Source organism: Bubalus bubalis, chromosome 14, assembly GCF_019923935.1.
Source record: "Bubalus bubalis isolate 160015118507 breed Murrah chromosome 14, NDDB_SH_1, whole genome shotgun sequence".
NCBI classification, from domain to species: domain Eukaryota; kingdom Metazoa; phylum Chordata; class Mammalia; order Artiodactyla; family Bovidae; genus Bubalus; species Bubalus bubalis.
The window spans coordinates 1,662,182-1,806,360 of record NC_059170.1 but is presented as its reverse complement, the minus strand read 5'-3'; the positions used below and the strand labels follow the sequence as shown (position 1 = coordinate 1,806,360).

The 144,179-nt window shown below is 44.5% G+C and overlaps 1 long non-coding RNA gene across 3 annotated transcripts; it reads left to right on the top strand.

Moving 5' to 3' along the window:
• Positions 1-69,364: 69,364 nt before the first annotated feature.
• Positions 69,365-136,057, top strand: LOC123329108. 3 transcript variants are annotated; one of them, XR_006544257.2, is made up of 6 exons: positions 69,365-69,420; positions 86,268-86,367; positions 95,584-95,702; positions 104,010-104,118; positions 133,327-133,430; positions 135,074-136,057. It is a non-coding gene; the product is annotated as an uncharacterized LOC123329108 (long non-coding RNA). The 3 variants fall into 3 exon arrangements; XR_006544256.2 differs by having other exon boundaries at positions 133,317-133,430; XR_006639919.1 differs by lacking the exon at positions 135,074-136,057 and adding an exon at positions 133,954-134,530 and having other exon boundaries at positions 133,317-133,430.
• The last annotated feature ends 8,122 nt before the right edge of the window (positions 136,058-144,179 follow it).

The window sequence follows — 144,179 nt, the reverse complement described above, 5'->3', positions numbered from 1 at the left end:
TCAGCAATCAATGCAAAGAAATAGAGGAAAACAACAGAATGGGAAAGACTAGAGATCTCTTCAAGAACATTAGAGATACCAAGGGGACATTTCATGCAAAAATGGCCTTGATAAAGGACAGAAATGGTATGGACCTAACAGAAGCAGAAGATATTAAGAAGAGATGGCAAGAATACACAGAAGAACTATACAAAAAGATCTTCATGACCAAGATAATCACGATGGTATGATCACTCACCTAGAGCCAGACATCCTGGAATGTGGTCAAGTGGGCCTTAGAAAGCATCACTATGAACAAAGCTAGTGGAGGTGATAGAATTCCAGTTGAGCTATTTCAAATCCTGAAAGATGATGCTGTGAAAGTGCTGCACTCAATATGCCAGCAAATTTGGAAAACTCCGCAGTGGCCACAGGACTGGAAAAGGTCAGTTTTCATTCCAATCCCAAAGAAAGGCAATGCCAGAGAATGCTCAAACTACCACACAACTGCACTCATCTCACACGCTAGTAAAGTAATGCTCAAAATTCTCCAACCCAGGCTTCAGCAGTACGTGAACCGTGAACTTCCAGATGTTCAAGTTGGTTTTAGAAAAGGGAGAGGAACCAGAGATCAAATTGCCAACATCTGCTGGATCATGGAAAAAGCAAGAGAGTTCCAGAAAAACATCTATTTCTGCTTTATTGACTATGCCAAAGCCTTTGACTGTGTGGATCACAATAAACTGTGGACAATTCTGAAAGAGATGGGAATACCAGACCACCTGACCTGCCTCTTGAGAAACCTATATGCAGGTCAGGAAGCAACAGTTAGAACTGGACATGGAACAACAGACTGGTTCCAAATAGGAAAAAGAGTACGTCAAGGCTGTATATTGTCACCCTGCTTATTTAACTTGTATGCAGAGTACATCATGAGAAATGCTGGGCTGGAAGAAACACAAGCTGGAATCAAGATTGCCAGGAAAAATATCAATAACCTCAGATATGCAGATGACACCACCCTTATGGCAGAAAGTGAAGAGGAACTAAAAAGCCTCTTGATGAAAGTGAAAGAGGAGAGTGAAAAGGTTGGCTTAAAGCTCAACATTCAGAAAACGAAGATCATGGCATCCGGTCCCATCACTTCATGGGAAATAGATGGGGAAACAGTGGAAACAGTGTCAGACTTTATTTTTGGGGGCTCCAAAATCACTGCAGATGGTGACTGCAGCCATGAAATTAAAAGACGCTTACTCCTTGGAAGGAAAGTTATGACCAAGCTAGATAGCATATTCAAAAGCAGAGACATTACTTTGCCAACAAAGGTCCTTCTAGTCAAGGCTATGGTTTTTCCAGTGGTCATGTATGGATGTGAGAGTTGGACCGTGAAGAAATCTGAGCGCCAAAGAATTGATGCTTTTGAACTGTAGTGTTGGAGAAGACTCTTGAGAGTCCCTTGGACTGCAAGGAGATCCAACCAGTCCATTCTGAAGGAGATCAGCCCTGGGATTTCTTTGGAAGGAATGATGCTAAAGCTGAAACTCCAGTACTCTGGCCACCTCATGCGAAGAGTTGACTCATTGGAAAAGACTCTGATGCTGGGAGGGATTGGGGTCAGGAGGAGAAGGGGACGACAGAGGATGAGATGGCTGGATGGCATCACTGACTCGATGGACGTGAGTCTGAGTGAACTCCGGGAGTTGGTGATGGACAGGGAGGCCTGGCGTGCTGTGATTCATGGTGTCGCAGAGTCGGACACGACTGTCTGAACTGAGTCTACAAAATGAGGGAGGCTTATGAAGGCTAAAGCTGCAAGATTACAGCTTGTTTCATGAGCTGTTTATCAAGAATTATGACTGGCGCTGGTAAGAAGTAAGAGTACTGGTTAAGTAAGGATCGGTGGGAGTCTGGAGTGGCTGCGTGGTTATAAGTGGACACCTTCAGTCCTTAAGGCTGCAGGTGGCAGACCCCAGAAGACACTGTGTTGAGAATGGCTGACAGCGGCCAGGAGTCTGATACCTTTCAGAAAATTCCCGTTTTCAGTGATGCAGGAAGTGTCTGAAACCACATCTGCAGTGGTTGCCCAGCTCCATTCTGAAGGCCTGAAGCATAGTTACTCTATATTAATTTATCAACATGTTCTTTTCTCTAACAGTTAAAGCTGATGTACAATGCACGTTTGGGCTTCCAGGATACTCAGTGGTAAAAAAATTTGTCTACCAATGCAAGAAACACGGGTTGATCCCTGGGTTGGGAGGAGCCCCTGGAGAAGAAAATGGCAAGCTACCCCACTATTCTTGCCTGGGAAATCCTGTGGGCAGAGGAGCCTGGTGGGCTACAGTCTGTGGGGTCACAAAGAGTCAGACACAACTTAGCGACTAAACAACAGAAACCAACACATTGCATGTCTGACAGGCCATAAGGCAGACTGCTCCAGTCACCGCAAAGGTCATGTCAAATCACAGATAAGCCAGAATGACCTCCCCCGACCTCAATATGTCGAAAGGAACGTGAGGAAAAGGAATGAGAGGAAAGACATGAGGGGTTGAGTTCTAGAGACACTGGTGACGTGGAAATTGAAAGGCAGGATGAAACGGGTTGGGACAGGAGGTCTGGAAGTCAGACTGCAGACGGCAAACGTGACCCGGCATCTGAGGCTGACGTGGAAGCAGCCTCTGACACAGCAGCTGTAAGAGCAGGAGCAAAGCTGCCCATCTTACCGTGTAATGTGTCAGCCTTTTGCCCCTCCACGTCCCCCCAAGAAATATATGTCGTATTAACCTGCTACACTGATATCAGGTATACAGGATTGATTCCAGACACACATGGTCCTGTCTTCATGGAGGTTTCACATCGAGGAGTGGAGAATAGGGCAGATGTTCATGGGGCTTTCCCACACATCATCGAGAACTATGGAGGAGAGAGGGAGGGTTCAACAGAGCATGCAGCTGAAGGCCCTTCTCCAATCTACCGCAGTAAGAAAGCGGTCCTTGAGAATCGGCTTTTTGGCTGGGTTGCACTGCATGTGGGGTCTTAGTTACCCGACCAGGGATGGAACCCAGGCCCCCTGCAGTGGGAGCGCAGGATCTTAAACACTGAGCTCCTAACACTTAAACACGGACTTCCTCAACGAAGTGCAGGGAAGTCAAGAATTGGCTCTTTGAATTGAGATTTAGAGGAGGCTTGTCCGTCAGTTCAGGCTGCCATGATGAAATACCGGGTGGTGGGTATTTCAACAGAAACTGATTTTCTCCCAGCCCTGGGGGCTGGAGGTCTAAGGCCAGCGCTCCAGTGCGGTTGGCTCCCGAGAGAGCTCTCTTCCTGGCTTGCAGACGGCCCTTCTTGGCTGTGCCTTCACATGCTGGAGGGAAAGAGCAAGCTGTCTTGGGTCTGCCCTTGTTGCTCAGTCATGTCTGACTCTCCGTGACCCCATGGACTGCAGCACACCAGGCTCCTCTGTCCTCCACTGTCTCCTGGAGCTTGTTCAAGCTCATGTCCACTGAGTCAGTGATGCCATCCAACCATCTCATCCTCTGCTGCCCCCTCTCCTTTTGCTATCAATCCTTCCCAGCATCAGAGTCTTTTCTATTGAGTCAGCTCTTTGCACCATGTGGCCAAAGTATTGGAGCTTCAGGTTCAGCATCAGTCCTTCCAATGAACACCCAGGACTGATCTCCTTTAGGTTGGACTGGTTTGATCTCCTTGCAGTTCAAGGGACTCTCAAAAGTTTTCTCTAACACCACAGTTTGAAAGCATCAACTCTTTGGTGCTCAGCCTTCTTTATGGTCCAAGTATCCTATTGTATGTGTCTCCTCTTATAAAGGCACTAACCCCATCATGAGGGTCCCACCTTCATGACTTCCTCTGACCCCAGGTACCTCCCAAAGTCCCTACCTCCAAAGAAGCACGGTGGAGGTTAGGGCTTCAGTATATGAATTTTGGGAGGACACAAACATCCAGTTCCTAACAGGGCCTAAGGGAGAGTTTTCCAAGAAGGAAGCCTGTGCTCTTCTCTCTCCTCCTCACCACTGCCCGCTGACTGTTCCGAAGGTCAGCTTCTCATCTCAGACCCAGAAATGACGGCCTGCAAGGTGCCAGCCTCCACCACCATCCCCCCACAGTGGACGCGCCCACCTGTCCTCCCACTGGCGGCCCTGCCTCTGCCCCCTGCCTCAGACACGTGCAGAGTGTGCTTGAGTTCGTGGAGACCATTCGTACAGACTGCACAGCTTCACGTTGAGGCCGGACTTTTTTTTACCATCCACCTCATTCTTTGTCTGGTTCAATGAAACCAGAGCACGGCCGACAGCCAGTCTGAGTGGGCGAGTGTCTGAGCTTCTTGTCAAAACAGTGTCTTCTGTCCCAGCCCCTCTTCCTCCCTCTCAGCGTAAGTGGATGTCGTCACAGCTCCCTGGCTCCCTGGCGACTTTGGAAACCGCAAAGGGATCTTTTCTGGTACCTTTTTTTTCGGCCATGCTTCACAGCTTGATCTCAGTTCCCGACCAGTATCCAACCTGAGCTGCAGCAGTGAGAGCCACTAGGCCCCCGGGACTCCCCGGTACCTTTTTGAGAGATCAAGTCTTGGAAGAAAATGTCAGAATCAAAGTTGTTTTCCAGAAGAAGCTAACCCAGCTAAGATCTCCTGATTGTCGCGGTCTCTTGGTGAGACTGAGACACGACACAGTAACAGCAACGGCAGCAGCGAAGAGGCTGAACACCTGAGCGTCAGGCGCGGCGCCCAGAGCTGTGCGACGCTTTCTTCTTGCTGCCACGCTGTTCCGTAGTCTTATTTTGAGATCAGAGTAACTTTTAACCAGTTAATAATTTATGTATTCCCTCCTTTCCCTGGAATATTTATGAAGTATCTACTGGACTTAAGGTACAATGTATACAACTTGTTAAAGACTTTTGAAGCGCTTTTAGCCTTAACTAGGGAAAAATTAAAACAACTAACACTTGTCGAGTTCATTTAGTGAGTTCTTACCACATCTCAGACGCTGAGCTTTTCAGTCTTTAGTTATTTAATGCTCTTGACAATCCTCTGATACAGATTCTGCTTTCTGCCCCACGTTCTTCAGGCAGGGGAATGAGCGTATGTAGGTTAAACGAGATGCCTCTAAGTAGCAGAGTTCAGATTTAACCCCTGGAAGCCAGTCTTTAGATTTCTAAATTCTGCCTACCTAACCATGTGCCAGGCAGTCCTAGCTTATATAGTTATTATTATTTTTATGTCTTTTGAAAAGATACATTTATTTTGTGGCTGCGCTGCGTCTTCGTTGCAGCGCGTGGGCCTCTCGTTGCAGGGTCTTCTCTTGCTGCAGAGCAGGCTCTGGGGCTCTCGGGCTCTGGAGCACAGGCTCAATTGTTGTGGCCACGGGCTTAGTTGCCCCATGGCATGTGGCAACCTCCCGGACCTGTGTCCCCTGCATTGCAAGGAGGACTTTAAATCACAACCGCCAGGAAGCCTGGGCCTGGTCTATCTTAGCTGCGCACACGCACCACACGTACACTAATCTGCCACATGAACTAGCGCAGACGGCCCCTTTCCTTTCTCCTGCAATGAGACCGTCAGTCTGTGCCGTCAGGGAGGTGCCCTCGTCCATGCCTCAGTGCCCCTGGGCAAAGATTCAGGCACTGCTGCTGTTGATTTTGTTCCCAAGGAATGTTTGCAACATCTGGAAACGTTTTGGGATGTCACAACTGGGGAAACAGCATCTAGTGGGATCCAGTGGGATCCAGTGCGCTGAGGCCAGGCATGCTACTCAACAGCCTCTGGTGCACAGGGCAGACCCCACAGAGAACTCCTGGCCCCAGAGGTCGGTAGCTGCGAGGCTAGAAAACCTGCCCTAACCTGAAGCTTAACACAGAGTAGGTGCCCAGTACATATTTTGTTGTGTGGATTTCAAATCATACACAAGACCCTCCACCAAAGTTGCTGTTCAGTCGCTAAGTCACGTCTGACTCTTCACGACTCTGTAGACTGCGGCACCCCAGGCTCCCTTGTCCTTCACTATCTCTCAGAGTTTGTTCAAACTCATGTCCATTGAGATGCTTTTAATACCGAGCCATCTCATCCTCCGTCACCCTCTTCCCCCAATCTTTCTCAGCATCAGGGTCTTTTCCAATGAGTCAGCTCTTCACATTAGGTGGCCACAGAATCGGAGCTTTAGCTTCAGTCCTTCCAATGAATATTCAGGACTGATTTCCTTTAGGATGGACTGGTTGGATCTCCTTGCAGTCCAAGGGACTCTCAAGAGTCTTCTCCAACATCACAGTTCAAAAGCATCAATTCTTCAGAGCTCAGCCTTCTTTATGGTCCGTCTCTCACATCCATACATACTAGAAAAACCGTAGCTTTGACTGTATGGACCTTTGTGGGCAAAGTGATGTCTCTGGTTTCCAATATGCTGTCTAGGTTGGTCATAACTTTTCTTCTTTTGTCGTTTAATTTCATGGCTGCAGTCACTGTCTATATTGATTTTGGAGCCCAAGAAAATAAAATCTGTCACTGCTTCCATTGTTTCCCCTTCTATTTACCATGAAGTGATGGGACTGGATGCCATGATCTTAGTTTTTTAACATTGAGTTTTAAGCCAACTTTTTCACTCTCCTCTTTCACCTTGATCAAGAGGCTCTTTAGTAGTTCCTAAAAGGCAAACTTCTACTTTTCTTTCAGAACCCAGCTTAAGCATCATCTCTTCCCGGAAGCCCTTCTGACACCCTCAGACAGCTTTTCTTTCTTTCTTATTATATTTTAATTCTCGTAAAATATTGACTGATTTTATTCAGTTCAGTTCAGTTGCTCAGTCGTGTCCGACTTTTTGCAGCCCCATGAATCGCATCACACCAGGCCTCCCTATCCATCACCATCTCCTGGAGTTCACTCAAACTCACGTCCATCGAGTTGGTGATGCCATCCAGCCATCTCATCCTCTGTTGTCCCCTTTTCCTCCTGCCCCCAATCCCTCCCAGCATCAGAGTCTTTTCCAATGAGTCAACTCTTCGCATGAGGTGGCCAAAGTACTGGAGTTTCAGCCTTAGCATCATTGCTTCCAAAGAACACCCAGGGCTGATCTCCTTTAGAATGGACTGGTTGGATCTCCTTGCAGTCCAAGGGACTCTCAATAGTCTTCTCCAACACCACAGTTCAAAAGCATCAATTCTTCAGCACTCAGCTTTCTTCAGAGTCCAACTCTCTCATCCATACATGACCACCGGAAAAACCATAGCCCCGACTAGATGGACCTTTGTTGGCAAAGTAACATCTCTGCTTTTCAATATGCTATCTAGGTTGGTCATAACTTTTCTTCCAAGGAGTAAGCGTCTTTTAATTTCCTGGCTGCAATCACCATCTGCAGTGATTTTGGAGCCCAACTTTCTCATTCACTATGGTCAAGAATCTGCCTACAATGTGGGAGGCCTGGGTTCGATCCCTGGGTTGGGAAGATCCCCTGGAGGAGGGTGTGGCAACCCACTCCAGTATTCTTGCCTGGAGAATCCCATGGACAGAGGGGCCTCATGAGCTACAGTCTATGGGATCGCAAAGAGTCGGACATGACTGAGTGACTAAGCACAGCACTTGGCTATTCAGTGGATCTTGAAGCTGAAGCTCCAATACTTTGGCCACTTGATGTGAAGAACCAACTGAAAAGACCCTGATGCTAGGAATGTTGAAGGCAGGAGGAGAAGGGGGTGAGAGAGGATGAGATGGTTGGATGGCATCATTGACTGAATGGACACGAGTTTGAGCAAGCTCTGGGAGTTGGTGAAGGACAGGGAAGCCTGGTGTGCTGCAGTCCATGGGGTCACAAAGGGTCACACACAACTGAGCAACTGAACAGCAGCAACAAGCCTGAGGATGACACATCTGGGCCAAAATAGGCTTATAAAAAAGCTGTACAACACATTTGACAGTAAAATAAAACTATCTGTGGATTTTCCATGGCTCTGTAGGTAGCAGCATCAGGATGGGATTTAAAGTTTAAGTTTTCAACCATAAGCAGTTATGCAGCTTTTAATGAAATGCAAACCCTCTGTCCAGTTGCTAAATCTCAGGAGGTGATTTCTGGGTTCTTTAGTTCTCAGTAGGGCATTTAAAACTTTTTTTAAAGTGAGGTTTTTTTGGGGTAAAATTTATACACAGCAAAATTCACCCTTGTAAAATACACAGTTTTATTTATTTTGACAAATATATGCAGTGGTGCAAGTGTAGGGGAAAAAAACCCTAAACACACACAGTTAACGTTTTATTTTTAGTATGTATTTTAGTCTTTTGTAAGAAACATGTGTCAACTAGTATTTTCTGTCTGATCTATTGAGGTGTAATTTACAGGCAGTAAAACTGACCCTTTGCAATTATAAGAGTTTTGACAGGTAGATGGTATCGCGTGGGCTTCCCTGGTGGCTCAGACGATAAAAGAGTCCATGTGCACTGCAGGAGACCCGGGTTCCATCCCTGGGTCTGGAAGACCCCCTGGGGGAGGGCATGGTAACCCACTCCAGTATTCTTGCCTGGAGAATCCCATGCACAGAGGAGCCTGGCGGGCTGCGGTTCATGAGGTTGCAGTTAGGAACGACCAGTGGCGGACACTTTCCCGTGGGGGCCTGTGGTCACCACCACAGTCCTGATAAAGAACATTTCCGTCACCTCTAAAGCCCCGTGTGTGTCTGTCGTCAGCCCTCTCCCTCCCCACGCCACCAGCGCGGGCCTCTCCTGGTGTGATTTCGGTCCCTGTCCTTTCTCTTTGCCCGGACTGTCCTATGAGTGGAATCCTACGGTTGCCAGTGGCGTTTTGTGCCTGACTTCTGTATTTAACATCATACTTTTGAGATTTATCCATGTTTTCGAGCGTGTCAGCAGTTTGTTACTTCCATTGCCTTTTATTCTGCTCTATGGAAGGATTTGCACACAGGGTTTCATGTGGACATAAATGTTTTCCAGACTAAATTCTAGGAGTAGGATTGCTGGGCCCTGTGGTAAGTGTGTGTGTGACCTGGCGAGAAACTTCAAAACTGTTCTCCGAAGTGCCCGTGCTACCGTACTTTGTCTTCCCGCTAGCAATGCCTGGCGGGACCACTTGCCTTAAGGCTCCTTGGCACTTAAATTCTCAATTAAAGAAAAAATAATTGTTATGTATTTTCGGCTGTGCTGGGTCTTTGTTGCTGCTCCGGCGTTTCCCTACTTGGGGTGCACGGGCTTCCCCCTTGTGGAGGCTTCTGTAGAGCCCAGCGTCTAGGCACAGGGGCTTGGCGAGTCGCAGCAGGAGGATTTCGGAGTTGGGGCTCCCAGGCTCCAGAGCCCCTGGGCTCTAGAGTTGCGGTGCACGGGCTTAGTCGCTCGGTGGCCTGTGGGATCTTCCCGGATCAAGGGTTCAACCCGCTGTTCCTGCATTGGCAGGCAGATTCTTTACCACTGATTTCACGGAGGAAGCCCTAAACGGTCAATTTTCTAAAGCCATTTTACTCGGTGTCTTGTGGTATGGCAACATTCTTTTAATTTGCCTTTCTCTGATGACGGATGACGTTGAGTGTCTTTCTTGTGCTTATTTGCCATCCGTGTTCCGCTTGGTAGGAGAGGTCGTGAGGGGATGTGAGCCCGGTTGACGGCTGGGCTGGACCAGGGCGATGCGGGCTCCGCACCCCTGCCTGGGGCAACTGTGCCCCGTCCGCTCTTCCTGCGCGAGGGCGGGGCGGGGCCGCCTGGGGAGAGGGAGGGGCCGCCGCCCTGGACTCTGTACAGTCAGCGTGGAAGTCCCGGGCGGAGGGGTGGGCATCTGTTAATAACTCCTGCAGAGCCCCATTCAAGCTTCCGTGTGAGTCCTTTCCTTGTTTAAACCATCAGCTACGCCCGTGGATCGGCTGCCTCTCCCTTTGGCCTCTACTTGCCCTTCTGTGTTTTCTGGTTTCTCCTGTTCTTTCATTCTCTTAATGATCTTTCAAAGGCAGATATTTTTACTTCTGATGAAGTCTAATTTGTTTTTATTTTGTTATTTTTTATTTTTTATGATTTGTGTTTCTTGGGTCCTCTCTAAGAATGATTGCCAGCCACGAGGTCCTAAGGATTTTTCTAAGTTCTCCTCTGCTGCTGCTGAGTTGCTTCAGTTGTGTCCGACTCTGTGCGATCCCATAGACGGCCGCCCACCAGGCTCCCCTGTCCCTGGAATTCTCCAGGCAGGAACACCAAGGTTTGCCATTTCCTTCTCCAATGCATGGAAGTGAAAAGTCAAAGTGAAGTCGCTCAGTTATGTCCGACTCTTCGAGACCCCATGGACTGCAGCCCACCAGGCTCCTCCGTCCATGGGATTTTCCAGGCAAGAGTACTGGAGTGGGGTGCCATAGCCTTCTCCGTATCAATCACTAATTTCCTTTAATTATTCCATATCACCCAGAGCACTTCTTGTCACTGAATGTAACTTAGGACATGTACCTCACTGTTTGTTGAGTGAGAGGAAAAAGAAAAGAAAAAATAAATAGGTTCACATTCAACCAACTGAAAGGTTAAATAACACTTTGTGTATAAATTATTGTCAACTTTATCAGATCAGTCACTCAGTCGTGTCCGACTCTTTTCGACCCCATGAATCGCAGCACGCCAGGCCTCCCTGTCCATCACCACCTCCCGGAGTTCACTCAGACTCACATCCATCGAGTCAGTGATGCCATCCAGCCATCTCATCCTCTGTCGTCCCCTTCTCCTCCTGCCCCCAATCCCTCCCAGCATCAGAGTCTTTTCCAATGAGTCAACTCTTCCCATGAGGTGGCCAGAGTACTGGAGTTTCAGCTTTAGCATCATTCCTTCCAAAGAAATCCCAGGGCTGATCTCCTTCAGAATGGACTGGTTGGATCTCCTTGCAGTCCAAGGGACTCTCAAGAGTCTTCTCCAACACTACAGTTCAAAAGCATCAATTCTTTGGCGCTCAGATTTCTTCACAGTCCAACTCTCACATACATACACAACCACAGGAAAAACCGTAGCCTAGACTAGATGAACCTTTGTTGGCAAAGTAATGTCTCTGCTTTTGAATATGCTATCTAGGTTGGTCATAACTTTCCTTCCAAGGAGTAAGTGTCTTTTAATTTCATGGCTGCAGTCACCATCTGCAGTGATTTTGGAGCCCAGAAAAATAAAGTCTGACACTGTTTCCACTGTTTCCCCATCTATTTCCCATGAAGTGATGGGACCAGATGCCATGATCTTCGTTTTCTGAATGTTGAGCTTTAAGCCAACTTTTTCAATCTCCACTTTCACTTTCATCAAGAGGCTTTTTAGTTTCTCTTCACTTTCTGCCATAAGGGTGGTGTCATCTGCATATCTGAGGTTATTGATATTTCTCCCGGCAATCTTGATTCTAGCTTGTGCTTCATCCAGCCCAGCATTTCTCATGATGTACTCTGTATATAAGTTAAATAAGCAGGGTGACAATATACAGCCTTGACGTACTCCTTTTCCTATTTGGAACCAGTCTGTTGTTTCATGTCCAGTTCTAACTGTTGCTTCCTGACCTGCATACAAATTTCTCAAGAGGCAGATCGGGTGGTCTGGTATTCCCATTTCTTGAAGAATTTTCCACAGTTTATTGTGATCCACACAGTCAAACGCTTTGGCATAGTCAATAAAGCAGAAATAGATGTTTTTCTGGAACTCTCTTGCTTTTTCCATGATCCAGCGGATGTTGGCAATTTGATCTCTGGTTCCTCTGCCTTTTCTAAAACCAGCTTGAACATCAGGAAGTTCACGGTTCATGTACCTGAAATGAATTCCTGATCTATGATTGTTGATCATAGATTAATGAAAAGAAGAAAGTAGTAAAACTACCACTTACTGTTAATGCTAGTGAGCATGTAATTGGGAAATTTGTTGGAAAAACTTGTATAAGTTATGGTAAAAACAGACTTTGACCCAAGGATTACAATTCTGAAAATCTCTTTCAAGTAAATTGTGTTAATTAAAGAGCAGGTTTTATTTCAAAGTTCTCCTCTAGAAGTCTTATAATTTCAGACATTATACTAAGAACTGTGATGTACTTCAAGTTTTGTATATTGAGTGAAGTGTCTGGTGTATGTTTTCTGGTGTATAACAACCGTCTGTTGAAAAGACAATCTTTTCTGTGTTGAATTACCTTGTGCCGTTGTCAAAAATCAAATGACTCAAATGTGTGTGGTTTATTTCTGTATTCTCTGATCTGTTCTTAGCAGCCTTTTACTTTATTTTCTTGAGCAAACACTTACATGTGCAAATCCCTCTTCTAGTATTCATTAAAAGTTGAGTGGTAGGTGCTTTCAAGAGTTCTGTTTTATTGACAAGGAAATTGAGACGCAGAGAGCTTAAGTAGATTTCCCAAGGCCATGCAGCTGGTCCCTGAAGATGCCTGGCTTACCTTTTCTTTCGTCATTGTCAATCACACGAGTATGATCGTCACTTTGGTTGTCTGTGCACTCTTTGGGGAGTAGAGATGGGCTCTTTTATTTTTATTTATTTGCTTTCATGATAACATAGCAGAGCCTCACAACACTATCACACACCCTGTCTTTTTTTTTTAATATATAATTAGTTTATGCGTTCTGAGTGTGCTGGGTCTTTGCTGCTCTTCAGCTGTGATGCGCGGGGCACGGGGCCGCTCTCCGGCTGTGGTTCGGGGCATGTTACTGCAGCAGCTTCTCTGGGTGCCGGCCGCGGACTCTAGAGCGCCGGGGCCTCATAGTTACGGCTCCCAGGCTCGGCCTCAGTTGTGGGCTTGTTGCTCCTCAGCCTGTGGGATCCGCCTGGACCAGGGACGGAACCTGTGTCGCCTGCCTTGGCAGGCTGATTCTTTACCACTGAGCCACCAAGGAAGCCCAAGATAGTGTCTTTTAACTTTGTAGCCTGAGCCTCGACACATCTCATGAAGTTGTACAAATTCGGGAATGAGTGAATGAAGGGATGAAGGAGCACAGAGCGTAGACCACACCAGAGCTTTGACCTTTATGCTGTTTGGGGCCACTGCCTCTGGCGTCATCCCCAAGGAAAACTCTGCCAGACACCCAGTCAGAAAGCTAGTTCAGACTCAGTGAAAAACAGACACCACCGTGCCCGGGGAGATTCGTCACCCACATAGCTGGTTCAAATGGCCGTAGATCAGCTTTTCTGGGCTGGTCACAGGCTGCCATTAGCAGGTCCTAGTCTTGCCAGAGGTCTGAACCAGAGAGGTGACAAGTCTCGAGTGGGAATCAAGTCGTGGAGGAGTGAGGTGAGTTGCAAAGTGTTCAAAGATGTCCAAGCTGGAACAGTAGGAGGGGGCAGAATTGTGAGGATCACGTTGGCCTTGTCTTGGGGAAGAATGGAGGCTTAGGAGTGGGCAAGGAAGATTAAGCCACGGCTAACAAGGGTGTGTGGAGGGAGACTGAGACTGCAGCCAGCTGAAGGTGGCCTCTCCTGTGTCCTTTTGTGAGTAAGACACAGCTGTGCGTGCTTGTGGTTAAAACTGCGAACAGAAAAGGAGAGAGGGAATTACAAAGGAAAAGTTCTCCGAACTTCCCCGTCACCCTGAGGGGAATCACTAGGATCTTCCTTGTTTGATTCTGGAGGGTTTTCTGGGCACATGCAGTGGTCTGTCCTTTGCATCCGAAGATCAGGCATTTCTGTTGTTGTCCGTCCCCTCACCCCAGAGAGCCACCTCACTTTCAAGTCTTTCCAGAGTCTCTTTCAGAGAGCGTAGTTTCCCCGTTTTGTTTTGAATAACAAAGAGCTCTTTTTTGTTCACCTTGGCTGCAGATTACCATCACCTTCGAGCTTGGTTCTGCTTTTCCTAGACGGATGAGGACACTCAGGCCGCACCCCGGAGAATTCCATTCAGTCTGAGGCCTGGACGTTGGAGGGGCCTCCACGTGATGCTGTTGTGCAGTCAAAGTCAAGCAGAAGTGGTTTTCAGGCCTGGTTGTAACAGATCATTTTCTTTTCTTTGGCTGTAGCTGACCAGGCCCTAGTTTCACCTAAGTGATCCTTTGGGGTGGGGATGGGGAAGTGGTATTCTGTCAGTGGTCCCCAGGAGCAGCTGCAGTGCAGCTTCCGCTCTCAGAAATGTTTGCAGTCAGTGCCGTGCAGCGTGCCTGCAGAGGGGCCTTGCCGTCATCGGGGGGCGTGTGTGTGTGTGTGTGTGTGTGTGTGTAGGTGTGTATGTGTGTGTGTGTCTGTGTGTGTGTTTGTGTCTGTGTGTGTGTGTGTAGGTGTGTCTGTGTGTGTGTGTGTCTGTGTGTGTGTGAGAGAGTGTGTGTGGGGTGTGTGTGTGGGGGGTGTATGTGTGTGTGTGTAGGTGTGTGTGTGTGTGTCTGTGTGTGTGTGAGAGAGTGTGTGTGTGTGCGCGCACGCGTGCGCGTGTGTGTATGTGTGTGTGTGTGCGTGCGCGAGCCCTGTAGTGTCTCACTCTCTGAGGCCCCGTGGACTGTAGCCCGCCAGGCTCCTCTGTCCGTGGGGTTTTGCAGGCAAGCATACTGGAGTGAATCGGCATGTCCCCCTCCTGGGGGCCTTCCTGCCCCAGGGATGGAGCCTGCGTGCTGGTGTCCTGCGTCCGCAGGCGAGCTCTCTCATCAGTGCCTCCATAACAGGCATAAAAGGAGGCAAAGACATGGAACAAAGCTTCGCCACTTTTCTCAGTAGGAGCTCACAATTGTAATTAATGACTGCTGTAACAGGCCATTTAAAGATTGCTTTACTAGCCCAAACAACAAGTTGTGACTCCATGGTACTCAAGCAAGTTAAAAGAGAAAAGTAATCTCATTAATGGTGTATGATCGGTCACTTAGGCGCTGATGGCTCCAGATTCCATCTCAATGAATAGCATCCCTCATGTGGATAAAAGTGAGGGTCGTCTGCACTGGGTCACTACATTCAAGCAGTGTCTCAACTTGAATGTGCACAGAAAGCATAGGGATTTTATTATATTTATCTATTTGTCATCTTCATTTTTTAAATTATGAAAGTATGCTAACACTTTTACAAGAAGACTTGAATATACAGAACACAGTTACATACAGTTTCACTATATATTACAGTTATTTTTTAAGTAGATAAATTAAGATTTTTAGCTGGTGTTTCAATATCAAACTTTAAAAACTAATAGAATGAATAGACAGAAAAGTAGAAGGATATAGTAGACCTGAGAAGCATTATGAACCAATTGAACATGATTAAAATGTACACGATTTTCGCACAACAGCAGGATGCAAATTCTATTCAAGGATTATAAACCAGGAAGCACTGGACATATCCCGGGATGTAAAACAAGGTGCAAAAGTCTCATGGTCTGAAGGTATTGAAATCATACAGTCTGTTCTCTTATCACTGTGGAATTCTGTTAGAAATCAATATCAAAAGAATTTGAAAATAACCCACATATTTCCAAGTGTGATGTGACATTTGCCAAGAGAGATATTTCACTTAGCCACTGAAAGTCTCAATAAAGTTATAAGACTGAAAAAAAAAAAAACACAGAGAGTGATTGCAGAGAAGAAACCATTTAAATGAGAAATTAATATCCAAGATACTTTAAAAACCTGTCTGAGGATTTTATAAAAAATGATGTTTCTGATAAAGTGGGTCTGGGGTGGAGCCTGAGAATCTGCATTTCTAGGAAGCCCCCGGGGGATTCCAGAGTGAGTTCTGGGATGACACTTTGAGTAGCAAGGTGTCACTCACTCAAAATACGGTCCTGATGTGAGAAGAGTTTGAACAGAGTTGTGCAATCAGAAAGTGGAAAATATTTCAAGTTGACTTTATTATTTTATATAGATGAGTTCAAATGGGTACGTAGCTAACATAATAAATGAATAGATACTGGATCATTCAACTAAATACCAGGTTTATGTTCTGGCCCCAAAGTTCTTTTGTTTATTTTTAAACTCTTCACTAGGAATGGAGTTTTGCTTTACTTGGTGTGTGTGGGGTGGACTTGTCACATCATGGCACAGGGACCAACATCTGCAGACCCAGATGATTCTCTGTCCGTGCTGAGCAGCTGACATCAGGCCATAAGAAGTCAGCGACTGAGAAGCATCTGGGCTGGTTGGCAGCTGCCTTCATCTGCATAAATGGGGACAACAAGAATACTTACCTCACGGGATTGTTGTGCAGATAGAGTGAGGACGTGTGTGTGTGTGTGTGTGTGTGTGTGTGTGTGTGTGTGTGTGTGTAAAGCATATCGCATGATGCCTGCTTCCTTGAAGTCCCTGGAGGTTTGCTTCTTTCATTCTTTTGTTATCCAGAGAATTCAGGAGGGTGTGGGCTGTTTAGAAGCATGGTTGGTCACTTTTTGAACAAAATGGCTAAAAACTGTTTTTTTAATTAACTCATTTAATCACAACCAGTACTTTTTGAGGCAAATAATATTATTATCCGTATTTTACAGAAATGAAACTGATTCATAAAGAGATTAAGCCTCTTGCCCAAAGTCCTGTGGGAGTAAGTGGCGAGCTGGCTTTGAAGCCAGTCTAGCTGCAGAACTTGAAGTTAGTGGCACTTATATCTCACAGCCTACACTGCAACTTGCTTGATTTTACTTAATAATATATCTTGGATGTCCTTTCACATTAGCACTTAGAGATTATCTCATTCTATTTTCCAGCTATATTGTTTAATGTACCAGAATATACTTCTCTGGTCTCCTATGGATAGACATTTAAATTGCTTACAGTGGTCTGCCATTACAAACAATTTTACAATGGCGTCTTTGAATATATGCATGGTAGGTTATCTTTGAGAATTTATATAAGTGTATCTGAAGGATAAATTCTTAGCAGCAAATGTATTCATTCAACAGTGTGTGCCTTTACAGTTTTGCTAGATGTTCACCTCTACCCTCACCTATAGAAATGAAATCAACTTATAAATTTAAACATGCAGCAACAATGTAAGAGTGGCAGAGCAATTTTTAAAGGAAATATATATATATATATATTTAAAATGCTATTTGTTTTTTATTAGGCTGCCCCAGGTCTTAGCAGTGGTATGTGGGATCTAGTTCCCCAACCAGGGATTGAACCTCTGCATCAGGAGCCTGTAGTCTTAGCCACTGGACCACCACGCAAGTCCTTTAAAGGCTATTTTAAAGGATTCTCTGGCCATGACTCACATGATATTTCAAAATGACAGATCATTGTTTTTCCTCTCAACTTCTTCTCTTTCATATTTCAGTATGAAAGTCAAAAACCCAACAATCCTATTCCAATTAAAAATGCCAAATACATCAGTAGATTTTTTAGAGACATTGCCTTAATTATCTGAATGTAGTAATGATGTCAGCTGGGAACTGGATTCAGGCTGTTGGCTTCTCCATATGTGTTCAGTCATCATGGGGGAAATGAGAACATTTCCAATTTCCTTCTGGAGCACAGAGGTTTGAAGAGTCTTGGGAAAGTGACAGCTTTCTGTTTCTATAACATCTGAGATACAACCTCCCCAAGCTGAGCTCAGAGCCCTAGCCTCAGGGTTAGATGATGGGAATGGCGACACGTAAGTCAAGGCTCAAACTGACGCCCCCTCAACCCCAGCTGTCTTCTCTTCTCCTTGCCTTTCCCCCAGGACAATGTCTGTGCTCGGTAGACGAGGGATAAACAACGCTTGTCTCCCATTCACACTGTGGAAAGATTTTTCCTCTTTTCTTCTTTCCAAGGTGTCATATTACATTTTGTTGAAAACACTTATTTTCCCTGCCTTGACATAATTGAGCATTGGACAGTTCATGCAAATAATAAATCCCCCTAACTTCACACTTCTGACTTGAAATAACAAACCTGGCCAATAATAATAATGACGGTAGAACTGAATACATCACTCAGAGGGGCACTCAGTAGGGAAGTTTGGCACTTATGGTTAGCAAACGGCCCTTTGCCAACAGAATGTCTTTCTTAAAAGCACCACAAGAATAATTATGGGGAAAATAAAAAGGCATAATCTGTGAAATGCTAAATGTAAACTGTACCACATGACCTAATTAAGAGGACTGCTGTGGAGGCTGTTTCTGAAATATTCAGTAAAATGAGCCTCATCACGGCAGTTTAGGGGAAGGAGGCCTGTTTGTTTTTGGAGGTGCAAAGTCCAGGTCATCTAATATTAAAAAGGCTTCCCAGGCGGCATAGTGGTAAACAATCTGCCTGCCAATGCAGGAGACACAAAAGATGAGGGATCAGTCCGTGGGTCGTGAAGATCCCTTGGAGGAGGAAATGGCAACCCACTCCAGTATCCTTGCCTGGAAAAGCCCATGAATGGGCTACAGTCCATGGGCTCATGAAGAGTGGGACGTGACTGAGCAAGTAAACAACAACAACCAAAGGGTAAGAAGGAAGAAAGAGCCTGCTAAAGGGATAAAGCCTGATGGAGATTGTGTGTGTGTGCGCGTGTGATATTTCAACAGAAACCAGAATGAAATCAGGGAGAAAAGTTTGAGGTTTCCTGGGGGAAGACCTGTGGGACGGGGCGAAGGTCCTGAGGTAGAATGGGCTTGAGACGTTCAAGAGTAACAGAGAGGCCAGTTGGACTAAAGCAGAGTTTTCAAGAAGGAAAGCTGTCAGTCTAGAGCAGGGGGGTAGCTTGCAACAAGACTATGTCCTCTGGGCCTCAAAGGAAGTAGATTTTATTCCTAGAAGGATAAGAAGCCCGTAGAGGGTTCTGAGTGCTTAGTGGCTTTATCTGGTTTATGTTTTTATTTTGTAATTCATTTATTGGGCTGTGTAGGGCTTTGCTGCAGCGTGGGCTTTGTTGTGTCAGAAGGAGCTCCCCTGCAATGCTTCCACCGTCTAGTCGTGGCACGCTAGCTCAGTAGCTGTGCTGTATGGACTTATTTGCTCAGTGGCCTGTGGGATCTTAGTTCTCCCACCAGGGATTGAACCCATGACCCTGGCATTGCTAGGTGGGTTCTTAATCACTGGCCCAGCAGGGCAGTCCCTGATGGATGTTTTTAAATGCTCCATGCAGTACTTTTAGGTGTGACGGTAGTGTCCTGAACCATGATTGCTCTGCTAGTTACGGGACTGTATGTGTTTGTCAAACCTCATGGAAACGAACACCTGAAAATGGTCAATTTTACTGTGTGTAAACTGGAGTTCAGTGAGTCTGACTTTAAAAACACTCCGTGTAAGATGCAGACATAGACGAGAGAACGTGGACACAGATGGGGGAGGCAGAGGGTGAGCCGAATTGAGAGAGCAGCGTGGAAACATACACATTAGCAGATGTAAAATTAGAGCGCCAGTGGAAATCTGCTGTATGACGCAGGGAGCTCACACCCGGGCTCTGTGACAACCTGGAGGGGCGGGATGGGCGGGAGGTGGGGGTGTTTAAGAGGGAGGGGACATGTGTGTACTTGTGGGTGATTCATGCTGATGCATGGCGGAAACCAACACAGTATTATAAAGCAGTTATCCTCCAATTAAAATAAATAACAGAAATGCTCCCTCTCAATGCTGCCCGGGTTATAGAGGAAGGAGAGTGAAAGTAGAAAGACTAATCATTAGCAGCCTGCAGTAAAAATTCAGATGAAATACAGTGATGCTTTCAACTAGACTGGTATCCAGAGATATGGTGACAGACAAACGGGTTTGGGGTGAGTTTTAAGACAGAGAGCCATTGGGAGTTTGTATTGATTATGTGTGTGTTCTCCTGGCGCCCTTCGCTCCTGCAAATCTCAGCAGATGCGCCCACTGTAAACCAGTTACTCAAGCCCCAATCTCATAGCCCTCTTTGACACCACCCTCTTTCTTATTCCCCAGTTTCTGTGCCACCTCATTCTGCTAGCTCATCTTTTAAATCATGGCTTGAGATCTTCTGTTTTTATCCATCCTTACTGTCCAGTCCGAATCCCATCGTTTCTTGCCAGAACAATGGCTCTGCCCACTAGCAAGTCTCTGTATTTGTATTCCTCCTCCATTGAAATCCATTCTCTGTACAGAAGTCAAAATATCATTTTGAAACTTGTATTTAACACATGTTTATTCAATCCCTATTATTTTCCTGGCTGGTTTAGAACCAGGAGATCTATCAGGGAACAAAGCAGATCAAAGTCTTTATATGAGCTATTTAAGTGGATTTAGGTATCAAAACTCCTATTTTAACTTTAAATGGTGAACAAGTGGCTTAAAAATATCCGTGCCGAGAAAGGATGTGGAGAGGATATGGAGAAAAGGGTAACCTGCTGACCTGTCAGTGGGAATTTACGGGTTGCCGCAAAAGTTTGATTGGCTTTTCCGTAACATTTTACAGAAAAACCCAAATGAACTTTTGGGCCAACCCATAAACTGGGACAGCCCCGGTGGAAACAGTATGGAGGGTCCTTAAAAAACTTAAGTTCGATGCACAAAGCAGGGCATTCAAAGCCGGCGCTCTGACAACCCAGAGGGATGGGGTGGGGAGGGATGTGGGGGGGTTTAGGATGGGGGACACGTGTACACCCGTGGCTGATTCATGTCCATGTACTGCAGAAACCGCCACAATACTGTGAGGTAATTAGCTTCCATTAAATTAATTAATTAAAAAAAAACCTAAAAATAGATTTGCCATATGATCCAGCAATCCCACTCCTGGGTATATATCTGGACAAAACTGTAATTGAAAAACATACATGCACCCAAGCATTCACAGCAGCACTATTTACAATAGCCAAGACCTGGGAGGAACCTAAATGGATGAAGAAGATGTAGTATATGTAATACATCACGGAATGCTACTCAACCATAAAAAGATTAAGTCGTGCCATTTGTAGCAACATGGATGGACCTAGAGATGATCACACTAAGTGAAGTGAGTCAGAGAAAGACAAAGACCATATGACATCACTTACATGTGGAATCTAAAATATAAAAATGAACTTATTTACAAACCAGAAACAGACTCACAGACACAGAAGACAAACTTGTGGTTACCAAAGGCGATTGGGGGGCAGGGAGGGAAGGATAGAGCAGGAGCCTGGCATCGGATGATACGCACTGTTACATCTGAAACGGTAGCAGCGAGGCTCTACTGTGCAGCACAGGGGACGATAGCCAGCATCCTGTGTGCCTCGCAGTCACTCTCGTGACCCCGTGGACTGCAGCCCACCAGGCTCCTCCGTCCATGGGATTCTCTGTGACCCCGTGGACCGCAGCCCGCCAGGACCCTCTGTCCATGGGATTCTCCAGGCAAGAATACTGGAGTGGGTTGCCATCCCCCCCTCCTCCAGGGGATCTTCCCAAACCAGGGATTGAACCCAGGTCTCCCGCTTTGCAGTCAGAGTCTTTACTGAGCCACCTGGGAAATGATTCAGTTATATTTCTATTCTTTTTATAAATAGCAGGTATATTTATATAATATAAATAGCAGTTATATTTATATTCAGTTATATGTATTCTTCTTCATATTCTTTTCCATTATAGGCTATTATTACAGTATCTTATAGTAATATATATGAAAAAGAATATATATAATTTATATATAAAAGAATACATATGTAACATATATGTACATACATGTATATGTACATATATAAATATAACTGGAGAAGGCAATGGCACCCCACTCCAGTACTCTTGCCTGGAAAATCCCATGGACGGAGGAGCCTGGTGGGCAGCAGTCCATGGGGTCTCTAAGAGTCGGACACAACTAAGTGACTTCACTAATCCCTTTTCGCTTTCATGCATTGCAGAAGGAAATGGCAACCCACTCCAGTGTTCTTGCCTGGAGAATCCCAGGGACGGGGAAGCCTGGTGGGTTGCCATCTATGGGGTCACACCGAGTCGGACACGACTGAAATGACTTAGCATAGCATAGCATAGCATAAATATAACTGAATCACTTTGCTGTACAGCAGAAACTAAAGAAATATTGTGAATCAACTATACTTCAGTACATCAATGTATAAACCAAAGTCCAATGCCAGGGGTGAAACTTGTTTCTGTAACTTGGTCAAGGCTTGCAAAGAGAAACACCCTGTCTCTCCCTGTGTGAATTTCCCTTGATCTTCTGTAGAACTTACAGTGTATCACTTTTGGAAAAAAGGTGGAGTCTTGCGTGGGCGGACACTCACTCAGGGCTGGCTCCTGGTTTAGGGTCCCTGACCTTGAGGCTTTAGGATCCCTGACCTTGAGGCCCGTGAATCTGGGCAGCGGCCTCAGTGAGCATCCGGTGCGCTGATAAATACGCACGACTTGCAGCCCACGGGGTCTCCTTCCCTGAGTGGGAGACCACGCCCTGCGTCTCCCCCGTGTTTATCCACAACTGCAGGAGGTGTGTTAGCAGGCCATCAGTTCATTCACACCTCCCCTTCTTTCCAGCTTCCTCCCTCAAGCTTGCAATCTCAGCTACTGATGTCATCCAAGCTGATTTTCAGGGTAGGACCGGAGAACTGGTGTGTGATGGATGGGCATCTTGATCTTGGCCGGCATGTTTCTGAACAGGAAATAGTGCCCATCCATTTGAGGGTGTTGAGAGTTTCCTCTCCCAAGAGCTGCCCTTTTTGCCTTAGTGTATAGTCCTGTTGACAGCTGGAGACGGCTGAGTTAGATTTTCTGCTCTGCAGGTGTCAGAGAAAGAAATAGAAACACAATTATATTGGATCCTATAACTTTTGCCTGCCTTGAGGAGATTTAGCTGCTCATGCCCAAGATTGGACCTTTGATATAGTAACTTTTTCAGGTTAGCCAACAATGTGTTCCTTTTTATTTATCCTTTTATTTTCTGCAGAAGTCTCTCATTTCTTTCAAGAACTCTGCAAAGTTTGGGATTTTATTCTGCTTGCAAGCCAACCACTTAGTCTGCCCCAGCTTCTTAGATGCTGGCACAACATAGGAGACTGCTGGGTGAGAGGCCAAGAGCTTTCATTGCAGCACCGCAGAAGCAGGGGCGTCACGCTCCCATCAAGTCTGCTTCCCCAAGTTCTACAGGAGCGATGGGAAGCCCGCCAGGTAGATGCCCCCCTGTCTCAGGAGGGTTCCACTGTAGCTCAGGAACCCCAAGCTTAGGGAACCCCAATCTTGTGTAGGGGGCTGCTAGCAAAAGTGTCTGGGCTTCCCCAGTGGCTCAGTGGGTAAAGAATGCCTGCAAAGCTGGAGACACAGGAGACTTGGGTTCTACCCCTCCACCCCCTCCCACCCCCTCCCTCCTGAGCCTCCCTCCCCCTCCCTCCCCCTCCCTCCTGAGCCTCCCTCCCCCTCCCTCCCCCTCCCTCCCCCTCCCTCCCCCTCCCTCCCCCCCCCACCCTTCTAGCTTGTCACAGAGCCCCAGGTGTGAGCTCCCTGTGTCATACTGCAAATTTTGAATAAAAACAAATTTTAAAACATTCTCTTTGGTTCAAATGTTAAACAGCATGACATTTTGCCTGTAGAGTACAATCTGGGGTAACATCCTATCCTTTTATTTAATGTCCCTTCAATTAAAATGCCAATTAAAATATGATTTATTTCAAATAAATGTCCTATTTGTTTTTAATTACAGTTTGCTGTATCCGTCAGTGTATTCATGTTGAAAACAAAATTATTAAAAAGATTATTTGTCTTTGAAGTTGAAGCATTACTCAGTCGTGTCCAACTCTTTTCCATCCCATGGACTGTAACCTGCCAGGCTCCCCTGACCATGGGATTTCCCAGGCCAGAATCCTGGAGTGGGTAGCCGTTCCCTTCTCCAGGGGCTCTTCCCAACCCAGGGATCAAACCCAGGTCTCCCTCATTGCAGGAAGATTCTTTACTGTCTGAGCCACCAGGGAAGCCCCCCTTATTTGTCTTGCTGCTGCTAAGTCGCTTCAGTTGTGTCCAACTCTGTGCGACCCCATAGATGGCAGCCCATCAGGCTCCCCCGTCCCTAGGATTCTCCAGGCAAGAACACTGGAGTGGGGTGCCATTGCCTTCTCCGCCCTTATTTGTCTTATACATTGTTAAATAAGGCCAGGCCCCACAGTTTCTTCCAATTCGAGAGGAGCTGCAAGGAAAGAAAATAATGGGATATTTTATTTCTGAAAAGTGGAGCTTCATCTGGAATATGACTATTTGAATTGCTCTCTCACTTCTGTGAACTGCTGCTTTATTTTTATAAAAGAAAGAACAAGTTTCCTGAAGAGATGAACAGAAAGCCCACTCCCCTGTCTCTACACTTAAGACTTACCTCCACGCCTTTTTTTGTGTTAAATATTGTGATTATATGATTCTTTCAGGCTGATCACTGTAGCGTGTAAGAAGCGCCAGTTCTCTCAAATATCTTTTGAACTTTATTCATCTAACTATGGTTTTCTTTTTCTTTTAAAAGTTTCTTTCTTTTAATGGCTCTAAATTAATCTCAGTAGTCATTTTTATTTGACGATCTATCATGCATATTGACACAGTCATCTTTCCAAAAGTCAGATTTCCAGAATTCAGGAAACTTTAAAAAGCCTCAAGCTTATTCTACCAACATCTTGTATGTTTTTGAAGGATTAATTGATAACCTCATGTGATCATTTAAGAACTTTTTTTTTTTCTGTCCTAAAAACCATCCACAAATTCCAAGAACTTCCAGCAGTTTTTGTCTCCTTGATATTTTATTTCTCTCTATGGAAGTTTAGGGAAGAGAGAAGAAAAATCTTTGGAGGGATACATTGTAATTTTATTTTCAAGATGGTTGGTGCTGATGCAATACCTGGCCCCTGACAGTAATATCTGCTAGACTTACATCTGCTCTGAAGCTGGTGTGTGCCTACAGGACTCCAAGCAGTGCAAACCACAAACAAGATGTCAGGCAGACACTCGGGGCTCCTTGTCTGTTCAAAATGCATCACTTAAGTGGTTAAGAGCTTGGAGGGTGCCCTCCCCAAGCCTCAGTTTCGCTTCTGTGTCTTTTTGTTCATTGAACAATGTAACAGAGAACCCACAGTTATGATAAGCCTGAGAACCAACCATGTTGACTGGAGACCAAATGACTGTTAGAATGATTTTCATCCTCATTAGGTTCCTACTGTGCTGAAAAGTAACAGGCAGATATTCCTGTTTTGCTACAGTTCTAATGACTTTCTTGAGATGGTTCTCTCTCTTTTCCTCTGTCTTGCTCTCTCAAAAGAAAAGTTTGAAGATGTCAGATTCCCTTTCTTTAGGACTTTTAAAGAGCAGTCAGTATTTTGTAGATAGACTCATTTGTGCTATGTTAGATTCCACGTATAAGTGATATCATATGATGCTCGTCTTTTTGACCGACTCCACCGAGTAGGACAGTCTCTAGTTGCATGCGTGTGGTTGCAGATGGCATCATTTCCTTCTTTTCTGTGACTGGGTAACGTCCCACTGCAGATGTATCCTGCATCTTCATCCATCTGTGACTGGGTAACGTCCCACTGCAGGTGTATCCTGCATCTTCATCCATTTGTCTGTCGGTGGGCATTTAGGTTATTGTACAGCTGAGACTGGCACAATGTTGCTAATTATTGTTAATTTATTTTTAATAAATGAATGATATAATTAGTAAGAATTTATTAGTTATTGTTATTCAGTTGCGAAGTTGTGTCCGACTCTTTGTGACCCGATGGACTGCAGCATGCCGGGCTTCTGTGTCCTTCACTGTCTCCTGGAGTTTGTTCAAATTCATGTCCATTGAGTCGGGGATGCTTTCTAATCATCCATCCTCTGGCATCCCCTTCTTTTCCCATCTTCAGTCTTTCCCAGCATCAGGGTCTTTTCCAATGAGTCAACCCTTCCATCAGGTGGCCAAAATATTGGAGCCTCAGCTTCAGCTTCAGTCCTTTCAGTGAATATTTAGGGTTTATTTCCTTTAGGATGGACTGATTTGATCTCCTTGCAGTCCAAGGGACTCTCAAGAGTCTTCTCCAGCACCATAATTTGAAAACATCAGTTCTTTGGCACTTAGCCTTCTTTGTGGTCCAGTTCTCACATCTGTATATGACTACTGGAAAAATTAGCTATACTTTAATTTTAAAAAATAGAATGGAATAAAAGGGCCATTATTTTGATTTTTAAAAAGGTATTACTTCTTGCTTTGTTCCATTATTGAGCAGAGAACTGTAAAATGGCTCCTAACAAGGATATAGGGGACTAGATGAGCAGTCTCCCACAGCAATAGTCAAAAGCATCTTGCTTATACTAAAGCGATGATATCCTGTTTGCATGCTCACATCCTGTCTCCCTGGGCAAGTGACCAGTCTCCCAGGAAGGAATAGACCCCAAACAGCAACACCACTTCTCTGTGCTGTGTCTGGGAGTCTTGACAGTTTATGGTGGTTAATTGGACCAATCAATCTGAAAGGAAATCAACCCTGAATACTCCCTGCAAGGATTGATGCTGAAGCTCCAATACTTTGGCCACTTGATGTGAAGAGCCAACTCATTGGAAAAGACCCTGATGCTGGGAAAGACGGAAAGAAAAAGGAGATGGGGGCAGCAGAGAACGGGATGGTTAGACAGCATCCCCGACACAATGGCCATGCACTTGAGCAAACTCTGAGAGGTAGTGGAGGACAGAGGACCCTGGCAGGCTGCAGTCCATGGGGTCGTGGAGTCAGACACAGCGTAGAGAGTGAACAGCATCAAGAGCACCAGGGCCACGGCTTCATTTTGGCGCATAAGCTGGATGGAGAGACGACGCCACCAAAAAAGACAGTCCTGTGGCTCTGAGTCATTCTCCTGATTGATCTAATTTACCTTGAAGGTTAATGCATTCTAAACTAATTCCAAGATTAATAACCACTTAAAGACACATGAGAGACATTTCACTCTCTGCGAGCACTGAGTCATAACCTCGCTCATTGCCTCTCCAATGACTTTGGGAGTTATCTGATGAGACTTAAAGGGAGATTTGATTGCAGGATATGGGGACTGACAGGTGCAATGCATAAAGGGCTTTAGAACTTATTCCTGTTAATAATAAAAACAAGCTTGTAATTTGATTTTCAGTAATAGGATCCTTGGAAGCAAATATTTATTTTCGGGTGGAAATCATTTTTATTTATCAAATGAGATAATTGAATATGCTGTTATGCAAAAAGGGAAAGATTGCTCTTAGGATAAAAAGTGACATGCATGTTTTTATTTCATCTCATTTCATTTATTTAGTCCAAACCAGCAGCCCATTGCTGAGAGATCCCTGCATGTGGGCATCTTAAATACAGGTTCATTAAGAGTGTTTTCTCTCTTCGTTTTCCATCAGTTGGACATAGTATTTACCAGTCTCGTGTAGTTCACATCATTTGGGCATCGTTAAAGCTGAGGTATTTCTTGTTGTGAATTTACTGAGTCCTGTCTGACTCTTTGCAATCCCATGGACTGTATCCTGTCAGGCTCCTCTGTCCATGGGATTTCCCAGGCAAGGACACTGAAGTGACTTGCCATTTCCTCCTCCAGGGGATATTTCTGACCCAGGGATCAAACCCACGTCTCCTGCATTGGCAGGCAGAATTCTTTACCACCGAGCCACCAGGGAAGCCCCTCAACCCAATAAAGGGCAAGATCCTGTCAACAAAGCTTTCTCTTCTACCGAAGGCAGGCAGAAAAGGGGACGACAGAGGAGGTGGTTGGATGGCATCACCGACTCCATGGACGAGTCTGAGCAAGCTCTAGGGGATGGTGAAGGACAGGGAAGCCTCGTGTGCTGCAGTCCATGGGGTTGCAAGAGTCAGACAAGCCTGAGAGCCTGGACACAGCTCCTTCTGGTATTTCCCCTCCGCTTTTCTCGACCTTCTTTTTTCATCATTGATCTCCTTTTCCATTGATCTAACTCAACTTGCAATTCCCAAGTTTAAAGTGAACGCTGATATGTAGTCAGTGAGATTATATGGGAGGGGAAGAAGTGGCGGGGAAGCGCTGTTAGGATTTATAGTTATCGTAGCGAATGGAATGAAAACTAGTACTTCCCTCACCTCCGCTTCGAGCTGTGATCTGCAGCTACTTAAGAGAACAGAGTTGAATTTAGGCTTTTGGACAAATCCCCTTCTCTTCCTTCTCCTCATCATCCCTAGTTCAGCATACATGAGAGATTTCCTAGACTGTTTCTCTTTTGCTACTTAGAGCTCTTCCACGAGGGAGGAGACTTTATTGTCTCCCAGTTTACAAAGAAAGCCTTCATTTTCTGTTTCCCTGCAAACATGTCTAAGTGAGAATTAGAGTTGCCATATGCCCTCCTAGTCTTTCCTCAACCCAAACAAGTGAGTTCTTCAAGGAAATCATGATATGAAGGATAATCCTTTGTTTTATTTCCTGTTTGGAAGCTGTGCAGGCAGTAAACATTTAGTTTTGTGTCTCCACCCAAATAGGGTCATGAAGGATGTGGAGAAAACTCACAGAGTAAGCCGGGCATGGTCCTGCACTCTTGTGTGATGCTGTAAAGATGTGGGAGTTTCTCTTAAGCCCTTTGGGCAGGAAGGAAGCCCGGTTGGCTCTTTCTCACTGGTGTTTCTCCCCAACAGCCGCCAGCTGGACAAAGCAGCTGTGGGAAGTGATAGATAGAATGCATGTCATGGACAGACCCCACTGAACTCTGGGAAACTCCCTGTGACCCATGGGAAGTGGCATTTAGATGGCGCCATGCAGAAGGCATTGAAGGCCAGTAAGACATCAGAGAGGCAGCATCACCCCCGATAGAGGGGGGAGCCCAGCTCAGTAGTGAGATGCGTCCCAGCCCAAACCCAGAGAGTGACAGCTAGGGAGAGCAGACAGGGCCATGCACCCTTCTCCCCACTCCCGGTGGCTCCATCCACAAGTCCAGCACGTGCTAGGGGAGGTGAACTTGGAATTGGTATGAGATTGAGACTTTAAATGGTACAGGATGAAGTCTTAGCAGCCAAAGTGGCCAAGAGTTTTTGAATCTGCACAAAGCTGTTAAGAGATTTAGAAAGAGGGTTTCAACTACTTAGAGAAAAGGAGTGGTTGTGGGAAAATGGTTTCCTGTCTACACCCACCTTAAAGAGCTGACTCCACCATACGGTGTGAATTGCTGTATATATGTCAAGATCAGTTACCGCTCAACAACAGCGGTATCATTTATTGGCTGTTGGTTGTTGCTTTAATACAAATACACAAAATAACATATATGTAAAATATATTTGCGTTCTGAAGCATGATAATGAAATAGACAACCGGACCTTACCACCCACCTTAAGAAGTCAAGTATCACCTTTATCATCAGAGTTCTTGTATGTCCCTCTTTGGGCTTCCGTAGTGGCCCAGATGGTAAAGAATCTACCTGCAATGCAGCAAACCCGGGTTCGATCCCTGGTCGGGAAGATCTGCTAGAAGGAATGGCTGATCACTCCAATATTCTTGCCTGGAGAATCCCATCTGCAGAGGAGCCTGGTGGGCTACAGTCCATGGGGTCACAAAGAGTTGAATATGACTGAGAACTAACACTTCACTTTCATTTTTTTTTATGTCTCTCTTTGATCTCGTCTCCTCTGCTTAGTTTATTTACCCTTCTGAATTTTTTGCTTATTATTCTCTTGATTTAGAGAAAAAGTAGCTCTCCCATGTCAGGTTGCTGAGGGCAAGGGACGCAGTTGACATCTCTGTTTGTGGAAGTCAAAGCTGCCTTGCTGGAGTGTAAGCTGCATCCCACCTAGAACATGAGAAGTCATTCGCCTGATTCTCTCTCTAATCTCTAGCTTGTTGCCTGGCCCCGAGTATCCCACGCACCTGCACACGTGGGTGCAGGGATGTGTGACGAAGGCTCTGAGTGATCGCCTCTACGGATCATAAGCTCTGGGTCAGGCTCTGTTTGTCTTTTTCTCTTTTTCTACAATATCCTCTAAAGCAGTTTGTATTAATACTGCTTTACATATGAAGAAACCAAAGGAAGTATGGTCATTTAATAAAGCTGCACTCAGCCAGCTCATGGCTGGACCAGACTGGAAGCCAGCTCTTTCAGATGACCAAACTTGCCCTCTTTTCATGGTGCCAACTCGAGCTGACCCACTTCTCGGTGTTTCTTGTAGGATCAGGTGTGAGCGTGTGTGTGTGTGTGTGTGTGTGTGTGCTCAGTCATGTCTGACTCTGTGACCCCGTGGACTGCAGCCTGCCAGGCTCCTCTGCCATGGCATTTCCCGGGCAAGATACTGGAGTGGGCTGCCATTTCCTACTTCAAGTGGTCTTACCGACCTAGGAACTGAACCCATGTCTCTTGAGTCTCCTGCATGGGGAGTCCGATTCTTTACCACTGGTGCCACCTGGGAAGCCCAGGGTCAGGTCTAGGGCATGTTATATAATTGAGATCTAGAGAGTTCCAAGTGGTCTGATGACCAACACGAGCGTGGCGTGATTCCCAGCACTGCCGTCCTGGTGAGTTCAAGGCTTTCTGTTATCCCTGCACTTCCTTACATTATATCTTTGACTGGTAACTACTAAAGAAATGATTTACAGGAAAAGTTGCCTCAGGAACTACACCTGGCTATTTATCTGCAGCTGTCGTGGCATAAACATTGGATGTTCAGTGAGCTGTGCTAAGAAATGATTTATCTCCACGTGCTATTGATTCTCTCATGAGTCAGGAAAGGTGCAACTGAGCAGAGTGATGTGTGATTTATGAAGAGGTATCAAAGAATAGAAATTGGATGTCTCCATAGCTGGGTCCATTTGATTTCCCCTCTTGCTGCGTTGAACACAGATACATTTCACAACTGAATCAGGTACCTACTGCGGGTACCGGGTCCCAGCCAACTGTTCAGAAAGGCAGGTTTAATTGTCAACAAGAACAATTTATCATTGATAAGATCCTTTAAATTGTGCTTGTCAACCAGGAAGTGTTCTTTGCAAAGGCTGTGAGGTTCATCTCCTCGTTCACAGAACAAGCTCAGCGTCCTCTCAGCGTGAGCCTTTTCAGTCAGAAGTCCTTGCTGCAGGACTTGTCACATCCCCAGATATTTTGGTCTCTTGTTTCATCTCTTTGAATCTTTGCTGATTTGATGTATATGTGTAATTAATAATTATTAATATATAACACATAAAGTGTATCATGTTAGTGATATGATATGAGTTCCTGAGCCAAAACCATCCAACAAAGCTGTGTGTTTTCTTAACTCTCAGAGACTGTGCAGAGCAATATGTGCTTGCTGTTTCAAGTTGCTGAGCTTGGGGGTTACACGGTGATAGATACTTTACTAGCCATTGCAAACCCTGCTTTGGCCTTTGACATTCCTAGCCTCTCTGCTCTCTTTTGTTACCATCTCTTTCTCTCTCTCCCTTTCTTTCTTGTTCTATAGCCCTTGGCATTCATTTGTTCATTACTTGTGTTTATTCTCTATCTCTCTGCTTCTAAAAGGTAAGTTTCACAAGGATCGAGGTTTTGATTTGTGTTGTTAAGTATTATAGCTTCAGTGCCTGGTAAAGAAGGACTCAGTGAATGTCTATTGAAAGAGTAAATAAATACAAGAGGCATGCAATTGTCTTGCTTAATTATGGTTTAGAGAAGAGTTTCATATTCAGGTTTTTGGCTTTGTTTCATTTAGTTTTGGTCCCAAATCAGATTTACCCTAGACTTGGAACATTTTAGAAATTTAGGTTCAGAGAGCTAAGAGATAAGATTCCCGCTGTTTGAGGGAATTTTTTTTAAATGTCATTAAAAATCTGATTCTTTTTTCTAGGTGGTTATAAATTTTGGTAAATTTGCCTGCTGGGGAAAGAGGGATGAAACAAATGGCCTTCTGTTTAAATGACTTTCACTTGAGTTTAATTTCATTTGCGCATAGCTTCAGTATGAAGTTGGTTTAGGATTCTTTTGATAAGAAGCAAAGCTGAAGAAATGGTCGCAATCACAGTGGGCTATATGTGTGTATGGGGGGTGGGGGGCACCCAAGGCTTCGGTCTTTCTCTTTTTTCCTTATTGATTCCAGCTTTTCATCTTGTCTGCCTTTCCAAAGAGACGCTGAATTTTTCTTTCTCCCTCTTAGACACACTGAGTGTGCTCCAATTGTCCCGTCCACCCTGACATGTGTAGTTTGCAATTCCTAGGATTCAGTACAGTTCAGTTCAGTCACTCAGCCATGTCCTACTCTTTGCAACCCCACAGCCTGCAGCACACAAGGCCTCCCTGTCCATCACCAACTCCCAGAGTTTATTCAAACCCATGTCCATTGAGTCGGTGATGCCATCCAGCCATCTCATCCTCTGTCGTCTCCTTCTCCTCCTGCCATCAATCTTTCCCAGCATCAGGGTCTTTTCAAATGAGTCAGCTCTTTGCATGAGGTGGCCAAAGTATTGGAGTTTCAGCTTCAGCATCAGTCCTTCCAATGAATATTCAGGACTGATTTCCTTTAGGATGGACTGGTTGGATCTCCTAGCAGTCCAAGGGACTTTCAAGAAAGACTCTCCACCACGGTTCAAAAACATCAATTCTTTGGTGCTCAGCTTTCTTTATAGTCCAACTCTCACATCCATACATGACCACTGGAAAAACCATAGCCTTGACTAGATCGATCTTTGTTGGCAAAGTAATGTCTCTGCTTTTTAATATGCTGTCTAGGTTGGTCATAACTTTTCTTCCAAGGAGTAAGTGTCTTTTAATTTCATGGCTGGAGTCACCATCTGCAGTGATTTTGGAGCCCAAAAAAATAAAGTCTGACACTGTTTCCACTGTTTATCCATCTATTTCCCATGAAGTGATGGGACTGCATGCCATGATCTTTGTTTTCTGAATGTTGAGCTTTAAGCCAACTTTTTTACTCTCCTCTTTCACTTTCATCAAGAGGCTTTTTAGTTCCTCTTCACTTTCTGCCATAAGGGTGGTGTCATCTGCATATCTGAGGTTATTGATATTTCTCTCGGAAATCTTGATTCCAGCTTGTGCTTCTTGCAGCCCAGCATTTCTCATGATGTACTCTGCATATAAGTTAAATAAGCAGGGTGACAATATACAGCCTTGATGTATTCTTTTCCCTATTTGGAACCAGTCTGTTGTTCCATGTCCAGTTCTAACTGTTGCTTCCTGACCTGCATACAGGTTTCTCAAGAGTCAGGTCAGGTGGTCTGGTATTCCCATCTCTTCCAGAATTTTCCACAGTTTATTGTGATTCACACAGTCAAAGGCTTTGGCATAGTCAATAAAGCAGAAATAGATGTTTTTCTGGAATTCTCTTGCTTTTTCGATGATCCAGCAGATGTTGGCAATTTGATCTCTGGTTCCTCTGCCTTTTCTAAAACCAGCTTGAACATCTGGAAGTTCATGGTTCACGTATCGTTGAAGCCTGGCTTGGAGAATTTTGAGCATTACTTTACTAGTGTGTGAGATGAGTGCAATTGTGCGGTAGTTTGAGCATTCTTTGGCATTGCCTTTCTTTGGGATTGGAATGAAAACTGACCTTTTCCAGTCCTGTGGCCACTGCTGAGTTTTCCAAATTTGCTGGCAGATTGAGTGAAGCACTTTCACAGCATCATCTTTTAGGATTTGAAGTAGCTCAGCTGGAATTCCATCACCTCCACTAGCTTTGTTCGTAGTGATGCTTCCTAAGGCTCACTTGACTTTGCATTCCAGGATCTGGTTCTAGGTGAGTGATCATACCATCGTAATTATCTGGGTCATTAAGATATTTTTTGTATAGTTCTTCTGTGTATTCTTGCCACCTCTTCTTAATATCTTCTGCTTCTGTTAGGACTATACCATTTCTGTCCTTTGTTGAGCCCATCTTTGCATGAAATGTTCCCTTGGTATCTCTAATTTTCTTGAAGATATCTCTAGTCTTTCCCATTCTGTTGTTTTTCTATATTTCCTAGCATTGATTGCTGAGGAAGACTCAGCTATATATATATATATATATATATATATATATATATATATATATATCCTTGCTATTCTTTGGAACTCTGCATTCAAATGGGTATCTTTCCTTTTCTCCTTTGCTTTTTGCTTCTCTTCTTTTCACAGCTATTTGTAAGGCCTCCTCAGACAGCCATTTTGCTTTTTTTCATTTCTGTTCCATGGGGATGGTCTTGATCCCTGTCTCCTGTACAATGTCACGAACCTCTGTCCATAGCTCATCAGGCACTCTGTCTATCAGATCTAGTCCCTTAAATCTATTTCTCACTTTCACTGTATAGTCATTAGGGATTTGATTTAGGATTAGTTCCTAGGATTACACATGCAGTTAAGACTTTAGTAAAATACAGGAAGATTTGCAACTCGATGAAGCTGAGACGCTGGTGCCAGGCTTCACAGTCAGCGCTGCCCACTGGAGTCAGAAATGGGGTTTTCCTCTTCCACTGTTGAGCCTGGAGAACGCGGTTCCATGCTGCCAACCCGAATCAGGTGAAACCAGAGCTCAGTGTACTGACAGCACCTCCTTTCAGGCTGATAACGGACTTCCCGGGGCTAATTTTTAGAGCGGTCTGTAGGCTTTCAGGGTCCACAGGAAGCCGCACAAATGATATTATTTTAGCTTGTTTATCAGTGTATCATAGCATCTCTCCTTTCTTTTTTTTCACGTTTTATTTTGTATTGGGATACAGCCAGTTAACAATAAGATGACGTTTACAAACAGCGTTGCGACAGTTTCAGGTGGACGGTGAGGGGCCTCAGCCACAGGTGCACATGTATCCATTCCCCCCACACCCCCTCCCAGTCTCTCCTTGCCTAGGCCTGGCCCTGTAAATCTTCCATTCACAGGCGAAATCTCTGTGATCCACTGGGCTGCCTTGAGTTGCAGCAACATTATTGTGAAAAATACATTCATTTTTCCACATGGAGAGGACTTAAAGGTTGCTGCATTCATTTTTTACCACAGTCTGAGTACTTAATCATATGGACGTTGTTCAGCAAGAAAAGGATCTCTTCCTCTCTTCCCCGTTAGCAACATGCTTGCCGTCTAAAGAAATATAAATATTGAAGCCTATTAATGAAAATGACATCCAACACTGATATATTAGAGCTCAAAAAGTGTGATTAAGTATGCAGTTAATTAACTCTTTTTGCTAGAATCATCTTAAATGTGTTCTCATATTTTAGAGCTGTTTTAACTGCCGGGAAAAGGTTAGTAGACTGGCCTGAGATAGTTGGAAGTCAGACACCATTAGTTTAATTAAATTCCATTAACATAACAAAACAGAGTTTGCATCTTCTGTTTGAAAAAGGATCCTAACCGGGAGAATCACGGTGGTTGCAATAGCGGCTGGAAGCGCGGCAGCGCCTCCTTTTAATCCACAGCCTCCTCACTTCTCCGGTGCGTTTGCAGTCGCTGACATAGCTTGTTCCCCAGCAAATACTTATGAAGCAGGTGTTGGGTTTAGGCACTGTTCTTGGTGTTGGGGTAGAACAGCGAGTGAAGCGGTCAAGGCCCCTTCTCACGCGACACTTCCATCGCGGTGCGGGGGGCGGAATATAAAACGGATAAATGGGACTTCCCTGGTAAGACTCCGCCTCTCAATGCAGGGGATGTGGGTTCGATCCCTGGTTGGGGAACCAAGATCACACCCGCTGCAGAGCAACTGAGCCTGTGCCCCGCAACTCCTGAGCCCACTGGACACATCAAAACATCCTGCGTGACGCAGCACAGCCAAATAAACAAAAATTGATAAATACTAAAAATACAGTGAAATTGATAAACCAGATAATTGTGGGGGGTGATAAACGTTATGAAGGCGCCCGGGAGGATGTGAATAAGCAATCATTTTCTTAAACCGTCATGATTAAATCATCCTCTTTAGATTGGAAGGCTGCATACCCACTCTCTGAGGAGGGGGGTTGTACACCGAGCCCCCAGTGATGCAGGAATGCAGGGGGAAGCAGGCAGGCGTGGGGAGGAGGAGGACGGGAGCCTGCTGGCCCGCGGGCTCTGAGGGGAGGGGCCTGGATGATAAGGCGTCTGGGCGTGAAGCCCGGGCTGCAGGCTTGGATTTTGTTCCGAGGGCAGCGGAGGCCATCACAGCAGAGGGCTATGGTCTGCTTTAGATGGTTGCTATTGTCTTTGGCGCTACTGTTTGGGGGAGAGACATTGGGGTAAAGCGGTTGGACCATTTAGGAAGCTGATGAGTGCTGAGTCACTTTAGTCGTGTCTGACTCTTTGTGAACCATGGACTGTAGCCTGCCAGGCTCCTCTGTCCATGGGATTCTCCAGACAAGAACACTGGAGGGGCTGCTGTGCCCTCCTCCAGGGGATCTTCCCAACCCAGGGATTGAACCCATGTCTCTTACGTCTCCTGCGTGGGAAGGCAGATTCTTTACCACTTGCGCCCCCTGGGAAGCCCCTGGAAGCTAACACCTCATCACCGTGGTTGAGGATGGGGCCCTGAGTGTGGAGGCAGCTGCCTGGAAACTGGGCGTGATCTTCACCCTGGATAAACCGCATGATGGCCTGAGGCTCCCACACTGTATGACCCCTACCTTTTCCCCCAGCTTGATTTCCTGTGACTTCTCATCACTGCAGTGGATGAAGGTCATTCAGACTGCTTGGTGGCCTCATGCATTTGTATTTCTCACCTCTGCTCAGGGTATGGCTTCTGCCTGAAATGTTCCACATTCTCCATGATCTGCGTCCGTCCCCGCTTCAGGGTGGAGTTGGGCACTGCTACCTCCAGGCGGCGCTAGTGGTGAAGAATCCACAGGCGGTGCAGGATACATAAGAGACCAGGTTCCAAACCTGGGTTGGGAGGATCCCTTAGAGGAGGGCAAGGCAATCCACTCGTGTTCTTGCCTGGAGAATCCCGTGGACAGAGGAGCCTGGCGGGCTACAGTCCATGGGGTCGCGAAGCCTCGGACACGACTGAAGCGACTTAGCACACAGCACACCTCCAAAAAGAGTTTCCCACGTGGCTCAGTGCAGGAGACACGGGTTCAATTGCTGGGTCAGGAAGATCCCCTGGAGAAGGAAATGGCAACCCACTCCAGTATTTTTGCCTGGGAAATCCCATGGACAGAGGGGCTGAGTGGGCTTCAGTCCCTGGGGACACAAAGAGTTGGGCATGGCTTAGCTCCTGAACAACAGCAACAATCTCCAAAAAACCCAAGGGCCAAGCCAACCTGAAAACTCACATCTGAATCTGGATCAATCTGACTATAGACAGCCTTCAACAAGAGTCCCAGCATGCTCCTTAAAATCACACATTTCTGCGGCTCACGCAATATGGTGTGCAAAATCAGGTGTTTGGCTCAGAATTAGGAACTCCTAGGTCAGGTGTTGTAGGTGATTCAGATGTCCGCGTGGACTCTCGGGTGAATGGGCTTCTTGTCTGTTGTCTGGTAACGCTGGTTGTCTCTGTGGCTCCTGTGTTTGCACGGAGACGCCTGTGTTCTTTGGGGTCAGGATGATCTGGGTTGGTGTCTCTGCTCTGCAGTTGGCAGCTGTGTGTTGCCGGGCAGGTCAGTGTCTCTGAGAAGGGCCAGTGCCCCTCCCCTTCCCCGGATTGTTACGAGTAAATGCAATGGTGTACGTGAAGTCACTGGCACTGTCCCTGACTGAGCATTTGTCATAGTAACGACAGCTAAGATAATTAGTATGTGTGATGTAGGGACCAGCAATATTCCAGACAACTGTTAAAACACATTCATTTATTAATCTTTTTTGCCGCTCTGAGTCTTTGTTTGTTCGCATGGACTTTCTCTAGTTGTGGCAGTCGGGGGCTGCTCCCTAGTAGCGACTGGGGGCCGCTCCCTAGCTGCGGGGTGCCGGCGTCTCTGTGCGGTGGCGTCTCCTGTTGCGGAGCGCAGGCTCTCGGTGGGAGGGCTTCAGTAGTTGTGGTGCATGGGCTTAGTTGCCCTGTGGCACATGGGATCTTCCTGGACCAGGGATGGAACCCGTGTCCCTTGCATTGCAAGGTGGATTCTTAATCACTGGACCACCAGGGAAGCCGTAGGCAACGTTTTAATTGCTTTATGCGGAGGAACTCATTTAATTTTCACAATTACCCAAAAGGTCAACTTTATTGCTTTTTATTTCCATTTTGCTTCCCAGGTGGTGCTAGTGGTAGAGAATCTGCCTGAAGATACAGGAGACACAGGCTGGATCCCTGGGTCAGGAAGATCCCCTGGAGAAGGAAATGAATCACTCCAGTGTTCTTGCCTGGGAAATCCCTTGGACAGAGGAGCCTGATGGGCTGCAGTCCACAGGGTCACAGAAGAGTCAGACACGACTGAACACACACACACGTCTCCATTTTGCAGATGAAGAGCCTGAGGCACAGAAGAGCCAGTAACTGGTCCGACTGCAGAGAGCCAAGAAGGGGCCGTAACTGTAAACTGTAAGATATGGTAACTAACAGCCCATGTGATTAGCTTGTTATGCTACCCTGCCTTCTACCAAAGTGACGGAGAGACCCTGGTGGGGACTTCCTGTATGGGACTGTTTGTTTCTTTGCTACAGTTTTTCAATAAGGAGGGAGAGCTCCTTATTGCTCAGTATATGGCCAGTCTAGTTATCATTCTTCACAATCTTTTCCTTCTCTTCTTCCTCCTCCTCATGAAATCCTTGAGGTTCTACCTTCTAAAGCTCTTATTTTCCAAAGTGACTTCCATGGTCATCTTACACAAGCAAAGAGGTCAACATCATTTGTTGAAAAAGAGGATATGGATGTGCTTAAGATATAGCGCACAGACTTCCCTGGTGGCTCGGTCGTAAAGAATCCCCCTGGCAATGCAGGAGATTCCGGGTGGCTCGGTTGTAAAGAATCCCCCTGGCAATGCAGGAGATTCCGAGTGGATCCCCGGGTGGGGGAGATCCCCTGGAGAAGGAAAGGGCAAACCATTCCAATATTCTTTCCTGGGAAATCCCAGGAACAGAGGACTCTGGTGGGCGACAGTTCATGGGGTTACAAAAGAGTGGGACCCAACTTAGCTGCTAAAGAACAACAGCAACAAGATACAGTATGGTGCCTGTGACGGGAACGACGTGCAATGAGTGTGTGCTGAGTGAATGAGGGAAATTAGACTTTTCTACCTCTGTTTGCTCTTGATCTTCCTTAGGGTTGTTTTATGTTTGACCTTGGTACCATCATCTACATAATCAATGAGCCTTGCATTGAACTCACCACTCCCCCTCAACCTCTAATACACATGCACACATGCATGCACTCACACACACACATAGACATATTATGTGTCTTCCAATTTTTCATGTACTAAATCCAGCCATTCCAAACCCCAGTGTGTGACTTGGAAAGTAAAAGGCTTCTGTGGGTGTTGATTTTTGTGATGATACCAAGATACCTCTCATGCTAAATATATTTACCAAGAAGAATTAATTTGTATTGCTATGAAGTTCTGAAGTCCTGCCTAAAATATATCACCTCTAGCAGATGGTGCTGCTGTTTCTCTGTAAAGAGAAATGGAACGCCACTGATGTACAGATGTATTTAATGGGAAATAATGCGGCTGAGCTTTCCAACAGCCTGGGTGTCTCTTTGGGTTGTGAATGACAGAAAGCTACCACAACTGAGCTTGAGCAAAAAAGAGGACTGTGTTGTGAAGACTCTGCGGGCGTTTCTCCCACAGTCCCAGGACAGCATGTGGCTCTGTCTCAGGCGCTTCTGTAGTCAGAGACTCTTACCTAGTGGTTGGTTGGTCGCTAAGCCGTGTCTGACTCTGAGAACCCCATGGACTGTAGCCTGCCAGGCTTCTCTGTCCATGGGATTCTCCAGGCAAGAACACTGGAGTGGGTAGCCATGCCTCCTCCAGGGGGTCTTCCCGACCCAGAGATCGAACCTGCATCTCCTGCACTGGCAGGCAGATTCTTTACCACTGAGCCACCAGGGAAGCCGCCTACACCATGGACATGGTTTTTCCTTCTGTCCTGCTTTCCTTTGTACATCTGGTTTATCGGCTTTAGTCTCTTGGCCTCCCCTTTACTGGCAACCTTGGCCTTTTCCACCTGGTTGAAGGTGCTTCTCCGGGCTTTAGAGCTTCCAGTCTAGAACTTGTGTGTGACTTCTCTTTCTTATGGTTCTCGGTTTCCCCAGGCGGTCCCTCCTGGTGCAGTCTGGACCAGGAGCCCACCCCTGGACCAATGGACAGAAAATGGGTTAGTATAGACGGCTGTTCCTATTACAGCCATACAGAAGGTTTGAAGAAATCGCTTCAGAAAGAGCAAATGGGTGGCTTGCCGATGAAAGCCAGAGCTGAAGAATGACACCAGGTGGATTAAACAGTGAAGCGTTTACTAAAATCTACCAGGAAGACCTGATTGGTATTGCCAGCCACCTAATTGCCTCTGGCAAACAAGGACTGTTGTTTTTCTCTATAAAGACAGAGGAAATGGAGTTGTGCTATGGTACATTTCATGGGAAATGTCAAGGCTGAGATTTCAGATGGCTAGAATGTGAAAAACCACCCCTTAGCTTTCAGAGAGTCTTTGTTTCACAAATAGGGAGCCATCTGGGTCATAAACTTCCAGGACATAACACACCAAAAGTAAGCAGAGGGCTGATTACTATTTTTTAAAATTTAATTGGAGAGAATGGCGTTAGGGTGCTGTGTTGGTTTCTGCTGTTGGTTTCACAACAATCTGATCAGCTGTGGGATGTTGTTTAGTAGCTAAGTCACGTCCGACTCTTTCTGGACCCCGTGGATTGCATCCTGCCAGGCTCCTCTGTCCATGGGATTCTCCAGGCAAGGATGCTGGAGTGGGTTGCTGTTTCCTTCTCCAGGGGGTCTTCCTGACCCACGGATTGAACCTTCATCGCCTGCATTATAGGTGGCTTCTGTACCGCTGAACCGCCGGGGAATCAGCTGTGTGTGTACATGTATTGCCTCCCTCCTGAGCCTCTCTTTCACCCTTCCCATCCCACCCCCTAGGTCATCACAGAGCTCCGCTGGCGCCCTGTGCTCCGGGGCAGCCTCCCTCTCACCCTGGCCCCCTGTGCTCCGGGGCAGCTCCCCTCTCACCCTGGCCCCCTGTGCTCCGGGGCAGCTCCCCTCTCACCCTGGCCCCCTGTGCTCCGGGGCAGCTCCCCTCTCACCCTGGCCCCCTGTGCTCCGGGGCAGCTCCCCTCTCACCCTGGCGCCCTGTGCTCCGGGGCAGCTCCCCTCTCACCCTGGCGCCCTGTGCTCCGGGGCAGCTCCCCTCTCACCCTGGCCCCCTGTGCTCCGGGGCAGCTCCCCTCTCACCCTGGCGCCCTGTGCTCCGGGGCAGCTCACCTCTCACCCTGGCGCCCTGTGCTCTGGGGCAGCTCCCCTCTCACCCTGGCGCCCTGTGCTCCGGGGCAGCTCCCCTCTGCTGTGTGTTTTGCACAGGGTGGTGTATGTGCATCACTGCCCCTCTCCCAGCTCGTGCCACCCCCTCCTCCCCTGCTGTGTCCACGAGATCATTCTCTATGTCTCTCCATTCCTGCCCTGCACGTGGGTTCATCTTCAGCATTTTTCTAGATTCCATATATGTGCATTAATATGCAATATTTGTGTTTCTCTCTCTGACTTCACAAGCCCTGGGTCTACTTCACTGCAAACTCCTTGTTATTTAAACTGATGAGAGGAGGAATGGAAAGTTGGACATTTATCTGACACCCAAAGCTAAAATGGCTTCTTTCTTATCTAAGAAACCATTGGTTGGGTATTTGCTATTGGGCAGAAGCACCAAAACTAAAAAAAGTGGACTATTAAATAAGAAGATGCAGATATTTTTAAAGGTGAAAAATATTGAGAAAGTACAGCTAGTGAAGCAAAAAATACGTATGTGGAACACAAAATGCAAATGTTGTTAAGATTTATTATGCAGAATATGTCAGTTTTCTATGAGTAACTTCCGAGGAAAATCATCATCAATAGTTTGGGAGATGTGCCTTTTTTTCCTCTTATTATGACCAGCTTACCTGGTGGCTCGGATGGTAAAGAATCCGCCTGCAGTGTGGGAGACCCAGGTTTGATCCCTGGGTCAGGAAGATCCCCTGGAGAAGGGAATGGCACCCCAATCTAGTATTCTTGCCTGGAGAATCCCATGGACGGAGGAGACGGATGGGCTAGTCCTTGGGGTTGGGAAGAGTCAGATGTGATTGAGTGACTAACATTTCATCTTTAACTTTAAAATTTTTTTATAATAATTGTAACATACTGCTCATAATGCCATCTAGTTTCCTTTTTCACTTGATAGCATGCGTTTGTACAAACTGTGGGTCTCACTGGACCTGTTTAGTGGTTGTGTGATATTCTGCAGTGCAGAGTGCAGGTTAACACATCCTTCAGGGGATGGCAGTTGGCATTAGCTGTTAAAACTATTAGTAAGAATGTTCAGAATTTGTATTTCCTGGAATATCCTTTAAAATATCTCCCCCAAATACAAAAATGTATGTATCCTATAGCATTTATTATATAGCTTTGTGTTTATTATAATAACAACAAATAAGGAAACTGTGATTTTTTGGTTCTCGGTCACATCTCTTAGTCATGTGTTAGTGTTTTCCTGAGTGCTGCCCAGGGGCTCAGTGGCAAAGAATCCACGTGTTACTGCAGGACCCGCAGGAGGCACGAGTTCGAATCCATGGTCGGGAAGTGGCAACTCACTCCAGGATTTGTGCCTGGAAAGAAGAGCCTGGCGGGCTACAGTCCATGGGCTCAAAGAGTCAGACACAATTGAGCGACCGCACGGGAGTATATACGAGATTTTCCTGAGTACAATAGCATACTGGCAATCACTAACGTTAAGACAACTTTTTAAAAAATGGTAATAATTTAAAATTTTATTTTTTCCTAGAACAGCATTAAATAGCAAACAGAAAAAAACCTGTAACAAACTGTGAGAGAGATCACGGAAGGGAAAAGGTTTTGGTGCTTTTAATGGCACTGTTTCCCTGGCACTTTGGCCCAAAGGCCCCCATCCTCATTTCGCAGCGGGTCCCACGTGTTAGGTAGCGTTTGACTGCGTGGCTCCTCCGGAGGCGGGCCTCAACCCTTTGCTGATCGGAGCACCCTTCTGTCTATAGTCCTTTGGGGACTCCAGCTGATTGTCGCTAATTTGAAGGCTTAAACCTACTTTTTGACTTGCTTTTTTCTGCTCTTGCAGTTGCTATGTCTCGTGTCCCTTTCATGACTAAATGCTTTCTCCAGGAAGGTGATATGGAACGCTGATCCATCCATACATCACTGTTTCTATACATTCCATGATTATTAATGGGCTCATGAACTGTAGGGTTTTAATGAATAGGACATAAAGGCAGAGATAGAAAAAGGTATTAGCTTTGCTCCCCAGAGTGATATAGCTTAATTACACGTAGGATAACTTACCTGTGGAAGAACTTATAATCACTCTCACATGAAACGAATTATTTTGTTTGAACAGACTGAATATCGTTTTATCATTTACTTCAGAGACAAAAAATAAATTGACTGGATTTGCTGGGAAAATGGTAATGTCATGTCCGTTATTCAAATACATTAGCACCTGCCACATGTATTCAGTAAAGATTTACTGAGTGCTTACCTTGTACCAGGCAAAGGTGCTGGGGTTACAGCAGCTGAGAGAACAGACAAAACCCCCTAAAAGAAATGAAACCTTAGTGCTGCTGGAATTTAATGAGGTTTCTCTGTGGATAGCCCGGCTGAAGCTTAGGGGCGGGGAGAATTTTGTTTGTCATCAACCTGGACATGACTCAGTGACTGAGTTGTTTATGTATAATTCTATTTATTTATTTTTAATTGATTGATGGTTGCTTTGCAATATTGGTGTGATCTCGGCCGTACCTCACCATGAATCCGCCACAGGCATACCTGTGTCCCCGCCCTCTGGGGCCCCGCGCGCCTCCCCCACGCCCCGCGCCTCCCCCACGCCCCGCGCCTCCCCCATGCCCCGCGCGCCCCCCCGCCCCCCGTGCGCCCCCTCCCCCTGCGCGCCCCCCCGCCCCCCGCGCGCGCCCCGCCCCCCGCGCCTCCCCCACGCCCCGCGCGCCCCCCCCGCCCCCCGTGCGCCCCCTCCCCCTGCGCGCCCCCCCGCCCCCCGCGCGCGCCCCGCCCCCCGCGCCTCCCCCACGCCCCGCGCCTCCCCCACGCCCCCCACACGCGCCCCACCCCCCGCGCCTCCCCCACTCCCCGCGCGCCCCCCCCCGCCCCCCACGCCTCCCCCACGCCCCGCGCGCCCCCGCCCCCCGCGCCTCCCCCACGCCCCGCGCGCCCCCCCGCCCCCCGCGCGCGCCCCACCCCCCGCGCCTCCCCCACGCCCCCCGCGCGCCCCCCCCCGCCCCCCGCGCCCCACAGCTCCGGGTTGGCTTCCCCGAGCCGCGCAGCAGCCTCACTCTGGCTGTCCCTGTCGTCCCTGCTGCTCTCTGCGTCTCACCCCTCCCCGTCTGGCCTCTGTCTGTGCCTCCAAGGCTGCCCTGCAGGTAGCTGCATCAGTACCATCTTTCTGGGTTCCATATCTGTGCATTAAAATATGATACTTGTTTTTCTCTTTCTGACGTACTTCACTCCGTATAACAGGCTCCAGGTTCACCCACCTCATCAGAACTGACTCAAATGCACTCCTTTCTATGGCTGAGTAATATTCCACTGCGTATATGTACGGCAGCTTCTGTATCCACTCACCTGTCGATGGACACCCAGGTTGCTTCCATGTCTGAGCGGTTGTAAGCAGTGCTGCGATGAGCACTGGGGTACACGTGTCTCTTCCAGTTTTGGTTTCCTCAGGGCATATGCCTAGGAGTGGGATCGCTGGATTCTTTCAGAATCTCCAAACTGTCTTCCATAGTGGCTGTGTCAATTTACATTCCCACCAGCAGTGGAAGAAAGTTCCCTTTTCTCCACATCCTTTCCAGCTCTTGTTGTTTGTGGATTTTTTTTGATGATGGCCACGCTGTCTGCTGTGAGGTGATTTCTCATTGTAGTACTGATGTGCATTTCTCTGAGTGGTGTTGAGCGCCTCTTCCTGTGTTTACTAGCCATCCATACATCCTCTTTGGAGAAGCGTCTGTTCAGGTCTTTTGCCCACCTTTTTATTGGGTTGTCTGTTTCTCTGGTATTGAGTTGTATGAGCTGCTTATGTATTTTGGTAATAAATCCCTTGTCAGTTGCTTCACTTGCTCTTATTTTCTCTCATTCTGAGGGTTGTCTTTTCACCTTGTCTGTGCAGAAGCTTTTAAGCTTAGTTAGGTCCCACTTGTTTATTTTTGTTTCCATTGCTGTTGTTCTGGGAGGTGGGTCACAGAGGATCTTGCTGTGACTTGTGTGACATGGTGCACTGCCTGTGTTTTCTGACTTACGTTTTTACTGAAATGAGCATTTCTCTCATTTGTAAGTAATTGAGAAGAATCTGTTGCAAAGTCAAAAGTCACAGCTGTGAGTTGAGTGATCAACTAGAAATTTGGAAACATTTCTTTCCTAATAGACTAAGTATTTGAAACTTCAGGTATGAGAACCCTTAGTGGGATTACATTGACATTTCCTTAAAATCTACTTTTTATCAACTATTAATATTTTAAAAATATTTATCTTTATGTATTTGGCTGGCTCAGGCCTCAGTTGCAGCTGGCAGATCTGCTGCTGCAGGAGTGGACTCTCTTCCTCTCCTGTGGACTGGCAGCCAGGGTTCAGTGGAAACGCTCTTTGCTCCATGTGGAGTTGGTTTCGAGCACATACGTTTAGTTTGCAGGGAACCTGGGGTGGCCTGTGCCCAGATGGCTTCATTCACATTCTGGTGGGGGGCTGGGGCTCCCCACTCTCCTGCACATTGCCTCACCAACAGCCATCTAGCACTTGCTCACATGTTATATGTCAACCGTTTTCTATTGTTTGAAGCAAGTCACAAGGCCGGGCAGAGACAAGGCTGTGGGGCCGTAGGCTCCATGTCTGAATGAGAGGACCTGCAAAGAAAGTGCGGCTGTTTTATCCCACTCCCGGGCATCTATCCGCAGAGAGCCATGATTTGAAAGGCTGCATGAACCCCGATGTGTACTGCAGTACTATTTACAACAGGCAAAGCATGGAAACAGCCTAAATGCCTATCGACAAAGGAACCGATAATGGAGCTGCGGTGTGTACATACCACGGAATGTAGTTTTTCTGTTTGTTTAGTTGCTAAGTTGTGTCTGACTCCTTTGTGACCTCTTGGACTGGAGCCCACCAGGCTCCTCTGTCCGTGGGATTTCCCAGGCAAGAATACTGGAGTGGGCTGCCGTTTTCTTCTCTAGGGGATCTTCCCGACCCAGGGATCAAACCCACTCATTGGCAGAGATTCTTTACCACTGAGCCACCTGGGAAGCCCACAATGGAATACTACTTAGCCATAAAAGGAAGGAAGTAGTGCCATTTGCAGAGACGTGGATGGACCTTGAGATTGTCATACAAAGTGAAGTAAGTCAGAAAGAGAAAACAAATACCATATAATATCGCTTTTATGTGGAATCTAGAAAAATGGTGGAGATGAACTTATTTGCAAAGCAGAAATAGGCTCACAGTCATAGAGAACAAGCTTATGGTTCCACAGAGGGATGTGAATGGGAAATTGTTACTGACATATATTCACTATTATGTATAAAATAGACAGTTAATGAGGACCTACCGATTAACACAGGGAATTCTACGCAGTACACTGTTGTGACCTGTATGGGATGGAAATCTAAAAAACAGTGGATATACATATGCATGTGACTGATTTCACTTTGCTGTACAGCAAAGAACTAATGCAACGTTGGAAAGCAGTTATACTCCAGTAAAGTACTTTTTAATATTAAAGTAAAAAAAGTGTGGCTGTTTTTAATCAACTAATAGTCTATTTTATTCTGTTAGCTGCCGGGGTCCAGCCCCAGCTGATCCAGGGTATTCGAAGGAGAGACGGCTAGGCGAGGGTCGGGGAACAACTGCTTAATTAAACGTTAATTAAGGAATAGAATAAGGATAGCTCAGTGAGGAAAATTCAGTGGAGAAAAGAGGCTGAGTAGCTTGGTTTACGCGGGGGACCAATAAAACTTCAAGACAAGAAGCTTGCACCACTTACGTAGGCCGCAGGCGTCCTTCCGTTCTCCCGAAGGAGAGGAGACACTGAGGCCTCCCCGGTCGGATCTTAGAAGCCCAGGCATAATTAGTAAGCATGGTGGGTTCCGCGCTCCAGATGGAGACTCAACCAGAGTGAGAGAGAGAGAGACATGGGGAGACCAGTCTTTCGAGGAACTGATCCCAATTCTTTATTTTCCATGGTCTACTTTTATACACTGAGGTGTTATGCAAAAGTCACATGGGGTCAGCAGTCCTGACTTTTATCAAAGTCAGGTGCTTCATACAAATGTATACAGAGGTCTTAGGGGTGTTACATCATCTTCTGGCCAGGGGGCCTGCTGACAATTTACGACCCTCTCCTTGTGACAGCGGTCAGTCAACCAGGACACTTATTTCTCCAGGGGTGATTATTCTTAAAACAGACGCCACCCAAATAAAGTTACATTCCTATAGGGTGAGGGTGTAGTGGGTTTTAGTTAAGGAAAGAATTTACTTAGCCTAAGGTCTAACGTGATTAATATCAAAGGTTAATACTTATTTCTTCTATATATTCATTAATGTGTATAAGGGCAGGGGATGTGGAGACTTAGCAGTAAACATTGGCTCAACAAATGAAAAACCCTTCACCAATACGATTTCTAATCAGCCCATTACACTTATACTAATAATTTTCTAACTTTTCTAAAGAACCTGTTTTTAGAAGGTTTAAAGCATCTTGTGCCTCTCATGGTTGAGAGGCTGTGAGCAATCACATGTGGCCGGACAAGCCTGTCAGGCAGGCTAGAGAACCTTCAGAGGAGTTCGTAGGTTAAAACACTCTTGTCACGCCCAGGGATTATTAACTGGAGCTGTAAGCTAACTCTTTTTTCAGAGAGAGGTAGTGGGAGACAGCCCCCCGTAAAGTCAGAGGTGTAGGTGAAAGCACAAAGCAGAAAGTAGGCAGACTCTGGTTTTGGGGGTAGATGCTCGAGAATTTCCAGGGGGACTCCTGAGGCTCGATCCCGCCTTTGCGTATGCCGAGCCTCCTTCCTCATGACCTTTGTCATGGGCGGAGTGCCTCACGCTGGCTCCAGGCAGTGATAGAATTCCAGTTGAGCTATTACAGATCCTCACTCAATATGCAATATGCCGGCTCCCGGCAGTTAGCTAATAACATTTTGGTAGGAGCTATGTATAAAATAGAAGCTAAATTTTATGATGTTTTGATCACACTTTGGTTTAGTTATATTTGTCTGAAAGCCAAGTTAGAGTTCTCTTAGACACCACCATCATGAAACAAGGAATAAATTCTCCATCCTCTTCATAGCCAGCTAAGCACCACTTATCATTTCTAATAAACTACATCCTCCCTCTTCCCTGATGAGTTCTGCTAGTCTGTTCTTGTTAGAAAGACACATGAGCAGCAGCTCACCAGGTGGCCAGGTTAATTTTTAATTGTCATGTTTATTCCAGTGAAAAATAGATTTGCCTGAGGAGCTGAGAAAAATGAAGGTGATGTGAAAATGGGGGGTTGAGTTCTCATGGCCCACAATTTACTGTCTTGGAAGATACACAGCCCTCATGTTGAGAAGGGCTTGGGATACAGATACTCGTACATACCCTGGCAGTGGGACTATAAATTGACAGCTGTATTTTGGAGAGCACTCTGGAGATTTCTGTGACCTCTAGCCATCTACCATATTTTAACAGTCTTTCTCAATTTTCTCTAATTGGGCATAGTGAGGAGTCATTTTCCAAAATGTATGCCAAAGGATGCTCACTCCAGAAAAAAGGTCATAATTGGTTCCAACAGATGACCAGTCTTATCTGGGAGATACTTGATCCCCTGGTCATTCTTTGAAATTTGCACAAGCTGTTCACATTTTCAAGGCTCCGGGGAGCTGGGCAGTAATCTGTGTAACTGTATCACTAAGCACATGGAGCCTCCGCAACTGAAGTACAGGGTTTTCTCCTTCGCTCCCAAGAGTCCTGTGGACTGCAAGGAGATCCAACCAGTCCATCCTAAAGGAAATCAGCCCTGAATATTCATTGGAAGGACTGATGTTGAAGCTGAAACTCCAATACTTGGCCACCTGATACGAAGAACTGACTCACTGGAAAAGACTCTAATGCTGGGAAAGACGGAAGGCAGGAGGAGAAGGGGGCAGTGGAGGATGAGATGGTTGGATGGCCTCATCAACTCAATGGACATGAATTGGAGCAAACTCTGGGAAATAGTGAAGGACAGAGGAGCCTGGTGTGCTGTAGTCTGTGAGGTCGCAAAGAGTCGGGCATGACCTAGCAACTAAACATCAGCAACATTTTCTTTCACATCTCCCAATTCACACACCCATACTTCTTACACAACTTCCTACACCCAGCCTCTCAAGCACCCATCTAGGAACCTGCTATATAGAAAGAATATATGCATCAAAACAATGGCTAAATTAGAAGATCTCTGTTAGTCTGTGATTGCGTTTCCTTAGCCTGGGCTAGCATCGTGCGATATTTCCCTTCACTCGTGTCTTACAAGCACGAAGTTTTGTCCTCTGTTTTAGTGGCTCGATTGTTATAGCTTGTAAATTCCAGGACAGTGTAAACTGGCATTTGGGTTGGCGGACATTTCTCACTTTCAATGTCAATATTGAAGTTAATTCATTACAGTTGGACCATACAAGTATCACCTAACATCCTGGAGGGAGGGGCAATAGTTAGCGGACTCCATCGAGCTGTGTGACATCTGTTTGTGACTAAGTAGATAATGAGGTTGTAAATGAACAGTGTTTGAGCTAGGTAATTTGTCACCTAGTTAGGCATTTTAAAATACCCATTACAGAATCTAACGACTGTGTCCAGCCATGGGATCCTTAATGGGAAATATTACTCAGCCATGTCTGGGAAGGTTGAGCCCCTCCTGGATCTTTTTGTTCCAATCTTGGGAGATCAATGCTCTAAAAATGCCTGACTCCTCTGCACTGTGTTTGGTTTTGTGTGTGGAAAGTAATTTGTTGTTGTTTGGTTGCTATGTCCTGTCCAGCTCTTTGTGACCCCATGGACTACAGCATGCCGGCTCCTCTGTCCTCCACTATCTCCTGGAGCTTTCACCAATTCACGTCCATCAGTCGGTGATGCTATCTAACCATTTCATCCTCTGCCAGCCCCTTCTCCTTTTGCCTTCAATATTTCCCAGCATCCGAGTGTTTTCCAATGAGTTGGCTCTTCCAATCAGGCAGTCAAATTATTGGGACTTCAGCATCAGTCCTTCCAAAGAATATTCAGGGTTGATTTCCTTTAGGATTGACTGGTTTGATCTTGCAGTCCAAGGAACTCTCAAGAGTCTTCTCCAGTACTATGATTCAAAAGCAACAGCTCTTTGGCACTCAGCCTTCTTTATGGCCCAACTCTCACATCTGTATATAACTACTGGAAAAACCATAGCTTTGACAATGCGGACCTTTGTTGGCAAAGTGATGTCTTTCTTTTACCTTCATGAAAAGAAAGCTGTTCTCTGTGAACTCAGGGAAAGGGAGGTGATGCTTCTCATAGATCAGATTGCCTGTATCTTTGAAATGTGCCAAGGGAACAAAGGCATTCTGAGGGATGCTCTTGTAGTCTGGCCCCTTAACTCTGAAGATCTCTTGCCAAAACCACAACAGAGAAGAGTATCCACTGGGGTAACGTCAGACTCTGGCCTTCAGTGACCTTCAGTGGTATACTGGACGAAGTTCTTCAGATGCTGACGAGACATAAACAGTAAGTAGAGTGGACAGGCCTAAGTTTAATCAGGAGTTTTGTGATGAGCAGAATGTGTCATCAGGAATAATTAGTTAAAAATTTTCCACGAGTTAATATTTGGGTCAAAAGTACTTGGGACATTGTCTAGTTGTTCAGTCGCTCAGCTGTGTCTAACTCTCTGCGACCCCATGGGCTGCAGCACGCAGGCCTTCCTGTCCTCCGCCGCCTCCTGGGGTTTGCTCAGGCTTCTGTGCATCGTCCGTTATGCACGGTTTTCCCTGTCAGCACAATCACTGTTTTCTTGCACCCCATCCCAGGGCCGAGAGCAGAGATCTTATAACCTAAGTGAGTAAGTGAAAATGTTAGTTGCTAAGTCGTGTCTGAGTCTTTGCAACCCTGTGGACTGCAGCCCACCAGGCTCCTCTGCCCATGGAATTCTGCAGGCAAGAATACTGGAGTGGGTTGCCATGCCCTTCTCCAGAGGATCTTCTCGACCCAGGGATCAAACCCAGGTGTCCTGCCTTGCAGGCAGATTCTCTATCATCTAAGCCACCTAGCCTGGGGCACATAAAATTCAGAGAATAAATGGTTGTAGATCCTTTTTCACCCCCTCTCCAATCTACTATTTTTTTACTTCAATGCCAAAAGGAAATGGAAATAAATATGGATTATATATACAGTATAGGTATAGGTGTAATATATGTATATGAGTGTATACATGCACACAAGCAAATCTTTCTTTTTCCTCCAAAGACACCCAGGAAAAGTGAAAATTATAACATGGTGGTGTTAAGGGCAGTGCGTATTATCCCCGCTTTTGTTCTGGGAATTGAAACTAATCTTGCTGTTATAAATGCATCACTACGATTGTCTTGATTTAGCCTGGCAGGTATGATTCCTGCTCAGAGCCAAATGGTTCCTAGTCAGGATCCCATGAGCTCGCCAAATTCCTTCGTCTCTTCCTGCCAGACTCATTGGCCCTCCTTACACTGTTGTGCTTTCCTATAATATCTTAAATATACTAGCCATAAATTCTACTATTGTTTATCTCCCCCAAATTGAAGCCAGGAAGTCATGGACTAGTCATTCATCATGGGCTTTGGCTCAGTGACTTGAAACTGAAGGCACAAGAGAAACAAAAGCGCTGATTGTGTAGAGGTGGCCAGATGCCCAGAGCTTAAGTGAAATTGACTAAAGAAGAAAGAAGTCAGACCTCATCTGTGTAGAACTTCTGCAGACATAATTTGCGTTTTAAAAGTAGCTTCTTTTCCACCGAGACTTCTATTTTGGAAATGTATTATGGATGCTTTTTCACCTGGTGATCTGCTAAATCTTCATTTAACAATCATAGAATGGTGTTTAATGACAGTAAGACCATTGCTTTCTCTAATAGAGTTATTTTAATTTATGAGGATTCTGTAAATGTGTTCTAATGCTAGTAATTCGGTGTTTGAAAGTGGGGTTGTTACACTAATGGATAAGTAACAAACCTGAATTTGCCAGCAAACATTATTTTTAGACAGAAAAAGCCTTCTTGAGAATGAAGCCAATCCTAGCAAAGCAGAACCTGCAGATTGAGAGTACTTGCTCACATAATTTAAGCCTCTGAATACAGCTATACCTAAAGCTGACTATTTCTCACCACATGAGCCAATATATTCCAGTTTTTTCTTAGACAATTTTGAGCCAGATTTCTGTTACTTGCTATCAAGAGCTCTTATTAATGTATTTCCCCAACACATAACCTGCTTCTGTCATTTTTCACACTGAAGTTATCTAATTCAGTCTAAAAAGTGAAATTTCCAGGGGAAAAAAAGATGTTGCTTATGTGTCCTTCCATTACTTAAAAGGTCCATCTGGAGTTTATTTTAAATAATACACGTATCTTTCATTAATAATTAAAATAATGCTGTATGCTTTCAGCATTATGTAATGCAAGCAGAACCAAGATTATTAATACAGCTGCTGAATTTGTCCATTTACTTACTAGTTTAGCTGTTTCTCTCCCTACCTGTTTTCCTAAGACACTGTCATATTACAGCAAACATTTAAGATACAAGGGTGAAGAAAAATAGCAAAACCTAAAAGCCTGTGGTAAGATGAAGCCAGAAGAAATGCAAAAAAAGCCCTAGAACATACTGATCTATATTCTTACTCAACTATTATTATTGATCTATACCCTTACAAAAATTTGTAGTTGAGGCACAAGTTGGGCTCTGAGCTTCCAGCAGGCAATGAGAAAACAGAAACAAATTACTGACCTTCGTTTAAAAATTATTCAGTGTGTCCAGGAATTTTTATATATCTTTTTCTAGTAGAGGATGCAAAAAATTTCACTTAAATGCTGTGTTTCTCAAGAAGATGAGAAGGTGGTATCATAAATCCAGCTCAGCACACACAGGTATTTAAGTGAGATTTTCTGTATTCTCTTAATGGAACTGATGCGGTCCCACAGCCCCCCTTCTGCTGACCTCTTGAAAATACCTTGAAGAACCGGTGGACAAACTGGGATTCAAGCATGTCTTTGCTGAATATTATTATCTTGGCACCTTTTTAATAAGTTTGTAACCCATGCTTCCTTTGTGACCCCATGGACTGTAACCCACCAGACCCCTCTGTCCATGGGATTTCCCAGGCAAGAATACTGGAGTGTGGTCCATTTCCTCCTCCAGGGGATCTTCCCGACCCAGAGATCTAACCCGGGTCTCCTGCACTGCAGGCAGATTCTTTACTGTCTGAGCCACCTTTATACAAAATGGCACCTTTTAATAAATAAGTTTGTAGCAGGCTGTAATCCACACTTCCTCAAAGCCTTGACTATACTTAAACTCTTTGGGTAACCTGTCTTCCCAAGTTCTAGCAGACCCTGTAGTTTTAAAACCCATTAAAAAGTTCTCATGGGGATTTTAATGTCCCTGGAGGCTAGATCAACATCTGCTGCATGTCTAGGTGCTTCCAAAGTCATCTCTCAAAAGGTTAAAACTTGAAGATACTCCAGCCTCAGCAGGCTAATTTACACGTTGCCGATGTTATTTAGAGAGGCCATGAGCAAAGAGACGCGGCCAGGTAACAGCACAGTGGAGAGGTGAACTAGTTATCGAAATGCACTAAGCACATGCTATGCGTCCTTTCTTTCCTTCTCTGAAAGCTGAGGAAAGGAAGCTTGGTTGTTTGTAAACAACTTTCTACAGGACCCTCCTAACTGCAAGTTTCTGCTCTCTGACCAGCGTCTCCCCGTTGTCCCAGCCTCCAACCCCCGACAACCAGCATTCTACTCTATGTGTTGGTGTTTTTTTTGTTTTTTTTTTTTTTTTAAGATTCCACATATAAGTGGTATCACACAGTATTTTTCTTTCTCTGTCTCACTTATTTCACTCAGCATAAAGCTATCAAGTTCCATCCATGTTGTTGCAAATGGAAGAATTTCCTCTTTCTCATGGCTGAATAATATTCATCTCTCTCTCTATAAATATACACTCTTGAGAGTCCCTTGGACTGCAAGAAGATCAGACCAATCAATCCTAAAGGAAATCAACCCTGAATATTCATTGGAAGAACTGATGCTGAAGTTCCAATACTTTGGCCACCTGATGCAAAGAGCCGACTCATTGGAAGAGACCGTGATGCTGGGAAAGATTGAAGGCAGGAGGCGAAGGGGACAGCAGAGGATGAGATGGTTGGATGGCATCACCGACTCGATGGACATGAACTTGAGCAATCTCTGGGAGATTCTGAAGGACAGGGAAGCCCCTGTGCTGCAGCCCAGGGGGTTGCAGATTTGGACACAACTTAGCAAATGAACAACAACGGCAACATATTATCCATTATCTGCTAATGGATACTTAGCGGTTTCCCTATCTCTGTTGCGATTAATTCTGCTGTGAACAAGGGAGTGCAGAGACCTCTCTGAGACACTGACTGTGTTTCCTGTGGGTTTAGTCACTGGTATCCATGGGGATTGGTTCCAGAACCCTCAAGGGTACCAACATCTGAAGCTGCTTAAGATCCTTACAGTTAGCCCTCTGTATCCACAGGTTCTTGGTGCAGAGGGAGGCTGTATACCTAGGTCTAGACTGTTTTCCATAGTGGCTGTACAAATTGACATCCCCCCAAGAGTGCACAGAGGTTCCCTTCTCTCCATACGCTCTCCCGCACTTGTTATCTCCTCTTTTTGGTAGCAGCCATTCTAACAGGTGTGAGGTGATATCTCACTGTGGTTTTGATTGACATTTTCCTGATGATTCGTGCTGTTGAGCATTTTTTTTTCATGTATTTGTTACTATTTGTATGTCTTCTTTGGGAAAATGTCTGTTCAGGGGCTCTGCCCATCTTTTAATTGGGTGGGGTTCCACTGCCCCTTTGTTGCTGTTGCTGTTGTTTTGCTATGCTATAGTATTTAGTTGTATGAGTTCCTTATGTATTTTGCATATTAACTGCTTATCCCATTGATGGCTTGCACACGCGTTCTCCCACTGCTTATCCCATTGATGGCTTGCACACGCATTCTCTCACTGCTTATCCCATTGATGGCTTGCACACGCGTTCTCCCACTGCTTATCTCATTGATGGCTTGCACACGCGTTCTCCCACTGCTTATCCCATTGATGGCTTGCACACGTGTTCTCCCACTGCTTATCCCATTGATGGCTTGCACACGCGTTCTCCCACTGCTTATCCCATTGATGGCTTGCACACGTGTTCTCCCACTGCTTATCCCATTGATGGCTTGCACACGCGTTCTCCCACTGCTTATCCCATTGATGGCTTGCACACGTGTTCTCCCACTGCTTATCCCTTTGATGGCTTGCACACGCGTTCTCCCACTGCTTATCCCATTGATGGCTTGCACGCGTTCTCCCACTGCTTATCCCATTGATGGCTTGCACACGCGTTCTCCCACTGCATGCTGCCTTTTTTTTGGCTGCTTTTTTGCAGAAGCCTTTTAGTTTGTCGTATCCCGCTTGTTTATTTTTGCTTGGTCGTTTGCGCTTTCAGTGAGATATCCAAAAAAGGTGTTGCCAAAACCAACAGCAAGATTGCTCCTTATCTTTTTTGTAGATGTTTCGCAGTTTTAAGTCTTATATTTAACTCTTAATCCATTTTGAGCTAATTTTTGTGAGTGGTGTAAAATAGTCCAGTCTCTTTTCTTCTCTATGTGATTATCCTGTTTTCTCACTCATTGAAGACACTAGTCTTGCCTCAGTGAATATTCTTGGCTCCTGTGTCAAATATAAATTGCCTGTATATGTATGGATGTGTTTCTGAGCTCTCAATTCTGTTTCATTGGTCTGTCATAGTTTTGTAGTGTACTTTGAAATGGGGAATTATGATGCCTCTAGGTTTGTTCTTCTTTATCAGAATTGCTTTGGCTCTTTGGGGTCTTTTCTGGTTTCATAGGAATTTTAGGATGACTTTTCTATTTCTGTGAGAACATGCCATTGGAATATTGATGGAAATTGCATTGAATCAATAGATAGCTTTGGGTATTGTAAATCTTTTAACAATATCAATTCAGATCTATGAACATGGGGCATCTCTCCATTTGTTTTCTTTAACTTCTTTCATCAAATTCTTACAGTTTTCAGTGTACAGCTCTTTTACCTACTTGGTTAAGTTTATTCCTAAGTATTTCCTAAGTTAAGTTTATTTCTAAGTTTCTCATGCTGCCACAAAGGGAATTTTAAATTTCTTTTTCAGATATTTTCTTTTTAGTGAATAGAAATACAGTTGACTTCTGCATGTTCATTTTGAATCTTGCAACTTTACTGAATTTGTTCCAATAAGTTTTTTGGTGGAGTTTTCAGCATTTTCTGTATGTAACATTATATTGTCTGCACACAGAGTCCATTTTATTCCTTTCTTTCCAATTTGTATGCCTTTTATTTCTTTTTCTTGACTGACTGTGCCAGGCATTGTACTGGGGGGCAGGGACACATCTGTAAATAGATGACTTTTTTGGAATACCAGCAATTTTGAGTATTGTTGTTGTTGTCTAGCCGCTCAGTTGTGTTGACTCTTTGCGACCCCATGGACTGCAGCACTCCAGGGTTTCCTGTCCTTCACTGTCTCCTTGAGTTTGTGCAAACTCATATGCATTGAGTGGGTGATGCCATCCAGCCATCTCATCCTCTGTCGTCCCCTCCTCCTCCTGCCCTCAGTCTTTCCCGGCATCGGGGTCTTTTCCAGTGAGTGGCTCTTTGCATCAGGTGGCCACAGTAGTGAAGCTTCAGCATCAGTCCTTCCAATGAATATTCAGGGCTGATTTCCTTTAAGATTTACTGGTTTGATCTCCTTGTTATCCAGGGGACTCTCAAGAGTTTTCTCCAGCACCATAGTTTGAAAGCAGTTTTTTGGTGCTCAGGCTTCTTTATGGTCCAACTCTCACATCTGTACATGACTACTGGAAAAACCATAGCTTTGACTAGATGGACCTTTGTCAGCAAAGTGATGTCTCTGCTTTTTAATATGCTGTCTATGTTGGTTATAGCTTTTTTCCTAAGGAGCAAGCATTTTTAAATTTCATGGCTACAGTCACCATCTGCAGTGATTTTGGAGCCCAAGAAAATAAAGTCTGTCACTATTTCCTTTTCCCCCCCATCTACTTGCCATGAAGTGATGGGACCAGATGTCATGATCTTAGTTTTTTGAATGTTGAGTTTTAAGCCACTCTCCTCTCTCAGCTTCACTCTCCTCTCTCAGCTTCATTAAGAGACTCTTCAGTTCCTCTTCGCTTTCTGCCTTAAGGGTGGTGTCATCTGCATATCTGAGATTATTGATATTTCTCCTGGCAATCTTTATTCCAGCTTGTGCTTCTTCCAGCCTGACATTTCACATGATGTACTCTGCATGTAAGTTAAATAAACAGGGTGACAATATACAGCCTTGATGTACTTTCCCAATTTGGAACCAGTCTGTTGTTCCATGTCTGGATCTAACTGTTGCTTCTTGACCTGCATACAGGTTTCTCAGGAGGCAGGTCAGGTGGTCTGGTATTCCCATCTCTTTCAGAAGTGTCCACAGTTTGTTGTGATCCACACAGTCAAAGGTTTTAGCATAGTCAATAAAGCAGAAATAGATGTTCTTCTGGAATTCTGTAGCTTTTTCTATGACCCAACAGATGCTGGCAATTTGATCTTTGGTTCCTCTGCCTTTCCTAAATCCAGCTTGTACATCTGGAAGTTCTTGGTTCACATACTGTTGAAGCCTAGCTTGAAGGATTTTAAGCATTACCTTGCTAGCATGTGAAATGAGTGCAATCGTGCAATAGTTTGAACATTCTTTGGAATTGCCCTTCTTTGGGACTGGAATGAAAACTGACCTTTTCCAGTTCTGTGGCCACTGCTGAGTTTTCCAAATTTGCTGGCATATTGAGTGTAGCACTTTCACAGCATCACCTTTCAGGATTTAAAATAGTTCAGCTGGAATTCCATCACCTCCAGTAGCTTTGTTTGTAGTAATTCTTCTTAAGGCCCACTGAGTTCACACTTTATGATGTCTGGCTCTAGGTGAGTAAACACATTTTGGTTATCTGGGTCATTTAGAACTTTTTTGTACAGTTCTGTGTATTCCTGCCCCCTCTTCTTAATCTCTTCTGCTTCTTCTAAGGTCGTTGCCATTTCTGTCCTTTATTGAGCCCATTTTGCATGAAATATTCCCTTGGAATCTCCAATTTTCTTGAAGAGGTTTCTAGTCTTTCCTATTCTTTTTTTTTTCTACTTCTTTGCATTGTTCACTTAAGAAGGCTTTCTTATCTCTTCTTGCTGTTCTCTGAACTCTGCATTCAGTTGGATGTATCTATCCCTTTCTCCTTTGCCTTTTGTTTCTCTTATTTTCTCAGCAATTTGTAAGGCCTCCTCAGACAACCACTTTGCCTTCTTGCGTTTCTTTCGCTTAGGATGGGTTTGATCACCACCTCCTGTACAGTCTTATGAACCTCTGTCCATAGTTCTTCAGGCTTTGTGTCTACCAGATTAATCCCTTGAATCTATTCATCACCTCCACTGTATAATCACAGGGGATTGGATTTAGGTCATACCTGAATGGCATAGTGGTTTTCTTTACTTTCTTCAATTTGAGCCTAATTTTGCAATAAGGGGCTGATGGTCTGAGCCACAGTCAGCTCCCGGTCTTATTTTTGCTGACTGTATAGAGCTTCTCCCTCTTTGGCCACAAAGAGTATAATCTGTGTGAGTTTGGTATTGACCATCTGGTGATGTCCATGTGTAGAGCTGTCTCTTGCTGTAAGAAGGTGTTTGCTATGACCAGTGTGTTCTGTTGGCAGAACTCTGTCAGCCTTTGCCTTGTTTTGTTTAGTACTCCAAGGCCAAACTTGCCGGTTACCCCAGGCATCTCTTGACTTTCTACTTTTGCATTCCAGTCCCCTATGATGAAAAGGACATCTTTTTTAGGTGTTAGTTCTAGAAGATCTTGTAGGTCTTCATAGAATCATTGTACTTCAGCTTCTTTGACCTTAGTGGTGGGGGGATAGACTTGGATTACTGTGATATTGAATGGTTTGCCTTGGAAATGAACTGATATCATTCTTTCATTTTGAGATTGACCTGAGTTCTGCATTTCAGAGTCTTTTGTTGACTATGAGGGCTACTCCATTTCTTCTAAGGGATTCCTGCCCACAGTAGTAGATATAATGGTCATCTGAGTTAAATTCACCCATCCCAGTCCATTTTAGTTCACTGATTCCTAAAATGTGGATGTTCACTCTTGCCATCTCCTGTTTGACCACTTCCAATTTGCCTTGATTCATGGACCTAACATTCCAGGTTCTCATGCCATATCGTTCTTTAGGGCATTGGCCTTTACTTTCACCACCAGACATGTCCACAGTGGGGTGTCATTTTGGCTTTGGCTTCATCTCTCCAGAAATAGCTCTTTGTGGAGCTATTTCTCCATTCTTCTCCAATAACATAATGGAAACCTACCTACCTGGGCGGCTCATCTTTCAGTGTCCTATCTTTTTGCCTTTTCATACTGTTCATGGGGTTCTCAGGACAAGAATACTGAAGTGGTTTGCCATTCCCTTCTCCAGTGGAGCACATCTGCTCAGGCCCCGCCTAGCAGAAGCAGGCCTTCAGCTGCTCCACGTGGCTGCAGGACATGCCCGGCACCCTGGTGTCCACTGCTGGTCCTCTTGAGTGTGTGAACCCTCACCAGGTGCTGGGTATCAGTTGGTGTGCCACCCAGGGGCCTGGGCAGAGGTCCTGCTGGAGTTGTTGGCTGATGCCGATGGGTGCTGAAGGATGCCCAGGAGTGGACGGCCTCCTGGCCTGTCTGTGGCCACTGGCTGCCATGAGGCTGCTCCACTGCCCCGGAGCCTAGAGACACAAAGGGCTCCCTGGCCTGACTGTGGCTGCTGGCCACCCTGGTTGTTAGCATAAGGTATTTTAGAGGGGTTACACTTTGTTGACAGAACTCAAGGAGGATATGAGACAAAGAATTGCAATTTAAATTTGGAAATAATATTTTTAGGCCAAGGCTAAACAAAGGATTGGAAAAGGAAGGATAGCAGGGAATTATAAAGCAGAAAGAGATTGGATTAGGGCTCTTGACTTTAAAAGCCAAAATCAAATATAAAGTTTTGAAAATAATTCAGATAAAGGTAAACTTTTGGACTTAAAATATCTAAATTGTATTCTCTTTCCAATTTGTAAGTACTCGACTCCATAATGATAACTGAATCTGATAGGATGCAAATATTCATTTTAACTTTCATAAAGTTGCTTTTATAGACAGAAGAAATGATGACATAATGGAGTCACTTCTTTTGCTTCTTTTTCTTAGCATCTGTTTAGAACTATATAAGTAAAGAATTTTGTCAAGAGGAACATATTAATCCAATTAATTTTCTAGTTCTGTGGGACATTTTTTTCCTCCAAGAGAAAATGCATATATCCACTCAGTGTGGATCTACTGTGACAAATTTGCATTTATCCTTTGTTCACAGCTCACAGTAGGAAAATGTAATCAGGTATTAACCACACTTGTACTTCCAATAAAGTATAATTTTAATGTCTTGCAATTTGAAGACTTAAAAAAGAAATCACACCAAAGCAAACGATTCCTTTCCGAAGCCAGTAATAGAACGTGCCATGAAGGTCAAAATTATCTAGGAAGGAGAGGGCTAATTCATGTGTATAAATGAAAAGTGGGCTGTGGGTTAATACTTCGGCTTAGTGAAATATTGACTTTTGGCTCCTGGGTTTTTATAGATTATTAAATAAATCAGCCTAGAGAATGATTTACTTTATCCACACCATGCTTGGGAAGCACCGTGGCAGCCAAGCCTAACTTTTCAGTATCAATCAAGGCTATGGTTTTTCGTTTGACTATCTTGAAGTGCTTGAAAAACAATATTCTTAAATTCTTGAGATTGTGGCTATGCTGTAGTGAGCAACCAGAATGTGGCCCATATCACACTGAAGGCATGTGTCTCTCTTCTACGATGCTTACAGTATGTTAGTTACTTAATGCTGGGCTTCCCTGGGGGCTCAGATGGTAAAGAATCGGCCTGTAATGAAGGAGACCTGGGTTCGATCCTTGAGTTGGGAAGATCCCCTGGAGAAGGAAATGGCACCCCACTCCAGTATTCTTGCCTTGAGAATACCATGGAGAGAGGAGCCTGGTGGCTACAGTCCATGGGGTTGCAAAGAGTTGGACATGACTGAGGGAGTAACACTTTCACTTTCAACAGATTACCCCAACATGGCTGAAAATGAACATTTCTTATCTCACTTGGTCTCTTGAGTCAGGAATTCTGGAGCAGCTTAGCTGGTGGTTCTGGTTGGGAGTCTCTCCTGAAGTTGTACTCATGATGCCAGCTGGGATTGCATTATCTGAAGGCTTGACCGGAGCTGGAAGGTCCATTCCCAAGAAGGTTCATTTATGTGGTGCTTGTTGTTGGCACGAGGACTCAGTTCCTCAATGCAAGGACCTTCTGCAAGCTGCTTAAGTATTGTCATGTCACAGCCAACTTCCTCTAGATCCAGTGATTCAAGACAGCAGAATAGTAGCCATAATGTTTCTTACGACCACACTTTGGAAGTCACACTCTGTCTTTCCTGCAGTATCATGGTTCGCCCTAGCCAGTGACAGAGGAGATGCTATTCTAGAGGGTGGGAATCACCGAAGACCAGCTTGGAGGCTGGCTTCCACACATTTCTTGTGAAGTGAATTGTATGGCATATTACAATTTTGAGATCCTTAAATTTGAAATAAATAGAATCAAGAAGAAATACGGTGTTTAGGTATCTAAGAGCAAACTTGTTACTATCAAATAGCTTTTAATCATCCTTGAAATGCTCCAACCCTCAACCTAGTAGAAACCATTGTTGTTCAGTTGCTCAGTCGCATCTGACTCTTTGGGACCCCATGGACTGCAGCATACCAGGCTTCCCTGTCCCTCACCATCTACCAGAGTTTGCTCAAACTCATATCTATTGAGTCAGTGATGCCATTCAACCTGTCGTCCCCTTCTCCTCCTGCCCTCAATCTTTCCCAGCCTCAGGGTCTTTTCCAATGAGTCACCTCTTTGCATCAGGTGGCCAAAGTATTGGAGCATCAGCATCAGTCCTTCCAATGAATATTCAGGGTTGATTTCATTTAGGATTGACTTGTTTGATCTCCTCTCTGTTCAAGGGACTCTCAAGAGTCTTCAGATGTGAGAGTTGAACCATATAGAAGGCTGAGCACCAAAGAATTGATGCTTTCAAACTGTGATGCTGGAGAAGACTCTTGAGTAGAAGCCATTACTAGTTATAAATAAATAATGTGCTAGCTCAGAAACTCAAGTATGTAATTCTGGCAGGGAGAATAAGACAGAAAACAATCACTCTTATTTTCTCTGGAATACACTGGCAATTGTATACTTTTCTGCATTCTCAATTGGCACATATCTAAGAAGCTCTTTGATTTTCTAGAGAGATGGTAGATCATTGCTATTGTTTGCTCTTGGACTATCTCAAAATTTTCCTACATTTAATATTTGACAATACGTTTTCTGAAGCATCAAATGTGAAATTTGTTGAATTATCTGTAATTTGTGCAACCTGTACATGGAACCAATAGGTGTGGATATGATCAAAAGATGCAGTTATTCGTGGGCCATGCATCTTTTCATTTGCTACTGTAATAAATCCTCTAGTACCTTAGATTAGATTAATTAAATCATAAGTGTGTGCGCTCAAGCTGTGTTGACTCTTTGCAACCCCACGGACTGTAGCCCACCAGGCTGTTCTGTCCATGGAATTTTCAGAATCATATGACTCTGTTTCAAATTAAAAGATCTTGGACAAATCATTCAAACATTTCCAAGCCTCTACTTTCTTGTATATGATGTTCATTCACAAACATTTATTGATGCCTCCTGCTGCTGGGCTTCCCGGGTGGTGCTAGTGATTAAAAAAACCCGCCTGCCAGTGCAGGAGATGCAAGAGACCTGGGTCCAAGCCCTGGGTGGGGAAGATCCCCTGGAGGAGGGCAAGGCAACCCACTCCAGTGTTCTTGCCTGGAGAATCCCATGAACAGAGGAGCCTGGCGGGCTACAGTCCATGGGATCGAGACTTAGCATGCCTGCTGCTGCTGCTGTTTATTCGCTAAGCTGTGTCTGACTCTTTGTGACCCCATAGACTATAGCCCACCAGGCTCCTTTGCCCATGGGATTTTCCAAGCAAGTATACTGCAGTGGGTTGCCATTTCCTTCTCCAGAGATCCTCCCAGCCCAGGAACTGAATCCATGTCTCCTGCCTCGGCAGGTGGATTCTTTACCACTGAGCCACCTGGGAAGCCCTCTATTGATGCCTGCGTGGCTCCTACTGTTCTAGAAAGTGGGGATGCAGAGGTTGACTGAGAGAGACAAGGTTCCCTTCTCTCACGACCTTTACATTTTAGTGGGGGACACATAAATGTATAGACATACCACATGGCAGATGATAAGTGCTCTGAGAAAAGACCAGTAGGGGCTCAGATGTGTCATTTCAGGTCAGAAGTTAGGGAGTGCTGCCCTGTTGCGAGCAGATCTGAAGGAAGGAGGACGTGGAAGTGGGCAGAGACCTGGAGGAAGTGTGTTTAAGGCAGAGGGCCTGGAGGTGCCGTCTTATGTTTGGGGAGCTGGAGAACTGCAGTGAGACCTGAACTGAGTGACCAATGGAAGAGGCACGAGAAAAGGAAGCCAGAGGCAAGGTCATGGGCTTTGTGTGCTTTTTCACCATAAGGATTTTTGAATTTTAGTATGAATGATAGGAAAAGCCACTGGAGGATTCTGAGCAGAGAAGCGACATCATCTGTCCTTGGTTTCAAAAGGATCACTGTGGACTCTGGGTGAAAAATGTGTAATAGAGGATCAAGGAGGGATGAATTGAGCAGGTCAGTAGATGGAAGAATATACTCCTGCACTAGCCCAGGGGACAGACGATGGTGACAGCCTGTGGAGGTTGCTGTTGGGGAGAAATGCTTGCAGTCTGGGCGCCTTTTGGTGAGAGCGCCCACTTGTCCACCTGATTTGTCAAGATCAGTACATAAAATCAGCTACTCCGGAATGTACCGGAGCTCTGTGCCGTGAAGGGAAGCCAGCTCAGGGGCTTCCCTGGGGGCCCAGTGGTTACGACCATGTTTCTGCTGCAGGGGGTGCAGGTTGGACCCCTGGCTGGGGAACTAGAATCCCCTGTGCCTAGCAGAGCAGTGAAAAACGCCAAACTGTCTGACGTGCTTGTGAATTTGGCTGCTGCCCCAACCCCCTCCTAGTACTCATCTAGTCTTTCCAAAAGAGTTTCATCAACTATTCATATGTATTAAGCTGGATATTGGAGAAGGCAATGGCACCCCACTCCAGTACTCTTGCCTGGAAAATCCCATGGATGGAGGAGCCTAGTAGGCTGCAGTCCATGGGGTCGCTAAGAGTCAGACACGACTGAGCGACTTCACTTTCACTTTTCACTTTCATGCATTGGAGAAGGAAATAGCAACCCACTCCAATGTTCTTGCCTGGAGAATCCCAGGGGCGGGGGAGCCTGGTGGGCTGCCGTCTATGGGGTCGCACAGGGTCGGACACGACTGAAGCAACTTAGCAGTAGCAGTAGCAAGCTGGATATTAAACCAAACGTGCAGACTGGTGGATGAGCAGACCGCTGTCTTGCTTGATAGTTGTGAGTCCTTCCTCTGTCCACAAGACCACAGTGATCATTTTGTATATCTTACCTAATCTAAACCTGTCAATAGCAGATGGGAGTACATGGCTTTCCAAAACTGGTTTAAGGATAAATGAATATATATCAAACGTAATGCTTGACAAATAGGTTTAAAAAAAGCAGAATGGTGTAAATACCCAGAAATCTGTAACATTTCCTCTTGTTCTTAAAGGATAGAAATTACTATATAAGGAAGAATGTTGTATCTTATGCGTGATTTAAGGAGTAATTTAAGGTTATTTTATTTTATTCCAGATTACTCTATCCAAAACAAATATAATGTAAATGATTTATATAATTTTACATTTTTAGTAGACAATAAAAAACAATAAAAATAATCAGGTGAAATTAATTTTAATGATCTGTTTTACTATATTATTTATAAAGTTAATGCTAAATATTAATATTTAAACTAAATATACTAAAATAGAAATAATTTTCTTTTATTTTGTCTAAGTCAATATATTCAGTGTAACTTAATTTCAACAGGCAATCAATACAAAAATTATTGCAATAGTTTATGTGTTTTTTTTTCCATACTAAATACTTTAGAATCATTTGTATTTTACATTTACAGCATCTCTCAGGTTGACCTGGCCACTGATCAATGGCTCTGTAGCCCTCTGTGGCAACTGGGTACATTTTGGAGAGTTTATCTGAAGACTTTGGGCTCCAACCTCAGTTTCATAGGACAGAAGGCCTTAGGCAGTGCTTTTCTGGATTTATATTACATTCATCTGGGAAGTATTTTACAATACCAGCAGTTGGGCCTTACTCCTGACACATTAATTATGGTCTTTGGTGCTCACGGAAGCCAGACAGGAGGACTTTAATTTCTCCTTGTGGTTTATTTGGGTGGACAGTGCTGAGAAGCCTTGTGAAAGGGTGAGATCATTTAAAGGAATAGCCCCATAGGGGCGCCACGAGGGATCTGCATGCACGGCGGGCTCTGAAGGAGACTTTTCAGAACCTCCATGTTCATTTGTCTTCTTTCCTACAACTGAGAAAATGCCTTGATTAAAGCATCGTGTTCATTCTCCTTTCTTGTCTTTTTAAAAATTGCCTTCTTTCCACTTTACCGAAGAAAGGTCTCCCTCAACTAGAAACTTACTCTTGTGTATTGCGCTAAAGACTGCATTTCTGCATTTCTCAAAAAACAAATGAACAGAAAAGATAAAGGCAAAGTGAGAAACTGGGTGTGAAGGAGGCAGCTGTTGACCGTTCAGGGCAAAGCACCCGTGTCCTGTGCCCAGGCATCCATCTCGTTAAAGAGAAGCACTCGTAATAAACTTCCCTCTGGGATTTGCCTGGCATGCATACTGTTTTGCTTGGTCCTGAGTTAATAACACTCATAGTTACAAACCAACTGAGTGAAACATTGTAATGCCAAGGGTTATAGGAAATATAAACAAAATTTTAACATTTTAGTTTGCCTTACATATCTTTGTTGCAGAGAAGTAGGTTAATGTTTTTATATTTTTAAGCATAAAAATATTTTAGAATAAAATTCTCTAGGGGATATAGAATAGCAAAACAATTTCAAGGGAAAATACAAGGCATTTAAAAGTTCTGACTGCTGAAGGAACACTCTTGTTCTTGTATATTTGAAATGGATGGCTGTAGATGTCAAGTCGAAATGATATTTATATTTTTTCAAATAAATATAAAAGAGTGATCTAAGTTTTTAAGAGTCAGTACTTTCAGTCTTACAGAAAGTATGTCCTTTTCAATTTAAGATGAAAAGATGTAGGTGTCAACTTAATATGTCAAGGTAGTTAGAGATTTTCAAAAATGTGTAGAAGGTTGGGAACAGAAGCACTTGAAGACCATAATTTAGTGTACTTGCCAACCAGGGTTTGGATCAAAAGTCTTTCAATTCCTACGTAAATGACCTTTGCCAGAGTTGTTTACCCTCCTTAAACCTCAGTTTCTTTATCTGTAAAAAGGAGTAATACTGTTAACACCTACCTTCATTCCACTGATGTGGGGGTGGAATGTGACCCTGGAAGTTGACATGTAATACGTACTGAAAGTTGATATCTCTCAGTATCTTTCTAATAATTGTCAGAATGAGTGGAAGAAATGGTGCCAATTAGAATTATAAAATCTATGAGAAGCTCACGCATGCTTCCCAAGAGCTAATTCCAGATGTTGTCAACTCTCTCCACCTCTAGCTGTTGGCATTCTGAGGTATAACGAGTGTCCAATGAAATAAGTTGGATTGACAAAGCTTAGAGATAAGAGCAGTCTGCCCTGGGCCATCTGTGGCTTCTTTGCATTCAGCATGTTACTCTGTGTCTACGTGTGTGCTCAGTCGTGTCCGACTCTTTGCGACCCCGTGGACTGTAGCCCTCCAGGCTCCTCTGTCCTTGGGATTTCCCAGGCAAGAACACTGGAGTGGGTCACCATTTCCTTCTCCAGGGGATCTTCCTGATTCAGGGATCGAACCTGTGTCTCCTGTATTGGCAGGCAGATTCTTCACCACTGGGCCACCTAGGAAGCCCACTGTAGTTTGTAAATCTAGGTAATTCTGATCAGAAGACAAACACAAACAGCAAGCAATAGAACTGTTAGGTCAGTTTCTCGTAGACACAGATGTCATCACCCCTAAGAAGTGAGGGCCCTGGCACCTCCAGGTGCCTGCTTATGGCTGAGAGTTGTGGGCTCTTTCTGTTGACTGACTTTTCTCTTGACGAGGGCCCCCCTCTCACTTCTTGGCATGTCTGATAATTTTCTTAACTGTGTTTGGGACCCTGAGCCCAGGAGACCAGGGGAGGCTTCAATGCCCTTGCCTGTCTTCATCCGTTGATGTGAAGTGTTTCATCAGTTTGATCGGATAAGACGCTGAACAGATTTGGAGGTTTCTGACTTTAATCATCTAACAACATCTTAGATGTCAAAGACCTGGAATCAGAGTACCTTTGGTGTTTCACAAAAATATGATAGAATACAAATAACATAAATTTTACTGGTTTAACCGTTTTACGCGTGCAGTTTGGTAGTGTTAAGGACATCCACACTGCTGTGCAACCAATCTCCATAACTCTTTTTATCTTGCAAAACTGAAACTCTACCCATTAACCAGTAACTCCCCAGTTCCCCCACACCACCCCCAGCCTCTAATAATCATTCTACTCTGTGTCTCTAAGAATTTGACTGTTCTGTATAGAATCATACAGTATTTGTCTCTTTTTTGGTGACTGGCTTATTTCACTTAGCATAATGTCCTCAAAGCTTATCTATGTTATAGCATGTGTTATAATTTCCTTCCTTTTTAAGGCTGAATAATATTCCATTGTAGGGCTTCCCTGGTGGCCCAGATGGTAAAGAATCTGCCTATAATGCAGGAGACCCTGGTTCAATCCCTGGGTTGGGAAGATCCCTTGGAGAAGGGAATGGCTACCCACTCCAGCATTCTTGCCTGGAGAATTCCAGAGAGGAGCCTGGCAGGCATAGCCTACAGTCATGGGGTCACAAAGAGTCGGACATGACTTAGCGACTACGAGCGAACAAAACACATACTCCTTGTACATAGTACCCCATTTTGCTCGTCTGTTCATCTGTTGGTGGACTGCCAGAAGCCGGCATATTGCATATTGAGTGCATATTGCATATTGCATATTGAGTGCAGCACTTTCCACAGCATCATCTTTCAGGATCTGGAATAGCTCAACTGGAATTCTATCACTGCCGGGAGCAGGAGCTCTGCCCATGGCAAAGGTCATGAGGAAGGAGGCTCGGCATATGCAAAGGCGGGATCGAGCCTCAGGAGTCCCCCTGGAAATTCTCGAGCATCTACCCCCAAACCAGAGTCTTCCTACTTTCTGCTTTGTGCTCTCACCTACACCTCTGACTTTACGGGGGCTGTCCCCCACTACCTCTCTCTGAAAAAAGAGTTAGCTTACAACTCCAGTTAATAATTCCTGGGTGTGACAGTGTTTAACCTACAAACTCCTTTGGAAATCCTCTAGCCTGCCTGAATAGGTTTTTCCGGCCACATGTGATTGTTCAGAGCCTCCCAACTGTGAGAGGCAGGAGATGTTCTAAACTGCCTAAACACAGATTCCTTTGAGTAGTTAAAAGATTGATTAGAAATTGTATTGGTGAAGGGTTTTTCACTTATTGAGCCAATGTTTGCTGCCAAGTCTCCATACTCCTTACCTACTGTGTCCTTGGCAGTGTATTGATTGATATAATGGGTGTATAGAAATGTAAGTAGTAGCCTCAATGTTTGTAACCTTGGACCCTTGAGTTAATTCTTTTCTTGATTGAGCCCACCTCACCTTTGCCCTATAGGAATGCAGCTTTGTCCAGTGCTTTTTTGGAGGCTGGTGCCTGACTTTGGAATAATCACCTTTAGAGAAAGATAAGTTTCTTAAAATGTTAACAGGCCTCCTGGCCAGAAGATGATGTAATTCACCTGAACTTTTGCATATGATAAGTTTGAAAGCCTGGCTTCAATTAGGACCAGGAACTGCTGTCCTTGCATGACTCCACCCCTTCCCTCATTATCCTCTATGCACAACTTTAGGTATAAAAACTACTTTGGAAAATAAAGTGCGGGCCTTGTTCACCGAAACTTGGTCTCCCCATGTCGCTCTCTCTCTCAAATTCTGGCTGAGTCTCCATCTGGAGCGTGGAACCCGCCATGCTTGCTAATTATGCCTGGGCTTCTAAGATCCGACTGGGGAGGCCTCAGTGTCTCCTCTCCTTCGGGAGAACGGAAGGACGCCTGCGGCCTACGTAAGTGGTGCAAACTTCTTGTCTTGAAGTTTTATTGGTCTCCCGCATAAACCAAGCTACTCAGCCTCTTTTCTCCACTGAATTTTCCTACTGAGCTATCCTCACTCTATTACTCTTTACATCTCTAATTAATATCTAATTGAAGCTATTGTATCCTGACCCTCGCTGACGCCGTCCCCGCTTCGAACTCCCTGGATCCGCCGGGGCTGGACCCCGGCAGTGGACGCTGTGTTTCTCCCACTTTCAGGCTTCTGTAAACAATGCTGCTCTGAATGTGGGAGCACAAATATCTCGTTAAGTTCCTGCTTTCCGCTCTTTTGGATATATACCTAGAAGGGAAGTCATGGAGCATATGGAAATTTTATTTTTAATTTTTGGAGGAACTACCATAATGCTTTCCACTGTGGCTGCTCCATTTTACATTCCCATCAATGCACAAGTGTCTTAGCTTCCCCACATCCTTGCTAACATTTGCTGTTTTCTTGATAGTAGCCATATTCATAGGTGTGAGGTGACTCCTTTGCTTTTGAGCACGGCACCCGAATGCCTGGGAAGCCCGAGTGTTGACATCTATGATCTTATCGTAAGCTGAGTTCAGTTAAACTCAGGTCACCTCAGGGTTCAGATGTTTTGAATCTGCGTTTAAGCCACTCCCTTGTAAGTATTGCCTGAAAAATCCTATGGACAGAGGAGCCTGGTTGGCTGTAGTTCATGGGGTTGTAGAGTCAGACATGATTGAGCGACTAAGTGTGCATTGAGCTGAGCACAGTCCAAGCACCACTTGAACTCTACACCCTGAAGCTGGTAGACTTCCAAAATACTAGCCGTTCTGAAGTGAAAACATCCTTGCTCCTCTAGGAAGAGCTTATACCTCTGGATATTTTACTTCTAGAGTTCTTGGTGTCCTCATCTCTTTGCTGACTTTTAAAAAAAAGAATGATTTTTTTTCTTTGTGTGATCAGTGATTTCTTTGGCATAAAATCATTCCTTATCCCTCTCGGTTTTGATTTGGTTTTGCGCATTTGAAAGTAACAAACCTTTTAAAATTAGTTTAAGGAAAAAATGTACTCATGATAGGTTGTAAAAAATCAGCAAGCAGACATTTGTATTAAGTAGATGGGGGCTTGAGGGCCGTTCCCACCCCTGTGACGATAGCAGAACCCAGCAGGAAGAAGAACGGCTCCTCTTCTTCCCCCTCCACCACTTTAAATTTACATTGAAATAAAAAGATGGGGGGCTATACTGGCTCTTCGTTCTGGCGAGCAGGCTTCTCTACTTGTGGTATGTAGAGTTCATTGCCCTATGGGACATGGGATCTTAGGTCCACAACCAGGGATCGAACTCTGGTCCCCCACGTGGACAGTCAAAGTGAAAGTCGCTCAGTCGTGTCTGACTCTTTGCGACCCCATGGACTATACAGTCCATGGGATTCTCCAGGCTAGAATACTGGAGTGGGTAGCCCTTCCCTTCTCCAGGGGATCTTCCCAACCCAGGGATCGCACCTGCGTTGGAAGGCGGGTTCTTCACCACTGGACCACCAGGGAAGTCCCCCTGTTCTTCCTTGATGAGGGCTCAGCCAGTGGAAACTGTGGGCTCTGTTTACAGCCCTGCCACTTCCTCTCCCCCCGTTAGAAGCATCCTCCTTCCTTGCCCTCCAGGAACTTGCACATGGCTCATCATGGTTGGAGACCCTGAATGGCAAGTCGCTTTGGATCGTGAATAAACCCATATTTCCTGGAGGAATATCTGGCAGTTTGTTTGCTTCAGGTCAACAAAGAACACCCAGCTGTCTCAGACTTGCAGGGAAAAGCTAAAGCCATGTGTCCTGAGGAACAAGCATCAGGAACCAGAAAACTGTCAGGAAGTAGAAACAATGCTTATTCTTATTAGTCTTATTCTCCTATCCTTCAGTGTCTGATGGCTGCGCATTTTGGCTTCGTTTCCTTCTTTCGCTTTCTCTGCTTCTTTTCACACCAAGAGAGATGGCTGCCCCTGCCGTGGAGTGACATCATTTCTGGTTCTTTCTTTGACACTGAGCAACATTCCAGTGCCACATTAGAGAGTCTCAAGAGGGAGAATCTGGTCAGTGCAGCCTTGATGTGGGGTCTACTCTGGGACGAGTCGGCTGTTGCCCTGAGGTCGGGCTCGTACATTATGAGCGTGGCCACAGTGATTCACTGCTTGGGTTACATGAGTCTTCACAGAGAGGGCGGATCTGACATATGGCATCCAGATATTCCAAAAGATGATTTTAAAATAGCCCTCTAACCCTCTTAGCTCCAAACATACACCCTCTAGGAAGGATCTTAGTGGAAAGTCTTTTTTGGACGTTATTGCAGGAAGTAATGCCTGTGAAATGTCTGACATCAATTAGCATACATATTAAATGTCGATCTTATTTTCAAAAACTAATTTAGAACTCTCTCACCAGCTTCTTTTCAAAAACTAATTTGGAACTGTCCGGCCAGTGATCTCCTCCAGTAACCAAGCACACTTCTTGCTCATTTTATTGAATAATCAGAAAGCAATTCTCAATTACTGCTTAATGGTTGGATAATTAGACCTGAGCAGTGGTAGTCTCCTCCTGTGTGTGCTTGTTGAAGTTTATAGTACTTTTCACTGGTTGACTTTTAATTAAGGAAGGCATTGAAGACCTACATAAACTATTATGGTGGGTATCTTACTAGGTCCCCAGGGGGCGGGGAACAAAGTAGGTAGGGGTGGTGGAAGGAATGGGGAGGGGGGAGGGGTGTGTCCTCAAAGTCGCAAGTCTGGGGGGATTCGTTGAATAATTTAGTAATAAAGAAGCTATTACTTGAAGTTATTCTTTATTTATGCCTAGATGTGGCTTTCATCCTTCGCTAGTTCAATGGCATTCTGCAGAGTGATGAGACCGAGGGCCTCGTCGTCTCAGGGATATAAACATGAATTACTCACCTGTTTTTCTTCTCTCAGAATACCTGGCAATACTGAATCTATGGGGGAAGTAACTAGCTTAATAGTACCCTAATAAGCTTTCCTGCAAGAGACAGGAGATTTATGCTCACTCATATTAATGGCAAAAATTATGTGTCCATTCAGTCCGATTCTTCTGGGATTAGAAAGTTTCCTCCTGAACTCTGGAATGCCCATAAATCAGCATGAAGCCCCAAGCACTGAGGTCACTGCAGAATTATTAGCAAAACATAGTCTTTGATTATAACAAAACACAGACACATGCATGTCCGTAAAATGAAACCCCTATAGTCGAGCAGTTACAGGCCCAGAGTGCAATCTCCTTGATGACAATTTCCAAGATGAAGAGCTGAATAACTCAATGATGCACTAAATATATCGAAGATTTAGAATTGATGTATGGTCCCCTGAGGCCCTTTGATTACTCACTTATGTCAGCCTTGCTCGTGAGTTATATCTGTGGGTTCTTCATGAATGTAGACCCCATCTCTCTGGTATAGTTATATGTAGTTAGATCATTTATGTGATGACGGTTCCCATGCACTGAAGGGAAAAGGGAGACACTTTGCAGTGTTTCAAAAACAGGAAGAGTTTTCTGGCTCCAAGGAAGCTCTCAAGGGCCCAGAACACGCTCTGCGCCATCCAGCCCCTGCTGCCACACAGCGTGTTAGCTCAACCCCACACTGCCTTATTTCAGAGCAGATTTGCCTTCCCCGCCTCTCACCGTCTGCAGCGTTTCTTGCTAAATTTAAGGGAAAGAAGTGGGAGTCTTAATCAAGACATTAATAGCTTGCTACCGGTCTTTATGTGGAGCGCCCCAGCTTATCAGGGTAGATCATTTGAGCTCCATGTTAATTATTTAGTTTCTCTTTTCTAGCTTTAAAAAAACGATTTAATGAATGGAAGTGGGAATTTTACTTTATTTATTTTTCAGCCACACCACGTGGCCTATGGGATCTCAGTTCCCAGACAGGGATCGGAGACTCACACCCCCTGCAGTGGACCTGTGGAGTCTTAACTGGGGGCCGCCAGGGGCGTCCCTCTTTTCCAGCTTTGGACGATGGGTCTCCCCTGGCGGCCCCCGGTTGAGACTCCATGCTCCCAGTGCATGGCGGCATGAATTCAATCTGTGCTCAAGAACTAGGGCCCCACGTGCTAGGGGGAACGGCCAAAACTAAAAGTAAATAAAATAGCAACGAGAAAAATAAAGTGATTTTTAAAATACTTTAAAAATATTTAGAAAATGGCATTACTAAGGTATTGTAATTGGTGAGCACTTGCCAGAGAAATAGAACCCGTGGGGGAAATTATAGAGATCTGATAGGTGGATGGATAGATACATGGGTTGTTGTTGTTCAGTTGCTCAGTTGTGTCCGTCTCTTTGCAACCCGTGGACTGCAGCACGCCAGGCCTCCCTGTCATTCACTGTCTCTGGGAGTTTGCTCAAACTCACGTCCATTGAGCTGGAGATGCCATCTCATCCTCTGTCGACCCCTTCTCCTCCAGCCCTCAGTCTTTCCCAGCATCAAGGTCTTTTCCAGGGAGTTGGCTCTTTGCATCAGGTGGCCAAAGTATTGGAGTTTCAGCATCAGTCCTTCCAATGAATATTCAGGGTTGATTTCCTTTAGGATTGATTGGTTTCATCTCCTTGCAGTCTAAGGGACTCTCAAGATGTATGGATACATCATAGATAGACAGGTAGGGACTCATTTTAAGAAACTGGCTTTCAGGATTATGAAGCCTGTCAAGTCTGAAATCTGTACAGCAGGCCAGCAAACTGGAAATTCTAGGCTGATGTCTTGAGCCCTGAGGCAGAATTTCTTCTGCAGAGAAACTTCAGCTTGCTCTTAACTTTTCAACTGGGTGAGGTCACCCAAATTATCAAAGATAATGTTCTTTACTGGAAGCCAGCTGATTAGAAATGTCAATCACATCTACAGAATACCTTCAAGCAACAGTTAGGTTAATCTTTCATTGAATAACTGGAAACTATCGTATGGCCAAATTGACACATAAAGCTAAACACCATGGATATTTTGGTTGTGGGTTACAAGACAACTAATAAAACCGCCTTCAGAATAATGGTTAACGTACACTGAGGTTAGTTACATGGCCCTTGTATGTGTCACCTTATCCCAAGGTCTCGCAGTTAGTAATGGCAGAGACGGGATTTGAAATTAACCACCTGACTGCAGAGGTTGGACTTTGAACTGCTCTGCTATACGGGCTCCAAATACTGTTTCAAAACAGAATTTGTTGAAGCATATATCTGGATAGGGCAAGGATAGCCCTGGCTTCAGGCGTGGCTGGATTCAGGGCTCAAAGAATGTGACTGGAGCGTCACCGTTTTATCCATATGCTTTGGCTGCATTCTCAAGAAGTCTTCTTCGAGAGACAGCTCCAGGTTTGTGTTATCTGAGCTCAGTAGCTCAGAAATAGAATTTCCCTTTCTCAGCGGTTCAAACAGGCATTCTGGGATCAGCTCTGAGATCCTTGCTTAGGCCATGCACTCAGTCTTTAACCGATCCACATGTTCGGGAGAGTGGAATAATGCACGGGGGGACCAGGGCCTGGGCCCTTGTCCTGCATGGGAGGCGGGACGCAGACACCTCTTGAATCCCTCAGGGGGAGTGCGGGAGAGCTGATTCCTCAGGACAAATCGGGGTGTCAACGGCCGAAGAGGGGACAGTGCTGGGCAGGCGGGAAAACACAGGTGTCCCCTCTCATTTCTGCTCCAGACTCACGGGACCCCTTCTGTTTTCAGATGTCTTAGCAGGTCTCTGAAGAGCCTGCTCCGTCTGAGCCCCATTCTTTCACCAGCCCCTCCCTCCCTCGTCCCTGCCACTTCTCACGGCTCCCGTCAGCCTGTACCTTCCGTCAGCCCTGCCTTTGCTCCTGCTGTTTCCCCACCAAGAATGATTTTCCCCGACACATCATCTTCTTTTTGTAAACGCTGACTTGTGCTTCACCTCTTTAGTGACACCTCCACCAAGCTTGCATTGATCAGTGGGGTCATCCCTTCCTTACTCATTCAGAAGCTCCTGCTACGTTCCATGACCTGGAAGGAGTTGAAGACTCTGGCAGATCGGGGAGCCTTGACCCCTTTCCTCATGAAGCCCATCCTCTCCTTGTCGCTGGATTGTGAGCCTACTAAGGGGAGAGTCCATGCCACATTCATCTTTTCTCACTAGAGCATGCAGTGTAGCCCCCAAAAAGAGGCACAGGGTCCTGAGGCAGACAGACCTGGATTCCAGTCTAGTTCTCTGCCGTGTGAACTTTGGTGATTTGATGAACTTCTCTGTGCTTCACTGTCTTGTCTCTGCAATGCGGATAACAATTCCTATTTCTCTCTCTCTCTCTCTCTCTTTTTTTAATATGTACTTATTTATTTAACTGCATTGGATCTTAGTTGCTGTGGCATATGGGATCACGTTCCCTGACCAGTGATCGAATCCCGGCCCCCTGCATTGGGCGTGCAGAGTCTTAGCCACTGGACCACCAAAGAAGTCCCAGTGACTTCTGTCTTGTCAGATGGCTTTCAGTACTAAGTCAATGTGTATAAAGTGAGTGTCATTGCCTCATATCACAAGCACTCAAAATAATAGACAGCTATATAATCAGTGTTCAGTCTGCGTTTCAGCGAACACCTGGTCACGTCAACCACACACTGTCACGGCACCACTTCCCTGGAGGCAGGAAGGAAACAGCTGCCCTGGCATGGGTGCTTTCAAAGTGGAAAGTCCTGAATTTTAACACAAAGCTTAAAAAAAAACAACATAAAAGGTTATAATAAAGTTATACTATCAAGGCATTAACTCTTATCCCCATAAATCAACTTCTTTAATAGAAGCTGATTGCTGTTTAGGAGGGTTAGATGGGAAATCTCAGGGTACTTCCCCAACCAAATTCACTCCTTAGAACAAGCTTTCCTTCACTAATGAAATCAGGATTCGTGGTTCCCTTTGAGACTAGGTAAGGCAGCAAAGTGCAGCCATGAAATTAAAAGACACTTGCTTCTTGGAAGGAAAGTTATGACCAACCTAGATAGCATATTCAAAAGCAGAGACATTACTTTGCCAACAAAGGTTCGTCTAGTTAAGGCTATGGTTTTTCCTGTGGTCATGTATGGATGTGAGAGTTGGACTGTGAAGAAGGCTGAGCGCTGAAGAATTGATGCTTTTGAACTGTGGTGTTGGAGAAGACTCTCGAGAGTCCCTTGGACTGCAAGGAGATCCAACCAGTCCATTCTGAAGGAGATCAGCCCTGGGATTTCTTTGGAAGGAATGATGCTAAAGCTGAAACTCCAGTACTTTGGCCACCTCATGGGAAGAGTTGACTCATTGGAAAAGACTCTGATGCAGGGAGGGATTGGGGGCAAGAGGAGAAGGGGACGACAGAGGATGAGATGGCTGGATGGCATCACTGACTCGATGGACGTGAGTCTGAGTGAACTCCGGGAGTTGGTGATGGACAGGGAGGCCTGGCGTGCTGCGATTCATGGGGTGGCAAAGAGTCGGACACGACTGAGCGACTGATCTGATCTGAAGGCAGCAACGTTTAATATTTTCTCCCTCAAGCAATGCGATGATGAATGGAATGTTTAACTGCCTTCTCATATTATCAATCCATTCACTGAGGACACAGTACCATCCTTTTAATATGATTTCCCACTAAATGATGCATGTCGCCCGACATCTGGAGACTTGGATTCAAACCCAAGCCCGAGTTACAAATGCAAGTGGATTTAATTGTCTCTATTTAGCCCTTATCAGCAAACTCATTGAAGAGTTGACACTGCCTCTGGGCAGGGGGGAGGGGAAGGCTGAGGTACCTCCAGCTGAGGACAGAGGGGAGACTTGTGAACTGAGCTGAGGAGAGGGAAGAACGTGCTTGTGCATAAGGGGATTAATGCAGCGATGTTCATTGCTGGCATTTATCAGAGCTGGAAAAGGGAAACAAGCTCATTTTCCATCAACAGGGGGACTGAGAAATAAACTGCAGTTTATTCATGCAGGGGATTATGCCTCAGCAGGTCTGCATGAGGTCTACATTTATAATGAGGATAAATTTCGATGACATAGTATTGAGCCAAAAAAAAGTCTACCATTTACCTACATTTTTAAAGAACAGGAAACCATATTATATACCACTTCAGAATACATTATAAGGACATATATGGATATTGTGTGCATGTATACATGTATTTGGAAAAGGCAATGGCACCCCACTCCAGTACTCTTGCCTGGAAAATCCCATGGACCGAGGAGCCTGGTGGGCTGCAGTCCATGGGGTCACTATGAGTCGGACACAACTGAGCGACTTCACTTTCACTTTTCACTTTCCTGCATTGGAGAAGGAAATGGCAACCCACTCCAGTGTTCTTGCCTGGAGAATCCCAGGGACAGGGGAGCCTGGTGGGCTGCCATCTATGGGGTCGCACAGAGTCGGACACAACTGAAGTGACTTAGCAGTAGCAGTGAGTATATAAATGTGTATGTGTGTGCTCAGTTGCTCATTCATGTCCTACTCTTTGCAACCTTATGGACTGCAGCTTGCCAAGCTCCTTTGTCCATGGAATTTTCAGGCAAGAATACTGGAGCGGGTTGCCATTTCCTCCTCCAGGGATCTTCCTGACCCAGGGATTGAACCTGTGTCTCCTGAGTCTCCTGTATTGCAGAAAGATTCTTTACTGCTGCACTGCCAGGGAAGCCCCATGTGTGTGTGTATATATATGTTACGTGTATATATATATATATATGTTACATGTATATATATGTTATGTGTGTATATATATGTTACGTGTATATATATAGTTACGTGTATATATATGTTATGTGTGTATATATATGTTACGTGTATATATATGTTACGTGTATATATATGTTACATGTGTATATATATGTTACATGTGTATATATATGTTACGTGTGTATATATATGTTACATGTGTATATATATGTTACATGTATATATATGTTACGTATATATATGCTACGTGTGTATATATGTTACGTGTATGTATATATGTTACATGTATATATGTTACGTGTATATATATGTTACATGTATATATGTTACATGTATATATATGTTACGTGTATATGTGTGTGTTACGTGTATATATATATATATGTAAAAGTCTAAAAATATATATATAGTAATTATTTCAGGAAAGAAGTAGAGGGAAGGTATAACAAAAAAGGCTTAAGTCAAATTTGCAATTTATTTTCTTTAAAAGAGAAAGATAAAAAGAGTTAAACAAAATGTAAAAGTCTGTTAACTATGATTAAATCTTGGCAGTATGTGTAGTGTTGCAAAATTATTTTCTGAATGCTTAACATGATTATAATTAAAACTTTAGGAAAGGGCAGAAATTTGCAAGAGAATTTTGTGAATATTGGGAGACTGACAGTGACCATCATTTCAGAACTTCAGATAAGTGAACAGTTTACTCACCAGCTTGATAATAATTGCAGTCATAGCATGAAAGAATACTCTGTAAGCTATTGAGTTTTACATCAGCCATAAAAATAATTTCTGGCCCAGCAGGGATTAGAAATTAGGAGTAATCACAAAGAAAAGCAGCTGGTGATTCTAAAATCCCTCATCGCTCCTGTGTTTAGTCGGAAGGCCCTGTCAGAGGCAGACGTCCTTAAATTCAGACTTCTTTTTGACCCCCCCCCCCCCCCACCTTTTCACCCCTGCTTCAGCGTCCTGCTGGTAAATGCGTTTCTAAATCTTGATGTTCCTCAGAATGGTTTGTACTCCGAGTATCTTAGTTAATGAGGGCTGCCATAATAAAGTACTGCAAACTGGTGGCTTGAACAACAGACATTTATTTTCATTAACTATTTCATTTCAGTTTTTTAAAAAAGCTTCTCTTAGGATGTGACTTTTGTTTTCCTTTCATAGCGGTGATTCAAAACTTCTCTCACAAATAAACCAGTAGTTACTTCAAATGGCTCGTGATGGTCTGTGATGGTGAATTTTATGGGTCACGTTAATTGGGCCATGGGGTGCCCAGATATTTGGTCAAACGCTATTCTGGTGTGTCTGTGAGGGTGTTTTGGCTGGAGAGTAACATTTGAATTGATGTACTGAGTAAAGCAGATAGATGGCCCTCGGCAACATGGGTGGACCCCATCAATCTGTCGGAGGCCTGGATAGAACAAAAAAGCAAAAGAGAATTCTCTCTCACTGTCTGACTCTCTAGAGCTGGTGCACCAGCCTTCTCTTGCCTTTGGACTCAGACTGCAGAGCACACCCTCAGCTTCCATGGTTCCAAATAAGGCCTTAGGACTTGAGCCGGAACCGTACCATCAGCTACCTGGGGCCTCCAGCTTGTGGGCTTCTCAGCCTTCGTAACTGTGTGAGTCACTTCCTTATAATGTAGATATTATGTATAAAATTCCTTAGGATAGAGAGGTAAGATGGATCTCCTGTTGATTCTGTTTCTCCAGTGAACCCAGACCTTCCATCCTGCAATATCATCATGAGAATAATTTCTAAAATGCTATTGTCTTTGTTGCACATGAATATGTCGCTTATTTAGAAAACTAGGAAATGAAGAAAAGCAGAAGAAAAAATAAAAATTACTCATATTTCCACCTTCACAGAGCAATCAGACTGAGCATTTTAGGGTGTGCCTGTCCAATTGTTTTTTTCTATCATCCATTCATCGGTAACGTGTTGAATAGTGTCCGCCACCAGATTCGCGGCCACTGGAACCTCACTCTGAGGTGATCTGAGGTGAGTTACATCTGAGTAACTCACATCTGAGTGTGATCTTACTTGGTCATAGGCTTTGCAAAGAACGTCATTACTTAAGATGAGGTCACTTTTGATGAAATCAGCCCCAGGTTCCATGAATGATGTCCTTAGAAGGTTAGGAGAAGGCACACAGAGAGAATGCTGTGTGAACACGGAGGCAGAGACTGGACTGGAGCACCTACAGACGGAGGACCAGCAACGGTTGCCAAGGCAACCACCGGAAGCCGGGACAGAAGCAACGGACTCTTCCTCAGGGCTTCCAGAAGAAACCAGCCCTGCTGACACCCGGCTTCATAATTCTGGCTTCCAGAAATTTGAGCCGATATATTTCTGTTGTTTTAAAGCCCCCAGTTTGCAGTAATTTATTATGGCAGTCGGGCTTCCCTGGGGGCTCAGTGGTAAAAATCTGCCTGCAAAGCAGGAGACCCTGGTTCAGTCCCTGGTCAGGGAGATCCCCTGGAGGAGGGCATGGCAACCCACTCCAGTGTTCTTGCCTGGAGAATCCCATGGACAGAGGGGCCTGGCGGGCTGCAGTCCATGGGGTCGCAGAGAGTCAGATACGGCTAAGGCAACTGAGCATGCGCGCGTTATGGCGGCTACGGGAAATTACGGGAAATTATCCATACATATAGGCTTTAAAAATGAGAAGGAGATTATATTGTATAGGGCTTCCCAAGGGGCAGAGCGGTAAAGAATCTGCCTGCCCATGCAGGAGCAGCAGGAGATGCGGATTTGATCCCTGGGTCGGGAAGATCCTCTGGAGGAGGAAATGGCAACCCACTCCAGTATTCTTGCCTGGGAAGTGCCATGGACAGAGGAGCCTGGCGAGATACAGTCCACGGGGTCCAAGAGTCGGATGTGACTTAGCGTGTGCGTCCACATACGCACACACTGTTTTGTAGCTTATTTATTTTAATTGAAATATTTGAATCATATTTGTATGTTATTCAATATTCTTCTGTAGTGTTATTTTTTATTTCATTTCTTTTATGGGTGTACACTATTTTATTTATTAGTCTCCTATTATGGCTTTGAACTACTAGGTTTTCCCAAGATTTTCATTATTAAATATATTGTGCTCATGTATCTTCTCATGGCTAAATATTTGATTTAAATATTCATATATTTTCCTTTGAATAAAGTCTTAGGTGTTAGATTCTCATAAGAACTAAGTAGGCAGGGACCTTGTCTGTCTTGTTCCCTGCCACTATCCATCAAATAGTTCTAGACACATAATAAGAAAATTGCCCATTTGTTTAGACCTGCTGGGCAAAATAAAATTGAAAGGCTTTCTTCATTTTTACAGCTTTGGGAATATATTGCCAAACTGTATATCAGATAATTTTTCAAGTGTCAAACTAAAGGAATAATGTTTTTCCTGGGTGAACTGATGCAGTCTAACTCTAGCGATTAGATTTGTTCTACCCTAAATTCTTTTCATATGCAATCATTACTTATGAGTCCGGAAGTAGTTTCATATACAAACTTCTTGATTTAGTTATTTTAGGCTATCCTAAAAAATTGATGCCATCAATTTTTAAAATTTTGTATTTTCTCCTCTGGCACAAACCATACCTCATACTGTCCAATTAGCCCACATTTAGAATGTAGGCCCAGGAGATAGAGATTATTCAACAATTTGGCACTTCTTTTGATTTGAGTCATACTTATACTTTAGAAGTGATAATTATGGATCATGATTCAATGAATACTTCCGTACGTTATCAGAAATATTAGTCAGAAAGGCAAGGAAATGTGTAGTAATAAGGATGAATTCATCACCAACTATTGAAAACTATTTTCATTCTTTTTTCCCAAAATAGCAGATGGCTTAATTCTTTCAACCAGCTGCTGAGAAAAGAAATATTTGAATGATAAGGAGCATAAAATTGTTTCCCCTTGTAACACATACAACAACAAAGTCTTTAAGTGCACATACAGATATGCCTATATAGATAGATGTGTATGTGTATATATATATAATAAATTATCAGATTAAAAAAATAAAACTCAATCAGCAAAGCCCAAGTCTAGACAAAATTATTGTATAAATTTTTAGTGCTTCATCTATGACTGTGTATATATATATATATGCCTTTCAGGCGGCACTTGTGGCAAAGAGCCCACCTGCCGATGCAGGAGATAAAAGACAGGAGTTCCATCCCTAGGTCGGGAAGATCCCCTGGAGGCAGGCATGGCAACCCACTCCAGTGTTCTTGCCTGGAGAATCCCTTGGACAGAGGAGCCTGGCGAGCTGTGGTCAATAGGACACTACTGAAACAACTTAGCATGCACACACACGTACACATGTGTGTATATACCATTTAGCAATATACTCAGAATCAATTCTTACCCCTTCACATGAAATATAGACGCCACATGGGTCCCTGTACCCTGCGCATTTTATGTCCTAGTTGCTTTATGCATAGAATTCACATACTGAAAACCCTATCCGTGTTATAATTTTTGATTTCATCATTCAAACATGATTTAAAGAGCTTGAGAGGGAAAGAATAGTCATAGCAGACCATATTGCTGTTTCTGTTTCTTTTTCTTCAAGAACACGTTTTATTTTATTTTTCCATTTGGCCATGCCGCTCGGCTTGAGGAATCTTAGTTCCCTGGCAGTGATAGCGCTGAGTCCCTCCACTAGACCACCAGGGAAGTCCCACAAAAATACATTTTAAATAGATGTTAGAAGTTAGGGAGTGGTTAATAGAGGTACCCTAAAATGATCTGGAACAAGCCTTAAAAGCTTTTATCACTGAGGGGTTTTAGTTGCAAGCAACAGAAATCTTCACTTTTTTGTTTTAGCAGGGAAGGACTTTCTAGAAGATTCTGGGTAGCTCACAGTTTCCCTGGAAGGGGCAAAAGACAAGCTTGGAGATTATGCAGCCACAAACAATGCCCCAAATTAGTCCTTTGGAGACATAGCTCTCATAGCTGTTTGGGGAGAGATGTGTGTGTGCTCAGCCGCTTCAAAAGCGTCCGACTCTCTTTGACCTTAAGGCTGTAGCCCCACAGCCTCCTTTGCCATGAAATTTTCCAGTCAAGAATACTGAAGTGGGTTGCCATTTCCTTCTCCAGGGGATTTTCCCGATCTGGGCATCAAACCCACATTTCCTGTGTCTCCTGTGTTGGCAGGCAGGTTTTTTACCACTGAGCCACCTGGGAAGCCCTTGGGCAGGGATACATGGTTTATACCACCAAAGTCACCGCTGTACCCCCGGGTGGCTGTTGCTGTTCAGTTGCTAAGCCTTGTCCAACCCTTTGTGACCCCATACTGCAGCACCCAGACTTCTTGTCCTTCACTGTCTCCTGGAGCTCGCTCAAGCTCATGTCGAGTCAGTGATATTATCCAACCATCTCATCCTCTGTCTTCTCCTTCTCCTCTTGCCCTCAGTCTTTCCCAGTGTCAGGATCTTTTCCAGTGAGTTGACTCTTAACGTCAGGTGGCAAAAGTAGTGGAGCTTCAGCTTCAGCATCAGTCCTTCCAATGGATGTTCAGGGTTGGTTTCTTTTAAGATTGACTGATCTTCTTTTAGGATGGACTGATCTTCTTGCAATCCCAGGGACTCTCAAGAGTTGCTGCTGCTAGAACCACTGTCTGCTGGCTCCCAGAGAATGGATGTTACTAAGACTCTTTAGCTTACTGGCCTTCCTTCTGTTACTAGCTCCTTCCTTATACCTCCTAATTCTGGAGTCGATGTGTCTAAGTCAGAGCTTAGAACATGTGTTCTGTGATGTCTTAGTTGCAGTAGCATTGAGGAAAGAAAGTATCCAGCGTTTTCAGTTTCTATTATAATGAAAAGAAAGCTCTGAATCATAAGGTAGAAATATTCCCCAGAGAAATGAAAGCGAAAAAAAAAAAGACAAATTCCAATAGATTCCAGTTTTGAGTCAGATATTTTGCTCCTTAGTGTATGTGGTCTTGGCAGAATGAGAGTTTCTCTTCTGTTTTTAATTGGAGGATAAATTGCTTTACAAAATTCTGCATGAATCAGCCGTAGGCACGCGAATGTCCCCTCCCTCTGTAGGTTTCTTTCAGTGCAGTGTTCTGCGGGATGGTACGTTTCTCAGTGAGTCTGTTATGGTTGATGGAGACAATGACTGTCAAACATTTATTACAGAATCTTTCACAGAATAGGTAATTGCATGTTATTGTTAAAAACAGTCTAGTTGTGTCGTAATTGTTGTTATTGAGTGAGAAGTCGTATTAACAGGAAATGAAGGGCTATTTTTGCAAGGATAACTCTTCATTTGGTTTTGAACCCATTGAGCGTGAGGTATCAGAAAATACAGAGGTCAAAGTATATTGCAAGATGATGGTGGCTGTAGGGGTCAGAATCTTCAGAAAGCTCAAGACTAGCGATATTACATTAATTCTCTACTTTGTGCTGATAGATAAATATAGGGCTGAAGCTGCTGAGGAATTAACCATTTACTACGTTTTCCTTTTGTCTGAAAGGACCACATCAACAACCAAAGAATCCTTTTACTTCCTTGATTGAAATTAAAATCCAATATAAAAGGGGAATGAAGATGATGCATATTTTATGCCCTGGCCTCTATGCCAGTGATTAATATTTTTTTATGCCCTGGGGATAAAGCAGAAACCATTGTTTTAGAGGCATTTGCACAGAAGAAATAAAGCCCTCAAAGCTGTAATAGATTGGCTATGTACATTTATAGGCTCTACTGTTTTCTTAGAGATTACCACAATTTATATATGTATAATATATATCACATTTTGTGTTATATCATGTGTTAAAATATATTTACATTATAGGCATTGTATTAGGTATTCATCTTCAGTCAGTTCAGTTTATTCAGTCCTGTCCGACTCTTTGGGACCCCATGGACTGCAGCACGCCAGGCTTCCCTGTCTATCACCGACTCCCTGAGTTTGCTCGGACTCATGTCCATTGAGTAGGTGATGCCACTCAATGTGGTATTTATCTTAATATATTAATATAGTTGATGGATAATGAACATTCTTATATAAATAATTATCAATAAAAATTAATATTTATGTACGTGTGCATTAGTTGCTCAATCATGTCTGACTCTTTGCGACCCCATGGACTGTAGCCCACCAGGCTCCTCTGTCCATGGAGTTCTCCAGGCAAGAATCCTGTAGTGGGTAGCCATTCTCCTCCAGGGGATCTACCTGACCCAGGGATCAAACCTGGGTCTCCTGCATTGCAGGTAGATTCTTTACTCCCTGGATCACCAAGAAAGCCCAAGTCAATATTTAATTATTATAAATTATTTATAGTATAAATAAAAGTATATATGTTTGCCTTAGATTTATGACAGGTTATATATTATCTTTCCTTTGGAAATGATGTAAAATTTTCATACCTACTATGCATAAAAGGTGGTAATTTAAAAAGAAATATCAAATGCACAATGGTACAGGCAGTTTAGAAATTTGACAAAAGTTGCAATAGAGATAAATACAAATATAGGGAAGATGTATGAATAGAGCAAAAAGCTGTGAAGACAGTGTTCATGGGACTGACGTTTGGGAAAACCGAGCTGTACGATAAAGTGCAGATCCTTTATTTCTAGCCCTTGGTCGTATCCCTAACTTCACTGTGGGCAAGCTGCCCTCCACCTTCTTCCTTGGTAATAGCACCCGTTTTCCCTCCACCAAATATCCAAGCCCATTAGGGGAAGCTGGGGAGTGAAGTTTGGTTGGTCCAAACCCATTATAATGGGATGATCTCACTTCTTTTGCTGAGTGACTCGGTTTAGCATGTCACTCCCCGCCCACCTCCCTCCAGTAGCATGTAACCCCATTCAGGCTTTCCAAGCGGCTCAGGGGTAAAGATGTACTTGCCAACACAGAAGACATAGGAGACGTGGGTTTGATCCTGAGTTGGGAAGATCCCCTGGAGGAGGAGATGGGCAACCCACTTCAGTATTCTTGCATGAGAAATTCCATGGACAGAAGGGCCTGGCTGTCTACAGTCCATGGGGTTGCAAAGAGGTGGACAAAACAGAGTGACTGAGTACGCACACACATGACTGCATTCTAGCCAACAGACACAAGAGTTAGTCTACTTGGATGATTCTTGTCAATTTAGAGGAGTTCTCTCATTTTCCTCCATATATAGGTATGAAAGGAAGAAATGCCATGAACTGTGCAGACATTGCAAGACCTGGAACTCTAAAGTCTGAGGACCAATATCCTGAGGGTGGTAATACTGAAATATGGTAAGAGACAGTCTCTAAAGACAGTTTTGGAACTCACAAAACCATCCCTGTAACCATCCCTGTAGCTGCCCTCCCTGCAGACTTCTTGTTCAGTGAAATAATAAATTCCTTACTGAGTCTGCCCCTTATGTATTAAATAGTTAGATTTTTCTCTTCAGTTCAGTTCAGTTCAGTCGCTCAGTCGTGTCCGACTCTTTGCCACCCCATGAATCGCAGCACGCCAGGACTCCCTGTCCATCACCAACTCCTGGAGTTCACTCAGACTCACGTCCATCGAGTCAGTGATGCCATCCAGCCATCTCATCCTCTGTCGTCCCCTTCTCCTCCTGCCCCCAATCCCTCCCAGCATCAGTCTTTTCCAATGAGTCAACTCTTCGCATGAGGTGGCCAAAGTACTGGAGTTTCAGCTTTAGCATCATTCCTTCCAAAGAAATCCCAGGGCTGATCTTCTTCAGAATGGACTGGTTGGATCTCCTTGTAGTCCAAGGGACTCTCAAAAGTCTTCTCCAACACCACAGTTCAAAAGCATCAATTCTTGGGCGCTCAGCTTTCTTCACAGTCCAACTCTCACATCCATACATGACCACAGGATTTTTCTCTTTCAGCCAAAAGCATCCCCGTGATTCACTCATCTCCCATCTCTTCTTGCTGGTATACTTTCCAAGAGCCCGTCTGGCTGCTCTTCCTTTGGCTCTGCAGCTTGTTTCTGAATTCTGAGCCTTACTCACATGGCTCCCTCTTTCTGGGGGGCCACTCTCCTTCCTCCTGACGAGGCTCTTTGGAAACGGAACTCTGTATGACAGACTGAGTTCATCCAGAGTGAGGGAAGTCGAAAAGTGACAAATACTGTGTACTAACCATCTATATGGGATCTGGGGACATGGTGCTGATGAGCCTATTTGCAGAGACACAGACGTAAGAAGGGACGTGTGGATGGTGGGGGTGGGGGAAGGAGAGGATGGGATGAACTGAGAGAGAAGCAATGACACACACGTGTGTAGCACGCGTAGGAAGCTGCAGTATAGCACGGGGAGCTCAGCTCAGTGCTCTGTGGTGACCTGCAGAGGTGTGATGGGCTGAGAGGTGAGAGGGAGGCCCCAGTCGGAGGGGATATATGTGTACTTATAGCTGATCCATACTGTTGTACAGCAGACACTAACACAACATTATAAGCAGTTATACTCTAAGTTTTAAAAAAGAAAACTCGAGAGTCACCTTGAGAGCCTTTCACCGGGGGCCAGGGTGCCCCGAGTGCCCTGTACCCCGCTTTTCCTCGCCGCGCTGGCTGTGGCTTTCTGCTTGCGTGCCTGTGTCTCTCACTGGCCCCTCTCCATGGTGATAGGAATGATGTTCTATTTTAACTTGGTGTCCCAAGATTCCCCTTACATCTGTGGACAGAGCAGATTATGAGAACTGTTTAGCCAAAACATTCCTTCTATGAGCAGTAGTGAACAGCACAGCGTGTGCTGTGGGCTCGGTCGTGTCCAACTCTTGCGGCCCCATGGACTGTAGCCCATCAGGCTCCTCTGTCCATGGGCTTCTCCAGGCAAGAATACTGGAGTGGAGTGCCATTTCCTACTCAAGGGGATCTTCCAGACCCAGGGATCGAACTTGCATCTCTTGGGACTCCTGCACTGGCAGGTGAATCCTTTACCAATGGGCCACCTGGAAAGCCCCGGTGAATAGTGCTGAGAACTTGCTATTTGGAGGCTGTGGTCCAAACCTGAGTCCATTGTTTATGCAATATTGAACAAGACATCACAGGACTCAGTTCCATTATTGGGAAAATGGATGCCACGGTGGTATGTACCGTGTATGTATTTAAATGATACAATGATGCTCATAAATTGCCTTGTTGACAATAAATTCTGTCATTATTCATAATTCATTAGCTTTCCCCAGGTGCTTACATGTATGCTCAGAGATATGATAAACAGGTCTCTACTTTTATATTTCCTACTTATCTCTGTATCTAGCTCTTGATAAAAAGAACTAGAGTCCCACAGCCCACTGACATTGCATTTTAGAGCTTGAATCTCGTCTCAGTACTGCCTGCTGTATTTGAGAAATATGCCTTGCCTAATACCTAGGCCACAAATGCACATTTGTGTGTTTAAAATAAAGAACCAATGTTTGTGATAGTGGATGCATAATTTAACCTTTTCATCATTTGATATGAAGTCTAAATTAATATAAGAGCACAGTTTCAACATGAGGTGAAATGTTTGACCTTTAATGATGCTTCGGTATCTTGACATTCCTACCTTGTGCTAATTTTAAGTGACTCTTTGATATATGTTCACAAATGTTTGTTGAAGCAGAGTTTGAAAGGGCAAAAGGGGGAAGGAAGAAAGGAAAGAGAAGGGAAGAGAGGAAAAAGTTTGAATCTTCATTAGTAAATGAAAAGATCTCTGAATAAACTGTAAGATAGCTTTATATGGATTTGGCGAAGATTTAAAAGAATTATGTCTTAATACATCTCTGTAGTTTCACCTGAAGGTGTGTCCATGATATAGTAAAATATGAGTGTAAATTGCAGAGTAATATGCCGGGAAAGATTGAAGGCCAAAGGAGAAGAGGGCAGCAGAGGGTGAAACGGTTAGATAGCATCACTGACTCAAAGGACTTGAATTTGAGTGAATTCCGGGAGATAGTGAAGGACAGGGAAGCCTGGCGCACTGCAGTCCATGGGACTGCAGAGAGTCAGACACAACTTAGCAACTGAACAACAACAAATGTATAAGATGTGCAAAAATATTTGCTATTACTTGTAGAAGCTGAAAAAATGTGTGGAAAAAAAGACACCAAACTGTGTAATAACGTTGGTTACCTCAAAGAGGAAGGAGACAGGTGGATGCATTTAGTATTTTTACATGTCTCTGCTTTTTGATTTGTTGCAGCCAAACTTACTGAGATGTAATTTACCCTAAAACTCAACCATCGAAGTTTACAATGAAACAATATTTAGTATATTTCCCAAACTGTGCCACTGTCTTTATAAAGCATTTCTAAGCCATTTCATCATTCAGCAAAAAGCACTGGGTTCAATTACAATTACTCCTCATTCCTTACCCTCAGCCCCAAGCAACCACTCATCTAATTTCTGTCTCTACAGATTTGCCTTTTCTGGATATTTCTTATGAGTGAAATCATACAATATATGGTCTTTTGTGTCTGGCTTCTGTCACTTAGCATGTTTTTGAGGTTTATCCACATTGATGAACCACATAACCGTTCTTCATGCCTTGCTATGGCCAAAGAGCATTCCATTGTCTGAATCCTGGTACATTTTGTTTGTCCATTCACTAGTTAATGGACATTTGGGCAGGGTTGCCAGATTAAACACAGAATGCCCAGAATGCCCAATTTAATTTCTTCCAAATAATGTGGAATATACTTACGCTAGAAAAAAATGTGTCATTGTTTATCTGAAATGTGAATGTAACCCAACATCTTGTGTTTTTATTGACTAAATGGAGCAGCTTTACATTTGAAGTTTCCACTTCTTGGCGCCCATGAATAAATGCTGCTGTGAGCATCTTCATGCAAGTGTCTGTGTGAGCATTTTTGTAATTTGGAAGAAAGAAAAACTTTAACAATTAAATAAAACCTCCCTTTCTGAATGGATTCCAGGAGCACCAGCAATTTGAAAGTCAGTGAAATAGCTTAAGCTATTGTTAACGAATCTGTTGCAGAGAAAGGCACATAAATATTGGGCTCTGCTTTAATTATATGTCGACGTTTCTTCCTATGGCAACTCTGGGCTGCCTTGGTTTATTTTATTACTTGCTGGATTGCCTATGGTTATTTAAGAGGCTCATAAAACTTGGATACCAGACCTGCTTGACATCTAAATAATCTAAGTCCAGCTCATTAAAAGCTGAGATCAATAGCTTGCTGAAAACTTTGACACAGGTTTCGTGTTTTTCATTTAGGAACATTTTGGATTGCAGGAGAGAATGAGGTTTGCTATCTTGCTGTCATATCCCACCTCCTCCTTTTGCCCTTCCTGTTTCCTGGGCCGGAAGCACCGTTGCCCTGATGGCTGCATGACTCAGCCTTTAATTTCATCCAGGTCTCTGCTCGAATATCCCTCATCAGAGAGCCTTCCAGAACCACCCACTCAGGCCTGCCCAGAGCCTGGCCCCCGTCATATCTTTATAAATAGGTTTGATAGGTTTAGCAGATGGAAATACAGGATGCCTAGAAACTTTCCATTTCAGATAAAGAAAAAATTCATTTTTTAGTCAAAGTATGTCCCATCGTATTTGGGGCATTCCCTGATGGCTTAGTGGGTAAAGAATCTGCCTGCAATGAGGAGACATGGGTCAGATCCCTGGGTCTGATCCCTGGATCGAGAAAATCCCCTGGAGGAGGGCATGGCAACCCACTCCAGTGTTCTTGCCATGGAGACTCCCATGGACTGAGGAGCCTGGTGGGTACAGTCCAAAGGGTCGCAAAGTGTTGGACATGATTGAGCGACTTTGCACGCATGCATGCTGACTATAGAATTATGTATTATTTATCTGACATAAAGCCATTTAACTGGGGCCCTGAATTTTAACAATCCTCCTCACAACCCTTCATACAACCAGACATTATATAACATATGTATCTGCTTATTTAATTTATTATTGCCGTCATCCTGAGAGAACATGACTGTATTTGCTTCATAAGGTTGTCACAACACGTTACTGCAAACAGGGGTGTTGAGAACAGTAGAATCTTATTCCCTCACAGTTCTGGAGGCCAGAAGTCTGACGTTAAGATGCCCACAGGGCCGTGGTCTGTCCTAAGACTCCAGAGCATCTTCCCTGGGGCCTTCCAGCTTCTGGTGGCTCTTGGCAGACACTCATGGCTTGTGGCCATATCAGTCCAGTCTCTGCCTCTGTCCTCTTGTGACCTTCATCCCTGTATGTCTGTGTATCATTTTCTTTTTATTTATTTTTTGACACTCACCCTGGTCCAGGACGATCTCATCTTGAGATCTTTAATTACATCCACCAAGACCCTTTCCCCAAATAGGGTCCCACTTACAGGTTTTCAGGGCACACCTTCAAGTAGAAGGGGAACCCTGTTCAATCACTACAATTCCACATAGAAATCTGACACATGTATTGGGCTGACCAAAAAGCTCATTCGGATTTTTCCATGAAATCGTATGGAAAAATGCCAACAAACTTTTTGGCCAACCCAGGATGTTGGATGAATGAGTGGAGACATCAGCGGGGGTGGGCATTTGGGGTGAGGGTTCTATCGCACAGACTTCTCTGCAGAACCTGTTGTTTACTGAGGTCAGGAGGGAGCTGGGTCCCTGAGGGCCACCCAGGCAGAGATGCTGGAAACTTAGCGGTGGAGTTTGAGTGGGGCTGCGGGCGCCCAGGGCCTCTAGACGGCAGATGAAGCGTCCGAGCTGCTGCCCAAGGCCGGGGCGGAAAACGCCAGGAAGCGGGCAGAGGATGGCACGCCACGGGGCTCCCCCACGCGAGGAGTCCCCGTCCCCGCGCCTCGAGCCGCAGCTGGCGTCCTGGGGGCGCGCCGTTCCCACAGCCGCGAGCGTGAGCGTGCGCCAGGGTCGGCCTGTCGGTGGGGCTTTACCTCCTGGTTCGGGAGAAGGAGCCCAAATCCAAGCCTCCTGCTTCCTCTTATGAACTGGAGATGGAATTTGAAGGCGCCTGATTACCGTGAGCGGAGAAGGCAATGGCACCCCACTCCAGTACTCTTGCCTGGATGGAATATCCCGTGGACGGAGGAGCCTGGTGGGCTGCAGTCCATGGGTCGCTAAGAGTCAGACATGACTGAGTGACTTCACTTTCCCTTTTCACTTTCATGCATTGGAGAAGGAAATGGCAACCCACTCCAGTGTTCTTGCCTGGAGGATCCCAGGGACGGGGGAGCCTGGTGGGCTGCCGTCTGTGGGGTCGCACAGAGTCGGACACGACTGAAGCGACTTAGCAGCAGCAGCAGCAGCAGCAGCAGATTACCCTGAGAAGGCTAAGTCAGAGCCCGCTGCTAGGTTTCGCCCACACAGACACGGTGCTAACGGGGGAAGAGCAGGTGCTGTAAGGGGCACTCGCTTAGTTGTTTTGTTTTGTTTTTTATTCAGTTTTAGTTACTTAAAAAATTTTTTTTATGTATTTATTTAGTTAGTTATTTTTGGCTGTGCTGAGTCTTCCTGCTTCACTGCAAGTAGGCTTTTCTCTAGCTGTACTTGTGGGGGCCGCTCCCTATAATGGTGCTCAGGCTCCTCGCTGCGGGGGGCTCCTCGCTGCAGGGGCTTCTTTTGTTGCAGAGCACGGGCTCTACGGCACACAGGCTCAGGAGTTGTGGCACACGGAATTAGTTGCTCCACTGCATGTGGGAGCTTCATAGGCCAGAGATCCAACCCACGTGTCCTGCCTTGGCAGGCAGATTCTTTACCACTGAGCCACCAGGGAAGCCCTTAATGTTGAGTTTTAAGAGTTCTTTGTATGTTTCGGATTAACAGTCTTTATCAGGTGTGTCTTTTGCAAATATTTTCCCTAAGACTGTAACTTGTCTTCTTGTTCTCTTGACATTGTCTTTCGCAGAGTAGAAGTTTTTAATTTTAATGACGTCCAACTTAGCAATTCTTTAAAAAAAATGATTCATTTATTTGGGTCCGTTGGGTCTTAGTTGCCCTGCGGCATCTGGGATCTTAGTTCCCTGACCAGGGGCTGAACCTGTGTCCTCTGCATCAAAAGGTGGATTCTTAAACCCTGGACCACCAGGAATTTGTTCAGAATTATTTTGGTATTTCTCCTAGGGAATTGCTCTTGTGGGAGTGAGGGAGCTTTGCAGGGAAAGTAGAATTGTTAGTGTGAAGAAGGCAGATACAGGGCTAGTGAGGTTGGGCTCCTAATTCCGACGTTGTTTCTAACGAGCTGTCTGGTTCCTGTTGGTCTCTTTCCTCATCTATGACATGTGACCAACAATTTTTCTGTCATGGGGTTGCTGTTAAGGTTGAAAATACACAGGAAAGCGTGTAAAGCCCCCAGGTTTGTGGCTGACAGAGAAGGGACACAGCGCGTGGTATTGTTCTCAGACTCACAACCTGCTGAGAGAGGCTAGCCGAGTGAGCCTGCGGGGAGGTGAGCACCCAGCCTCCTGCAGCCATTGTTCAGTCCTGGGCCCAGGTGAGTGAGCAGAGGAGATCCCTGCTCCTCTAGAGCTTTCCTCGCAGTGGTTCTGTTTGTTGTTTTAGTCGCTAATTCTGATTCTTTTGCGACCCCATGGACTGTAGCCCTTGGGATTTCCCAGCAAGCATACTGGAGTGAGTTACCATTTCCTTCTCCAGGGGATCTTCCCAACCCAGGGACTGAACCTGTGTCTCCTGCATTGCAGGCAGGTTCTTTACCACTGAGCCGCCAGGGAAGCAGATTTACAGAGGTGGGGGAGGACAAGGAAACAAGTGTGCAAGTTAATAAATGACAGAAGTCAGGCAGTGATGAGTCAGAGGGAGGGAAATAAAGCAGCTTAAAAGGGATAGAGTGGACCTGGGGCCAGCCTCGGCCGCATGCCTCTGGATACTAGGTGGGGGGTGAGGGAAGACCTCTTTAAGGAGATGACTTTGGAGTAGAGACCTCATGTGTGATGGGAAGACCCACTGGATTACCTGGAGAAACAGTTCTTCTCAGAACAGGTAGCCAGAGTGAAGATCTTATAGTGGAAACAAGTTTGGAAAATTTAGGTACATCTCATTTCTAATTGTAGGTTGAATATCGGCAGCAAAATATGCTCATTCATAGAAGGGATTGATTTAATGAATGCCCCTTGGGTCCCTAAATTACACGGGGCCATGCTGAGGGAGGAGATAAAAAACGAACCTGTAATTGCCACATTCAAAGGAGCTGGCAATGTAATTGAGGAAACAAGTGTCTATAAAGGAGTAATCTGGAAAGAGGGGAATAAAGTATTTATTAATGCCAGGATTTCAAATACCAATGTTGGCTTCATGGGTGAAAAAGTCCCTCATAAATCCTTTCCTGGGATGGGGCTGATGAGATAACTTCCTCCAGGGTGTGGGGTGTACAGATTGGATGGAGAAAAACTCTTTAAGAACCCCGGCCTTTCAGCACCATTATGCATAATTTAGGAGGGGGATGAAAGGACACAAAAGATTCAGTTCAGTTCAGTTGCTCAGTCGTGTCTGACTCTTTGCCACCCCATGAATCGCAGCACGCCAGGCCTCTCTGTCCATCACCAACTCCTGGAGTCCACTCAGACTCACGTCCATCGAGTCAGTGATGCCATCCAGCCATCTCATCCTCTGTCGTCCCCTTCTCCTCCTGCCCCCAATCCCTCCCAGCATCAGAGTCTTTTCCAATGAGTCAACTCTTCGCATGAGGTGGCCAAAGTACTAGAGTTTCAGCTTTAGCATCATTCCTTCCAAAGAAATCCCAGGGCTGATCTCCTTCAGAATGGACTGGTTGGATCTCCTTGCAGTCCAAGGGACAAAAGATTAATGTATTCCAAACATGTAAACACAACGATGTACAACCCAGAAATCAGCAGAAGTCACTGTTCTTGAAGGTATGGCAAAGGCCAGGCCCAGGACAGCACACGACCAGTCTGTGTTCTGGGGGAAGTGTCTGTGCTCACAGAGGTCTTTCTATAAACAATGGGTCTTTTGTCCCCTGTTCCCTGGTATCTACACTTGACTCTTTCTTCTCTAGAGGCCGGCGGGACCTGATTTTATTCAGTTTCTATAACCGTCAGCGTTTTTATTTATTTTGTATAAATAGCTTCAATAACCATTAGGCTTTAGCATCTGTTTTAAAAAATATTTATTCACTTTTGGCTGTGCAGGGTCTTCGTCTCTGCTCAGGTTTTCCTCTGGTTGTGGGGGGCGGGGGCTTCTCCCTAGTTGGGGTGTGAGGGCTTCTCATGGCAGTGGTTTTGTCTTGTTGCGGAACATGGAGTCTAGAGTGTAGGCTTCGGTACTTGTGGCCCGCAGGCTTAGTAGCTCCGTGGCATGTGGGATCTTCCCTGACCAGAGATCAAACCCACGCCTTCCATTTTGGCAGGAGGATTCTTTACCACGGAGTCAGCAGTCTTTTTTTAAAGATATAGATCCACTACTCCAAACAATTTTTAGTAAGGTATTTCCCAAACCTTGTCAATCATTCTTTTTCTGTCTCCTCTCTCATTTTCCTCTCTTTCTGTATATTTATGCATCTTTTGTCTATAATTTTCCAGTCATCATTTGTAATACCACGTCTGCTGCTGCTACTGCTAAGTCGCTTCAGTCGTGTCTGACTCTGTGTGACCCCATAGACGGCAGCCCAACAGGCTCCCCCGTCCCTGGGATTCTCCAGGTAAGAACACTGGAGTGGGTTGCCATTTCCTTCTTCAATGCATGAAAGTGAAAAGTGAAAGTGAAGTCTCTCAGTCGTGTCCGACTCTTAGTGACCCCATGGACTGCAGCCTACCAGGCTCCTCCATCCATGGGATTTTCCAGGCAAGAGTACTGGAGTGGGGTGCCATTGCCTTCTCTGAATGCCATGTCTAGCATTGTTTTTGTGAAATTCAGAAAAACACAAGGAAAGTTAGTTTTCAAACCAGAGTATTTGTGTTACTGATTTTTATGATGTTACATAATGATTTAAAAATACAAGTACATGTATATCTGTAAATTTGTTCAGACGTTGCTTTATCTTGCACTTTTATATTTGGTGATATTATTAATTTAGATTTTTTTATTAAAAACATTTAGATCAGCCTAATATTAAATTTCACGTTTTACTCTTTTCAATGAACAAGACTAACAAACAGATAACGTGAAAGTGCCATTGCTTACTGAACTTCAGGTGTAAGTCCAAACTCCGATGAGATGCTGGAATTGGAGGTCTATTTCAGAGATTATTTGCTCCAATAAGCTTTTTCTGGAGATGCCATATGTAAATTTCTCTTCACCACAGATTCAAAACATTCAGTGCTCCAAGAAATAAACAGACTGATTAAAAAAAAAAAAGTATGTTCTCTTATTTGTTAAATAAGATTAACAAATGAATTTACAGTTATCCTCTCAGAAAAATAATAAGAATATCTTTGCATCACCACATGTAATCTTACCCTTTGTAGAATGTAGCTGCTGCTGCTGCTAAGTCGCTTCAGTCGTGTCCAACTCTGTGCAACCCCATAGACAGCAGCCCACCAGGCTCCCCCATCCCTGGGATTCTCCAGGCAAGAACACTGGAGTGGGTTGCCATTTCTTTCTCCAATGCAGGAAAGTGAAAAGTGAAAGTGAAGTCGTTCAGTCGTGTCCGACTCTTAGCGACCCCATGGAATGTAGAGTCATTTTCAAATAAATACAATAAAACCATCATCCTGTAGCCACAGTTTTCTTGTATTTTAAAGTAGTAGTTGACAAACACTATACTTACTTATATTTATATGTGTCTTTACTGTTGAAGAAGTGTAGACATCTTATCCAATAACCTTTTGTTTAAGGTGGAGTTAAGTTATTGCAACTCAGAGCCCTCATCCCATTCTGAAACTTATCACTGTAGTAAGATCTACCTGTAGAAAACTTCCTTTGATGATTCTTGTGTTGACTTTATTAATGTATTGTATAGTACATCTTTCTGAATATAGTAAGTCCCCTGCATATGAATGAGTTCCAGTCTGAGAGTGCGTTCATAACTCCAGTTTGTTCATTAAGTCCCACAAAGTTAGCCTAGACACCCAACTAACACCATGGGCTGCGTGGCACCGTACTCTCATAGGTGCACAACACTGTCACACAGTGATGCATGAAAGACAAACACAGAATAAAGAAAACATTTTTAATCTCACAATGCAGTTAATCTCACAATGCAGTTAATCTTACAATGCAGTGCTTGGAAAGTACAGCGGTACCAGCTACACCATTGCGGCTTTTACGCTTGCTTCTGGACACCCTGGGCTTGAAACGAAGCTATGGTCCTACTATAGTCTGTGCAGGGCTATCGAATAACACACACAGAAGCACAGCTACTTGTCGAGCGTGCATGCCCGTGACAGTGTACACCACACATGTGAACTAACTTACCTTGGACATGTAAACACATGTCTGCAACTTGAAGGCTTGTGTGTAGGGGACTTACTGTACTATGTGTTATGATTTGTGATAACAGAATTTAGTTGTCAGATATAGTGAGCTATTTTATAGCTGTATTCACCTGAATTCAGTGGTGGGAGGCCATGCTTGTGCATAAGAAAACTCAATGTTGTATGGGTACTGACTCCCCTAGATGAATCTATTAATTGGCATTTTAATTGGAATTGCACTGAACAGGATTTTTCAGTGAACTTAAAGCATGTATCATAGAATTCATTTGGAAAAATGAAAAAAATGATTCAAAACAATTGGAGAAAGATCAAAACAAGAATGAAGCATTTCCCTTACCTAGTATCAATAGTTATTATGAGGTGTAGTAATTAAATTATTGTTGATTCAGTCACTCAGTCGTGTCCAACTCATTGTTACCCCATGGTCTGCAGCATGCCAGGCTTCCCTGTCTTTCACTACCTCTTGGAGTTTGCTCAAACTCATGTCCATAGAGTCAGTGATGCCATCCAATCATCTCATCCTTTGTCGTCTCCTTCTCCTCCTGCATTCAATCTTTCCCAGCATCAGAGTCTTTTCCAATGAGTCAGTTCTTCACATCAGGTGGCCAAAGTATTGGAGTTTCAGCTTCAGCATCAGTCCTTCCAATGCATATTTATGGTTAATTTCCTTTAGGATGGATTGGTTGGATCTCCTTGCAGTCCAAGGGACTCTCAAGAGTCTTCTCCAACACTACAGTTCAAAAGCATCAATTCTTCAGCACTCAGCTTTCTTTATAGTCCAACTCTCATATCCATACATGAACTACTGGAAAAACCATAGCCTTGACTAGATGGATCTTTGTCAGAAAAGTGATGTCTCTGCTTTCTAACAAACTTTCCAAAATAGTTCTTTTGTCTGAGTCCTATCTTAGGTACTGTAAGGAATAGAAAGAGATGTATGAAGATTAGAGAGAATGTTTAGAGCAGGAAATATTTAGAGGCAGTGCATAGTTGAGCTACCTGTTAACCTTTTCCTATATCCTTGGCTTTAGTTCCCAGAAGTATAAGAAGAGCCTAAACTTGTCAGTGGTGCGGGTTGGTCTTGATACCAATGAGGTTTGCTATGACTTGGGAGGAGTACGTGAAAGACCGTCTATTTCCCTCATTAGTTATGATTCTTGGTTTTGAATCAGAAGACGTGCCTTGGGCAGATCCCGAGGCTTGTCTTCCCTTTCTCCCTCTCTGTAGGAGATGAACCTATTTGGCATCCTAGATGTTTCTCCCCTGGGAGGGAGCCCTGCCCCCGGAAGTACCCCAGGAACTGCAGCACCCAGCAGTGCCCTTCTGCAGCTCTGTGGGGTCTAGCCTTTGAACTGGGCTGGCAGTTCTGATGATGGTGGTGATGTGTTGAGCAGAATGCAATCCAGCTTGTTCCTGCAGAGTTTTACTGGCTTTGCAAGTTTTAAAACTCATAAAAGATGTTTTGTCAGTAAGAGAAACCAGCCTACGATGGAACAGATAATTATGTAATAAGGCATCGTTTTCCATGGTCTAATAACCATAACCTGTTTTAACTGTTACAGATTATAATGTCCATAAAGCCATGGTCATTTATTATCTGTTTTTCACATCTTCTCCTTTCAGTGAAGATGTTAGAAAAGGTCAGACTGCTGTCAGAACCCAGTGATGAAGAGCAGGCTGGCGCTTTGGAAAATGGCAGTCCTCGCAGCGTTCAGGGCTATAAACTCTTTAAATTGAATTGTAAAAGTTTATCACTAATAAAGAAACTCTTTTAGGTGATTTTAATGTTATTTGGTCGTTTGAAATATTTCACAGATGGAAACAGATGGTAAGGTCATGAAATCGGTGAGTATTCAGCATTATAAAAGGCAAAACGCCTTTTCTCCACGTTAGAGATGGAGCCGTGCAGTTGGGATAACGCTCTAGGGCATTACCCACTTTCTACCAGGAGCAGGTGCTTCACTTGGCACTTGTAGAAAGAGAAGGGTTGAGAACCGCCAGATCGCCTGTTAGTAAAATAAACATATATTTCTTATTCTCTCCTTCAAATGACCTTGAACACTTTCTTTCTTATGGTGGGTAAGTTACACTTCACCTGAGATAAGAATAGGAATTCATGATTAGCAAAAGGTAATGGTCATAAGGAGCTTTCCTGGTGGCTCAAGGGTAAAGAATCCACCTACCAATGCAGGAGATCATGTTTGATCCCTGAGATGAGAAGATCCCTTGGAGAAGGAAATGGCAACCCACTCTAGTATTCCTGCCTGGGTAATCCCATGGACAGAGGAGCCTGGCGGGCTACAGTCCATGGGGTTACAAAAGAGTCAGTCACGACTTAGTGACTAAACACCAACAACAATGTTCATCAGAGGATCAGTTCTAAGAAGACATATATTTAGACTGCAATTCTTTGAAGGCAGATTCTTGGTCTTTCAGAGTCATTCATTCATTCACGCATCCAGCAAACAATCAGTGAATACTTGCTGTGTGCCGGGCATTTCTCTAGACACTTAGAATACTTAGAAATCTTTCTTTATGGAATTTACACAGGAGTAGGATAAGCCAGGCAAAAACAATAAAACAGATAAGCAAATCAGTGTGTTAAGTAGAATAATATATTTGAAAGTGAAAAGTGCAATAGGAAAAAAGCAAAGTAAAGCAGGTTAAATGTAACTGGAAGAGAGCTGAGGTAAGGAGTGAGGTCCCCTCAAAATAATCCCTATTATTTAGTATGTATTTTGTGGATCTCCATTTCACAGTTTTAAACAATGATAGATTCTTGATAAATACGCAGCATTATCACTTCCTTTCAGCACTCATGAAAATGCTCCATGTCAATGACTATTTCTCTAGAATGTAGAGAAATGGACATGGCAGTGAAGGAGGTCCTCCTGGAAAAGGAGGTATTAGAGCAATGACTTGCAGATGATGCACAATAGACCGACTGACCTAGATAAAGAGAATTCCAGGGAGAACAATTCCAGGAAGGAAGTGCAAAGCCATGGACATGGGCACATGCCTGGCATGGTTGAGGGGGAATAAGGAGGCCAGGGGTTTCCCAGGTGGTGCTAGTCATAAAGATTCTGCTGCCAGTACAGGAGACATAAGAGACATCGGTTTGATTCCTGGGTTGGGAAGATCCCTTGGAGGAGGGCATGACAACCCACTCCAGTACTCTTGCCTTGAGAATCACATGGACAGAGGAGCCTAGCGGACAACAGTCCATAGGGTTGCAAAAAGTTGGACACGACTGAAGGGATTTAGCATGCACGCGTGCAAGGAGGCCAGGATGGTTGTAGAGGCAAGAGCAAGCAGAAGAAAAGGAGAGGGGACAGAGAGCAAATGGGTAGGTGGTCCTAGGTCACTGAGGACACAGAAGGCCATCGCCATGGCCTTGGTAACTGTGTGAGATAATGGATGTTAACTAACCTGGTGCTAATCACGCTCCAGTGTGTGCAGCTGCCAAGTCATTGTGTGTACACCTGAAACAACGCACCGCTATGTGCCAATCACATCTCAGTAAAGCTGGAAATTCAAAACTGGGAAAGGAGGACGTCGAGGCTGTATGTTGTCACCCTGCTTATTTAACTTATACGCAATGCACATCATGCAGAATGCCAACCTGGAAGAAGCACAAGTTGGAATCAAATTGCCGGGAGGAATATCAATAACCTCAGATATGCAGATGACACCACCCTTATGGCAGGAAGCGAAGAGAAACAAGAGCCTGAAAGAGGACAGTGAAAAAGTTGGCTTAAATCTCAACATTCAAAAAACTAAGATCATGGCATCCAGTCCCATCACTTCATGGCAAATAGATGGGGAAACAATGGAAACAGTGAGAGACTTTATTTTCTTGGGCTCCAAAATCACTGCAGATGGTGATTGAAGCCATGAAATTAAAAGACACTTGCTCCTCTAAGTGACCAACCTAGACAGCATATTAAAAAGCAGAGACATTACTTTGCCAACAAAGGTCTGTCTAGTCAAGGCTATGGTTTTTCCAGTGGTCATGTGTGGATGTGAGAGTTGGACCATAAAGAAGGCTGAGCACCAAAGAATTGATGCTTTTGAACTGTGGTATTGGAGAAGACTCTTGAGAGTCCCTTGGACTGCAAGGAGATCAAACAAGTTAATCCTAAGGGAAATCAATCCTGAGTATTCATGGAAGGAATGATGCTGAAGCTGAAGCTCCAATACTTTGACCACCTGATGCAAAGAATTGACCCTTAGAAAAGACCCTGTTGCTGGGAAAGATTGAAGGCAGGAGGAGAAGGGGATGACAGAGGATGAGATGCTTGGATGGCATCACTGACTCAATGGACATGAGTTTGAGTAAACTCTGGGAGATGGTGAAGGACAGGGAGGCCTGGTATGCTGAAGTCCATCAGGTCACAAAGAGCTGGACATGACTGAGTGACTGAACAACAAAAACTTGAAAAAAAAAAAGGAATCCTCTTGAAGCTTAAAATACATAGTTAGTAGATAAAGGCTGAAGCAGAAAGACCAACTAGGGAGCTCTCGCAACAATCCTGGGGAAATGAGGGTGCTTGGGTCAAGGTGGACATTGGAGATGGTGAGAGGTGGGCAGACTTTAGGTATGTCTGAACACAGAGCCGACAGGGTTCTTGCAGATTATGTGTGGACTGTGAAAGAAACAAGTCGGGGATGGCTGCAAGGTTTTGGCCTGAGCAATGGAAAGATGAAGCGACCATCTCCCGAGGTGAGGAAGCCTGCAGGAGGGAGTGGTTTCATTTCCACTTTGGACAAGTTGAGTTTGAGATGTCTTTAGTCACTTGAGTGGAGGTGCCGAGTAGGCAGCTGGGTATTTGGCAGAGTCTAAAATTTGACAGAGAGTGCTGGACTCACATGGAAATTTGGAAGTTATTGATATATATGGCATTTAAATCCAAATACCGTATGATATGTGGTATTTAAAGCTATGAGACTGGATGAGATCACTAACGATGGGAGTGTAGATTAAGAAGTCTCGGAACAGACTCTGTGACTAGCTCGAGAAAAGCTGAGTTGATAACAAAACAAATGAGTCATGATGGCAGTTAGTGCACTCCTGCACAAAGTAACTGAGATCAAGAGCCACATGTATCACTCAGGAAGGCAGCAAGATGGAGCTGTTTGTAACCTGAAGCCGTGTCGCTGGGTGCAGGACGGAGGCGGGGCCGGATGAAGGAGGTCACAGTGGGAGGAGAGATGCCACACTGGGACGGGTGTGTTGTCAGCCCCTTAGGCGTCCAACAGGGGCATTTTAGCTGCTTAGTCTGTGCCGGGCACGAACCGCTTCTGTGGGGAGTTTAGTGTGTCTCTCCCCCGCATCAGTTCCTTTCCTCTGACCCCCCACGATTTCCCTGCAGGCTTTCCTTCTCCCGGGGGTGTGCAGTCCTACTGGGAGAGTAAACCTGGAAGCCAGGTCCACCTTGGTGCTTCCAAGACACCAAGTGTGTGACCTAAGCTTGGCCAGCTGAACTCTGTATACCAGGGTTCTGGCTTTCAGCCAGCAGAGATGAAATATTTACTGCCCATGGGCCAATGGAATACAATTCAGGTCACAAATACAAACTACCTATACAATTAAAAAATTTCCAATAGTGACTTAAAAAACAGGCCAAAGAAATCATTTTTAAAAACTTATTTATTTTTTAATAGCAGGATAATTGCTTTACAGAATTTTGCTGTTTCCTGTCAGACCTTACCATGACTCAGCCATAGGTGGACACGTGTCCCCTCCCTCTTGAACCCCCCTCCCATCTCCCACCCCATCCCGCCCTCTAGGTTGATACAGAGCCCCTGTTGCTTGAGTTCCCTAAGCCACGCAGCAAATTCCCATTGGCTATCTATTTTACATATGGTGATGTAATTCATCTTAATTATATATTTTATTTGACTCACTGTGTCCCAAATAGCGTCATTTCAACATGTAATTTTTATAAAAATTATTCTGGCACAAACTCTTTGAGTTCTGGGGTGTATGATATGCTTACAGAGCCTGTGTGCTCATCCCTTCAGAAATGACCGACTCTTTGTGACCCCCTGGACTGTAGCCCACCAGGCTCCTCTGTCCATGGCATTTCTCAGGCAAAAATACTGGAGCGGGTTGCCATTTCCTGCTCCAGGGGATCTTCCTGACCCAGGAATTGAGCCTATGTCTCGGTCTCCTGCACTGGCAGGTGGATTCTTTACACTGGGGCCACCTGGGAGGCTCTTGGCAGAGTGAGAGCACAGCTCTTTTCAGACGAGCCTCATTTCAGTGTGCGGTCACCGTGTGTGGCAGTCCTGTTATACTGAAGAGAGCAGACCTGAATTCATTCATTTCCTCGGCAGCCCCTGATCAAATGGTACCTTCCACAGGGGTCATAACAGCAGGTTCTGCTTCCTGATCCTTCAGCACTTCCTCAGCTGTTGCAAAGTCCTCTCCAAGGTGTCCAACTCCTGAGAGGACTGAGTCAGTGTGCGTCCAACAGCTTCTAATACAGTCCCTTTTGCTTAGGTAGCTAGAGTGATCTCTGATGACTTGCATTCAAAGGATTGTCGCTGCTATGTTCCTTTTCCAACAGAAAAAAAGAGGATTTGGGCTAGATCAAGACCTTTTCACAGTTCTACTCTTAAGGGCGGAGTCAAAAAGGAGACTACACCTTTGAAAGGAGTAACGCAGGTCTGCATGTGGTGAGTGGACAAAAATCTCCAACATAGAGCTTTGAGGGAAAAGAAGGAAGTGCATAGAATATCTGTACATCTTTTCAAAATCACACATGTATATATATTTGTGGGCATGTATATACAACTTCTGGGGTCCTTCCCCGGTGGTTCAGATGGTAAAGAATCTGCCTGCAATGCAGGAGACCCAGGTTCGATCCATGGATCAGGAAGATCCCCTGGAGACGTAAATGGCAGCCCACTCCAGTATTCTTGCCTGGAGAATTCCATGGACAGAGGAGCCTGGCGGCTACAGTCCATGGGGTCACAAAGAGTTGGACATGACTGAGTGACTAACACTTTCACTTTCACATACACCTTCCAACTGGAGAGAAACCAACTTGCTGAACCGTGGCGACCTTTAGAGGACACAGGCAGGCGATGGGCAACCAGCGTGCTATGGGTTCAATTGTGTACCTTCCCCAGATTCACATAGTGGCGCCCTAACCGTCCCCTACCCGCATCTGAGAATGCAGCTGTGTTTGGAGATGGTGGGGGGGGAATGGTGTCTTTGCAGAGGCAATTAAATTAAAATGAGGTCATTTAAGGGGCCCCTAATCCAGTATGACTGATGTCCTTGTAGGAAGAGGAATGTTCAAAGAATCATGCAGAGAGAAGGCCGGGTGACGGCAGGAAGCAGACTGCCTGTAAACAGGACGGAGGCCGGGAACAGAGCCTCTGCTCACACCCCTCAGAAGAGACCGAGCTGCATCTCAGACTTCCGGTTCCTCTAGAGCCATGAGAAAACAAATAACCGAGGCTGAAGCCTCCTAGTCCGTGATGCTTTGTCAAGGCAGCAGCGGCAAAATACAGGGGGTCATTGACCAGAGAGGCAGACTCCTACCCATCATTTGATAATTGTTTACGATGTTGTGTTGGCTTCTGCCGTACACCTCATGCCATGAGGATACAGATGTCTGCTCCCTCGGCCTCCCGCCCTGCCCCACCCTCCCAGGTGGTCACGGAGCGCCAGCTGAGCCCCCTGTGCCACGCAGCAGCGCCCCACTGGCTGTCTCTTTCCCGCGCGGCAGCGTGTATCTGCCGGTGCTGCTGTCTCAGTTGGCCCACCCTCTCCTTCCCCACAGGTCAGGTCTCTACTCCTCTGTCCGCATCTCTGCTCCCACCCTGCAGATAGGGTCATCAGCACCATTTTTCTACATTCCATATATATGTGCTAACATATGATATTTGTTTTTCTGACTTATTTCACTCTGTATAACATGCTCTAGGTTCATCCTCTTCATTAGGACTGACTCAAATGCATTTGTTTTTCTGGCTAAGTAATATTCCATTGTATAAATGTATCACAGCTTCTTTATCCATTCATCTGCTGGTGGACATCTAGGTCGCTTCCATGTCCTGGCTATTGTAAACAGTGCTTCGATGATCACTGGGGTAGGGGTAGGGTTAAGGTCTTTTTCAGTTATGGTTTTCTCAGGGTATATGCCCGCTATTGTTACCTGTCATTTGAAAGGTTTCTCTTCTAAAATTTTTAATTATGTTACGTGTGGTGTATGTGTGTGTTTAGTTGCTCGGTTGTGTCCTGCTCTTTGCAACCCTTTGGACTGTAGCCTGCCAGGCTCCTCTGTCCATGGGATTGTTCCAGCAAGAATACTGGAGTGGGTTGCCATTTCCTGTTCCCGGGGATCTTCCCTATCCAGGGCTTGAACCTGTGTCTCCTGCGTCTCCTGTACTGCAGGCGAATTCTTTACTTGCTTGAGTCTTCAGGGAAACCCCTTTATTATGTATCCTTCTGTTTAAACATCAAAAAGTGGAAAGGCTAACAATGAGGTCTCAGAGTCCCCCCTTATCTTCCGGTATCCCTCTTCTTTCTTTCAGCACTTTCCTCCTCTGAAATCTTGCACCATGTGAAGGGATCTGATCGGGATGAGAGCTACCCTGAGAGCTCCAGAGCTTAGGAAGGGAGAGCAAACTCATGGCCTAGCTCTTCCCTGTTTGATCTGAATGTTGACTTCCTGGCCTTCTTGTTTAATTGTGGGAAGACTCTGGTGTTTATTAGACAACTACAGGGTCATCTTTGCTTTATTCCTGTCTCTATCCTTATGTCCTTTCCATTATTACACTTTTATGAAGTTCCTCATCTGGAATGATAGATGTACAGGTCGTCTGTTACAAACAAGAGAAAGTGCACTGTATGGTCATTAGCAGAAAAATAATTCATCCAAAGAAAACAAGGATCTAACCGATTCCAGGAGAAAGCTGTAGAATCAGGTTTTGAAAAGGACCAGAAGTAGGGAGGGCTTACAGGGTGAGGGGAGCCGTGGTCAGAACTGGTGTGCTGTTCCTTAACTAATTGTGCCTGACTCTTTGCAACCCCTTTAGGATGTCACCAGTGATGGAAACCAGCTCTTTTTTTTAATGAATCATTTCCTTTAAGATTCCATGCTCAAAGGAAAAAGTTTCTAATAAGCTTAAGTTGGGTCATAGGCCCATCCTTACTCAGGGAGGGCAGAATATTGCTCTTTTTCTCATATTCTCTCCAGCAGAGAAGGTGCTCACTGCAAAGCAGACTCAGTGTGCTTTTGCCAGAGGGAATCCTAAGTAGCAAAAGCAACATGAGATTTCTCTTGGATGATAATTGATTTGTTTATTCCACACTGTAAAAGTTATTTGACCACTGGCGGTATTCTCTAGGAAGATCTTTCAGATAGTATCATCTCCGGGGGGCAGATGGATAGCTCTCTTATATGGCATCCATGATGGTAAATGACTAATAGGTGCCTAGAGTCAAAATGCAAAATAAATTTAGTTCCATTTTGCCTGGATAGCTTTCCTTTCACTTGTATGGGTCCCTTCTCTTGGTTTTGCTTTTTACTGAAAAATTGGTTTTCTTTTTCATTGCAGTCCTTGCTGCATTGGCCAAATCTTACTTTATTCCTCAAGTAATTTAAAAACCTATCTAACACCCTCATCAGTGGAAAAAAAAGGTAGGCTTAGAATCTTTTCTTTCATTGATGCATTTACAGACCCAGTTAGTATAAGACAGATTTTAGAAACTCTGTTCTTAAAGTTTAAAATTAAGTTGTTCAAAGGTACACATAGCTATTTCATTATCTCTGAGGGTAAAGTACATTGATGTAGGCCGTGGTTATAAAATTGCTATTTCATTTTTAGCTAATGAAAATAGAAATTCAAAGTGTTGAAATTTGGATCTATATTTTAATCATGTTTCTCAAAAGTGACTTGGGTTGAGATTTGATAATTCTGTAGAGAGAATCTGAGCTCCTGGAGTCCTGCAGACCTATGTATTCCGTGTAAAATCCATTGTCATTCCAGGCGTGGAAGATGCATCAAATGAGAAAGGGTGTGTGTAGACCTTCCGGTTGAGAACATGTGTCAAGCTTTCAACAAACATAGTTCCCTTCCATCCCTGTCTTCTTTTTGCATGACTGTGCCAGGTAGAGGAGACGGAGGTGAGATAGTTGTGAGTGAAGGACTTAGGCTGAGACTTGAATTCACACCTGGAATCCACCCCATGCTCGCTACGAGGCTACTGGCACGTGACTTAACTTCCCAGAGCTTTAGCACCTTCATTCAGAAAACCAAACCAAAAACAATGAATTTTTGACTGTGATTGTGATGTTAAGATCCAATGAGATGCTTGCTGTGCCTGTGCTCTGCACATGCTGAGTACTCAATAAACTAACTATTATTGGCAACTCACATATTTACTTGACTGACTCATTTCTACTATTGACAGCAAATACTCTATAATACATTTAAAGCAGCTTAATGATTTGTTTCTTTAATCTGTCTAGAGGATTTGGTTCATATGAATACAATGCCTCTGATCTGAAACCCCAGCAAACTGTGTAACCCACAATTTCCTAGAATGTTTCTGGAGCATACCCCTGCCATAGATGTAATAAAATGAGTCATTAGGAAAATGTTTTGTGTTCATAGAGGATTGGGAAATTTTTGATCAATCAAATTTCATATACTGTCTTTATTACAGGACTTTTCAGAGCCTTTAGCAGACAAGCATGTATGTTGAGTTTCCAGAGACAAATCACGTAGGCAGAGTTTTCTAATACTGGTCTATTTTTGACCAATAAACACATTATCATGGGATCAGGACTATTCAGAAAAGCACCGTGATGGCACAGCTCTTTTACCACCCACTTGTCAAGAGGCACACGGTGTGGTCATAACACAGGATCCAGCTTGCCCAGAGCAGCCACTGTGAATTGTGAATTTAATCTAGTTGCTCTTGAAAGCTGGACTTTTTTTTTCTTCCCCCAAATTGAATTGCAGCCTATGAGGGAGAAACAAATTGCCTCCCCACTGTTCACACTTCTGCTCAGTCTGTAAATGTTAGGAAATGCCATAAAAAGGAAATTTTAATTCCTGCAGCAATAAATATGCAAATACTCATTTTCTCCAAATATGGCTAGGCATCATTTCCCCTCTTTCACCACCTCAGAGGCCCTAAGCAGGTTTGAATCTGTTGACAAAGCTTTTTCCAGCCGTCTCGCTGACTTTTTCTTTTGTGCACTAGCAATCTGTTAGCTGTATTCCCAGGGAACCTGTGTGGAGAGCAAGTGTGCACTCCCCTCCTCCCCCCTTCTCCTCCTTCTTCTGTCTCTGTCTCTTTCTTTAATTCTTTCTCTTTCCCCTACCATACTCCCTCCATCCTTCTTTGCCTGTTCCATCTTTCTCTCCTCTTCCCCATGCCTTATTTCTTGGAAGTCTTGCCACTGAATGGACACATTGAATCTCATACAATCACCGGCACACCAAGTCCAGAACTGAGTCAGTCTCAGTCTATGCTGTTGACATCTGTCATCCCAGTTTAATCCTTTGTTCCTAGCCTACCATTGACCTCCAAGGAGTTTTGCTTGCACAATATTGAAGTCCTATTTTTTTTTTTAAATGTATGAAGTGTTCTAGTTTTCTCCAGATTTCTGTACCCAAGTGAATGTTAAGCAAAAGACAAAAAACATTTCAGATATCCCTGAGTCCTTAGAAGTACAATGATGCTTCCATCCAAAGCTGACGTTGGAGATAGGACAGGAAAGAAAAAATCTTGGGGAATAGTCAAACAGATTGCTCAAAGCTTGCACTTCAGATCAAAGAGCACCATTTTCTAAGGTTTGCTTCATGTGACTTGGGCAAGACTTTCTTTAGTGTCTTGTCCACTCGTTGTATTAAGTGATAATATATATATTTTCAGGATCCTCTTGGCAATGGGTATTATAGTAGGATATAGTCTTGTCTTTGCACTTATGGAAATAATTTGAGCCTCACAAAATTGAGACCAGGTTGGGGTGCAATATAGATAAGGTGGATAATGGGAAAAAGCAAATTCTGCATGCTGGTGTTAAATCTCCCCTGGGTTGCCCACCTGTGTACTTCTAGAGCCGAGGAGAATGGGTGGCATGTAGTGAGTGCTCAGTTACTGTGTGTTTAAGGATCAAATAGATGCCTTCAAAGAGGTTGCTTCAGCTGTGAACACTTGACCCGAGTATTTATGTATGGAGTTGCATGTCATGGCTCAGTTATGCCATGACTAAGTGATGCAGTGTGATTGCTAACACCAGCCAGAGAACCATGAGAGGTAAGCCCAGGGCCAGCTCTGTCTCATCTATATGGTTTCATGTAAGTTACCGAGTTTTTCTAAGCCTGACTTGTCTCATCTCCGCAGTGGGGAGAGTGAGAGCTTCAAGAGGTTTCATGAAATGATTGATGAGGACAGAGTGTGTGAAACACCTTTGCATAGTACCTGGCATGTAGTAAGCATTCAGTTCAGTTCAGTCGCTCAGTCGTGTCCGACTCTTTGCAACCCTGTGACCGTAGCACGCCAGTCCTCCCTGTCCATCACCAACTCCCGGAGTTCACTCAGACTCACGTCCATCGAGTCAGTGATGCCATCCAGCCATCTCATCCTCTGTCATCCCCTTCTCCTCCTGCCCCCAGTCCCTCCCAGAATCAGAGTCTTTTCCAATGAGTCAACTCTTCGCATGAGGTGGCCAAAGTGCTGGAGTTTCAGCTTTAGCATCATTCCTTCCAAAGAAATCCCAGGGCTAATCTCCTTCAGAATGGACTGGTTGGATCTCCTTGCAGTCCAAGGGACTCTCAAGAGTCTTCTCCAACACCACAGTTCAAAAGCATCAATTCTTCGGCGCTCAGCTTCCTTCACAGTCCAACTCTCACATCCATACATGACCACTGGAAAAACCATAGCCTTGACTAGATGGACCTTTGTTGGCAAAGTAATGTCTCTGCTTTTCAATATGCCATCTAGGTTGGTCATAACTTTTCTTCCAAGGAGTAAGCATCTTTTAGTTTCATGGCTTCAATCACCATCTGCAGTGATTTTGAAGCCCAGAAAAATAAAGTCTGACACTGTTTCCACTGTTTCCCCATCTATTTGCATGAAGTGATGGGACCAGATGCCATGATCTTCCTTTTCTGAATGTTGAGCTTTAAGCCAACTTTTTCACTCTCTTCTTTCACTTTGGTCAAGAGGCTCTTTACTTCCTCTTCACTTTCTGCCATAAGGTTGGTGTCATCTGCATATCTGAGGTTATTGATATTTCTCCCAGAAATCTTGACCCCAGCTTGTGCTTCCTCCAGCCCAGTGTTTCTCATGATGTACTCTGCATATAAGTTAAATAAGCAGGGTGACAATATACAGCCTTGACGTACTCCTTTTCCTATTTGGAACCAGTCTGTTGTTCCATGTCCAGTTCTAACTGTTGCTTCCTGACCTGCATATAGGATTCTCAAGAGGCAGGTCAGGTGGTCTGGTATTCCCATCTCTTTCAGAATTGTCCACAGTTTATTGTGATCCACACAGTCAAAGGCTTTGGCATAGTCAGTAAAGCAGAAATAGATGTTTTTCTGGAACTCTCTTGCTTTTTCCATGATCCAGCAGATGTTGGCAATTTGATCTCTGGTTCCTCTGCCTTTTCTAAAACCAGCTTGAACATCTGGAAGTTCATGGTTCACGTATTGCTGAAGCCTGGCTTGAAGAATTTTGAGCATTACTTTACTAGCGTGTGAGATGAGTGCAATTGTGCGGTAGTTTGAGCATTCTTTGGCATTGCCTTTCTTTGGGATTGGAATGAAAATGGACCTTTTCCAGTCCTGTGGCCACTGCTGAGTTTTCCAAATTTGCTGGCATATTGAGTGAAGCACTTTCCCAGCATTATCTTTCAGGATTTGAGATAGCTCAACTGGAATGCCATCACCTGCACTCGCTTTGTTCATAGTGATGCTTTCTAAGGCCCACTTGACTTCACATTCCAGGATGTCTGGCTCTAGGTCAGTGATCACACCATTGTGATTATCTGGGTTGTGAAGATCTTTTTGTACAGTTCTTCTGTGTATTTTTGCCACCTCTTCTTAATATCTTCTGCTTCTGTTAGGTCCATACCATTTCTGTCCTTTATCGAGCCCATCTTTGCATGAAATATTCCCTTGGTATCTCTAATTTTCTTGAAGAGATCTCTAGTCTTTCCCATTCTGTTATTTTCCTCTATTTCTTTGCATTGATCGCTGAAGAAGGCTTTCTTATCTCTCCTTGCTATTCTTTGGAACTCTGCATTCAGATGCTTATATCTTTCCTTTTCTCCTTTGCTTTTTGCTTCTCTTCACAGCTATTTGTAAGGCCTCCTCAGGCATTTTGCTTTTTTGCATTTCTTTTTCTTGGGGCTGGCCTTGCTCCCTGTCTCCTGTACAATGTCACGAACGTCCGTCCATAGTTCATCGGGCACTCTATCTATCAGATCTAGGCCCTTAAATCTATTTCTCACTTCCACTATAAGCATTCAATAAATATTAATATTATGACTATAAACTGTATCAAGTGGGTTCAAATTGGATCAGTCCCCAGCAGCACAGTAGGTCGCAGGATGCCCTGGAAGGTAAACTGTGTATGAAAATTGTAAGTACAGGCATTGAGTCCAAATACGCGGCGCTGTATTACACTGTCAAGTCACCGCCCCAAGCCTTCCCCACCCCTACAACCATGGCGATAGTTCATAACGCATCTCATAGAACGCTTTATAAATAGTTATTTCAAGATGCTGCTCTGGAGCAGTGGTTCTTTTTTTTAAATTTTTTAAATTGGAGGATAATGGGTTTACAGTGTCGTGTTGGTATCTCAGCCGTACAGCCGCTTGAGTCGTCGTTAACTGTACCTAGATCCTCTCCCTCCTGTGCGTCCCTTCCACCCGCGCATCCACCTTCTAGCTCCTTACCGGCTGGGCTCCCTGTGTCACGCAGCAGCTTCCCACTAGTTATTTATTGCACGCCCGGTGGTGTATGCGTGTCAAGACTTCTCTCAGTTCGTCCCACCCTCTCGTTCCCCTGCTGTGCCTACAAGTCCGTTCTCTATGTCTGCATCTCTATTCCTGCCCTGCAAATAAGTTCATCGGTACTGTTTTTCTAGATTCCATATTCATATGCATCAATGTACAATATTTGTGTTTTCTCCTTCTGACTTCACTGTGTATAACAGGCTGTAAGCGCATCCATCTCACTAAAACTGACCCAAATGTGCTCCTTTTTGTGGCTGAGTGTTGCACCATTGTGTGTACATGCCACAACGTCTGTACCCACTCATTTGTCGATGGACATCAATTGCTTCCGTGTCCCGGCTGTTGCAAGCAGAGCTGCAGGGAACAGTGGGGAACACGTGTCGTTTCGTGCTTTTCTCAGGGTATAGGCCCAGTGGTGGAGTTGTTGGGTCGTATGGTAGTTTTATTCCTAGTTTTTAAAGCAGTCTCCATTACTGTTCTCTATAGTAGCCATATCAATCTACATTCCCACCAACAATGCAAAAGGATTCCCTTTTCTCCACATCCTCTCCAGCATTTATTATTTTTAGATTTTTTGATAATGGCCATTCTGACTGGTTTGAGGCGATACCTGTGTCCCCCAGCCCTCCCCACCGGCGGACATTCAGCTATTTTCTGAATGTCATTTTTGGTTGTCATGGCTGCAGGAGTGGGGCAGCTGAGTGTGCTCCTGACTTTTAGGGGCTGGAGGTCGGGATGCTGGTAAACACAGCTCAGTGCACAGGGCAGTGCCCAAGGAAGAATGGGCCACAGAGCCCAAACTGAGAAACCCTGCTCTGGATTTGTGGTTTGAAAAACATGTGACTGTTTCCAGACCCCTTGTCAGAGTCAACCGTTTTCAAAGGTAAGGAATTTATAAAATTATTTTGAGTTTGAAGAAGGGTTAAGTGAAGCGGCCAGTCTGGCTGTGAGAACTGTGGTGAGGCGAGCGTCTAGGGGAACCCCACCCCTGTTCCTCTTCCTGGAGCACGGCTGCCAGGCTGTGCGGTCAGGACGAGACTGCAGTCTGATGAACATGCCTCGAGCGATTGATCCCCTGCTTTGGAATGTCTTCAATGAGGCCTTTTCAAAAATTCAAATGCACTCACTGGTGACAAGATCCTAATTAACCCAGATTTCATTAAAAATAAAGAGAGCTCTTTGCAGTGACGCAGAATTTTTTCATTAGATGGTAAAGCAGCCCTGTGAGGTAAGCCGACAAAGTTAATCTGGGTAAAGAATCCACCTGCCAGTGCAGGAGATGCAGGAGACCTGAGTTTGATCCCTGGGTCGGGAAGATCCCTAGAGTAGGAAATGGCAGCCCACTCCAGTATTCTTGCCTTGGAAATCCCATGGACAGAGGAGCCTGGTGGGCCACAGTCCATGGAGTTGCACAGAGTCAGACACGATTGAGCACGCACTCACGCACACACTGCATTTCTTGGCTGATGGCGCAAGAGTGGGTTCTCAGGTCACCAGTGGGTGCATTCGATTATTCAAATAACATAAATTGCTCATGTCACGTTGGGAAAATTGCCCAGGGAAGCATAACAAAAAGTGTATCAGTGTTTTCACCAGGGACTAATTCTCGCAGAAGACAGGTCATCATGCTCTAATCACATCGCTGGGTTGTTATTATTGTAGCTTCTTCCAGGTATTCCCTGCCAGAGGCCTTGCGAGAGAGACAGATCTAAAGGCTGCCTCCGGAAACTGGAAGAAGCACGTCGTGTGTGCCTGTGTGCGTGTGTGTGCAGGTATGTGTGTGTGCCTGTGTGCGTGTGCATGAAGCTATGTGTGTGTCCCGTGTGTGTGTCTGTGTGCAGGTATGTGTGTGTCCCCTGTGTGCCTGTGTGCAGGTATGTGTGTGTCCCCTGTGTGCCTGTGTGCAGGTATGTGTGTGTGCCTGTGTGCGTGTGCATGAAGCTATGTGTGTGTCCCATGTGTGTGTCTGTGTGCAGGTATGTGTGTGTCCCCTGTGTGCCTGTGTGCAGGTATGTGTGTGTCCCCTGTGTGCGTGTGCGTGAAGCTATGTGTGTGTCCCCTGTGTGTGTCTGTGTGCAGGTATGTGTGTGTCCCCTGTGTGCGTCTGTGTGCAGGTATGTGTGTGTCCTCTGTGTGTGTGTGTGCAGGTAAGTGTGTGTCCCCTGTGTGTGTCTGTGTGCAGGTATGTGTGTGTCCCTTGTGTGCGTCTGTGTGCAGGTATGTGTGTGTCCCCTGTGTGTGTGTGTGCAGGTATGTGTGTGTCCCCTGTGTGCGTGTGTGTGCAGGTATGTGTGTGTCCCCTGTGTGCGTGTGTGTGCAGGTATGTGTGTGTCCCCTGTGTGTGTGTGTGCAGGTAAGTGTGTGTCCCCTGTGTGTGTCTGTGTGCAGGTATGTGTGTGTCCCCTGTGTGTGTGTGTCTGTGTGCAGGTAAGTGTGTGTCCCTTGTGTGCGTCTGTGTGCAGGTATGTGTGTGTCCCTGTGTGTGTGTGTGTGTGCAGGTATGTGTGTGTCCTCTGTGTGTGTGTGTGTGCAGGTATGTGTGTGTCCCCTGTGGGCCTGTGCGTGCATTCACATGCCTGTGTGTATGTCCCCTGTGGGTGTTTTCTCTGCGAGTGTGTGTATCTGTGTGTGATGGCATGTGTGTGTCCTTCTGTGGGTGTGTGCAAATGCACCTGTGTGTGTGTTCTGGTCACAGACCAGGAGCTACCTTTGCAGTGTAATTACCCTGTCAGGTTTAGTAGCATTTGGTGAGTCTGGTGTTGGAGTCGCCTTAGAGTTGATAATTGCTTGGCCCCGGAGCTGCCCCCGAGTCAAGTCTCAATGGGTGATCTGCAGGGTGCTTTTCACTGACTCAACAGGCCTGGGATATAGACAGTATCTGAGGAGTGCCACCTCCCTTGCAGCCAAGGGGACATCCTGGGGGAACCTCCTAGGATGCTTCAGGGTCACTGATTAGGGTCTGCTCCATGGGCTGGGGAGCCCTGGACTCAGGACCACACAGAGCTTTGTTTCCTTCATTGCTACCCTCGTTGTACCATTTGATTTTCTGGTTTATTTTTTGGCCCAGACATGTGATGATGGGGGAATCCAGGGAAGCCGGACACCAGAAATGACTCCGGTTGTTAACCTAGTGATGTCCGCACCCTGGCAAGAATCCTCCTGCGTCATCTGACATGATTGCCTGGCACGGGGGGCCCGCACCATGGCAAGAATCCTCCTGCGTCATCTGACGTGACTGCCTGGCACGGGGGGGGCAGTGCCGGGGTCCAGCCCCAGCTGATCCAGGGTATTCGAAGGAGAGACGGCGTAGGTGAGGGTCAGGAAACAACTGCTTAATTACACTTTAATTAAGGATACAAAGAGTTAATAGAATGAGGATAGCTCAGTAGGAAAATTCAGTGGAGAAAAGAGGCTGAGTAGCTTGGTTTACGCGGGAGACCAATAAAACTTCAAGACAAGAAGTTTGCACCACTTACGTAGGCCGCAGCTGTCCTTCCGTTCTCCCGAAGGAGAGGAGACACTGAGGCCTCCCCGGTCGGATCTTAGAAGCCCAGGCATAATTAGCAAGCATGGTGGGTTCCGCGCTCCAGACGGAGACTCAGCCAGAATTTGAAAGAGAGAGCGACATGGGGAGACCAAGTTTTGGTGAACAAGGCCTGCACTTTATTTTCCAAAGTAGTTTTTATACCTTAAGTTATGCATAGAGGATAATTGGGGAAGGGGTGGAGTCATGCAAGGACAGCAGTTCCTGGTCCTAATCGAAGCCAGGCTTTCAAACTTATCATATGCAAAAGTTCAGGTGATTGACATCATCTTCTGGCCAGGAGGCCTGTTAACATTTTAAGAAACTTATTTTTCTCTAAAGGTGATTATTCCAAAGTCAGGCACCAGCCTCCAAAAAAGCATTGGACAAAGCTGCATTTTACATTTCTATATACCCATTATATCAATCAATACACTGCCAAGGACACAGTAGGTAAGGAGTATGGAGACTTGGCAGCAAATATTGGCTCAATAAGTGAAAAACCCTTCACCAATACAATTTCTAATCAATCTTTTAACTACTCAAAAGAATCTGTGTTTAGACAGTTTAGAACATCTCCTGCCTCTCACAGTTGGGAGGCTCTGAACAATCACATGTGGCCGGAAAAACCTATTCAGGCAGGCTAGAGGATTTCCAAAGGAGTTTGTAGGTTAAACACTGTCACACCCAGGAATTATTAACTGGAGCTGTAAGCTAATTCTTTTTTCAGAGAGAGGTAGTGGGGGACAGCCCCCCGTAAAGTCAGAGGTGTAGGTGAAAGCACAAAGCAGAAAGTAGGCAGACTCTGGTTTTGGGGGTAGATGCTCGAGAATTTCCAGGGGGACTCCTGAGGCTCGATCCCGCCTTTGCGTATGCCGAGCCTCCTTCCTCATGACCTTTGTCATGGGCGGAGTTCCTCACGCTGGCTCCCGGCAGTGATAGAATTCCTGTTGAGCTATTCCAGATCCTGAAAAATGATGCTGTGGAAAGTGCTGCACTCAATATGCAATATGCACTCAATATGCAATATGCTGGCTCCCGGCAGGGCAGCATGGGTCCTTTCCTGTTCTCAACATGTCCAAAAACCAAAGATGTTTCCCTGGTTCACTCTGTGTTTAAATATTTTAGATCTCTCTGATGATGATTCCTCGGAGACTTCATATTCTATACACATACATCTCTCTATCCTTTGAAATAGTAATTCCTTTTCTAAAAACCTATTCTACAAATTTTCTCCCCAAATACAGTAGGGTAGACCATAAGGACATCAACTTCACCATTATTTGTAACTCATTTGTTCATTCCATACATATTTTTTATTTTTATTTCTCTATCTTTTTTTTGTTGGGCTGTGCTGGGTCTCCGTTGCTGTGCGAGCTTTCTCTAGTTGTGGAGAACAGGGTCTCCTCTCTGGTTGCGGTGTGCGGGCTTCTCACCGCGGTGGCTTCTCTTGGGAAGCACGGCTCCCCCGCTCACGGCTTCCGTAGCTGCGGCACGTGGGCTCAGTAGCGGTGGCCCCGGCTCGGGAGCACAGGCTCAGCAGTTGTGGTGCTTGGGCTTAGCGGTTCTGCAGCATGAGGGGTCTTCCTGGACCAGGGATCGAACTCATGCCTCCTGCATTGCTGGTGTATTCTTTACCAATGAGGCATCTGGGAAGTCCTGCAGGTATTTTTTGAGTATTTATTACCTTCAAGACTTTGGGAACCAGCTGTAAATGGATATTTAAATTTGTTTCTCTTTTCCTCATGGAGCTTATGTTCTTGTTAGGAAAGATGGTAAACAGAACACATCACTAAAATAGATCATATTCCTTGACGGGAAGGAAGTGCGACGTGTGCCCGGGGTGTTCGTGTGATTTTCAGTGTGGCTGCCGGAAACGCCGTCCTGAGTGTTGACATCCGAGTAAAGACCAGGAGGACTTGAGGAGCGGGCTCAGGTGCACAGCTGGGGAAGAGAGGTTGAGGCGGAGGAAACCGCACGTGCAAAGTCCCTGGGGTAGGACAGAGCCTGGCATGTTCAAGGGACAGCGGAGGTACTGAGGGGCTGGAATGGAGGAGAGGGAGGTGAGAGACGCCGACGGGGGTGTCGCGGTGCCGGGAGCGCCGGGACGAGCTGCTGCTGTGCTGCTTTTACTTGAGGGACACGGGAGGGAAGGGGCGGTTCTGAGCAGGAGTATGACGGGATCTGTCTTGTGTCGTGGGTGTTTAATTTTTATTTATTTTTTATTCTTGGCTGCACGGGGTCTTCCTTGCCATGCGCAGGTCTCTCTAGGTGCGGCGAGCGGGAGCTCCTTTTCGCTGCGGCCCGGCATCTAGGCGCAGGGGCCTCTCGTAGCGGAGCGTGCACTCTGGGCGTGCGGGCTCCGTAGCTGCGGGGCGGCCTCAGTAGTTGCCGCGCACGGGCTTCGTGGCTCCAAGGCAGCTGGGATCTCCCCCGACCAGGGGTGGAAGCCGTGTCCCCTGCACTGGCAGGTGGATTCCTGCCCACTGTGCCACCGGGGAAGTCCTGTCTTGTGTTTTAATCAAACCATACTGGCTGCTGAGCCGCCACTTGGCTGCATGGAGGAGACAAGGGCCAAAGCCGAGAGCGCTGAGGGGCCGTTGTGAACCCCCCATAGAGACAGAAGGGCAGCCTGGGCTAGGACAGAAGACGGGGAGGCGGGGAGAGATGGCCAGAGCGGGATACGCCTGCAGGGAGAGAGCACAGGATTTATCAAGTACCTATATGTCTATCAGGAGAGGAATTCTTAAAAAGTTACAGCATACGCATTCAATAAAATAATGAGATTAGAGCTGTAAGAGTATTTCTATGTTTTATAGTTGCATGAAAGCGTCAAGGTGAACAGCAATGGGATAGTAAATTTCCTAGGTTATAAAAATGCATATATGTGCACAAATATGCTATTTCCATTTTTTAAAAATCTGAATACAGCAAACTTTTACAGTGGTTTCTTCCAAGTTGGATACCTGAAACTGGGTTGTGAAAGGGAAATTTCGAATGTTATCTTGATTAGTTTTTGCAGGTTTTTTTGTTTGTTTGTACATGCTAAGTTGCTTCAGGCATGTCCAACTCTTTGCAGTCCCATGAACTGTAGCCCACCAAGCTCCTCTGTCCAACGGATTTTCTATGCAAGAATACTGAAGTGACTTGCCATGCCCTCCTCCAGGAGATCTTCCCAACCCAGGGATCAAACCCACATCTCCTGCATTGGCAGGCAGGTTTTTTTTTTTACCACTAGAACCACCTAGGAAGCCCCTGTTTGTAAGCAGTGTTCATTGCTTTTCACTGTTTTTTTTTTTTTTTAATAAAAGGATAAGGGGAATATATTCACCTTCCAAGGGTTATTATAAAGAGATTTTTATAAAGACCATAACAAACCCCATGTCCCATAAAGCAGGTATGTATTTTCAGAAAGGTAGTTACCAAGGTTTGGTTCACTGTTTTTTCACTGTGGCTAATTGTAAAGTGTTTGAGGGAAACAGAATATTTTATTTCTGTGTCTGACTCAAGATTCTCCTCTTCTGTGTGGTGACTGAGAACAAAATCGGGCATTGTTGGTTTGCAATCAGAATCTAGGACTTCAGGGGAGCAAGTCCTAACAGCTTCAGCTGCCAGCCATCAGAGTGGAGATGGAAATACTGTCGGGGACTTGGCACTGGCCTTCGATTCAGAAACTGCTCTTGTAGTGTGAACTGGAGACCCTGTGGAATGAGACTACAGTTGTTCAGGTCTATTTAAGTCTTCATGTTTATACATTCCATCTTTCAAGGATTGGGAGGTCCTCATAACACTGCCAGTCGGTTAATGAGATGTAACTAAGAATAGAGGCCGTGGTGTTGAAGCCTAACCTCACCTCATCCGGGCAGATCTGTAAAATCTTGGTGACTGGCTGTGTCCTACTCTTTGCAGCCCCATGGACTGTAGCCCACCAGGCTCCTCTGTCCACAGAATTCTCCAGGCAAGAATACTGGAGTAGGTTGCCATTTCCTGCTCCAGGGGACCTTCCTGACCCAGGGATCAAACCTGCAGCTCCTGTGTCTCCTGCAGAAGTTGGCGGCTGCTTTGCCTCCAGCGCCACCTGGGAAGCCCAGTCAAGAAGATAGGCATTTGCTAATAAAGAGAGTTTTATGATTTTAGGGAAATCTGTGATGTCCAAATTCAAATCTTGTCTCTATATTTGACTTTTTCTGAATGTGCAATTGACAGAAATAGCTACAATCTCTATTATGGGTAGTTCTAAAATAGTCAAAGATAATCTGTATAATGGAAGCTGTCATGTTTCTCAGGAGTGCAATAGAAACCATAAAATTATTTGCTAACTTTGAGTCTGCCGTGACCAAATCATTTTTTAAAACATATGAAATCAGACATTCTAAAGGCTGTCACAAAATGCCACCAAACCTAAATTTTCTTTTGCTTGAGGGCGCTAGTGACAGGCCACAGTGCCACATATGGGTTTTGACTTTGGAAGTCTGCCATCAGCAAGGCTAGGGCCGCCTGTGGATCTGCTGCCTCAGACTGGAAAAAATTGAATTGTAAAGAGCATTGTTCTCCAGTCGCACCTTCCATTGAAATGGTGACTGCTCTTCTGAGTTAGTGCCAAGGAAACGTTAGCCGCACTGACATTCTCATGTATGTGGTACCAGAACACAGAAGAAACTAGATTAGTGGTTCTCAGTCTAGCACAGTTTTCCCCACCTGGAGACACATGGCAATGTGTAGAGACATTTTTGCTTGTCATAATTTGGGGAGGGGGTCTTACTGGAATATAATAGAGACTATGGATGCTGCTAAGCAGGCTCCCTGGGTGGCAGAGTGGTAAAGAATCTGCCTGAAATTCAGGAGATGATCCCTGGGTCGGGAAAATCCCCTGGAGAAGGAAATGGCAACCCACTCCAGTATTCTAGCCTGGGAAATCCCATGGACAGAGGAGTGTGGCAGGCTACAGTCCATGGGATCACAAAGGGTAAGACACGACTTAGCAGTTGAATAGCAGTAACAACATACTCCTTAGCAGTGGAATGGGGTGATCCAGCTGTGTTTTTCAAAGGTGCCTCTGATGTCCCTGTGGAAAGGTGCACTGTATGTGGGCCAGCACTGAGAATTCGAAGGTTATCACTCTAAGCCACGTAAGAGAAGATGCTGGTTTGAATGAGAGGTCAGCAGAGATAAAGAAGGAGAAGGACACATATTTAGATCATCAAGGTCAGTGGCAGGAAGGAATCGAGAACGATTCAATGTGGAGCTGGAGCTGGTTTGTGAATGGAAGTTTCATTTAATTAGAGGATAAAGTCCGGGGAGGAATCCCCCTTGAGAGTATGTATCATGCGGGATGCAGTGAGGACTGGAAACAGGAGCTCTGCCTTTGCTACACCAAGTGTCAGATGACAGCTGGGGTCAAGGAAGCAGTTGGATGTGGGTATATTTGGGGTGCAGAGCTCTGACTCGGGCAGGAGGGACAAATCCGAAAGTCCTTTCTTACAGGCAGTATTTAAGGGTATGCCCTGGATGAGCTGTTTCTGGCTAGAAAACAAAGAAGAGGGTTGATGATGAATTCCTGGGGCACTGCCATGTCTGGAGGTGGAGTAGAAGAAGAAGCACCAGAGAGGCAGCAAGAAAACAGAAGTGGAGAAATGCAGAGGTTTAGGAAGGATGGAGTGAGTACACTGCCTCAGTCACCACCGGAGGACGGGGAAGGTCCAGGGACCTCAGCAGCGTTGGGATCAGCAGTGAGCGTCACGAAACAGGCTCTGTGGAGTCTCAGATGAGGAACCCAGGCGGGCAGCATCAGAAGGCACCCGCTGGTACCCTAGACTTTCTGATAGCACTCATGTTTGACACTTACGGATTTGAGACACTAATACATAATTAAATAAGAACGAACACAACCCGTATGGTTTCACTTATATGAATCAGAAATTTTTTTCAGCTGATTTCATATATATGGGAACCATACTAGTAAATATCTTCCATGTGTTCATTTATTATTTAATTTTTAAATGCAAGTGATACAGGGCATTCCTCACACAGGTTGTGTAGTAGGTGCCTGGCGTTGCAGAGGTGGGAAAAGACACGCTGTTTCCTTTATCCTGACAAAAGGATGAGACAAAAAGAGAAGACAACCAGGGAGCTTTTAGGCTGTGCAGCGCCCTGAGGGACACGGTCACGGTGCGTGAAGAGTGGGCAGTGCAGGCGGGTTCATTCCAGGACTCGCTGAACTTGAAGGATGCAGGGTCTGCCATGCTTGTTGCTGAAGTGCAACTGTGCAAAAAGAACGGCCCAGCGGAGCAGAGAGTCCGGCAAACCCCCAAGTGGGGAAGTAACTTGCACATTTGAGAAGCACCCCGTATGAGGGGCAGGCGCAGGATTGGGCTAGGGAAGCAGGCAGGGCCTCCTTAGGAGGGAACTTGGCAATTCGTTTGAATGTTCATTCGCCATTTGTTGAATATCTTTCCAAAGTTGCCGGAACAACTATTTCTTTAAAAATAAAAACCTTTTTTTTTTTGAGTAACACATGAATCAGAAAGAAGTATTTCCTAGTACAATATTCCTAGACAGCATTTTAGCAATTCGCATTAAAAAATCTGAAACACTTGCCTACTTTTAGGCCCAGGATTCCATTTCTAGGAATTTAAGCTCAGGAGATAATTTTCCAAGTGCACAAACTGATATATAAGAATGCTCACTTGCACTTCTAAAATGCCTTAAATTCTGCACTTAAGACTAGCGTGGCAGCGGTCACAGGTTAGTCGCTGAGTTGTTTTCGACTCTTGCGACCCCGTGGACTGTGGCCCACCAGGCTCCTCTGTCCATGGAATTTTCCCAGGCAAGAATACTGGAGTGGGTTGCCATTCCTTTCTCCAGAGACTTCCCAACCCTGAGAATGGGGTCTCCTGCATTGCAGGCGGATTCCTTACCACTGAGACACCAGGAAGTCTGCTTAAAACTAGTTGATGTTATCAAATGTAATTTATATCTTAAGAGAGCTGATTTTTTATTTTTTAAAGAAAAGAGTGCCTGATGTAGCAAAATATTAAAAATAATCTAATGTTCATTAGTATGAATTGGTTAATACCTCCTGGTCCATTCATACTCTCTCATTATAAAGCCATAACAATTTCTGAAATAGTTATTTTATTGACATGAAAAAAATCCATAATATTTAGTAAGCAAAGATGAGTCAAAAAGAGCAAATATAATTTTATTTGTATTTAAATTAGAAGTTGAAACATATCCTGTAGATATACATATAAAACAGACTAAGAATAGTCATTTTTTTTCTGAGTGTTGAGATTCTGGGTAATTTTTACTCACTTCCTTCTACTTTCCTTTGTTATCTGATTTTTTTTTTTAATGAGCATCATGAAGTACTTTGTGTTAGAAAAACAATAAAGTCATTACTGTATTTAAACAACAAACTTTAGCAGCAACAGAAAAGGACATTTTTTTGAGTTAGGTGCTGGAGTTTAAGCGTGTCTTTAGGAACCACTGAATACAGCCTCCACCTCATTTCAAAAGAAACGAGTGTTAGAATTAACATCTACTGTGAGGACCACCTGTTCTGGAAAACAGGCCAGATGGCGTTTATCTTCTCTCTCTGATGTGCTTTAAGAGGGTATTATTGGACCTTGTAGACGCTTCTCAGTAGCAACAATTACAAAACATCTTTGCAACTAGGTCATTCCAATTAGCTTCTAACAAAGAGGCAAGATATTTAAAAAATGTCTGTCTCACAACTTACCCTGTCGATATAGAATACGTTTGTCCAAAGGAGTTCATGTTTGTATCCATCCTCTCGTTTTTCTTGGGCTGGATGTTTTCAGTTTTGTAACCACATCCTCCTGTGTTTGAGTAGCTGACCCTGCAAGGGACAGGACGTGATTCAGACACGTCCACAGATAGTTACACTGCGCTACATAGGCCAGATCCGTAAAAAGAAATCATCACGTTGAGAGGTGAAGAGCACTTCCGAGGTTGTTTTTTTTAAGTCAAAGTTTACTGAAGGTGCATCACATGTTCACACGTTTCATGGACTGAACTAGAGTAACCATTTTTATTTTGTAGCAAAAATGTCCAAAGACCTCGGTCTAACACAGATGACCTTCCATTTACATTGTAAATTAAAACAATAAAACCCAAGCCAGTGTAAATTGGTAGTCCTTTTTGTTCAATGCTTCATCTTTTGTGCACAGATTATTTTTATTATGGGTTTTCCATGATACAGATTTTCTGACTACTGGACTGTTAGAGGGGTTAAATGACTCAAATTAGGCATGGTTTCATTGGTGACCATTTAACAAGTATGTCTTGACCACCTCTTGAAGTGCATACTTTGCAAATCCTGAAATGTGGTGTGGTGTATAGGAAAAGATTAAGCATTAAATTCCAGCTCATCTTTTTAAAAGGTTTCATGAATTTTCTTAAATGTTCAGTTATTGAGATGTATTTGCATCTGAGATTTACATCTCAGTGGGCTGTTTGTTCTGAAGTCTACACCTGAGGTGAAAATCATGTTTTGTCCAAGATCACGTAAACCTACCTGTCCAGCAGGGTATGGAGCGTTTGCTCAGGGACCCGGAAGTCCTGTCTCTTGTTGATTCCACTTTGTGTGTGGTTGCTTGGTCGCTTCAGTCATGTCCGACTCTTTGCAACCCCATGGACTGTAGCCTGCCAGGCTCCTCTGTCCATGGGATTCTCCAGGCAAGAATACTGGAGTGGGTTGCTGTGCCCTCCCCCAGGGGATCTTCCCGACCCAGGGATCAAACCTGCATCTCTTGTGTTGCAGGCGGATTCTTTACCCACTGAGTCACCTGGGAAGTCCCTGATTCTACTTCAACTTCTCTCTTTTTCTAATCTAAAGAAACATTTTCTACTCTAATGCATTAGAAAGCAGTGCTTTTACTCATCATTTATTTCCCCAAGCTTTTGACTCACTAGTTGAACTTGCATTTAAAATATAATAAAGCCTATTCAGTCATATTGTTTCCTACAAAGGATTAATAATATTTTTTTGTTGGAAAAAAAAGGCATGTTGTCACGACTCTATGAAATTTAATTTACAGCTAGTAAGATATTTGCTACTTCAGTCTTTCTCAAACCACTTCCAAGTTCTAAGTTTAATCCAGGTAATAGAACATCCATGTATAATATAGTAGTGTCGCATGTATGTAATACATTATAAATAATTATACATGTATTAAAACATGGCTCAAAATGTTTTAACTGAGAGACGTGCATGGATTGCTTATTTAACGTGAGTTGGGCTTGGCAACCAGTGATGTAGTATTTACATTTGGAGGAGAGTCAGGGTATAAAATGAAAATTCCAGTAGGGTAGAGAAACAGAGTTTAGTATTTTTAAATATTTTCTAGCCTCTCACACACTATCTGCCCTTGAAGGGTTCACAAACTCCAGGCAATATTCAGTCCCGTGCTGGCTTGCCCCTTTCATCACAGCCCGAGACAACTGAGGGCTGCCACACTGCCAGGTTCTGCCCTTCTCCTGTGTGCCCACGGCCATCCTGGCCTTTCTCAGGCAGGGCACGGTCCCCTGGACTGTCTCCCTCACTGGACTTCGCCTTGCTGTATTTCCCAGGGCCCTCCTTGATCCCGCCTCACCTGCAGGGACCTGCTTGACCGTTTCTCATGGAGGTGACATTCTTCCTCCTTAGAAATTCCAGAGCAGTGGCCCATGGAGGGGGCAGGTCTGGATGTCTCATGATGAGTCGTAGTTTTTTAAAAACACGTTTCCCATGGTTTTCCCCTAGAGTCTGATTTAGTGGGTTCAGAGAACAGAGTCATTGGGCATTGCTTGGGAATCTGTATTTCTAAAAGCTCTCCAGTTAATTCCAATGGACAGTTGTGCTCAGAAAATCAGAAACATCCAGAGATCTTGCTTACTGGATATTTAGCCCAGGCTCCCTGGTGGGGTTCATTTTCTTTTTAGTAATTACCTCATCCTCCTAGTTAGTCAGTTCAGTCGCTCAGTCGTGTCTGAGTCTTTGCAACCCCATGAAATGCAGCACGCCAGGCCTCCCTGTCCATCACCAACTCCCGGAGTTCACCCAAACTCATGTCCATTGCATCGGTGATGTCATCCAGCCATCTCATCCTCTGTCGTCCCTTCTCCTCCTGCCCCCAATCCCTCCCAGCATCAGAGTCTTTTCCAATGAGTCGACTCTTTGCGTGAGAGGGCCAAAGTATTGGAGTTTCAGCTTTAGCATCAGTTCTTCCAATGAACACCCAGGACTGATCTCTTTTATTTTTATTTTTTTTTACTCCTTTAATTTTCATTTTTTTTGATATGTAAACATGATAATTTTTTTTTAATTTTTTTAAATTTTATTTTATTTTTAAACTTTACAATATTGTATTGGTTTTGCCAAATATCAAAATGAATCCGCCACAGATATACATGTGTTCCCCATCCTGAACCCTCCTCCCTCCTCCCTCCCCATACCATCCCTCTGGGTTGTCCCATTGCACCAGCCCCAAGCATCCAGTATCGTGCGTCGAACCTGGACTGGCGACTCGTTTCATATATGATATTATACGTATTTCAACGCTATTCTCCCAAATCATCCCACCCTCTCCCTCTCCCACAGAGTCCAAAAGACTGTTCTATACATCAGTGTCTTTTTTGCTGTCTCGTATACAGGGTTATTGTTACCATCATTCTAAATTCCATATATATGCGTTAGTATACTGTATTGGTGTTTTTCTTTCTGGCTTACTTCACTCTGTATAATAGGCTCCAGTTTCATCCACCTCATTAGAACTGATTCAAATGTATTCTTTTTAATGGCTGAGTAATACTCCATTGTGTATATGTACCACTGCTTTCTTATCCATTCATCTGCTGATGGACATCTAGGTTGCTTCCATGTCCTGGCTATTATAAACAGTGCTGCGATGAACATTAGGATACACGTGTCTCTTTCCCTTCTGGTTTCCTCAGTGTGTATGCCCAGCAGTGGGATTCCTGGATCATAAGGCAGTTCTATTTCCAGTTTTTTAAGGAATCTCCACACTGTTCTCCATAGTGGCTGTACTAGTTTGCATTCCCACCAACAGTGTAAGAGGGTTCCCTTTTCTCCACACCCTCTCCAGCATTTATTGCTTGTAGACTTTTGGATCGCAGCCATTCTGACTGGCGTGAAATGGTACCTCATAGTGGTTTTGATTTGCATTTCTCTGATAATGAGTGATGTTGAGCATCTTTTCATGTGTTTGTTAGCTATCTATATGTCTTCTTTGGAGAAATGTCTATTTAGTTCTTTGGCCCATTTTTTGATTGGGTCATTTATTTTTCTGGAATTGAGCTGCAGGAGTTGCTTGTATATTTTTGAGATTAGCTGTTTGTCAGTTGCTTCATTTGCTATTATTTTCTCCCATTCTGAAGGCTGTCTTTTCACCTTGCTTATAGTTTCCTTTGTTGTGCAGAAGCTTTTAAGTTTAATTAGGTCCCATTTGTTTATTTTTGCTTTTATTTCCAATATTCTGGGAGGTGGGTCATAGAGGATCCTGCTGTGATGTATGTCGGAGAGTGTTTTGCCTATGTTCTCCTCTAGGAGTTTTATAGTTTCTGGTCTTACATTTAGATCTTTAATCCATTTTGAGTTTATTTTTGTGTATGGTGTTAGAAAGTGCTCTAGTTTCATTCTTTTACAAGTGGTTGACCAGTTTTCCCAGCACCACTTGTTAAAGAGATTGTCTTTAATCCATTGTATATTCTTGCCTCCTTTGTCAAAGATGAGGTGTCCATAGGTGCATGGATTTATCTCTGGGCTTTCTATTTTGTTCCATTGATCTATATTTCTGTCTTTGTGCCAGTACCATACTGTCTTGATGACTGTGGCTTTGTAGTAGAGCCTGAAGTCAGGTAGGTTGATTCCTCCAGTTCCATTCTTCTTTATCAAGATCGCTTTGGCTATTCGAGGTTTTTTGTATTTCCATACAAATTGTGAAATTATTTGTTCTAGCTCTGTGAAGAATACCGTTGGTAGCTTGATAGGGATTGCATTGAATCTATAAATTGCTTTGGGTAGTGTACTCATTTTCACTATATTGATTCTTCCAATCCATGAACATGGTATATTTCTCCTTGCAGTCCAAGGGACTCTCAAGAGTCTTCTTCAACACCACAATTCAAAACCATCAATTCTTCGGTGCTCAGCTTTCTTCACAGTCCAACTCTCATATCCATACATGACCACTGGAAAAACCATAGCCTTGACTAGACAGACCTTTGTTGGCAAAGTAATGTCTCTGCTTTTTAATATGCTATCTATGCTATGTTATGCTAAGTCACTTCAGTTGTGGCCGACTCTGTGCGACCCCATAGATGGCAGCCCAACAGGCTCCCCCATCCCTGGGATTCTCCAGGCAAGAACACTGGAGTGGGTTGCCATTTCCTTCTCCAATGCATGAAACTGAAAAGTGAAAGTGAAGTCGCTCAGTCGTGTCCGACTCTTAGCGACCCCATGGATTGCAGCCTAACAGGCTCCTCTGTCCATGGGATTTTCCAAGCAAGAGTACTGGAGTGGGGTGCCATTGCCTTCTCCAAATATGCTATCTAGATTGGTCATAACTTTCCTTCCAAGGAGTAAGCATCTTTTAATTTCATGGCTTCAATCACCATCTGCAGTGATTTTGGAGCCCCAAAAAACAAAGTCTGACACTGTTTCCACTGTTTCCCCATCTATTTGCCATGAAGTGATGGGACCAGATAACATGATCTTTGTTTTCTGAATGTTGACCTTTAAGCCAACTTTTTCACTCTCCTCTTTCACTTTCATCAAGAGGTTTTTTAGTTCCTCTCCACTTTCTGCCATAAAGGTGGTGCCATCAGCATATCTGAGGTTATTGATATTTCTCCCAGCAATCTTGATTCCAGCTTGTGTTTCTTCCAGCCCAGTGTTTCTCATGATGTACATTGCATATAAGTTAAATAAGCAGCATGACAATATACAGCCTTGACATACTTCTTTTCCTGTTTGGAACCAGTCTGTTGTTCCATGTCCAGTTCTAAATGTTGCTTCCTGACCTTCGTATGGGTATCTCAAGAGGCAGGTCAGGTGGCCTGGTATTCCCATCTCTTTCAGAATTTTCCACAGTTTATTGTGATCCATAGTCAAAGGCTTTGGCGTAGTCAATAAAGCAGAAATAGATGTTTTTCTGGAACTCTCTTGCTTTTTCCATGATCGAGCAGATTTTGCCAATTTGATCTCTGTTTCCTCTGCCTTTTCTAAAACCAGCTTGAACATTTGGAAGTTCATGGTTCACGTATTGCTGAAGCCTGGCTTGGAGAATTTTGAGCATTACTTTACTAGCTTGTGAGATGAGTGCAATTGTGCAGTAGTTTGAGCATTCTTTGGCATTGCCTTTCTTTGGGATTGGAATGAAAACTGACCTTTTCCAGTCCTGTGGCCACTGCTGAGTTTTCCAAATTTGCTGGCATATTGAGTGCAGCACTTTCACAGCATCATCTTTCAGGATTTGGAATAGCTCAACTGGAATTCCATCACCTCCACTGTGTTCGTAGTGATGCTTTCTAAGGCCCACTTGACTTCACATTCCAGGATGTCTGGCTCTAGGTGAGTGATCATACCATCGTGATTATCTGGGTCATGTAACTCTTTTTTGTATATTCTTCTGTGTATTCTTGCCACCTCTTCTTAATATCTTCTGCTTCTGTTAGGTCCATACCATTTCTGTCCTTTATTGAGCCTATCTTTGCATGAAATGTTCATCCTCCTAAATTGATTATAAACAACTCAGAGTCAGGGATTATTGTTGTTATTTTGCTGTGGTAGGTAATCAAAAAATCATTTGTTGTTGTTCAGTCGCTAAGTCATGTCTGACTTTTGGTGATGCCCATGGACTGCTGCACACCAGGCTTCTCTGTCCTTCAGCATCTCCTGAAGTTTGCTCAAACTCATGTCCATTGAGTCAGTGATGCCATCCAACCATCTCATCCTGTGTCTCCCCCTTCTCCTCCTGCCTTCAATCTTTCCCAGCTTCAGGGTCTTTTCCAATGAGTCAGCTTTGGAAAGTCGAATCAGGTGGCCAAAGCACTGGAACTTCAACTTCAGCATCAGGCTGTCCAATGAATATTCAGGGTTGATTTCCTTTACGATTCACTGGTTTGATCTCCTTGCAGTCCAAGGGGCTCTCAAGAGTCTTCTCCAGCACCACAGTTCAAAAGTATCAATTCTTTGGTGCTCAGCCTTCTTTGTGGTCTCACGTCCATACATGACTAGTGGAATACCATAGCTCTGACTGTATGGACTTTTGTCAGGAAAGTGATGTCTCTGGTTTTTAATATGCTGTCTAGGTGTATCGTAGCTTTTCTTCCAAGGAGCAAGCATCTTTTAATTTCATGGCTGCAGGCACCATCCACAGTGATTTTGGAGTCCCAGAAAATAAAATCTGTCACTGTTCCAACTGTTTCCCCAACTATTTGCTATGAAGTAATGGGACCAGATGTCATGATCTTAGTTTTCTGAATGCTGAGTTCTAAGCCTGCTTTTTCACTCTCCTCTCTCATCCTCATCAAGAGGCTCTTTGGTTCCTCTTCAATTTCTGCCATGAGAGTGGCATCACCTGCATATCTAAGGTAATTCATTATCAAATAAGGATTGATAAATGGATGGGTCTTAATGCACTGAACGCTTTCTAGGATTACTCTATGAGACATTATGAAATACTAAGGGAGTTAGTGGAGTCCTCATGGGAAAGTAGATGACAGCGATAACGGAATCCCTTGCATGCCACTAGGTGAGTGTTCATTTTCACTCTTGAATTTTTACTTAAAAAAAGCTAGGATGCTCTGAAATTCGGCCATGTGCTTCTTCCAATCAAAGTAAATGATCTTTTAAAAACTTCAAAACCTGTTTCTACAAATTTCTCTCATGTTATCTCTAACCAAATAACAGTCAAAGGATTTTATTTTTAATGAGTGGAGCTTTGAATCAGAAAACAAATATGCAGAAACCTATTAACGGGCCAGTAAATTAGAATAAAAAGAAAGAAATCTACTACCAAAAGAGAGCTCTCATTTACATGCAAATATGTGGAGGGGAAAAACAATGTAAGCAGGAATGTATCTTTAATGGATAGCAGACCTAGACAAGAGACACAGATCAATAGTTTCTCAAACCCACTTCTGGTTAGAACTGCAAAGAAATGGGCCAGTATGCTTAGGAGTGACCTATTTTAGTAATAGTTACTAAATTACTATTTAGTAATCTTGCCACATGAGAAGAATTATTAATTCACCCAAATAGCATTTGCATGTAAATTCTTCATTAACAGAACTCTCAGAATAAATTTAGAATATATAGATTCATAGATTGTCCACGCTTCTGTCTTCTGTAGTGTGAGAGATGCCATGTTTTTGCAGAAGAGCGACTACTTTAAAGACAAATGATTACAGATGGCATCGGGCCGTTGGGGCATTGAATGCTATAAATCTGTGCTTGGTGAACAACTAAGATACACATTTAATTATTTTGACATTCATAGAAGGCCAGGCCTACTGATTTAACTGGATTTTTAGAAGTTTCCCTAGTGCAGTGGTGATGAACTGGTGGTTTTGATATTTGTTAATCAGAGGTGTGTTTTGTGTCGTTAATGGACTCTACCCACCCCTCTGTCCCTGTCTACCCACCCACCTGAAAGCCAAGAGCCAGCATTTGTTATGGCGACCAGACAGTGTCACGTTGGGGGAGCTGAAAGATTCTCATTTTCATTCTTCCCCAGCTTGGCCTCATTCTTTCCTTCTTATCCGCTGACAACTTTACATTCCGCTGTCAGTTTAGGTAAAAGCATTTGGCAGGCAGTGTTTATGAAAGTCTGCAACAGCTAAGGAATAAACACCTGACCCAGGAAGAATTTTCACTGAAAATCCCTTACTCCAGAGCAGGTTAACTGCTCATGGCAGGAAACATTGTACCCCCAAATCATTTCCAACCTGGTTATCTCAAACTAATCAATTTTTTTCCTTGGAAAAACAAAATGCTTACTTGGTCAAAACATGCTTAAGAATTTATCTGTAAATTATATATATAATGTATAATATGTAATGTATATATGAACATTGAAAAAACTGTTATGCTATCTGCATGCTGTATATATGCAATATATGTGCAGGTGTGTGTGACTCTTTATGACCCCATGGACTGTAGCCCACCAGACTCCTCTGTCCATGGGATTTCCCAGGCCAGAATACTGGAGTGAGTCTTCTGTAAATCTAGTTCTTAGTAATTCCTTGGCTGCCAGTGGTTAGGACTCCACACTTCCATTTCAGGGTTGACAAATGTGAAGATTCTTGGTAGGAGAATTAAGATCCCATAAACTGTGGTGCTGGCCAAAAAAATAGAAAAAACAGTTCTCACCTGAAGTACCACCCACTAGGAAGATCGTCGGAGAAGGCAATGGCACCCCACTCCAGTACTCTTGCCTGGAAAATCCCATGGACGGAGGAGCCTGGTACACTGCAAAGAGTCAGACACGACTGAGCGACTTCACTTTCACTTTTCACTTTCATGCATTGGAGAAGGCAATGGCAACCCACTCCAGCGTTCTTGCCTGGAGAATCCCAGGGACGGGGGAGCCTGGTGGGCTGCCATCTCTGGGGTCACACAGAGTCGGACACGACTGAAGTGATGCAGCAGCAAAGAGATCATCAGTCTTCCCAGGTGGGGCCAATGGTAAAGAACCTGCCCAGCAATTCAGGAGATGTAAGAGATGCAGGTTCGATCCCTGTGTCAGGAAGATCCCCTGGAGGAGGGCATGGCAACCCACTCAGTATTCTTGCCTGGAGGATCTAATGGACAGAGGAGACTGGTGGGCTACATCCATAGGGTTGCAGAGTTGGACACGACTGAAGTGGCTCAGTGCACACCACACACACACACACACACACACGTTTTCAAGTCTCTCTGGAGGAGCTGCCCTGGCGCTCGCACCTGGGCACATGTCACCATCAGCTGGAGACATTTTTAAAGCCTCCGCCAGGCCCGGCATTTCTGATTCAGGCACTTTGGCATGAGGCCCAAGAAGCAGCATGTGAAGAAGTTCCCTGGTGCTGCTGTTGCTGACCTGGAGATTTCTTTGAGAACTGCGGCTCTGACACGTTGCATGCGTGCTCAGTGACTCTTTGTGACCCCAGGGACTGTAGCTCTCCAGGCTTCTGTGTCCATGGGATTGTCCAGGCAGAATACTGGAATGGGCTGCCGTTTCCTCCTCCAAGTGCGTTGCCTACCATAGCTCCAGTACCTAGAATGATGCCTAACACCTAACAGGTATTCCCTAAATGCCTCTTGACTCATTCATTCAATAAATCAATTTGCTACCCAGTCTATGCCAGATGCTGGTGAGGAGCCAGGGGACCAAGATTCATAAAGAAGAGCCTTTCTCTGAAGAGTTCATGAACTGTTGAGGAATACCACCCCCAACCAGCACACAATCGGGGTAAGTGCAATGACAAACCCACTGTTACCTGACAGCATAAGTGATCCTGGTTAAAGGCTGACTTTCCAACCTTTGGGTAGAAATGAGTGAGTTTATAGAAGCATGTTCTTGATTGGTAGATTTATAACCTTTTAAAATCCCGTGTGCCTCTGGACGTGAACATGGCCTTGATAACTGGGAAATGCTAAGGAGTGACTTGACTGGCAGTCTCTCAACAGAGCTCATTAAGAATTTGCTACTTAAAAATGACTTTGGATGGAAAAATTGACAAAAATTTTTTTCTTGTCTGCATTTAGGAAGCCTGGCAGAAATGAGTGTTTCAGTGTTAGCAATGGATTTTTCCAGGTTAATTATAAAACAAAACAAAACTCCAATTAAAAGAAAAAGAAATGTGGAGTTTGTGACCAAGCAAAACAGAAATATTTAGACACAATATAGTTAGAACATCTAGCAGGTAAACTTTCATCAGTTTTGAGGGAAATATGAAACCTAAGTCAAATCCATCTTGCCCTTTTTCTTAAAGATCAATTGTGATTGAAACTTGACTACCTGTCTCTATTGGAAAGAACAGATCTCCTTACCTTAGAGGTCACTACCTTTTTTCAGCCTGTGAATAAGCATTTTATTTCCTGCTTGGAAAAGGAAGACAGAAAGACAAATCATTTTGTAAATAATCCCAAGAAGTCTTACTCTCCAGTTCCCGTTTCCCAAATTAAGACTCTGTTTACTGTTAATTTTCATAAGGATAAACAAATCGTAATGTTTTGAGTGCATCAGAGGTAAATAAAACCAAACTATATTACAAAATAAATTGGTGGGAAGATGCCTTTGTATTTCACAGCAATTAGCTGCATGATTGGTTATTGTTTTGCCTTGAGTTTTACACTCAGAAGATCAAATTTGAAAATTAGGTTGGGAATAATGTGAGACATTTGCTCCATTTATTACCAATTACTTTTTGAAGCCTGTACTTATGCATAACACCCTTTGAATTTCAATGTCATGAGCAGAATTTCTGGGATGTTTCATTTCAAATTCTAACCTGTGGAAGAAATTCATTAGTTGACAATTTACCTTATGACTTTGGGCTGTTGTAATAAGAAAGTGGCATTAAAAAATTATTTGTTGAGCAATAGCTTTTCAAGGCCTTTGGTGTTTACAGAGCATAAAAGATGCATATGTTTATGAAAGATGGTTCATTGGAGATCAATTTAGGTACTCATATATTCATAGCCTCTGTGTTTTGGAAATTCTAATTGCCAACACCAAATTAAAGTCATCGATGTTTTAAAAAATGTGCTTACATTTTATTGTTGCCATGTTCTGCATATTGGATTATAAATATTTATATACCCAAGTGGAAATATGTCTTTTAGTGGCTCTGTAAGGTAGATATACAGAAAAGAAGACTGTTTCCAGCAAACTCAAAACAAAACCACCACCACCAACCAGAAAGCCACACTCGTGATTCAGTCCTTTGAAATCAGGTTTTGCTTTGTAGCATTTTCCTTGCTCCAGAAAACCCCGTAAGGGAAAGTAGACAAAGTAAATGCGAAGGTAGCAGTGAAATGAGAGTCTTCAACTCCTGATGCTGTTTCTTTTGTTTAGTTGCTAATTCGTGTCTGACTCTTTTGCAACCCCAGAGACTATAGCCCGCCAGGCTTCTCTGTCCTTGGGATTTCCCAGGCGAGAATGCTGGAGTGGGCTGCCACGCCCTCCTCTGGGGGTCTGGAGTCCCGTGAGCTGCAGATGGATTCTTTACCACTGAACCGTCAGGGAAGCTCAGCGACCACAGTTTTGCTCAGTAATGTATCGTGCGCAGCGTCGTGAAGATCTGACTTGAGAACCAACGTTCAGAAACATCCAAGTGGCTGTTATGCTTTCCATGTAACTCCCGGGGCTAATATTTCCACTCCTGTAATGATTACTGCTTATGAAGGTTGCATGTTAATTATCTGACATGATTCACTCCTTTAATTAAGGGCCTCAAAAAACCGCCAGATTCCCAATTCACTTCAGGCCAAATTCATCTACTTGGGTAAAACCAGGTGATGTGTTTCTGGGGGCTGAGGGTTTGGGATTCTGCTGTTTCGGTTCATTTGAGGAAAAGCTCATTGAGAGGCTTTATCTCTCCCTGAGACTTGTAACAAAAGCAACAACAGCAATAATCATAAAAACTGTGGCCACTGAGACAACACTCACAGTACGGCCGCGATTATGTATGTCATCTCTCTTAAACTTTGCCCCAGCCTGAGGAAGTTACTATGCTGATACTTCATTTTTAGGAGTGAGACAATTTGTGCTCAGACGAGGTGTAAAATTTTCCATAGTTTCTATAGTTCATAAATGGTGTTGCCAGCATCTAAACACAGGTTTTAACCTCAGAGCTTGGTACACACTACACTATACCGCCTGTGACCTTATATTGTACAACCAGTTAGGGATTTCACTATAACCCAGGAGATTTTGGTTGGGTGATTTTGAGCAATTTTCAAACAATTTGCACCATATGTCTCCAACTTTTATAAAGTTCAGGAACCATTTGAAGGAAAAACATTCTTGCAGAACCCCTGTGTTGGCTTAAATTGCTTCTATTATAATGTTATTTAATAAACAAGCCAAACTATGACAGTCTTCTTACTTTTATTTCTCATATACAACTATAAAACCACAACAGATTTACAAATTAATTTCAAATGAAACTCTAAAACCAGTAAAACCGAACTGGAAAATATCAACATAATAGATGTCGTTATGTTTGCCGAATCCAAACTTCTGCTGGCAAAGTGAAAATGTTGTAACAGCTAGAACCAAGGTTTTCCTAAGTTTAATATGCTAAAGAACCCACCTGCCAAGGCAGGAGACTCCGATTCGATCCCTGGGCTGGGAAGATCCCCTGGAGAAGGAAATGGCAACCCTTTCCAGTGTTCTTGCCTGGGAAATTTTATGGAGTCTTACTGGCTACAGTCCATGGGGTCACAAAGAGTTGGGCATGACTTAGCGACGAAACAACAACCAGGCCAAGTGTGTTTATAATAGTTCATGCCAGGTGATTACTCCATTCTCCCACCATTTTTAATCTGTTTGAGCGGCTCATTTGTTTGATGGACTATGGCTTTTTATTCCATCTATTGTTATGAGTGAACTGTTTACCTGCCAGGTTCACTTCTATTCTTCTCTTTGTAAAAGGAGAGATTAAATTATAGTGGTATAAACAACCTCAACTCAATCATACACACATAATTTTATACTGAGAAGGACTGGCAATCCTCAGATGTACGCTGCTGAGTACAGATGTTACTGCTGCACTCTGAGTTTATGCCCCCTTTCTGAAACATACAGGAAGATTGCATGTTCCCCTCTGCATGAAGCTAAGTGTAGGGATGGGCGTGACTTGGTCAAGGAAAAGCGAGCAGACGCAGTAAGAACCAACGAACAGTATCCTGTGTGCTCGTTCCAGCTCAGCCACTGGGGACATGTTTTGATATTTCCATCCATCTGAAGCAGCCTCCATCACTCAGCCCACCCATGGCCTTGCAGTGAGAAGTAGCCTCTGATTGTCTTCATCACTGAGGTTTAGAAGGTTTTTGTTATAGCAACATAACTTAATCTCACTTGACTAATGCAGAAATCATCCACGTAATCCAGAATGCCCTGATGTTAATTTGGAGGGAGTTTTATTATTATTTAACTGAAAGCATGAAATTTAAAAGATCTCGTGGGATCATTCTCAGCATTCCAGTGTATTCTAAAGGTTTCCTGAGAGTTCCTCAGTCTGCAGTTTGTAAACTATTATTTCTTCTATCCAAACTGAATGAATCACAAACTGGAATCAAGATTCCTGAGAGAAATATCAACAACCTCAGATACGTAGATGACACCACTTTAACAGCAGAAAGTAAACAGGAACTGAAGAGCCTCTCAATGAAGGTGAAAGAGGAGAGTGAAAAAAAGCTGACTGAAAACTTCACATTCAGAAAACTAAGATCATGGGATCCGGTCCCATTACTTCATGGCAGACAGAAGGGGAAACAGTGGCAGGTTTCATTTTCTTGGGTTCCAAAATCAACACGGACGGCAACTGTGCCACAAAATTAAGACACCTGCTCCTTGGAAGAAAAACTATGACCAACCTAGATAGCATATTAAAAAGCAGAGGCATCTCTTTGCCAACAAAGGTCCGTATAGTCAAAGCTGTGGTTTTTCCAGTAGTCATGTATGGAAGTGAGAGTTGGACCAGAAAGAAGGCTTGAAGAATTTATTCTTTTGAGCTGAGGTGCTGGAGAAAGCTCTTGGGAGTCCCTTGGACTACAAAGAGACCAAACCAGTCAATCTTAAAGGAAATCAGTCCTGAATGTTCATTGGAAGGACTGATATTGAAACTGAAGGTCCAATACTTTGGCCTCTTTGCAAAGAGCTCAATCTTTGGAAAAGGCCCTGATGCTGGGAAAGACTGAGGGCAAGAGGAGAAGGGGGCCACAGAGAATGAGATGGTTGGATGGCATCACCGACTCAATGGACTTGAGTTTGAGCAAACTCAGGGAGATAGTGAAGGACAGAGAAGCTCGGTGTGCTGCAGTCCATGGGGTTGCAAAGAGTTGGACACGACTTAGCGACTGAACAACAATTCTTTCTATAGAGTACTGCTCTTTTATTTATTTGTGACACTTATTTTTGGCTGCACAGGTCTGGTTGCCTTCTCCAGTTGTGGAGAGCGGGGGCTACCCTCTGGGTGTGGAGCATGGGCTTCTGATTGTGGTGGTTTCCCTTGTTGTGGAGCACGGGCTCTGGGGGGCTCACAGGATTTATTAGGTGTGGCTCTTGGGCTCCAGAGGAGGGGCTGAGTAGTTGGGGTGCGTGGGCTTGGTTGCACCTCAGTATGTGGAATCTTTCTGGGCCCAGGACTGAACCCATGTCCCCTCCATTGGCAGGCGGATTCTCACCCACTGTGCAACCAGGGAAGTCCTGCTCCTTCTTTTATAAATTACATTTTCCAATGAGACTTGGATATAGTTGCCTTTTTATTTAAAATTCTCTGAACAGTTATTCTCAGTCCCAGGGAAATGCTGGTTGACTCTAAATTGATTGGATCAAAGCAAATTCAATTTCCTGGCTGTCTACATCAGCCCACTTCATCTAGAGAAACTTTTTGTGTCTAGAACTTCAGAACACAAACAGACAGATAACTACTCGGTGCTGAGTCCTCACTCGACTCCATACTCGAGTTGGGTGTTTGTGGTCAGCACTCAGGACTGATGGATCCAGCACCGATCTGCACCCACTCGTCTTTGGGAGTCTGCGTAACCACGTTCCAGCTTCCCCTCCACCCAGCCGTGGCCGTGATGCAGGCGGTCATACCTGAAGTCATTTGGATGCGCTCTGGACTGCTGCTGCTTTATGAAGAACACTGGTAGCTCAGTCTACAGTGCTAATAGCTGAACCGCAGCAGCTGCATTTTGAGTCTGAGGGAAAAGCCAAGAGACTGTCCCACGTAGAGCCCCTGGAATAAGACCAGTAACTGTCTAGTTCCATTCTTCTTGTTACCTAAGAACCCTAGACTTCAATTCGGGCTCTCTGTACTCATCGCTGAAGGCAATCCCAGCTGACATTTACCTGCATTTCCTCACTAAACCTCACATAATGCAGAACGATGGTGTAGGGAAGGAGCAAATTAGCCAAGACGGCGTGGTCAGGCTCTTTCGCCCCAGGGCGCTCTCGCTCTCGCCCCGCATCTTGTAAATAATGATTACGTAACGGCTGAGCGCGCTTATAGCACTGCGCATGCGCGTCCCAGGTACCGCGGACTCGGGCTGCTTTTGTTATATAAGCTTCACCTGGAAAATCGCTGGGGGGCTGTGTTATGTTGTGTCTGCTGCTATGGCTGCTTGCCAGGCAGGAGTGAATAAATGTGTCTGCAGGTCCTAGGACGCTTCGAGTTTTCTTCTAGCCTCTTAGGTCGTGCCTTGCCTCCCGCGGGTTCAGCGGACAGTGTGGGCAGCAGAGTACTGGCGTCGTGGACAGGGTCGGCAATCCAGGCGGATACGGTGAGATTACAGCCATGCCAGAGGCCAGAAAAAGGAAATCTCTATACCATCTTCCTGGACCGTATCGCGATCTAACTTGACAGCTTAAGCTGCATGAAGAGGGGACCTTGTTCATCTTGGTCTCGTCAGAGCTCATCATAATTCATCATCATTCTATCTGGTGACATACTGGAATAAGCTTCTCAGATGGCTCATTGGTAAAGAATCCACCTGCCAATACAGGAGATCCAGGTTTGATCCCTGGGTCAGGAAGATCCCCTGGAAGAGGAAGTGGCAACCCATTCCAATATTCTTTCCTGGAAATCCCATGGACAGAGCCGGGCGGACTACATACAGTTCATGGGGTCACAAAGAGTTGGACATGACTTAGCGGCTAACAACAATAAGGCTAATACCTGAACGTTCTCAGAAAAGCGTTAGATGAGTTACCAAAGGTCACGCAGAATTAAGGAAGCATTCCAATTCAGTGTTATTCTATGTTCTTAACCCCGTCCGACATGCAACCTAACCCTGTCAGAGACCTACTCCTAATTCCCTCTTTGAAGAAATGAGAGTTGTACAGATATACACCACAGGATTGTCCCTTTGGGGGAAAAATATCTCTTAGGAAAAACCTACTCTACAAAAGCTTTTTCAACATTACAAAAGCCATCACCAAACACTAAGATATTCTAATTAGCAAATTCCTCGTGGCATCATTCAGACACCCAAAGGAAGGAGAAGAGCCAGGGATGTTTGGGAAGTTTCTTCAGGGAAGAGGTTGGGGAGGAGGAGGAATCTCAGCCTGCTAATTGAAAGAAGGAACTTGCGCTAAAGAGCCATGTGGGACTGTCGTCGTAGTAACGCCACCCAAGTAAGAAAGCATTTCTCAGAGTTGCTATTCAGAAACAAAACCTCTTGGTCTAAGAAAGTGTTGCTTGTGATGCAAGATGCCAAGTCTTCAGGCCCAAGCTTGGAAGATTTTGAAGCGTTTATACCATGTCAGTCATCCCACTCCCCAGGCGCAGAGAGGGAAGATTGCTCATAATGTTATGCAAATAGCCAGGAAGGAGAAAAACACAAGGTAATTTTCCAGCATCATTTGTTAATGTTATTAAAGGTCATAGCAAAGAAAATAATTGGAAAGATTCGCCCTAACAGTCATATCTCCCCTCATTACTTTTGGGTAATTAAGAAATTTTTTAAAATGTAAGTAAATATGTCATATTAAAATCATGTGATTAGAATTCGTTAAATATCAGTTATATGATCTTCTTAGTTAGCTGTTGTTGTGTAACAACTCTCCTCCCCCAAACACAGTGACTCAGTGAATGTTTGTTATTGATTATGAGGCTAGAGGAACCAGAGATCAAATTGCCAACATCCACTGGATCATCAAAAAAGCAAGAGAGTTTCAGAAAAACATCTACTTCTGCTTTATTAACTACGCCAAAGCCTTTGACTGTGTGGCTCACAACAAACTGTGGAAAATTCTTCATGAGATGGGAATACTAGACCACCTTACCTGCTTCCTGAGAAATCTGTATGCAGGTCAAGAAGCAACAGTTAGAACTGGACATGGAACAACAGACTGGCTCCAAATAGGAAAAGGAGTACATCAAGGCTATATATCATCACCCTGCTTATTTATCTTATATGCAGAGTACATCATGAGAAATGCTGGGCTGGAGGAAGCACAAGCTGGAATCAAGATTTCTGGGAGAAATATCAATAACCTCAGATATGCAGATGACACCACTCTTATGGCAGAAATTGAAGAAAAACTAAAGAGCCTCTTGATGAAAGTGAAAGAGGGGAATGAAAAAGTTGGCTTAAAGCTCAACATTTGGAAAACTAAGATCATGGCATCCAGTCTGATCACTTCATGGCAAATAGATGGGGAAGCAATGGAAATAGTGAGAGACTTGGGGGGCTCTAAAATCACTACAGATGGTGACTGCAGCCATGAAATTAAAAGACTCTTGCTCCTTGGAAGAAAAGTTATGACCAACCTAGACAGCATATTAAAAAGCAGAGACATTACTTTGCCAACAAAGGTCTGTCTAGTCAAAGCTATGGTTTTTCCAGTAGTCATGTATGGATGTGAGAGTTGGACTATAAAGAAAGCTGAGCGCCGAAGAATTGATGCTTTTGAACTGTGGTGTTGGAGAAGACTCTTAAGAGTCCCTTGGACTGCAAGGAGATCCAACCAGTCCATCCTAAAGGAAATCAGTCCTGAATATTCATTGGAAGGACTGATGCTGAAGCTGAAACTCCAACACTTTGGCCAACTGATGCAAAGAGCTGACTCATTGGAAAAGACCCTGATGGTGGGAAAGATTGAAGACAAGAGGAGAAGGGGACAACAGAGGATGAGAAGGTTGGATGGCATCACCAACTCAATGGACACAAGTTTGAGTAAACTCCGGGAGTTGGTGATGTACAGGGAAGCCTGGCATGCTGCAGTCCATGGGGTCACAAAGAGTTGAACACAACTGAATGAACTGAACTGAGCTGAATGAGGCTATGGATCAGATGGGTAATTTTGATCCTTGTAGAATTTGGTTGATTTCAGCTGAACTTATTGCTGTGTCATCTACAGAACAAGTCAGTGGCTCTGATGGTTAGATGGACTCAGTTGTATAGGGCTTAGTTGGCTGGTCCAGATGGCATTGACCAGAATAGTTGGACTCTCCTCAATGTCATCTCTCATCTGCTGTTGGTCTGACCCAGGCCTGTTCCCATGCTGGAGGCAGTGTGTGTGTGTGTGTGTGTGTGTGCACTTAGTTGCTCAGTCGTGTCTGAATCTTTGTGACCCCAAGGACTGTAGCCCAGCAGGCTCCTCTGTCCATGGGATTTCCCAGACAAGAATACTGGAGTGGGTTGCCATTTCCTCCTCCAGGGGGTCTTCCAGACCTAGGGACTGAACCTGCATCTCTTGCATCTCCTTCACTGGCAGGTGGGCTGTTTACCGCTGCGCCAGCTGGGAAGCCCATGGAGGCAGTACCCCTGGAAAGAGCAGCGGTGCTGGGGCCTCTTAATTGGTTTTGAGCACAGTTCATCTTACAGCTCCTGGTCATTCTTGGCTCAGCCTTGTGGAGTTTTTCTCTACGCCTACGTGGCTTATCATTCTGAGCAGATGCAGGGGCCCTCCGTGCGCGTCTGGCGCTCTTTCTCCATAGCTGCCTCTTTCCTGGAGCTCCACTGTGTGTCCTCCAGCAGGCTCTGCCTTCCTGAGCCTCAGTCTTCACCTTCTCACCGCAGTGAGATCACCATGCTCTTTGCAGCCTCTTTTTTTTTTTTTTTTTTTTTAAATATTTATTGATTTGGCTGTGCCAGGGCTTAGTGTGACAGGCTGTGTGACAGGTGGGACTTAGTTCCCTGACGGGGATGGAACCTGGGCCCCTGCACTGGGTGTGGAGTCTCAACCACTGCACTACCGGGATGTCCCCATCCTGCCTTCTTGAACTTCAGTCCAACGTGTGCTTGTCAGGCCAGAGCCGAGACTCAGCCGACTCTTCCCGCTCTGTTGGCAGAGTTGATTAAGATGTGATTCTTTTCAGTGAATGTGCTGGGTCACCTAATCACTCCTCTCTACATGACTGAAATGCCATTCAAATACTCAACATTTTTAAAAGTCAAATTTCACAGTGGTAGAAACAAACATGGAACCTAATTCTCCTAAGTAATTGTTGCTATTATTTTTAACACATTTTAATAAGGAAATGGATTTACCTTAGACATTTTTTTCTTTATGAATTTTCTAAACTTTGGATTAGAAATACTGTAAGTTTGACATTTCTTCTGGGGCATACCCATCCTCGCCAATTTATTCCTCCGTACAGTGCCTGCTGTGGGGATTATGCTTCTGAGACATCAAAATAGTGTGCTGGTGATAGTTCTTCAGCCATAACCCCTGAAAGAGCAGCAATCGCACTGCAAAACTTGGGAATGTGAGAGGATGAGAGAGCAGTCCTTGCTTTCCTTACTTTCGTATTTGGGTTAAGTTTTTCATATAAGTCCTTACTAATAAAGTTCTTAATGGAAGTTAGCATACATATCTAGATAAACTGATTTTTCCCCTTAACTCACAGTGAATTTTAAAATAATGTTTGTGACCCCAGGCTCAGCTTTTATGGGCATTTTTCAATTCACGGTCCGGTGGAACAGAAATATGAATCATTTGCCACATCAGTGCACTAATGAAATGTTACATCACTGAATTGCCCAGAAATGGCCCCGTGCTCATCCAAGGACCGTCACACACACACACACACACACAGAATCATCTGTATAGGAAGGCAAAGCTTAATCTCATCCGTTTTCTCCTTTGTGAAGAAGACATCTTGCTCCCTATGGAGAAGTGCGGGGGTGACGTGTGGTGGGGGTAGGTGGCAATTTCAGATTGATGGCCGACCGCAGCAGGAACATGGAAAGAAATGATGGCCGGTTCCGCTTATTAATCATTTCTCGACAGCCTGCCCTAATAGCACCATTTTTATAGCTCTGCGGTAAATTCGGTTTTCAGACTGCAGTCACTCAGTTATAGATCATCCGTGTTTGTAACAGTTCTCCCAATTTTCAATACAAAGTCCAGAATCAAGAAGGGGCCGGGAGAAAGCCAGGTGAATGCAGGAATGCAGTTTCAACGAATCGGGAGCCTTCTGTCAGCTTTGATTTGGAATTAAATGCAAACACGATGATATTAAAAACACAACCAAAGGCC